Genomic DNA, 107,911 nt, shown 5'->3' with positions numbered 1-107,911 from the left:
CTTCAGCAAATCATATCATAATAATTTCTTTAAATTTTCCCCCAACAAAGCGGAGTTTTTAAGTATAAGTTTCTGTTTTGGAAAGTTTTTTAATTTAATTATTTTTAAGACGATCATTCATTTAAAATTTTCACATGAAAAGATTAAATTCATCTTATGTGAAAAGTGGGAAGGTACGTAGTTTAAAGCCTTAAAACCATCTCCTTAAACTTGCCAGCTTTCGTAGCAAGAGTTTAATCTGCGAAGAGTAAATAATGAAACTTTACTTTAGACGGGGAAGAAAGCTCCGGATCAGATTTCTCTTCGTATGAAAGCTCCAACCAAAGCGCACGATAATTTTCTTTTAATCCCATTTTCCTGGAAAAGAAAATTCCCAGAAAATCAAATTTAAAACTTTTTCCACAAAAAAAATCTCTTTTAAATTTGACTTATAATAATCTTTTTTCTAGACAAATAAAAATCCAATAAAAAAAAACAAAAATAATCATTTTTTCTCTATATTAAAAAAAATAATAAATGATTAACAAAACAAATGTACAAATTAATTGGTTCACTTTTTTGTTCTATATAAAGAGATTCTAAAAAGGGGGGAAATTGGGGTGGATAGGAAAGGGTTGGGGGAGGACATTAAGCAGGCACATAGAGAAATTTGTGTTAGCTACTGGGAGGAAAGGGGGGGGGGTAAGAGATACAAATCCTAAGTAGTTGGTTTTATAATTTTTTAATATATATATTTTTTAAAAACTTTGGAATATTTTTTTCTCATCTGTTTTTAAATTCTCTCTCTTTCTCTTCTACAACGTAAAATTTATCGTATATTTTTTCTTCTTCATTATTTTTTGTTTTTTTGATCTTCTTGCCCTTATCACTTGGGATTTATTTATTTTTATCATTTTTCTTTTTATTTTATAGATATTCCATGTGAGGCAAATGGGGAGATGAGCATTTTCCATGCAAGTTTTTTCTCAGATTGTTTTTATTATTCTCCCCCACAGAAATATCTTGGCAAAAAAAATTTGTTCGCGAGATTTTCTTAATTTTCCTTTTTTTTTAATAACTGGTTCACATTTAACATGAACTTTGTTCCGCATATTTTTTTTCTCATTAATTCTGTCACATGCTAAAAGTGTATAATGTACAAATATAAATAATATATAGCCTACATCTGACGTCATCATTCTTTGTCATTACTATCATTTGGGTGATTTTTTATCATCTCATTTTCCTTTTAATATAATTATTATTTCTTTTTCATTTTTTTCATAAATCCTAAGACGGAAAATTGAATAATTTAACATTCTTCATAACTTTTCATCGCAATATTTCACTCTACATAATTCCCTTTTCTTACTTTTTTTTTTAAATATTTTTATCCACCATTCGACGTGATTTTTTTTTCATTAAGGCCACAAGCAATAATAATTTTTTTATTTCATTTAATATATATTTTTTGTAAATTTTTAAATCACTTGTTTTTCATCGTCACAATCCTTGCGCATCGTTATCTCTTTTTTTTTAATAAGGGCATAGGTAGTTAATAAGTTTGGTTCTTCCTACGTTTGTTTATTTATAGAAATACTAAGTAGTGAAATTCCTCCGTTTATTTATTTTTATTTTTCTCTGTCTTACTGGAAAATGAAGAAGAATGTGGAATTAGTTTGAAAATTTTTCTATCGATTTCTTGCATTTTTTCTAGTAAAATTGAGCATGTCATCTAAATACGATGATTCCGTAATTAGTAAGATTTTCATCATTAAAAATATCTTCATTTTTTTTACTCTCTCTACACGACTTTAAAAGTTCCTTAAAAGACTTTTGCTCCTTCAAAAAAAAAAGAATCGTGGGTAATATCTTTCTTTTTTTTATCCTTTAGGCGGAAGGATTCATAAATTTATTTATTTTTTTTTACTTGCAAAAATATTCACTGAATATTTCTTTCTTTCTCACATTTTTTTCCTACTCACTCCACCCCCTAAAACCACCTTCAATGAGTTTTTTTTGTGTGTTTCCCACAGTAGGATTATTAAAAATGACAGCGTATGTGCAAGATAAATGAATTTTGCTCTTTTTTTCCCTCTCTGTGTGTGTGATGCTTAATGCAATCATCCCGCGCGCGCGTTCTAACACAAATAAAATGAATACCTAATTTTATATATCATTTTTAATTGATAATAATAAAAAAAAAACAAAGAGAGAATTGTCGAAAGTAGACGTTTTTTTGTGTTTGTGAATAAAAAAAATTGTCCATTGTTCCTCCGCATGAGCGCAGGACCTCCTGATGGCCTTTGAGTTCATAAAAATGGATTAGTTGAATGGGTGGATGTTGTCTGAAAGAAAAATGTAAAAAGAATAAAGGAAAATTGTATATATAGGCACAATCAATTATAAATTGGGCATTCGTCATTTTTTTTCTCATGCTGTACATTCATTCAAAAGCAATAAGCATTGGGAAGGTTCTTGTTTCTGTGATTCTTACTGGAAATGTTATGTTATGGAAATCTACGGAAACAGTAACCGAAGTTTTTGATTAATACTTACAAAATACTAATTATTCACTAAATTAATCATTAAAAATTCACCAAATATTCACAAAATTATATTATTTAATCACTTAATATGAAATCACTAAATATTCACATTTTTAATCACAGAATTATGTACAAAATAATTATAGGAAGAAATTCACTATTCAGACAGACTTAAGATCCCTTAAGAAAGGTTTACTTTTTCTTAAGATTCTTAAAGTTTTCTGAAGATTCTTTAAGTTTAAGAAAAAAACTTAAGATTTCTTAAGAAAAATTTAAGATTCTTTAAAAAAAATCTATCTAAATAGTAAATTTCACCCAGAAAATACCTCCTATTCATGAAAAATTCATAAGATTTTCGTAAAAAAAAATCATTGAAATTAATCATAAAATACACACAAAATAATCAAAAATCAATCATAGAACATTAGATAAAACTAATATGGATACAATTTTATCCCATTTGCACGTAAAAAAATATCTTAGGCAAAAATTTCGTGCAAATAAGACATTTTTGAGTCTCAATAAGTCATTTTAGTCTGAATTAAATATCACTTGAGTCACAATTAGACAAAGTCTAAGAAATATATACGGAATATTCATGAATTAATCATTCACAAAATAGTAACAAAACACTGAAAAAAGTATTCACAAAATATTGGCACAACTTCTTTTAATGATTTTAAATATTTCCCCATCCCCAAAACCTTTCAAATAGAATACAATATCTGTGAAAAAATTTGTACGAGAATCACAGCTAAAATTTGGGGGAAATTCTGGCAAAAGCAACTTTAGAACAAAAGTAAAATACATAAAACGAGAGAGAGAGTGAAAAAAAGGATAATTACCGCGAAAGGGTTGAATGAGAAGTTGGTGGAGCCATTGTTGTAGTGCTGTGGCACCTCTGGAGCCTTCCCGTAGCCATTGGTGAAACCATTTGTGGCATAAGCCTGTGTCATTTGGGGCGTTGCTGTGAATGCTGTTCCCTCCGTCTGTGTCGTCCACGTGGCTGCCCCACCACCAGCACTAACTTGGAAAGGATTCTTAAATGGATTGGGGCTTGTGCCCAAGACAAATGTCGACGGTGCCTCGCGCTCCTTTGTCTCACGCAATTGCTCATCGAGGTCCTTAAGGGCGGCATACCGATCGGCGGACGGTGTTGAATTGAGCGATGAATTGGACGTAAAACCTCCACTCGATGAATTCATACTATTGCTCGAGCTTAGAGACATTGGAAGACCTATATTGTGTTGTAAATTAAAACATTTTTTTTAACACAAAAAACATGATAAATTAACCCCCTAAAAAATAAATCTCTGTGGGGAAAAATCACAGCTAAAAATCAAATCAAAATCTCAAATAAAAATGAAAGAAAATCAAAATATATCACGAGCAAGAACAACAGCAAAGAACACAAAAAAAGAGGCCATCAAGCACGAGTGAAAAGTCAAATTGAATTGCTACACGCAATTGCAGGGAGTTGGCGAAATAAAAAAGTACTACAAATAAAAAAAAACCATTTGGGGGTACAACAAAAAAAATTCCCCAAGAGGGAAGCAATTGATAAGAGCGGGGGTGGCACAGAAAACTTTGAATTTTGGGTGGAGGGATAAATTTGTGTGCCACCAAAATGCGGCGAGTGGTCGGCAAAACACAGAGAAAGAGAGAGAAAACGCCACACCAAAAACTTACTCCATCGATTCTGTTCCGGAGGCTGTAGGGGCCATTGGAACTGCTGCCAGAAGTTCCACTGTGTACTCAATGATGATGGTGGTGGTGGTGGTGGTGTTTGGTAGGCTAAACAAGAACAGACCATTGTGAATTAAGTGCTACGACCCAACCACACCAATGATTTATTCACACAACATTTCACCATCAAGGAAACTTTCGGCAGGAGGGGGCTCTAACATTGACAAAATAATACAAATCTCTCCCATTTTGAAAAAAAAAAAAAGAACAAACCCCTGTCGTCTCAAAATTATTGAGAATTCGATTCTTGATACTGATTTTCAAGCTCAAGAAGAGAGAAAGAGAGAGTTCGTGGGGTGAATGTTTTCAATATTCTCATTGATTTTCTTTCTTCCAAGAAAGCTTCGGATGTTCCTTTCTTCATTTTTATAGTTTTGAAAAAAGAAAAAAAAAGTTTCAATCTCAATTTGAATTTCCTGCTGATTTCTTCAGGGACATCATTGTGTTTGTTTTGCACAGAATGTTACAAATAAAGCATTAAAATAAAATAGTTAAGTTGTGAAGCATAAAACTGTGTACAAAATACGCATTCACAGCAAACTGATGATTTATAGTTGAGAGATTTCAGTGGAAGAAAGAAAGAGAAGGAGCTGTATAGAAGTAAGATAATAACATTCATTCTATTTTATTTATTTCTTATCTAAAATATAAACGCGACCACAATTTAAATTCATTTTCTTTTAGAAAATTTCGCATTTTGCATTTTCATTGAATAAGCAGATTATTATGAGGCATACGCGTGGTTTTTAATTAAAATCTTTGCAAAGTTTTTCGTTATTATTAATGTAAAATATAAAGACAAAATAAAAGCTTCTTATTCGATAAAATTTTATTTAAAGTATTTTAGCGGAGAATTTCTTTTAGTTTTTCAATATTATTTAACACGTAGAAGGTCGCAAAAGATTTTCTACGCGTCATGTAATAAATAGTTAGTTCAGTAGAAAAAGTTAACCCAGCTGGTCTTGTTTATTGAATTTTTCCTTTTATGCATAATCTGGCGTACTAAATTATAGGATCAAAAATTCTATAGAGTTTATTCTACCTACAATATTCTATTCTTCCAATTAAAAACTATATTTTTTATATTCTGCGAAATATATTTTTTTACGTTTCATAAGTTCTGTGAATTTTTCTCAATGTTTCACATTCATAGAAATGCTTTTTTTTACGTTCCTCCTTTTTAATGAGTTTTTCGTGTTTCGCGGAATTACTTAATTTCAGATTTTTATTACTAATCCGAATATTCTTCATAGGTCTCCTTTTCTGCGAATTTAGTTTCCGGGTTTTTATGTTTCACGTTATTTATTCATGTTTCATGTATTCTGTTGTTCTATTTTATCACGATATTTATTCTATAAACGAATTCAGAAGGCATTTTTTCAGGCAAAACGTCTTCTTCGACTTCTTCTGCGTGAATTTCATGTATTTCTTACTTGAAAAACAATTTGAATTCAATAAAAAATTGGGAAAATAAAATGTTTCATGTTTGGGTCAACGTATGACACAAAAAGCGCGAAAGGGTTAATTTATAGTTTCCACGTTTTTCAAATCTTTTCCTCTTTTTTTCTTCAATTCTTCGCAGATTTTTTTACCTTCTTCTTTTCAATAATATTTCTTTACACTTCTTGGCTTTTTTAAGGCGTCCAACGCTCCTGAACGTGTTAACCAACTCTAAACAAAATTCATCAAAAATTATTTTCCGTTAAAAAACATAATTGAAATTTCTTTTTTAACATTCATCCTGCACATTGAAAATCCATCTCTAAATCCATTGATTTAGCCTTTAGCACATGAGAATAATAAATCCGACGTAAATCTCTTGTCTATCTAAAACCATATCCATCCATCATTTCAATGGGAAATTCACAAAATTCCTCCCCTTTGGTGGATACTTTTGCTACACTCACACACATATCTTTGATTTCACACACAAAATTCAACAGAGGGGTGGCTGATTGGTGTTTTTCCACAAAGGTGTAGTAGATCAATGCACCCCCTCAATTTACCCACCCCCTATATTGCTTTATAAACACACACCAAAGCACATGGAAAATTATATTATATCATTGTATAATAATTTTATATAGTAATACAATCTCTGAAGGGATGAAAAAATCCAAGAGTTCCGTACCTTCCTCTTTTGAGGGGAACGTAGATGGCGCGCGGACTGGTGCAAATTCGGGGGTAAGCGAAATGCAAGGAGGACCTTCCTCCCATTCACAAGATCATTTGCTTTCGAGCGCTCATGGTGATCACTTGAAGGGTCGCATGAACTGAGCGTTTTTTCTATATGGACTTTTTTTCTGTATGGACTTTTTTCTGTATGAACTTTTTTTTTGTACCTACGATGAGTGGGTTGCAGAAGAGGTGCACAAAAAAGGGCTGAAGGAAGAAAAATGTACACGGAGTTGAGTTCAGATCTTGCAACATTTTTGGTTGAACATTAGTGGGAATGAACAGAAATACATTTTCTTTCCCTTTTGCACAATGAGATCTTCCAAAGTCTCGAAGAGCACAAATTTTGTCTTTTCGAGCAAAATTCTGCCTCAAACACGCTGGCTCACTCAACACAAGCTAAGATTTCTTAAGTTTTCTTAACTTTTCTTAAGAAATCTTAACTTTTCTTGAGAAATCTTAACTTTTCTTAAGTTATCTTAAGATGTCTGAATGGTGAATTTTACCCATTTGGTTGAGAAGACAAAATTTGAAGGAAAAAAAAATTTTAAAAAATTTCTCATTTTTCCAAGGAATTTTGGGGTAATCCCAAAATTCACGTCTTTTCCACTCTAAAACGTACAGAAGAGCCAGAAAACGCGAAAAACTGATTTTGGTATAGACTCGCGAAAAGTGTTGAATTTGGGGTTCCTTTTGGACTTTTGCACAACCGCACAACCGCACAACCGCACAACCGCACAACCGCACAACCGCACAACCCCACAATCGCACAAACGCACAATCGCACAAACGCACAACCGCACAACCGCACAACCGCACAATCGCACAATCGCACAAACGCACAACCGCACAATCGCACAAACGCACAACCGCACAAACGCACAACCGCATCGTTTGCGCAATCGTTTGTGCGTTTGTGCGGTTGTGCGTTTGTGCGATTGTGCGGTTGTGCGTTTGTGCGATTGTGCGTTTGTGCGATTGTGCGTTTGTGCGATTGTGCGTTTGTGCGATTGTGCGATTGTGCAGTTGTGCGATTGTGCGTTTGTGCGATTGTGCGGTTGTGCGGTTGTGCGTTTGTGCGGTTGTGCGTTTGTGCGATTGTGCGGTTGTGCGGTTGTGCGGTTGTGCGTTTGTGCGATTGTGCGGTTGTGCGGTTGTGCAGTTGTGCGTTTGTGCGATTATTCACCAGATAATTCACCATTCAGACAGTCTGAATGGTGAATTTCACCCAATCTCTTCAACATAATGATGCAGTCGATGATCTACTTCAAATATCTCAATTAATGAATTCTAAATTCCGAGCAACAAAAAATCACAGCTAATATGCCGAAACATCGCTGAAAATTATAAAAAGTTTTGTTCATAGAATAGAAAATAGAATTTCTTTTATTCTATTATTTTTAATAGAAAAAATTTCTGTTATTCTGGTGTAGCCAAATATTGATTAATTATCTTATTTTAATCAACTCAATTTCATTTTTTGAATAATTATTTTTTTTTAAAAATATTTTTTTTTCAAAACTTACATATATTTCCACAGAGTTTTCAAAATTATTAATTTACTCGCATGTAGAAGAAAATTTTTGATTTAAAGTTAAATCAAAAAATGATTGAAAAGGCCTTTAAATTTTTTTTTTATATAAATAAAAGTTTTCTATTGCAAATTTTAAATTCATTAGTAGCAATATCAGCTTGTGTTGAGTGAGCCAGCGTGTTTGAGGCAGAATTTTGCTCGAAAAGACAAAATTTGTGCTCTTCGAGACTTTGGAAGATCTCATTGTGCAAAAGGGAAAGAAAATGTATTTCTGTTCATTCCCACTAATGTTCAACCAAAAATGTTGCAAGATCTGAACTCAACTCCGTGTACATTTTTCTTCCTTCAGCCCTTTTTTGTGCACCTCTTCTGCAACCCACTCATCGTAGGTACAAAAAAAAAGTTCATACAGAAAAAAGTCCATACAGAAAAAAAGTCCATATAGAAAAAACGCTCAGTTCATGCGACCCTTCAAGTGATCACCATGAGCGCTCGAAAGCAAATGATCTTGTGAATGGGAGGAAGGTCCTCCTTGCATTTCGCTTACCCCCAAATTTCCTTAAAAAGACCTCATGCGCCATCTACCTTCCCCTCAAATGAGGAAGGGCCGAAACGATTTGGGCACTTTCGCCCTTCTTTGTAATACTATGTGTAGATAGCAAAGATTATATTCATCACCATAATATATTAGAGAGAGAGACATAGGCAAGAGAATAGGCACAACATGCCAATTTTCCACGTAGATGAACGCATGGGGGTTGACGGGGGGTTTATGCAAAAATTTAACAATGAATAAAGGCATCAGAGGGTAGGATGGAGTATTGAATTGTTGAAAATAATATATAAAGCATCACATTTTGTATAATATTACCTGCTGAATTGTAAATGGTATTGTGTTCGAAATCGGCAAAATTCTCATTGACTCCACAATTCCTATTCACCTGCTGTTGTTGACCAGATGATGATGATGATGAATTGTTGGTTCCATTGGCAATTTTACCATTACTTGGACTCTTGGACGTATTCACCATCGTTGCATTCGATGTTTGTGTTGCATTGAAAATATTGGCTGAACCAAAATCAGCCACAAAATCCGTGTCCGGTGTAAATTTATTATTATTAATATTCCCACTGAGATTGCTACTGCTGCCCGTGAGGCCGTTTTGATGTCCACCGCCACTGATGTTATTATTGTTATTAATATTTAACCTAGTTTGACTATTGCCCAAGTTAAATAAACTCGTCTCACTATCTGGCGTGAACTGATGTTGAAATTTCACTGTGGCATTCCCTGTCGATCGCTGATTTTTATTATTGTGCAAACGCAATGATTGCGGGGGCGTTAGTGTGATTGATTTCAAGACGGCAACATTATCCAGCGTCACGCTGTTCGTTGTCGTCGTCGATGACGATGATGTACACGCTGACGAGGAAGTTGCACATTGTGGTGCCAATTGTTGGGACGACGGGAGTGATTTCAGCGGACTCGCCGGCTCCAAGTAGTATCTGTTTTTTTTTTTTTTTTTTTTTTTTTTTGAGGAGAAAAAATATTGCAAAAATAATAGAAAATAAAAGACTGAAAATAGAGGAAGATTCATTCTCAATTTCCGCTTTTGATATAAAAAAAATTCAAGCAAATCAATAGAAAACGCCACTGAAATATTTTTCTATATGATTCTTCTCATTGAGAATCCACCTTTAAAAAATAATTGGAGTAAATAATTTACAAGGGGTGTTTATCTGTCGAATATTTTGACTGTTTTAACGAATAATCCAAAGATTAGCGAATAATCACAATATTTCTGAAGATCTGAATATTCTCGTTTTCAGCTAGGATTTAGTACTTCTTCGGCATGAATTTACTACTTTCTTGGTTAGCATTTACTTTTATTTAGTGCTTTTCATGAATTAATTTAGTACTTATTTGCCTTAAATTTAGTACTAATTCCAATTAAATTCAGAACTTTTTAAGTTAGAATTTTACTACCTATATATTTTTGGTTAGAATTTAGTACTTTTAATTATTGAATTTACTTGTTAAGATTGAATTTTCGAAAAATACTACAATCTAACCAAAGTAATAAATTCAAGCCGAAAAAAGTACTAAATTCAATTACAGTCGTGTCTGCGTAATAGGACCGTCGTTAAAAAAAGTTCTCCGCGGTAAAACGACTTCAGAATAAGGAAATTTTCCTCCAGAGTGGGACAATTAGTACTATTGGAAAGGCAGGAAACTAATTGTCCCACTCTAAAGGCAAATTTTCTTATTCTGAAGCCGTTTTACCGCGGAGAAGTTTTTTGACGACGGTCCTACTACGCAGACACGACTGTAGTTAAAAGTACTAAATTCTATATAAAAAAAATAGTAAATTCAACCTAAATAATTATATTGAATAGACTGAATACAATGGGAAAAACTAAATTTAAGGCTATTAAGTACTAAATTGAATTTCACTTATTTGGCTAGAATTTAGTATGTTTTTAATTAGAATTTAGAATTTTTAATTTTTGAATTTACTTCTTAGGATTGCATTTTAAAAAGAACTAAATTCAAAATGTAAAAGTACTAAATTTTATCCACAAACATAGTAAATTCTAGCTGAAAAAGTATACTGAATACAATGGGAAAAAAAGGTACTAAAAAGCCTATAAAGTGCTAAATTGAATTTCACTTTGACTAGAATTTAGTACCTACTTTTTAGGCTTTTGCTCCTCCGTCTCTACCAATTCAAGACTAAAAAATAAAGAAATGTTCGTCTGCTGAATATTTTGATTTCTTTGGTGAATCATCTGAATAATCCAAATATTTTTATTCAGATAAACACCCCTTGATAATTTATCTACAACAAATGAATTTATTGTACTTTCTTCTCCCCTAAAAGACCCAATGAAGATGGTACAAAACCTTCAAAACATCATGGTGAATGACTTCAAAATAACGAATTTTGAAGAAAACTAACTTTATCTCATGTCACGACGAAATTAATTGATAGAAAACATAATTTATTCATCATAAATTTCATTACAAATTAAATAATGATCGATTAATTGTCAATTTATGACCCAATTATCCGTCACAATCAAACAAGAATCAAGAACAACACACTCACCTCTTTCTCTCGTATTTGTCAATCATCAATTCTCGCTGGTCGTGCGGCCTAGTCCTCTTGGGATCCCACAGGCCCAGCCATGTCTTGGCGCACTCATCATTCCCGTGACTACGAATGAATTCAATTTCATCCGGCGTGAATGTTGCCATTGAGATTGACTTGACACGATGCGGTGGTGTTATTCCTCGTCTAGTAGTTCACAGCAAATGAAAGAGAAAAGAAAAGAATTTGGGCTTTTAGCATGTAAATTGATTGTATTTATTAATTGAATTATTATGCTTTCTGTAGCACCAACATTGACGAGATCATTGTATTTTATGGATTTTTATGAGTTTTGGGGGCAAATGAAAGGGGAGTGTGAGGGGGAAATGCCACATTTCCTGCCATTCATAGACAAAATAACGTGATGACTTTATTGTTGATTCCCATGCTTAGACCCCATTTAATAATAATACATTATCTTGTTATGCACCCCAGACGAATTAAATTGAAGAAGAAAATGTTTCATCGATATTTTCACCACAAACTTTTACCACACACACACACAAAACTCCCAAAGAAGTCTGTCTCCTCCTTTCATCTTTCATCGAGCCATTCATTCCTCAATATATTTATTGAAAAGTAAGGCACATGGTATTGAACTCCAAAAGAAAATCAATATAGTTTCATCGTCATCATCAATATAAAACCCACAAATTTGAGAGAGAGAGAGATGTGAAATTGAATTAATTTTCGCTATTTGATGCACTCAAAGAGTAATCTAATATGCAGCAGAAATATATAGAGCTTAAGCATCATAAAAAATAAATAAACTCAAAGAGCCAATGAAATTTGTAGTAAAGCGTCAATTTCACTTAAAAGCTAAAATACCTGAAGATAAAGTTACAACACACATATATTGGCTTGAAAGTTCATGGAAAACTTTATTAAATAAAATGCATATTTTAGTTTCAACGAATTACTACAGGGACGTAGCTAGAAATCCATTCTAGAGTGTCCTGTTTGATAGAACATTACACATATAATTTAATTTTTAATTTTTAAAGATTTAAAGACACAAAAAGGAATTAAAATAAAAATAACGTCTTAAAGACCAAAGTTAATGACAATCTATTAAATTCTAACGTTTGATGTGTCATTTCTGATATTTAGAGTTTATTTGACGTTTTTAATACCGTTTGACATTTATTTTCTAACCGTGGTTGTCAATTCTAATGCTTGACATTTATTCTGTCATATATGACATTTGTCTTATGCATGACATTTTTTATTCTTAAGTTTCACGATAATTTTCTAACGTTTGATGTTTTTTTCCTAACGGAGTCTTTTCTTTTAAATATTTTACCAAAATAACAAATATAAATGGATTTAGGTAACCTTTCAGTTTGATTCTTTTGTACTTCATGTTCTTAAAAAAATCGGAATAATTGTCATGAAACATTGTTAAACATTCCAAAAGACAATTTCCCCACAAACCTTAGTTCTGTACAACACATCGTGTACATTTCTTATCTGATTTCTTCTCAGCACAGATGAATTAATTCCCCGAGTAATCCCACTCTTTTGCGACGACACGTGCAACATTTCGCGCCCACTTTTCGCTCTTCCTTGTGAATGTAATTAACAAAAATTGGCGAAATGGAAATCCAATCTGTCACGACCATAAGAATTCTATTAGGTCACTCTATATACAATTCTTTCTCCTCCCCCTCCCCCACCCCCTCGTGTCAGGAGATATGGTGAAAAAAAAGAGGCAATTTAATCCATTTTTATCCAACGTCTCTTCAGCATCTCGTTTATTGTTACGATAAAAACAGGGATGGAAAAAAAGGTGGGGGAGGCTTATCGAGAAAAAGTTGTGAGATCTTCTTTTTTATGCCTCTTGGGTTGTATCTCAGGAATACTATTTTATTCTGGCCCCATTCCCCTTCACCTCAAATATATTATATCTCATGGCGACATCATCCACAGAGAGCGACGAAGAAGCTGCATGAAGATGATTTTCCCGATGAAATCAATGAATATGACAACCTTGACTTAAATTAAATGCAAATTGACAATAAATTTGCATTTTTCTCACACACCCAAAAGTTTCGGTAGAAAGCCCGAGATTTTTGCCTCATATAATTTCTTCCTCTCTCTCTCTCAAAATTCCAATGAAAATTATTCCAAATAGAAATGGAAATTTATCTTTTTTAAAAGATACAAAAAAAAATAGTAAATGTTGAAAATGTCATTAGAACTGCCTTGTTCCGTACTCATTGACATTTTGACCTCATTTTTTTCTGCTAAAAGACAGCTCTTTCTTAAAGATATTTTGCATTTTCCCTTATTCGGTATTTTGTGACACATAGCCGAAGCATAGAAAATTATTTGCTTTTATGCAGTTTTGGCATATTTAAAAAAAATTATTTCGTCTGGTAACGTCTTGGATTATCACACGACATGTTCTTTGATAAAAAAATATTTAAAACAAGATTAAATCATTTTTTTAAAAACCAGAATTCTGCTATAAAACCTAAAGTAGGTAGCCAAAATTATTCTAATCCAATCTTCTATTATTGCTTTTTCTGAATTTTTATGGGACTTTAGAGTTTGATTCCCATGGTTGTCATAACTACATCATAACGTCCTTTTATGCAAATATCCTATCACTACACCAAACTACGTTTAGCTGATCAAAAGTACATAAATGGAAATTTTCATATTTTTCCCCGCATTTTCCATCCTCATGATGACAGACAGAAGAAGACGAAAAAAAAATAACAGAAAAATTCCATTTTGAGGACACTGAACTTTATGTTACTTGCAAAAAAATAAACTCAATTTGCATGCCAAAAAATTTATGTAGATCTGTGATGTGGTTAAATTGTTTGGAAGATTCTTTTTCTTTTTTTTTTGTTTGTTTGTTTAAGAACAAAGTTTTATCCCAACTTAAATGGAATGTAAAAGCAAAAACACACCTATACTCCCAACAAATGTAACCGAAAAGAGATTTTTTCTTTCTTTTATTAAATTACTTTAGAATATAATGACTTCTATGAGTTTTTTTATGCGGAAAATATGGTGAAAGAGACACAATATCAGCTCATAGAATGACGGAGGTGTAGAAAACAAGAATAATTCTTTTATTTATAGGTATTTTCATGGTGGTGAAGTGCCCTTTTTTCTGCACTCTACAATGCCAAAGTAAAATGCATTTGCAAATTCACCAATGTGTGGCATTTTTTGCCACTTAAAAAAAATCCACAACACTACAAAACTCACGCTTTTTCACCATTATACTCCCCCCTAAAGCATCTCTCGTGAGTATTTGTTTACACACGAGAGAGTTTGTAGATAAAAACACACCGTTTTATGCTCTATGTACAATTAAAAACATCGCGCACACAAAAAAAAGCTCAATAAATTTAAAACGTAAGACATGGTCTCATAAAATGCGGTGTTTCTTCTTTTTTTTTTTTTTAAGTAGTATTTACATTTTACTAAAAGCCATTCCGCAGAATCGTCATAAAATTGAAGTATATATTATACAAAATATTAATGTACATAGTAGTGGAAACACATGCTTTTCCACATTCTTCAGCAAAAAAAAAAACGAAAATGTAATTCCGAGAGAGAGAGAAAATTGGCTAAATTGTATTTTTTCCACTAAAATGACTCCCCTCTTATGTCCACCCCCGATCTTCCTCCACAAATCTTTTTTCTTCATCTCCAAAGAGGTGGAAAGAGAAGAAGAAGATGAAAAAAATCACCCAAAACTCAGTCGTGCGAATAATTTGTTCAATGTAACACCGAGAAGTTTCCAAAATAATTGATGATTCATGGAGTTTAAGGAAGAAGAAAATAAATCTCAAATTATATTCAACACACATACACGGAAAGTAATATTTTAAAATAACTTCAAGTGCCTTTATATCGTGACTTTTATTTTTATCAACATTTTATATTATATCGTATAGAGTCTTTTGTCCAAAGTCTTCGGCACATTGTTAATGTTACAAAATACAACTAAAAGAAATGACGAAAGGCAAGAGCAAATATGACTTTTTGGTAGGAGAAAAGAAGTATCTACATCAATAGCAAACTGACGTCATTGGTGACAATCGTTTTATTGTTAAAATAACAATAAAATACTAGATCTTATAGCAAATGTCTTTACTTTCTTATATGACACAGTTGTTAAATTTTTACGCAAGTTTGTTTTAATTTTCTAAAGCAGTTCTTTTTGGATTTTTATATTCTTATACAAGGCTCTAGATAAACAATATGCAACAGAATTTCAAACATTACCTTCTGATAAGAAGATATTCTTAGAGTTCTCCGTCTTTAACGTTCAAAAATTCATAATTTTATATAAATAAAAATTGTTTATTTCATAAAAAAAAAACTTATTTATAAATTAAATAAAAAATATCACAAGAATCGTGGCCATAGTTAATTAGTTAGTTGATAAGAAAATAACATATTGAGCATAGAACAGTCAAGTCGAGGGCATTGTTTACATTGTGGCGTCAAGAATTCAATAAAACTCTTAGCTTCGTCACAAGTTTAAAACCATGATACATAAACCAATAATGGCAAGAAGTAGAGAAAAAAAATTAACTAAACACATTAAGTAGGTACTGAAACGTGAGATATTTCAATTAATTAACTCCATTCCATCTCGATGAATTTCCTCTTTCACACAAGATGTTGAGAACTCTCTCCGTCTTGGTGAATGAGTTCCTTTTTCTTTTTCTTTCTTCTTCTGAAAGTCTATCAATTAATTGCTCGACAGTCACTTTATCCATTCAAAAGTATAAATTCTCCACTCCTTTTTTTGCCTTCAATTGGCTCCTCTTTTGAAAACTTTGTATTATATATGTACAATTTTCTCACCCAAAAATTTTCCCACCACTTTTCTTAATCTCTTTTTAATCACACAAAACTCTCCACTTCAGACAAGTGTGAAAAGTTTTCTTGCAATTTACGAATTTCACACTGTTGGAGAGAAGAAAACTTTGACACACGATCTTGTTCTTCATGCGTCTCGTTTGCCAAGAAAACTTCCACCCCCTTGAAGAGGTCTCTTTCCCCACAAACACAATATTTTGTAGAAAAGTGAGCCCCTGTGAGACTTTTCCCAGCCTTTTTCCTTTGACATATTGATTTTACTTTCGCCACCCCCTCAAAGCACCATCGTCTCTCGTCAAGAGTCCTCCTCTCAAAGTACCTCCCATTAAGGGCCATTAGCTATACGGGGGATATAATGGTGTATGTGGCTGTGGTAGCTGGAGGTGCGATGGTATAAGAAAAATTCTCACAGAATAATTACTTTAATTGAGTTGTTGAATACCAACCCCCTTCCCCCCCCCCCAGCAGTCATTCTGTGTCCTATTGTTCTTCCTCCTTCGCCCTCTCAAACACACAATACATCTTAACTTTTTAGAATTGTCACCCTCAACAACCTCAACACACCGCTCTTCTAAATTAAAATAGCTCTCTCTCTCCAAAAACTTGTGGTTTGCCATGGGAAGGTTTTACATTCACCAACGTAAAATTTAAATATTTTGTCTTTAAATATGAAATGTCATTCATTCTTATTTAAAGTTTTATAATTCTAAAAGAAAATGTGATTTTTTTGGGGCTAGAAAAGGTCCATATGCACAGGTTACACACAGAAAAATTATTCGTATTAGTCGAATGCGAGTGAGATATTCGCACATAACCTCAGTTTGATTCGCACTCTCCAATGTAAACAATATAGGAAATACTCGTCATTAACGAATGCGAGTGGCACACTCGCAAAAATTGGCTGTTTCACTGCCACTTTTGATCAAAATTTCTCTGTGTGTAGAAGAGTTCTTGGGTGCCTTAAGAACTTCTAAAAATTCAGGAAGTTCTGTTTTTCTTATATTTTTAATTTTTAGGACATAAATTGCATCAAAAAGAGAATTCAAACGTCAGGTCTTTTCTTAATTATTTCAATTTAATTTTTAATAATAATTTTAGATGTGATTTAAATTAAATTCTTTTCGAAAGCGGACCTTGGGTGTAAAATAAAATTGAACATAATATAAATTCCCTCCTTTAAGTATTTTTTTTTAATTAAATCCACCCCCATGAGAGGTGTGTCATTTCACATTAAATGACCCCCTACGGAGCATTGTCTCCATATTCTATTGTATTTTCAAAATGTTTAATAGGAATTTTAGAATAGACTACACCTATATACCAACTAATATACTTTAATTAACAATGAAAGTTTCTGCAATAAATTCGCGTAGTCAGGAGACAAAACTTCAAAAATACAATTATTTCCCATTGTTGGAGCATTGCACTAAAATGTTTCATTATTCATTTAATGTTGAATACTCTCTGTGCATTGTGTATTGAAATATCTCTCAATACAGAGAGTGGAAAACTTCTATATACATATATCGGGTGATTCAAAAGAAATGCTTTAAACATTATTACAGCATAAAAAATATATAGTTTTAGAAACTTTTAGATGGTTATATCTTGTAAAGACTTTTCAAATTTTTCAAAATATCCCTTTAAAGATAAATTTTAACAGCAGTGTGTGTGTTAGAAAATATTTTTGAAAAGGAATTTTCAAATAAAAATCCTTCTTCTAAAAACTTTTAAGCTCTCTGTGCCAAAGTCACACGAAGACAGCACATGATTCTTCTCGAGTTTTCTTCACTAAATCAACCCAAAAATGTGGTTATTCTGGTACTTTTTTTCTCTTCGTCGGGACTTTGCATTTGCTTTGTAATATAACCTATCTATATACATACATATCCCCTTCACCCATGTGCGGAATCATCTCTCTTTGCGCGAGAGAGAACATTATTATAAGAGCGCAGAGTGGGAGGAAGTTAATGAAAGACAAATCATAATCTTTTGTTGAAACATTCTGAGAATTGAACGGAGAAAAACTGAACGTTTGAGTAAGAAATAAAAACAGCCAACACACCTCAATTAACACGACAGACTTGGCTTACTTCATCCAACTCACTATACCTACAATATACCTACATATATCGAAGAGAGAAATATCTGATATTGTAAACTCCACAAAGAATTGAGACTTTCAATATTCAAATGATCCCCCCATGTAAGATGTGGAGCTCTGCCCAGGGGGAAAGGGAAAGGATTGATTTGCAATTTTCTTAGAATCTCACTTCACAATTCCCCCAGACGATGGCACTATGTGGAGAAAAAAATGTATATAAAGCGAGACTTATATTAATGTTATTCTAGCACGAGAGACAAAGAAACCCATCGCAACATGCTGGCGCGCATAAGCAAGTTCTTAATGCTAAAAATTCATTGCGTCATAAAAAACACCACCTATCAAATTGATCAATTAATTGACTTTGTGGGAAAAAATTCATGGTGGGATAGCACTTTGGGACACAGCAGCAAGAACAAAAAAAAATTTAACACGACCAATAAATTACCATTTTGATCGAGATTACAGCGCCCATGATTGAATTTTCGCGTGTTTACGGTATCAGTATTATTATTATTTTCGCGTAAAAAAAAATATTGTGCGTGCCATTATCAAAATTTATACACGCTCTGCCTTTTCATTCATGTGTGAAAATTATCACAAGTACGGCCTCTTCCGTCGTCCATTCGCTCCTCTCTTTTGTAGGTTGTATAAACTGTCAACATAACAACATTGTACGCATACAATGTATAGGTATATATAGTGTTGCCTAGGGGAGGCACAATAACCCCTTTCATTGCTCTCTAAAATTGCGTTGAACAAACATTTTCGGAAAAGCACCGAGAGGACCCCATTTTGCAAATTAAGTGGTTTCTCTCTTAATTATCCTCACCAAAAACTTTTCCCAACACAATTTCCATTCACATTTAATTTGCTTCCGCGCGCACCATAACACAGTGTAGGAGAACCATTTGAGATTTACCTTTCAATTTCCACTTGTTCCTTCTACATACAATTACATACAGTGGGGGCGTTTAAGCTTATTGGCTCTTCATGCAAATTGATGGAGAGACTTAAAATGGATTTAATATTTGCGGAAATATATAATATTGTGGGATTTTTGTTTGTCACAAGAATTGTTATCCTTTTAAATGACCTAAATGTGTTCTACGTGCTTAAGGAAATGATAAAGAAAAGTGTCTTGAATTCACACGATAGAGAAAAAGGAGTTTATTAATTTTGTAGCAACATAAGCAATTCAATTTGAAAATTTTAACGTAAATCTTGCACCATAAAAAGAAACAATAGATTGATATCCATTGATCTCTCTGTATTCTATTCAAAACTGTTTTGCGTTTAAATTCAATTTAAACTTAAATAACTTGATAAATTGAATAAGAAGAAGACTTTAAAGCTCTCTTATTGGTTGATAGACAGGAGAAGATTAATTTCATTACATTTTGGTTAATTCTAGACTTAAATCTATACTCTATTCCGATTAATCTTACATCTTAGCTCCACCTTAGGGATAAAACATAATTTAAATAAAATTTCCAAATGAAATATAAATGAATTGGAAGAAATAGGGGATAAAAACAAGACTTTTGATTGGCTAATAAATTCCGAGATAAAAAAAATTCATTTGCTACCATTCAGTCATGCTGCGAGATTAATTTAAACAAACAAATCAATGACATTTCCATGTTGATTACCCCCTTCATCAGACATCCAAAAAAAATGACTCAATTAAGAAATCTCTCCATACAACATGGAATTCCCAAAATATCCTTATCAAAAATTAAAAACCACAAAAAAAGTCAGAGAATGTAAAGAAAATTTCCTGAACGCCTGTATGTGGCATAAGTTATTTAATTTATTATCAAGCAAAATTATTCTTCTGTGAGAAAAACCCGAAAAACCCCCCTTTTATAATCTTTTGGGAAAATCCAGTAAATCATTCTTAATACCATGAGAAAATAGAAATGAATTGCATAATATTGTGTGGGTGGACGTTGAAAATCTTCAGGGAAAAGGAATTTTATCAAAAGGTTAGCTTGTGAAAATGATTCAGAGAATGAACAAAATATAAGTACCTACGTTGAAAATGAATTCTTTTTTTTTACACCCCTCTATTAGGAATGAAGTCCACTTGAAAAGTGGCATCAAGTACTTTCCTTTTTGGGCAACATTGTGTCACTTGCAGAGAATTTCCTGAAGTTCATTCTATTCCCTCCCCCTTTGCCCACTAAACTGAGAGACTTCAAGCTACTCCGAACACACATCCACTTTTGCCCCATTTGTCATCCCCTCGCGTCAGATTGTGCAAGCACACAGAGTATGTTGGTGAAAAGTGCTGTTATCAGCGAATATTTGCGGGAAGAACACGCAAAGAATCCTGCATTGCTGTGAATTACGATGGTGGGTGAATGGGTGGGTGGTTGAAAAAAAATGGGTGGGTTGGGGTAGGTTATAAAAAAAGCAAAAAAAGAAAAATGTACTGGTAAGCTGACCAAGCTTACGAGAGCTGTGTTTCTTTCAGTGTACCAATTTTGTGAGAGCAAACTATAACGCAAATTCATTTAAATACGCGCAAAGTCCGAAAAAGTTGAAAAGTCATCCCCCAAGAAATCTTTAAAACGCCATATCTCGGGAACGGCTCCATAGATTTTCGAGTTTGAGTTATCGTTGGAAAGGTCTTAACCTCAACTATAATATATTAAAATATGAAGTAAATCGATAATAGCATTTTCGAAATATTCGAGTTCGAAATTTTCGAAAATTTTGATTTTGACTTTAGCGCCTCTCGCGGCCATTTTTCGAAGTTGCAATGTTCTAGACATTTGTAGGGCTTCACGAAACCTTTCATTTGCACTTGAGTTGATCAAAATCGGACTTGTAGAACCCGAGATATGACATGCCAACTTTGGAAGGCTATATCTCGAGAACGGAGACATAGATTTTCTTCATTTTTGGCATGGAGCTAGATAATATGGTCAGCTATAACATATCAAAAAATGAAGCAAATCGATAATGGCGTTTTCAAGATATTCATCGAAAACTCATCGAAAATTTTGTTTTTGATTTTTGGCCCTCTAGCGGTCACTTTTGAAACTTCTAATGTTCTAGAGAGTTGTAGGGCTTGTTGAGATCTTTCATTTGACCCCGGGTTGATCAAAATCGGTCAAGCCGTTTTCGAGTTATGGTCGATTTTCGATGAAAATTTGTGGCGGCCATATTGACTAAACGGCTTGACCGATTTTCGAAAATAAGGTATCGTTGGAAAGGTCTTGATGGCCCCTACAACATATCAAAATTTCAGCTCTCTAGCTATAATAGGGGCTGAGATATAGGCAAAACAAAATTTTGAGGTTATTCAAAATGGCGGACGCGGGGGTGGGGGGTAAAATTTGACGTCATAATCTGACGTCTTCCAGTCGACTTTTAAACTTTGCCGTTTACCGCAAGTCTCTATCTATTACCGTTCTCTTGCAATTTAGCGTTGTACTACGGACGGACGGACGGCCGGACGGACGGCCGGAAAAAAATTTTTTGGCGCATACGTTTTTTGGAATGTGGGGACCCTAATTCGTGCTCATCCCAAGTTTGAGCCCGATCTGACGACTTTCGATTTTGCTCGGTACACAAAAGCTGTGTCTGAAAGAAACACAGCTAACTAGGCGTGCGAGGGTGGATATGGAACAGAAGGAGAGAATTCCAACTTTCGTCTGCTGTGTATTACATTTATATATTTTTTATCCCTTCTCCCTCATCACCCTTTTTCTGCCTCCTTCATACATTCTTTTTTTTTTACTGATAAAAATGTGACTTTTATGCTGGAGGCGTCTCATAAGCTCCTCACTCTTTTTCTCCTATACGTCTCACATACAACCCAAAAGAGTCGTTTTGTGAATGAAATTGAAAACCACAATCACAAAATAATTCTAAACACACGCACATGAGGAAAAAATAAATATGTTTCTTTTTCTGCTTTTTCTGCTTATTCTCTGTGTTTTTCACTTCCACCACCCCCCCCTACGCAGTGAGAATATGCGGTGAAGAAAAGATCTCATAAATCAGGAAATATGATTTCCGTGCGCCTCAATTTAGCACCATATTATTTTATTCTATATATATTATGTTATTTCTCCTTAAAAGGAATGTTATTCTTTTGTTATGATATACTCTTACGACGATTTGGGAGGATATTACTCCTTTGACACAAAGGTCTTTCTCAGTCTTTCAACAAATACAATCATTGTCATGCTATTAATCATGGAATTTTGGTGACAATTTCGCAATATAATACCCCATTACTCACTCATGCCTTCCACCACCCCCTGAAATGGTTCACATGTAATGTACTTAAACCCAGCCAACATTATAAAATGTGGAGTATGAGTTGAATGGAGGATTGTTGTATGTAATGTATTGTATATATAGGCTCATAATGTGTTACCAATTTATGTTTGGGATTACATTTTGGTATCCGATTGGTGCTATTTAACATATTATTGCCCATGTTGTACTCAACACATTATAATTGTATATTAAATTCCTTTTGTACAATGAATTCCATACAAACGACAACATTCTCAAACTGTTGTGAACAGCATATTGACAATGCGCCTCATGTTCTCCTTTTCATCAATTCTCAAACACATTGTAGGGGAACATGGGGCAATTTGTTAATTTTAATTGAGAAGTATATTTTCCTTGGTATGTACTGAGAAAATATTTTAATTTTATAATGACGACTGTCTTATAGGAAATTTTCTGGGCTACAACTTTGTCTTACACGATTTCTTTCTATCTCAATGGGAAAATGCATTTTCAGTCCATTTTCCGAACCTTGCGATATAACATTTTGCCCCAGTTACCCCTAACTATGTGGTTATGATCTTAGATAGACCTACTTACATTGAAACATCATTAACATAATATTCAATATTGTTGTTATAATTAGTTAAAATAAATTGAAACATTAAAAGATAAATTAAACAAAGGATTTCCTTAATTAAAGAATTAAGAATTAAGAATAGGATTAAAGAATTTCCTTCAATTTTTTAACCCCTTTCGCGTTGAAACATGAAACATTTTATTTTCCTATTTTTTATGAATTCAAATTGTTTTTCCTAATTAGAAATATGTAAAATTCAGGCAGAAGAGAAGACGTTTTTCCTGAAAAATGCATTTTGAATTCGTTTATAGAATAAATATCGTGATAAAAGAGCGCATGTTTCAATATTTTTATGTTTCACGTTGAACGCGATAGGGTTAAATCCATAGAAGTCGAGAAACATAAATAATAATACATAAATAAATAATATTGATTATAACGTTTAAAAATTTGTAGCAAGCTCTGAAACTAATTCTGCCGAGCAGTAGAAACATGAAAATTATAAAATATTGTAAAACTAGATAAATTCGAAAAAAATGCAACAGAATGTATGAAACATGAATAAATTACGTGAAACATAAAAACCCGGAAACTAAATTCGCAGAAAGGGTTAAACTTTAGAAGATTTTACTTTGTTTCTTCAGATCTGTAGTAAAATAAAAAAAAAACTTTATTTTCAAGAAGAAAATACAATAAAATGATAGAACTCATAGTTCTTGCGGATCTGATGAAAGAGACAAGTATCTCAGAAACGTCGCGTGAAAAACTCTTTTCTAATATTTTCTTTATTCATCAATTTAACTGACCGAAAGAAAAACATAAAAAAAAGAAGCATTAAATTCTACAAATTTTACCCTTATTCTCCATGAGACATAACAACAACAAAAAGAAGTAATTCTTGGAATGTCTCGGTTCATTGAAACCATTCAAGCATGTTGAAACAGAAATATGAATTTACTACGCCATACAAACTAAAATAACCAAAGACTTAACAACAACGATTCATTGATTACTTATTGGAAATAAAAGAAAAGAAGAAATATTCAACCTTCAGACCCATAGAGTCTTCCTCAATTGAAAGTCTCTAGGTCACGAACTTCTTTAAATAAACACATCACGGTCTCTCCTCTATGTGCTTTTAGCAAAATATGAAGTATATTTTGTAGCTCTATTTGTGTTTGAGGGAAAGCGCGTATAAATAAGACGATTAAAAATAGTTCTTCACCAAAAAGCAACAACATTTTGTCAAAATCTCATTTTTATGCTGTAGGTTACCCTCCTCCTCCATTCATCTCTTCTCTCTCTCTCATATAAATATAACTTTCTGTCCTTTCATTTCAAGAACTGTATCTATCTGTGAAATGAAAGAGTACCAAATAAATATCCCCAGGAGAATGATGAACCATTGAATTCTTCGCGCAATATATGAGTTTTAGTTCATGTGAAAAGTATCATGTGCCAAAGTATGTTGTGCTTTGGTGGAGCAATTGAGAAGGGAATGAAGAAGAAGAAAAAAGAACTTACAGAGACTATATATTCAATGAGTATGGAGTGTGTGTGTTGTCTCTGAGGATGGAATTCAAAGAACCATCATCAGTGGGTATTATATAAATATATACAGAAACCCCATAAAGTACTTCTCGCATTCCCTTTACCCAGGGAAGCTTCTGCTTTTAGTTTCTTTTTCCTGGTTAGGGGTGGGTGGTCAGGGAGTGGAAAAAAAGTAGGAAAGCAAATCCAATTCAGGGATATAGAATTACAAAGATAGACAGACTAAATGTTGTGAATATGGGCAATAACATACAGAAAATTCTCCATCTAGCAAAACTTTATCCACCTTTTGCCATACACAAAATGGAATAAGAAAATAGAAAAAAATGTACTGGTAAGCTGACCAAGCTTACGAGAGCTGTGTTTCTTTCAGTGTACCAATTTTGTGAGAGCAAACTAGAGCGTAAATTAATTTAAATACGCGCAAAGTCGAGAAAAGTTGAAAAGTCATCCCCCAAGTAATCTTTAAAACGCCATATCTCGGGAACGGCTCCATAGATTTTCGAGTTTGAGCTATCGTTGGAAAGGTCTTAACCTCAACTATAACATATTAAAATATGAAGTAAATCGATAATGGCATTTTCGAAATATTCGAGTTCGAAATTTTCGAAAATTTTGATTTTGACTTTAGCGCCTCCCGCGGTCATTTCTCGAAGTTGCAATGTTCTAGACATTTGTAGGGTTTCACGAAACCTTTCATTTGCGCTTGAGTTGATCAAAAACGGACTTGTAGAACCCGAGATATGACATGCCAACTTTGGAAGGCTATATCTCGAGAACGGCGACATAGATTTTCTTCATTTTTGGCGTGGAGCTAGATAATATGGTCAGCTAAAACATATCAAAAAATGAAGCAAATCGATAATGGCGTTTTCGAGATATTCATCGAAAACTCATCGAAAATTTTGTTTTTCATTTTTGGCCCCCTAGCGGTCACTTTTGAAACTTCGTATGTTCTAGAGAGTTGTAGGGTTTGTTGAAAGCTTTCATTTGAGCCCGGGTTGATCAAAATCGGTCAAGCCGTTTTCGAGTTATGGTCGATTTTCGATGAAAAATTGTGGCGGCCATATTGACTAAACGGCTTGACCGATTTTCGAAAATGAGGTATCGTTGGAAAGCTCTTGATGGCCCCTACAACATACCAAAATTTCAGCCTTCTAGCTATAATAGGGGCTGAGATATAGCGAAAACAAAATTTTGAGGTTATTCAAAATGGCGGACGGAGGGGTGGGGGGTAAAATTTGACGTCATAATCTTACGTCTTCCAGTCGACTTTTAAACTTTGCCGTTTACCGCAAGTCTCTATCTATTACCGTTCTCTCGTAATTTAGCAAAAGGTTCCGGACGGACGGACGGACGGACGGACGGACGGCCGGCCGGAAAAAATTTTTTGGCGCATACGTTTTTTGGAATGTGGGGACCCTAATTCGTGCTCATCCCAAGTTTGAGCCCGATCTGACGACTTTCGATTTTGCTCGGTACACAAAAGCTGTGTCTGAAAGAAACACAGCTAAAATCCTCAACCCCCATACAAGGAGGGTGGGTGGTACATACATGAATATACCTACATCGTGCGAGAAGGGGGGTGGAAGAAAGTCTATTTTTATATTCTCGTCCATGCGTCATTAAATTGACCTTCCAAAAAAATCCATCATTTCATCGAAACATGGAATTTATCGTGTTATTGCATAAAAAAAGCATTGTAAATCATAAATAAAATAATTTAATTCCCTTTCTTTCCATTTATATTACTTTATTTGCAATTAATCCACTCACAAAAAAATATCAGAAATAAAAGCAAAATATACTTTCAATTTTATTGCAAATTTGTTAATTGATTAAAATTCCACGACGTCTATTTTTTTATTTCATCCACGCAAGGTTCATGGAGAGTATACCAATGTTTGCTTTTCTTTTCTTTTTTTTACTGTTGTTTGTTATTTAATTTTATTAGAGGAATCTTTTGTGAAAAAATTATTTATTTAATTAATAAATCAACATCAAATTATATTTTTTTACCGACCAAAAGAAGCTCTCAGAGTGAAAACTCTCTTGAAATTGTTTTTTTTTTCTTACTTTGTAAAATGTCAACAAATAATTACAAACCATTAAAACTTGACCGGAAGTTATTTAATCCCATTTCACATAAAACAAAACAACAATTAACGTGCATAACGTTCAAGCACTTTGCACTCTTAATTTTTTTTCCGAGAAACATTTCACGTTTTTATTTACGTTTTAAATAACTCCAACAGGGTAATTGTGACAAATAAAATAAATAGCATAATCCCAAAATTTATTCATATAAATTTTTTTTTACTCAAATAAATAAATAAAGAATTTATTCCGACACTGCAATTAAATATTTTTTAATCTTGTTTGCTAGAAAATAAATTTGATTATTATCATGATTGATTATGAGTTTACTTTTCCATATAACTACCCTATGTACATAATGCTGCAATATCTGCAAATATTATTGCAATTCATTTGAATTTTTCTTCTCAATTTTATTGCAGAAAAATTAGTTGGTGTTCCACTTCGTGGCCAACACCAAGTATTGTAATCGTCGGAAAAACCGACCACCTCAGATCGGGCTCAAACTTGGTATGAGCACGTTTTAGACATCCCACATAACGAAAATGGTGGTGGAAAATTTTTGATCCGGCCGGCCGGCCTGCCGGCCTGCCGGCCGTCCTGCCGGTCGCCCAAACTTTGCCTTATAGTTCGAGAACGGTAACTGATATAGACTTCCGGTTTGAAGTTTTCTATAGAAATGTGGGTGTAAAATTTAATTTTTTCGCTTTTTCAAAATCCAAGATGGCCGCCGTCCGCCATTTTGAAATAAAGTCAACCACTTCCCTTATAGCTAGAGGTCTGAAATTTTAGTATGTTGTAGGGCTCAGTGAGACGTTTTCATCAACAATTCATACTTGAAAATCGGTCAAGCGGTTTAGCAAATATGGCGGCCTAAAGCAAAAAGTGTTTTTTCGATATAACTCGAGAACGGCTTGACCGATTTTGACCATCTTGGTATCAAATGAAAGGCATTGGGAAGCCCTACAACTGTCTAGAACATTTCAAGTTTCAAAAACATCCGCAAGAGGCGCTAAAAATAAAAACAAAAATTGCCTAACTTTAAGGGGCCATATCTCCCAACATCTGTTATCGTTTTCCTTTAAATTTTGAAATGTTGTAGCCTGACTCATTATCTTTCTTCAGTCCGAAAATGAAGAAAATCTATGTCGCCGTTTAGAAGATATAGCCATTTGAAAAATTCTTGAATTTGAAAAGTTCTAAGAACCATATCTCTTGAACGGCTTGTCCGATTTCGCTCAACTTGGTATCAAATTAATGGTTTTGCAAAACTCTACAACTTTCTAGAACATCAAAAACTTCTAAAACCATTTCTTCAAGACGAAAAAGGCCAAAAAATGTTCTTGTAAAACAAAAAATCTTCATTTTGTGTTCTGGAGGTGACCTTGAAAATTATTGAAATTTATCTCAATTTATAGCCTGTTTTAATACCTTTCCAAAACTAGTCAAAAAATTTCTGTAGGTCTTATAGAACCAGAGATATGACCATTTTTATCCACCAAATTGCCGAATTTCACAAAAAAATCAAAGTCTACTAATTCTGCTCACAAATCGCATTACAACGCATAAACAAACTTCTACACGTTGTGGGACACCAACTCTTATAACTGGACGCGTTATGATTGACTTATTTAATTGACCTCAAAAAATTCTGTTAAAAAAACCCACAAAGGAACTTAAAGAAGGTTCATTTCTTTTATATAAAAAAAAAATCATCCGGAAATGCTTAAAGAATCAACTAAATAGGGGTCCCTCACATAGAGAGAACAAATCTACCTGAACACCCTAAATTCATCAAAAATTAAAACATCTGGAAGGAAGGAAGAAAAAAAAAAGGAAGTTGCCCAGATTTTCTATTTAAAAAAAAACAACAACAAAATCCCCTGAATCGATAATCATGCTGGCGCTGAATGCTTCAAGACAAGACGCGCTTTAGAAACCCAAACACACTTCCTCAACTCAACCCCCCTGACCTTTCCCACTTTGCACAAGTTTATGTGGAATGTAAAGTCGACACATATTTGCGTCACATCAGCCATCGAGCGCTAATTTGTTTATCACTAACTTATGTTAATATTTATTAATTGTGATTCGCGCGTTGTTGATCATCTGTGAGACACATATTTAATGAAATGTTGGGGCCTCTCTTTCAGTGTGTGATTGGTGTCAATTTTCCATGCCATTCTGTAGCTTTCTCTCCTTCTCTTTCTCTTTCCTTTTCATTTTATTTTCATGCAAAACATTCAAAGTTTATTAGAAATTCTTGGAAAATTTTCCCTTCTTCTCTAGAACAAATTGATTATTGCCAATTTTAATATTTCTATTAAATTAGAATTTATAAAAAGCAATGAAGATGTTTTTCAGTTTGTAAGAATGTGTTTAATTTTCTTCTATAGTTTTTAGTCAAATTCTAAAGAAAAAAACCTTAGAAAAAAATTAAATTTTTCAACATTTTTTCCCCAATAAATTCCTCACCAATAAATCACAAACAAGAGACGCAAAGAAATTAAATAAAAAAAAAAAACATAGAATGAATTATGTGCTTAGCATTTTATTAAGAAAACAAAACACGATTAAATTTTAATTGATGAAAATTCTAAAGTGGATTTAAAAGCTCTTTATTATAAAATAAATGATTTTGAGTTATTATTGAGAGATTTTTCTCAATAGCGTACGCATAAAAAAATACTTAAAAGGCATTGATTGATTTTCCTCATTCCGGGTGTATCAGCTGGTGTGGAAAACATCATGAATGGAATACTTTATATGAGAGAGGGGGAAGCCTCAATCGAATTATTTGTTATTGACTGACAACAATCTCTCTGCACAACACACATTCAATTTTCATCTCATTATCCTTTTAAGTACATAACACAGCCCATGAGTTGTGGGGGAATCAGTTGTTGTGTTTGTCAAGGAGCTGGTGATGATCCAGATGTGATTCTGTGGTCATCCAATAAATCATCATCCATTCTCATACGAATGTAGGTACTTCATAGATATATGTATGTATGTATTTATGGCAGACAGAGTGGGTGGATTTGCAAAGGAAATATTGTGTGTGAAGAGGGCGAGGGCTATAAGCGGACATTTAGAGCGAGATTGGGGGTAAGGGAGAAGATGATAAACAAGGGCTGAAGGTAAATTGGGACACAATTGAGATATTTGAGGGTGTTTATCCACCCCATTATTCACACATTCTAGGTCTCTCTTCTCCCTCCTATCAGAGAAGCCCTCATTGAGAGAACGTTTTGCCTTTAGTTGTCCTTGTTCCAGGACTTTGTCACACAATGTGGATCCCATAAATTCACTATTTATGTTAACACTCCATCGTCCCCATTCCACCTTATTCCCCACAAAACTCTATATACCCCAAACTGGACGTCGTTAATTCTTCTCTCCTTATAGTATGGCTACAGTATGAATGCGGACAAGCCACAGCAGTGGTGGCAGGATGAGAGACAACCAAGAGTGCCTGGTGAGCAATTATTGCCAACTCCAGCTGACTCTTGAACAACTTCTTGCTGTGCAATCAATCAGCAAACATTCACACAAGAGAGAAAAAAAAAACTCTCCTAAAGACCATCAAGTGGCATTTTATTAAATCCCTCCCTCCCGGTGAACTTTTCCTACCCCAACAACAAGATCCTCATTCCTTCAGCAAAATGTTTTTCTTCCAGTTAACTTCCTCTCCCCCACCTACGCTCGCGCACAAAAATCAATCAATCTCAATGAGACTTCGTCATGATTTTTCAATATTAAATTGACTTTTCAAACGTTTCAACCCCATTGCAATGAGGGGTGGTGAAGGAAGACGTGCAACCACTGAGGGAGGAAATAAAATTTTTACCGCCTCAATAAAAATATCTCTTGCTCCTTCTGCCAAATCAATAAATTTCATGCAGTTTACCTAAATTCAATTACATGAGCAGCTTTTTTTCCACCCCCTCTCTCTCTTTAAATTGGAAACATCATGATTTCTGCATGAGGTCACAATAAATATATCCCCCTAAGGGGCGGTCTTTTTAAGCAAAGTAGAGCAAGTTGAGATGATAATTTTATCAAGTTAGAAATCCACTTAGGAAGTCCCACAAATTCCAATAGGGTTGGTGTTTTTTCACCCACCCCCATTGCTTCATTTCGCGTGAAGAAATCAATAAATGACAACCAGGGATAGCGGGGAGTCTCTATTTGCTCAATACTTGTCGATTGGCAACACCGCGGGAAAAAGGAATGAGAAATGTGATTCACCCCAATTCTCGCCATTTCCTTGCTGATTTTGCGAGGAATTTTCGCAACAAAAACACCGGGTACGGTGTAAATTTGCAGAGTGTCTGAAAAGGTCGAATTTCATTGTGAATTGAGTCATTGGAAATGGAATTAATTTATTTAACTTGCAAGAAAGCTATTTTCTTACACTCAAATTAGCTCATCGCATTTGCCATTTAATCAAGGTCACGTACGGCATGAATCAAATGAGATTTTTGTAATTAAATTCTCCATATTTTTGCCTAACACTACCTTGAGAATTTGGCCTAGAATTTCATTGAGAACATTGTTCATTGATAAAAAAAACAAATTGTTCTATATCTTCTCCTTATCTTACAGGTATGTAATAATCTCTAATATAACAGCTGTTACGCTTATCAGGGTCTTATCTTGCAGTGACATTAATTTATAAAAGGTAAATCAGGTCCTGTGAGATCCAAAAAGACTTAACTATCTATCTTGTTCTATTTTATCACTTTGGAGTTGATTCTGGTGAAAATCTTTTATTTCTTACATTTTGAGACTGTTGCCAGATTCTAACAATTGGTGTTTTAAGAACGTTCTAATGTCGTACGATGTAAGAAAAATAAAAGATTTTCTTCTATTGTAATAAAATCTTTTATTAAAGACTTAAAAGATTTCTTCAAGAGAATTATTTCTTTTATAGAAAAAATATTTTTTCAAAAAAAAAGAAAAAGTTTCTTGACAAAACCGCGACCTATTCCATTTAAAAGAAATCTCAATATCTACAATTCTTTAACAGCTTTGAGGAAATGCAAGAAAATCAACGAAAGACAACAGAACTCAACAAAATAAGTAGGAATAAAATAAAAATCAATTAAAATTCAATTTTTATTTAATAAAAATAAATAAATAATTTTACAAGGAATTAATGTAAATTTAAATTGTTTGTCGTCAATCAGTGAGAGTGCCAAACAAACCCCTTCTACCGCCCACAATTTGTGATTAAATTGAACCTCTATTGACAATGAGGTGGGAGTTCAAAGATTCCTCTCTCACTTGGCAACATCCCTGACATTGTTGACATCACCTATTAATACAGCCTCCGCCCTTTGTTTACGCAACTAATCATTATGTAAACAATGTATGCCCATCACTTGTTGTTGCAGCACCTCCAATGCAGACCTTTTTTTTCGCGAGACCCATGCAGATTTCAGCGGAATACATTTAGCACGCTTCTGTGACTCTTTGCCATCGATGGCATTCAACGGTGGTGGGGCCACAACACGCGGGGGGCAGCCGAGGGGCGCGCGGGTACATTTGAATCGATGATGATGATGTGAAGAAACATTTGGGCCAAGTAGCGGATCATCTTTGAGATGTTGCACACATTCTCCGCGTGCTACGTCTCGGTGGTCAGTCCTCTCTCCTCGTGTTTGTGGCCCCTTCAGGAGGAGGGTGTTAATTCGAAAGGGGGATGATGTTAGCAGGAAATGGGGTGACTTCACAACGGGGGGGAAGCAACAACAACACTACCTAATTGATGGTCACAACTGCGACGCAATAATCGATGGCACGGGGTCTTGGCGGGTTCCACTTGGCGTGACGTGTAAGAGCCACTCCCCAGAGTCTCAGAGGAAGCAATTAAGGTTTCTCTGGAGTCTCTGAAGCCTTCCTTTGCCCCCAACATCAAAGAAATTAAAACAAAGAAGGCAGAGAAGTGCAATTTTCTCCACCAACTGCACCTGCTTCTGTCACAACAGCTGGTGGCTACATTGCACCGTGTTCATCACTTCCTCATTGACCATTCGCGCACATGCCAAAGTGGCCCCGGAGGGTGTTTAGAGGGCACAAATCCGGGAATTTCCGGGATGTGTGTGTGTGCGAGGGACAAAGAGAGATCGCGAGAGAGGTGCAGCTGAGAATCATCAAAGTACTTACAGCATTCCTGAGCATTTGGTGCACACGAATGAACCAATGGTCATGTTGACGTACGTGGGGCCCCTCTGGCCGCAATCGAAGCACTGCCGATTGCCCCCAAGGGACACAATCTCCCGCAAAATCTTCAAATTCTTGTCGTCGGTCTTTTTGCGAACTACCGCCATTTTGGAAATTTCTCTTTGCATTTGCAGGGAAAAAACTATCACGGCACACAAATTCTTCACCAACCCCAAATTCCTTTCCTTTTTTCAGCACTTTCTCCACCCGCTGCAACTAATATTTCACACAGAGACTACACATTGTACACGAGAGAGTCAATTTTTAGACGGTTTTTGGGTGCTAGTGCGACACAAAGTAGCGAAATTGCACAAAATTCGCAGACTACATCCGCGAAGAGAAGAAAACATTTTTATGAGACACCAAAAAATATTTAGAGCACCTTGCGGGACAGACTAATGGACAATTTAATTCTTTTGACTTGTGAGGTTTCTTATTAGCCGCACTAATGTGGTCGATTTCGGCTTTTCCGAAGATAAAATGGCATGAAATAATAAAATTTGAACTAAACGAACTTTTTTTTGCATTTCGACAAAATTCGTGATTTCCGTGTTTTTTCCCAAATTTGTGGGCATAAAACGCATTTTTTGGACTCCTGGGGACTTACGGGTGCTCTAGGAGCCTCGGGGAGCTCCTCCGTGCGGAATTTGGGGCCCGCGAAAATTTTGACGGTTGGGTTTAAAAAATTCAAATTTTGACGGTTGGGGATTTTACACACACTTTTTTTCCCGGAAATGGATTTTCGCCAACTTTTCAAACCAATGATGCCATTCGACGCGGCGTCGCTTCCTGATTGCAAAAACTTACTTCCGGCCGGAAAATTCGGCGGAAAACGCGAGAAAACTGTAAAAAACTGAAAGTGTGAGGGAGACGAATAGCGGTAAAATGCATCCATCTCATTTTCTCTTGAGCAAATAGTACCAAAAATGGCGCCAATTTCAAAAAGTAGTCAAAAAAGCATGAATTTTATATGGGGGCGCTATGAACGGGGGCTCTGGGGGGAAAATGAATGTCGTTGGTGAAAAGAAAATTACTTTCTTCATGGAAAGAGGTTTTATTTTTCCCTTGATTTGTACATTAAAACTGTACAAAGAATGGGGCCCTTACTCGAACAGCCCGAATCCCATGTCGTCATCAGACTCCTCGGGTTCCTCCTCCTTCTTCTTTTCCTCCTTGGCTGCAGCTGGGGCTTCAGCGGCAGCGGCAGCAGCAACTGGAGCACCTGCAGCGGGAGCAGCACCAACGCCTGAGCCAATGTTTGTGATCAGATCCTTCACATTGACCCCCTCGAGGGCTTTGGCGAAGAGTCCAGGCCAGTAGGGTTCCACCTCAACATTGGCAGCCTTGAGGATGGTGCTGATCTTCTCTCCCTGGAATAAAAAACAACAAACATTTAGTTCCACGTCCGGGTATTCTCCCTAACCTCACTTTTAGCACCAAAATATTTTTTCTATGAAAAATTCCCTCAATTTACTAATAAATTCTCAAAAAATCAATTAATCAGTAGTATTTAAAGCAAACTGGGTAATTAATTAAGGGAAATAGCTAATTTTTGGGATGTTTTGAGGGAAGGAAAACAAGCACAAAGCCCCCACATGAGGTTGATGGAATTTCTCAAGCAGTTTTACTCACCGTAACAGCCACATCATCATCAACGAGGATGAGGGCGGAGTACACGCAGGCTAGCTCAGGTTTTGTAGACATTTTGATGTGTTTAAATCACTTGTTAATCGTGCAAGTTGCCGGAAAAAGGCCTTAGCTCAGAAACAGAGAACAAGCACACTCGCAATGGTTGACCGGAAAGAAAGGTGACGTTTCACTGCCAAGCGGAGATTGCTTACGAGGAGGTACTAGAACAACCCGGCGGGACATTATACGCATGTTTTCTTATATTTTTGATGGAAAACCTGAAAAATATCCAAAAATTAGCGATGTTTTTAAAGAAAATTCTCTTCTTATAAATTCTTCAGGAAATTGCAGCACTTACAATAATTATTCACAAGGAAAATTCATTATTTTTTGCTTATTTCTTCACATTGAAAAGACATGATTTAGCCATTTAAACATAGTCCTGTCGGGAATGTGTGGTGGAAACATTGGATTTCTCCGCGGAAACTCCACGTATGTTGTCAAACTTTTCTGCCGGACGCCACAAAACATTTTAATCCCAAAAATCTCGGAATTTCTCATTAAATCTGTGCAAAAATACCCCCATTTGTGGCACCTACGGCCCCAGGAGATGCACCTGTGAGTGTTTTATGAGTAAAAGACAGAAATAAACATGAGTTTCTCAAGCGATGAAGTAAACTTCCTGGTGTACCGCTATCTCCAAGAATCAGGTTAGTTTTCTTAGGCTTTGTTGGGGGCTCCCCTGGCTGTTCTTTTGCTAACTAAACTCTGTGCATTTTGTTGCCAGGATTCCACCATTCAGCGTATACATTTGGGATTGAATCGCACATATCGCAGAGCAACATAAATGGGGCTGTTGTACCATCAGCTGCCCTCCTGACGATGCTCCAGAAGGGGCTAAAGTACACAGAAGCTGAGATTAGTGTCGATGAGGATGGGAATGTGCATCGTCTCACTGAAGGACTCACACTTATTGATGCCGTCATGCCGGAAGTGGTGGCTATTCGACAGAATTTGCACAATCAGCAAAAGCAAGCGATAAAGACGGAACCCACGAGTGGGGGTGAAACGAATGGCGAGGAGTCCGCAGTTGCCGCAGCTCCGGCACCTCCTGACACCATGGAAGTGGACCAGAGTATTGAGATTCCCGCCTCGAAGGTAAAAAAAACATTTTTTGGTTGTTTTTAGAAACTTCCGGAAGTGCTAAAGAAAATTTGTTTCTTCTGGACTAGGTCACGGTACTGCGTGGACATGAGAGCGAAGTATTCATCTGTGCATGGAATCCAAGTACAGATCTCCTTGCATCTGGATCGGGTGATAGTACTGCGCGCATCTGGGATCTTTCGGACAATTCGACCAGCCCGGATCAGCTGGTGCTGCGTCATTGTATCCAGAAGGGCGGCACGGAGGTACCCAGCAATAAGGATGTAACATCGTTGGATTGGAATTGCGACGGTACCCTCTTGGCAACGGGCAGCTATGACGGATATGCGCGCATCTGGACAACTGATGGGCGTCTCGCGAGTACTCTGGGCCAGCACAAGGGTCCCATCTTTGCGCTAAAGTGGAACAAGCGTGGCAATTACATTCTCTCAGCTGGTGTGGATAAGACAACAATAATTTGGGACGCATCAACGGGACAATGTACGCAACAATTCTCCTTCCACTCAGCTCCTGCCCTGGATGTGGATTGGCAGACTAATACATCCTTTGCCAGCTGCAGCACAGACATGTGCATCCATGTGTGCAAATTGCATGCCGATAAGCCCATCAAGTCCTTCCAGGGGCACACAAATGAGGTGAATGCCATCAAATGGGATCCACAGGGGCATCTCCTTGCCTCCTGCTCCGACGACATGACCCTCAAGATTTGGTCAATGAAGCAGGATACGTGTGTGCATGACCTACAGGCACACTCAAAGGAGATCTACACAATTAAGTGGTCCCCAACTGGCCCTGGAACTGCAAATCCCAACATGAACCTCATCCTGGCCAGTGCCTCATTCGATTCCACCGTACGCCTGTGGGATGTTGAGCGTGGTGTGTGCATTCACACGCTCACAAAGCACACGGAACCCGTGTACTCAGTTGCATTTAGTCCCGATGGGAAATTCCTCGCATCCGGAAGCTTTGACAAATGCGTCCACATTTGGAGTACACAGACGGGGCAACTGGTGCACAGCTACAAGGGCACCGGGGGCACATTTGAGGTTTGCTGGAATTCACGTGGCAGCAAAGTGGGCGCTAGTGCATCCGATGGGAGTGTTTTTGTGTTGGACTTGAGGAAATTGTAGAAGAGTTTAGAAGGTGGCCCATCAAGGTCCCCCACACCCGATAGCGATTTTTTCTATAGTGACTAGTGCTGGGGGCTCTATCTTCTTCTTCTTTTGCTACCATTTTCACCACCCCCACACACAGCAACAACATTTTTGGCATATTCCGGAAGCAACAAAAACTGTAGGCAGAAGAGATTTCCGAAGAGCATCAAGAACTTTTTTTTTCTTATTTTATTACATTTTTTAACTCATAAATGCGCCTGATTTGTAAAGAAGGTTGACAAAATAAAGATAGTATGTTCAATCTAACACATAATTTGTCTTTATACATGATTCTCGATGTCCGGGGATGCTTCAAAAGTGCAAATTGAGGTTATGTCTTTCCGGACTGTGCCATCAATGCACTTTTCTATATGATCTTTAAATATTGGGGAGTTTCTCTCGCGATTTTTCTATTTTTTATGATTACTCTACAATATGAAATGGGTCAAAATTGTTTTGCGATAGAGGAAGGTTTTACATGGCCGGTGCATAAACTCCTTTGAAGGAAATTCTTTATTTTTCAGTCAACAAATGTTTGATTAGAAATCCTGAACATTCTGGAGGCAGCGATTCCGGAAGAAGGCACATCTGTTGCGAGCCTTCTCCGTGGAACGGAAGAAACTCGTAATCTGTGGCCCTGAGTACTTCTTCCCCGATTCATCGTCAGCATCCTCAAAGGTAATCTTCTGCGCTGCCTTCTCAAGAGCCACCTCAGCTGTGGACCAGCTGAAGCGAACAATACGTGGGTATCCAAACACCCTGTCCACGTTGTCTTCGAGAAAAGCCTTGGTGTGAGGATCTCCCGGATAGCCACTGCCAAAAGGCTTCTCAGGGGCTCCTTCGGGGAACTTCCATGCCTTCAGTGCAACATCCCGGACAACTTTGGCGCAAATACTAGCAGCTGAAACGATGGGATACGTTGAATCGGCCTTCTTGGCCACCGTGATGGCAATGTCGGGAAAGAGGCGCGACAATTTCGCCTGATACGTCTCCGGGGGACCCACGGTGTCCACATAAATCTCCGCAATGTTAACATTCAGCTCCATGGCGCGTTTTATCAAACCAATTGCAGATTCCATTGAGACTTCATTCAATGAGTGCTTAACACGTCTCTGCATGCACTGGCTGATGTAGTTGGGACTGATTAGCTCAACAGCCCATCCCATATTGTCCAAGGCATCCTTTTTGTTGTTAATGTCATAGAAGATGGTCTCTCGCTTCTCTTCCGTGAGCTGTTTTGAGTCTGCACAGCCGAGATCCTTCAGTACATCCGTATTGGTCATCGCACAGAAGCTTATTCCATACACTAGGGGTCCTGAGGGAGATTTCTTTAGTCAATAAGAGGTCTTTTTTGCCCTTTCCGGATGCTGAAGATACTCACCAAGTACAGGACCTCTGCCAGCTTCATCAATTCCAAGGACACACGGGCTGTTGAGGCAGTTCTCGGGAATCTTGGAGAAGAATGTGATATTCTCTGAATTATCCCAGCCATCGAGGAAGCACTCCAGATCCTTTTGGGCCTTAATTTCCGTGATTTCTTCCGGTTTGTCTTCCACTTCCATGATTCAGTTAGGTTATGTTTGTTTACACCTAAAAGCGCGCGCAATCCGAGTGAGCTTTCGATGTTTCGAATTGTTTTCGAAAATATGTTTAGAATGCCAACGGATAAAATTTCTGTTAGAAAACCTGCAACTTCCACAAAAGAAGTCTCTGGTTGCGTATTCTCGAGTCTTCCGGAGGTAGGATATGCAGGAAAGACGGGAAAAAGCAAAGTTGGATACAAAGAAAAAGAATATGAAAATTCTTTTCCACTCAAAGAAGCACAAAAAGCCTAAAGATAGCCATAACCTCAATTAATTCTTCCATCTTCAATGAAAAACCGACGCCATTATTTTCTTTACAATTTTATTTTTACTAAAAAGTGTTAAATCAAATTGAAAATGAGAATCATATTGGATGAATCTTAAAAGGTAAGTAATTTCTGCAAATTTCTACATTAAAAACAATCTCAAATTATTTTATCGTAAAAAGGATAATAAAGAATAAGAATTCAGCAAGTCCTTAGGAAATCATGCTCTCTCCTTGTGGGGCTTCCTGCTTGGGAGGCAATTCCCCTAAAATTCCCGAAATGGGAGGAATTTCCGGGATAACTTGACGCATTTCCTCCACAGAGCAACACCTGATCCCCTCAACTCCTTCGAGCCATGAGAACTCCTTGCACTTCCTCTGACAGATTTTTTCGAGGATTTTTGGTTCTTCATTGCCATAGCTGCGAGTGTTAAGAAAAGGGGGGATATTGTAGAATAGGAAGCCCGTTGCCTTATTGTTCACTTTAACGATTATCCAATGGTACTTTGGGACGGGGAATTTGGGGTGTTGCAGGTAGAAATCCCACGCAGTTCCTGCTACATCAACTACTTTTGCAACACCGGAAGTTCCAACCCACACATCAGCTGCTGCATTTTCTGCTGTGAACTTTTCCACACCATCCCGGAGAGCGGTCCAGCCGGCGAGGGATTCATCATCGTGGGAAATTGCATAGTTCCAGGTGAGCCTGTTGACGAGATGCAACTGTGGCAGGGAAAGCATTTGGGCAGTTAGGAGGGATCTGTAGATTATCCTGAGAACCTTCTCCGGTGGTCCAAAGACATTCTTGAAGCGATCATAAATAGCATCGTAGCGCAGAGCCTTGAAGAATTCCAACTTATTCCTCGATTCTGGATGAGAACCTCTCTGGAGGTAATTTTGATCTTCAATCTTTAGCCCTGGATGGGTTTTGGCATGAACAAAGATTATCTGTCCTTTGGTGACGTTGTAGCAGGCCTCCCCGATGATGATGGATTTCTTCGTGAAGGGATTAATGTAACCAAATTCAGTGCCTTCAGCCTCCGGAGGACATCCAGGGATATTGGGTGTGAGGACCTCCTCAACGGGACGTAAATCGCATGCAAAGTTCTTACTCCACTGCTCTTTGGAACCATCCTCGAGTTCTGTGTGACCGCATGGAAAAGGATTCAATTAGACGGGTGGGGGAAATTAATTAAAATTCTCGCAAAGGTTTCCCTCAGTGCCCACAGGATTCTCTTCCTTTTCGCGCGAAAAGCTTCGCTGAAAAGCTTCGCGAAAAGGAAAAAAAATTAATGAAAGTTATTGATTTTAGTGTAAAAGTCGCGGGATTTTTATCGCTTAAGGGGGGTCTCTTTTGAGAGCGAGTGAAATTAAATGTTTTTATTTTTCTTGGAGTTTTTCTTAAACTTGGTCTTCAAGTGTTGGCCACATTTAAAGACAGAGTAAGAAAATGTGACGTTTGTTCAGATATTTTTAAAGTTTTACAACTTTTCTCAGCCCCAGAATGGAAATTCAAAATTCTGGTACATCAAAATCTGCATTGGTATTTCCTCTTTCATTTGCTTTTTACCCCAACAAAATCCATCCAGTAGATCCTGAGAAAAACCTACTTTTGTGTTTTGAGCAAAATCTCAAGATGGCGTCGCACCTAAGATGGCGAAAAGTGATTTTCTTACACTTCAATAATTAGACTACAAATGTAACCAACATCGGAAAACCAAGTTTAAGAAAAAACCCCAAGAAAAATGAAAACATTAAAAATATGTCAATTCGAACAATTTGCCCAAGAGACCCCCCTTAAACAATTATTCTTATCATCCACGCTTTTAAATTAACCCTTGGAATGCGGAGCGGGGTCGTTGAACGACCCCAGCGCTATATTTCGTGTTATATCTCCATAAATATAAAAGATACCATTCCCATCTTTTGGAAATAAGTTCCTTGGTTATCTGAGGAGGTTGTGTAAAAATTTCAGCTCAATCCGTCAACCACAAGAAAAGTTATTAAGGAAAATGTAGAAGAAGGGAATTCAAAAATTGGTGTAACGGTCATGCTGCGGAAAATTTTTTAGAGCATAAACAACATAAAACATAATTAGAAGCATGTAAATGTGCAAAACAATAAAGAATATTCGAGAAATATTGCCATTTATCACGTTGCGGGAAGTTAGGGGAATGTGGGGAAGAGTGAAAAAAAATTGCAGTTTCTTGGCAAATTTCTCAAAAAGAAATTGTAAAAAATGATTGAAAAATGTTTTTCCCTAATATCTCCTTCTAAGTATTTTAGGGCGGCGAATTTGTGGTGCAGGGTGCAAGAGGACTATATAAGGAATCTATAGGCACTAACCCGACAACTCCAGGTTGTATAGTTTGGGAGAAAATTGGCCTTCTTTTTGGGGTCGTTCAACGACCCCACCTTCGCATTCTACGTAACTACCAAGGCCTCCGCATTCCAAAGGTTAACTTATAAGTTTATTAGTAAAAAATAAGCTTTGTGGTTCTACGAAAGCTTTAAATAAAATTGTTAAAATTATTGAATAAATTGATTTAATTAATTAATTTCCTGTTTATTTAATTTTATCCTTTTAGTTGCTCAATTAATTATCCATTTACCCATTAGAGGACAATCTGTTTAAATCATTTATTAATTAATTTATTATGTATCATTATGTAGACACAATCATCCGTTAATTGATGTTAATAAGACAATTATTTGACCCATGACATGATGAGCTTAAATTTAAGCTCTTTAAAGCTCCCACAAAAACTCACGTAATTCTTCTCCTCCAATGCATTTCGCTTTGAGTGTCCTTGTTTTGGGGTAAGATTTAAAATATCCTGGTTCACAGGACAACGTCACACTCTCCTGAGGCTCTAGCAGGGTGCTCTCATTGGTTGAAGCTTCAGAAAATTTCTCATCAGCCCCATAAATTAGTGGCGCGAAAAATCCATAAGGCACTGGTTTGAAGGGAAGATTGCAATTAGAACCGATTTCCGCACTAAAATGACCGGGAAAGGTCACGGCCAAGGTAGCGAGAATCGCGTAGACAGACAGCATGTTCTCGTTGTGACTCTATGAACAAGACTGAGGGGAATCAGTGGAGAAAGATCTAATTTATTAAATTGCCGCAAAAATATATTGACGGACAGTTATCAAGCGAGGTCAGGAAGGTTGTTTGCCACACAGCTGGGATACCAATTAAATTTTATTTTTGTTAATTTTCACAAATTTAAATAAATCTCTCTTGAGAGCTTTTAAATATTTTTCCTTCGGCTCTGTTATTTGATTTTTTCTATGATTTTCTATGCGTCAGAATATTCTTTTAGGCTTCCTCGTAGACTAGACTAGAGGAAGAGAACGAGAACAAGACAAACCACCAAAAATTCTTTCCAGAGACAACACAGGAATCTCTTCTACTGCAAACAATTTAGCCCCTATTAGGCGTATAATCTTTTTTTCCCTGAGCTCTTACTAAACACTTAATCTTCAAGCGAGCGAGCGCGGAAAAAACTTGTCTGGGGATTTCCATCAACATCATCGTGCATTCGTGAATGAAATGTACAAAATAACAAAACTTTCAGTCACAATAAAAGGAAGAAATGAGATAAAAATTCCACCAAAAAGTTCCCCCAAAACTTTTTTTTTGCCTCCATTAATCTCTGCTTTTTAGCATTTTTTCCAAATGGCTCTTACGGCGAAAAATCGCAAACTTTTGATAAATTCCAAATGAGTTTTATTCACACCAATTTGGTGCTTCGTTTCATTTTTCATATATATGGATATTCAAAAGCGCACGTCTATCCTGACCTGTGAGAAAGTTAATTATGCCGTGCAGAAGATTTCTCATTGAAAAAAAAGCTTCGACTACAAATGACTGCATTTTGCATCTATTTCCGTGAAATTTTAATTTGAAAACTTCTCCCTGATGAGGTGGGACTTTGTAAAATGGGCAAAATTAAAATATTCGTGCTGCAATTTATTTTTATTTATTTTTTTACATAATAAAATGTCTAATATATTTCTAAAATGCGGAAAAAGTAAGTTTGGTAATCAATTTATCGATGAGATGACTGCAAGAGGCAACTAATTGGCATATTTTTGGGAATTTATTTGAAGCTTTTTTGCAGTAAATACATATATTTTATTAATTAATTTAAATAAATTGTGGAGACGCCAGGTAGTTGTTGCCTAAATAACCGCCTACAAATCAGTACGTTCAGGTTTATTAAAGCTTAAAAAAAACCAAACTGGAGAAAATTTAAAAATTGATTTTCGAAGGTTTTAAAAACTGATTAAACGTCAGAATTAACATCAAACGTGGTTTAGTTATATAAATCTTCAGAAAATCTCGGCTTTTAAGTTTTTCCTTCTCATTTAAGTTAAAAATTATTAGTTTTCCTAAAACACCGCCGTCTTGCTGGTCTTGGCTTTTTTTGTCAAGCTAAATAAAATATACAATGGAGGCGCCGGGTTATTTGCAAATTTACACTGCAAAATATAATTTATCCCAGTAAACAAATTTTGCAAATCATTAATCAATTATTGAGTCAATATAGGTCCGCATAGATGATCAGTAGTTGATCAATCTGATTGATCAACGATAATAGATCAATAGTTAATCAATCAGATTGAGAGACAATTATCGCTCAATTCTCGATCAATCTGATTGATTGTCAATAATGGATCAATCATATTGATAATCAACTATTGCATTTATTCTTCATTCTCTTTAAATCTACAGTTTAAGAAGGGTTAAAGTTTAAGAAGTTTAAGAGGGTTACTCTGTTCGCGTCATTGCTATTCGCGTCGTTATTTCTTGTGGATTTTATTTATTTATTTTTTTAATCTATTTAGACGCATTTCTTGATGATTTTTTCCTAAAAAAAAAAAGAATTTTTATATCCTCTCGTAATTTTTGAAATATATCATAAATTTATTAGCTTATTTACGCATGAAAGTAATTAAATTGAAAACTTTATATCACAAATAATTTGTAAAATGTGCCCATAAAGTCTTCTATTAATCAAAATGTTTAGCAGTTAGTTGCACTGCACGTACCCTCTTCAAAATTGATAGTTTTTGTAATTAAACATTTTTAAATTCATCTTTTTCCTATGAGCTGAATGGGAGTTATATGGAAATGAATTTAACAATGAAAAAAATCAGCTCTGAATTTTCCATTCTATACAATTCTCTCCAATTCTTCCGCCAATTATGGCCAAATGCATGGAAGGAGAGGAAGAGTAAATTGATTGACAAAGTTTTCCAATGTGCTGCGAAGCACCCGGAAGACATCAAGAAGAGTGTGATGGCAAAAATCAAACCAATTTCGCGCACAAAATCATCAATGAGGAGAAATTGGACGGCGGGAGAGGTCGTTTTTGTGTATGCAAACCACGCCTGGGCAAGTGTGTCTCTTTTCGATAATTAACTCTTGTGCACTTTTTCCATTTAGAAATTTTTCAATTGTTCAGTATTCTCATCGCATGCACCACAAAAGTGTTTGGAAGAGAAATGAAAGAAAATTGCGGTCTCTGCACTTCCTCCTTCTCTACACCCGCGTGCAACCATTCTTAGGGGGGGTTTTTGAAAAGAAAGTTTTTTTTCTTTTACTTTCGCATTGATGGGTGATTTATTGAGTGGTGTGGTACCGGGAAAAATTCCCAAGGAGATGCACTTTTCTTCCAATTGCAACCTAAACAATTCTTATTTCTCCCATAGTGTTCGTTTGGGAGGGAAAACACCGCACATACCGTCTGCATGGTGGGTAAAAAGAGTTGGATGTGTGTGCGCATTCACAATGTCTTTTTACTATCTGCGTGCGAAGCACCCAAAGTCAATGGATTGTATTGGCGCGAAGAGTCGCAAATCTGAGCTGCAAGAATTCTAGATGAGAAGGAACTCAATGCATTGCAAGACTCTTTAGATGTAGAGTGAGTCTTGTTTTTCAAATAAATTTTATCTACTTTATTGAATTATTTTAAATTTAAAAACTCGTCAAACTTTGCCACAATATTGGCTGAAGTTTGCTCAATGTTTGCTCAAATGTTTGTTTTTCTATTCTACCTTTTTGAATGGATCAAATGTGGGATGATTTTGGCTCAAATCAAAGGGTAGTCAGTCAGAATTGTTTACTGGAATGAATAATCTTGAGATAATTTAGGTATTAATCATAAACAGTGAGTAAGCGTAACCAGAGAGAGCAGACTGACCAAAAATTAAAATTTGCAAAATATCTCATCAAGGCTACTTAACATCATCTTCTTTGATTGATAGGCAATAATTAATCAATCTAATTGACTCAATTACCAATTGAGCATTTATTGTCTCAATCAATTCTTTACTGGGTATGATCTTCTTTCTTGGAATTATTTCAAAGAATTGATCAAATATTGAGCAAAGGCTCAATTAAATTATTAATTATTCTTTGATATTCTTTTAAAAAAAATCCTTCAAGAAAACGATACAATGCATCATTAAAAATGAAAGTTTTTCTTTTCTTGAACCTTCTAGAAAATTCCTCATGAATCTCTAATCTATAAAATATTGCAACTCTATCCGCGAGACACACACAAGAAAGTCTTTCTCCCCATGTGTCTCCGCCGCGGTAGAGAGAGGAGGTAAAAAGAAAAATAGTCGAAGCATCGCCGGTGTGCGTTGTCTTGCGCTGGGGCATTGGGTAGAGTCATTGCCGATATTCTTCCTCATCTTCACAATTCCAATCAGTTCAAAGTCAACCGATCACTCGGTCAGTGCTGCGTTGCGATCTGTGCGTCTGTTTTTAATTTTTTTTTTAATTGAGATTTTGTTGTTTTTTTTTACTCTGTAACGAAGGAAGTGATGCAATTTATTGATCATCGTGAAGATCTTGCATTTTGTCACCTCAAAAAAAATCACGAGTGATCAGTGATCTTGTACGCAACTCTCACAGACTTTCTTCTTCTCCCGGAGAGGATCTTCTGGTGCCAGGAATTAATTTCTGGGGAGTTTTTCTGTGCCAAAAAAGATTTGAAAATTTTTTCAAGAGAGTGAGTGGAAAATTTTCCTTTCCTTTGCCCTACTTTACACGTTACAAATTGATCTTTTTCCCACGCATTGGGGGGAAGAGTGTGCCCTGTGGTGGGATCCATATATAGGCAAAGAGTGAGAGAATTATGATTAAGTTGCGTGCACAGGAAATCACCTTTTGCTTCTGCCCTCGAGTGAGGAGAATTTTGTTGTAGAAATTTTTGTGAGCGATAGCAAAAAGAAGTTTTGTGTGATGATCGGACTTCCATGTTATGAAAGACGCGCGATGTTGCATATTTTGCCGCTCTTTGACAGTGAAGAGATTGACGAAGAAGCTCAGCAATGGAAGTTTATATTCATGATAGCTCGAGGATATCTCGTGGCTTCTTCATCTCACTGTCTGTGTCTCCGTGCAGACTTTACGTGCTGCTAGAGTAGAACTAAACTGAGCGCGCGAAGGGAGCCCACCGCTGACACCAACTGTCAGGGATTTTACATATTCAAAAAAAATTTAATACCTAGTAAAGAATTTCGACAAATATTCACTTTTTTTTTCATTCATTCACTCATCTATTTGCCTCAAGAAAATCACATCTTTTTGTTTGCCCCGGTGCTTTTTTTTCGTCTATTGCACATAATAGCAGTGTTTTGGATGATGAAAATATGAGAAGAAGATGGAAAAAAAGAAACTTTTGACTTCTTTCTGGAACATTTTCGTGTCACTCACAAAAAATTTACATCGAAACCCATTAAATCTATTTACACTGCATATAAATGTGATATAAACCCATTCTGTGTGCTCTCGGAGATGCAGAGACCTGAAAGAAAAAAAAATGAAAAGAGATTTCCCGCTGTGCTTGAACCACCATATATTTCACACCTGGACAATCAATTTGTGCTTGGTGGTACCACATATTTTCATTCGTATACAATACATCGGTGCACGTTTTGCCGGTGAAATGGAAAGTCAATCATAACGCGTCCAGTTATTAGAGTTGGTATACCACAACGCGGATGGGTCAGTCTATGCGTTGTAATTTAATTTGTAAGTAGGATTAGTAGGCAAAGTTGATTTTTTTTATGAAATTCATCAATATGAAAGATAAAAATGCTCATATCTGAAGTTCTATAAGACCTATAGAAAATTCTTGACTAGTTTTGGAAAGGTATTAAAATAGGCTATAAATTGACATAAATTTCAATAATTTTCAAAGTCACATCTAGAACAAAAATGGCGGTTTTTTGTTTCACCAAAACAGTTTTTTGCACTTTTTGTCCTCAAGAAATGGTTCTAGAGGTTTCTGATGTTCTAGAAAGTTGTAGAGAATTGCAAAACCTTTAATTTAATACCAAGATGAGCAAAATCGGGCAAGCGGTTCAGGAGATATGGCTCTTACAACTTTTCAAATTCAAGAATTTTTCAAATGGCTATATCTTCTAAACGGCGACATAGATTTTCTTCATTTTCGGACTGGTGAAAGATATTGACTTAGGCTACAACATATCAAAATTTAAAAGAAATCGATGATGGGGATTCGGAGATATTGCCCTTTAAAGTTAGGCAATTTTTGTTTTTGATTTTAGCGCCTCTTGCGGATATTTTTGGAACTAGGAATGTTTTAGACAGTTGTAGAGCTTCTTGAAACCTTTCATTTGATACCAAGACGGTCAAAATCGGTCAAGCCGTTCTCGAGTTATATCGAAAAAACACTTTTTGCTTTAGACCGCCATATTTGCTTAACCGCTTGACCGATTTTGAAGTATGAGTTATCGATGAAAACATCTCACTGAGCACTACAACATACTAAAGTTTCAGACCTCTAGCTATAAGGAAACTGGTTGACAGTATTTCAAAATGGCGGATGGCGGCCATCTTGGATTTTGAAAATGCAAAAAAATGAAATTTTACACCCACATTTCTATAGAAAACTTCAAACCTGAAGGCTCTATCTCTCACCGTTCTCGAGATATAAGGCAAAGTTTAGAGTCCCGGACGGCAGGACGGCAGGACGGCAGGCCGGCCGGATCAAAAATTTTCCACCACCATTTTTGGAATGTGGGTTGTATGAAACGTGCTTATACCAAGTTTGAGCCCGATCTGAGGTAGTCGGTTTTTCCGACGATTACAATACTTGGTATGCCACGATTGTGGTATACCAACTAATTGTTGTTGATTGAGGGAAAAAAATCATCGTGAAGAACTCCCTCACAGAGAATTGGAAAAATCCATTGAAAACATTTTTTTTCTGCGAAATTTTCAATGAGAATTTCGTGAATTTTCTCACTTTTTGCCAATCTTGTGGGATTCTCTGTTCTATATATTTTTTTTTGGCGTGGGGAAAGAAGTTTCGCCCCCCTTGGGAGAGGGTCTCACAAGTATAAGAAGTTTCCTCGACAAAAATCTCTCGTGTTGGTGGGAAATTTTTGGCGAAACAATGGAAAGTAACAATATATGTAATGTGTGAGATATATGCGGAGATGATGAAAAGAAGCTGAGTGAGGAGAGTATATGATTGTCTGTAGAGATGGAATTAAATAGGGCAATTTTTTTCTTCTTTCTCAAAATGTCTTGTATCGAGAAAAGAAAAAAAAGTATACACAACATTTTGAGATTCGTGACGATGAAATTAAAAATGATTTTTTCATCGTTTGTTTCCTCTCTTGGAGCATTTTTCGGTGCGCACACACTGACCGAAAGAAAAAACAGAACACGATGGTTTATTTTATTTTAAAATTTCTTGTTTCTACATTTATTGTATAAAAAAAATGCCGGGCAATACAGACACAAGACATCTTTTTTTTCTCAACTCGTAAGAATATTGTTTATAGAGAAAATCAAGCACAAAACCTTTTGGTCAACTTCCACGGCGGGTCCAGCTACATTGGTGTGTTGTCCAACGCCAAAGAAGAGAAAGAAGTGACAATCAAAAGCATAGCGCGCGCAAAAGCATTGGCGATCGCACCCACACACCAAGATCACATACGGAATATTTATCAATATATACCGCGTGCTATTTGAATTCCATATTTTATTGATCACTTAGCTGACCTCTTGACTTTTTCTTGCCATCGCATGTTCGCATTTTGTCCTCCCCGCACACACTTTGGCCCATATTACATAGAATTTCATTTGTACCTCTCTTCGCGATCCCAATATCATCACACAAAAAAGGTGGGAGATTTTCACTCCAAAATCCATGCCATTTTGCAAATGTATCTCGCTCTCTTCTCCTTCCGCTTTTTCTCCCTCTCTCTCTCACACTTTTTTTCGCGGACAGCAAATATTTTGTTATTTATTGTATGGATAACAATGCGTAAAACCTCATAAATTTCGCATTGCCATCATCTTTGGCAACCACTTGAAGCGCATTTCATGATTTGATCCCCGATATAAATGCGAATGTATTATATACCTACAATGTTATGCTTATAAATTTAAAGAGATTTTCACAAAAGTTGATGTGTGTATTCTTATGTAGAGTTGAGCATATTCTAGATATTTATTTCCTTTGTTCTAAATCGGTATCTTGCGTTCTTCTTTCATGGAACTTTTGGACAAGATTAGTTAAAAAAAAATTGTCAAATATGTATTGAAAATTAAATAATAATCTTCATAAAATAAACGTTAAACACGTTAAACATTAAAAATTAACTGAAAAATGTTACAAAAGACATGACAAAATTGAGAAAATGTGTGAAGAAAATTCTTCAGAAAAGCAATCTGGAAGAGGAAAGAAAAACGCAATTTTTCAACAATCAGCGATGTTTCAAATAATTATTAGGAATTAAACGTCTTTAATTGCAAAAAAGTTGCGTTATTTTGCCCCTTCATGATCGCTTTTCCGGCGAATTTTCTTCACACAAACTACTACGCAAACTAAAAATATTTTTCGTAAGAAAGAGCTTTTTATTTCAAAAAAATAACGTCAAATGTTAGAGAAAAAACGTCAAACGTTAAAATAAAAAAAAAAGTAAGAATAACTTGCCATCTAAGAACATCTTAACAGAAGAACATCTTAAGTCGATTTCTGGCTCTGTACCTTTAGTTTGATAAATTAAGCCATTATGGTGATCACCTGAAGAAAAAAATTAACAATAATATCTTAATCAAAAGACTTTAAAATTAAATAAATTTATTTCAGATGATTCAGGGCATATTTAAATAAATAAAAGATAAAGATTCCTGTAATTTATTTTCATTCTTTCTCGATGATTTAAAAGAAATCATTAAATTTTTTTGATAGGAAAGTTAAAAATTTTTTTCCTGAGTTTTTAGTTTTAAGCAAATATGACTTTTAAAAATTCTAATCTAGGTTCTAAAAGCCAGCAAAAAAATATTAAAGTTTGAGAAAATTCTTTAGAGATTAAATAAAAATCTTTGAGGAGTTTGGATCAGCAGTCGAATCAGGAAAGTTAGCGATGTCTTGTCGCCTAGTTGCAACGTTTCGGCAATTTTATTGCCATCATCAGGCTCTGTACAATGGATTACATAAGAATTAAAGATTACAACTTCTTCAGTCGTTAAAATCCTTCATATTATATTAAAAGTATTTCTTTGACGTATTAGATTCACTTTAAGCTTCAATAAAATCCCTTTCAAATTAATTCTTTTAAAATTTTTGAAATTTTAATCTAGAAAAATTTCAATTCATCACATAAGAAGAAAAGCTCTTAAGGAAGAGACGAGACATAAAGTGCGGAAGTCTTAAAACGTGCAGACAGTATAATTTAGGGGACAAAAATGCAAATGTGCGAAGCGAATGCGTATAAAATTGCATAAAATCTAACAAATTGTTGCAATTTGTTACATAAGTGCCACCCACTCGATACTCCAATCCGGTGCGATTCACCCAATCTTGATAAATTGATTATTTTGCTGCAAAATCAGCCAACACGAAGTGAATTTCTCGCGCTCTCTCTCTTCTGTCCATCCGTGCCCCTTTGTTGGGATCAGAAAAAGGAGTAAAGAATGGGCGCGATAATTTGCAATCTCACCCAAATAATGAAGATACATTGCAGAAATGGACTTTGGGCGCGATGATTCTCTCGGTGCGCACCAAAAGAATATTGTTTGACTCTTTTTCACGATTCTGCCATTGCTGTGATACTTTTCATCATCACCAACGCGATGAATTTCTCTGCTATGTCTTTCATCTCATCGTTATTTCGTGGATTTCAAATGCAGAACATCACTTGAGATGCGAAGAAAAAAAAATCACAGCTCTTTTTTTTTGCCGTGTGTTCCCCTCAATGCGGGTGAAATGTTGCGCGAGAACAAAGAGAGAAGAAAAAACTTCAAATCAAGAACTTTGTATCTTTACGATCGAAATCTCAAATCCAATTCCAGCACTCAACACCTGAGACTTGAGATAATAAAATATTCACCAGAAAAATTTTTGGGGGTATAACACTTTCTTGGAAATTTATTAATCCATCTAGATTTTATTAAATTAAAGTATAATTTTTTATTGAAATTATTTGCTGTGATTTTTTTTTGATAAATTGTTTTTTAATTAAATTTTGAATTAAGTAAAATTATTGACAGATATTCTACACTGAAAACAAATTAATGATAAAATGTTGGTAAAGAGTCGAATGTTACAAAAGTATTTGAAGAAAAAATATTAATTTCTTTAGAGAGGAAAAATATTTATAATTAGTTTGTGAATAATAGACAATTAAATGATAATTAATTAATAAAATATTAGCGTGTGTTAATTCATAGAAAACACCAGTCTTTTCAATTTCGGAAAAGACATCCTTAGAAGGAACAGAAAGCTCCTTAAACATTACCATCAGAAAATTTACTAAATTACACCAATAAATCGATTCCTATTTACCATCAATTTTTTTCAGTGTAGTTCATTCATTTCTTGGAAACTGATCGTTCCAATAAATGAGCTGTAGTCTGTATTCCCTTTTCTTCCTTTGATATCTCCTCTTCGGAATAAATTTAAAAGACATTTTTTCATAATACGACCTTCTGTGCCCTTCCATATAACTCCTCTTTTGCAATTTATTCAATTTTTTCTTAACAAATAAATAAGAAATCTTCCATTTTATTACTAACAGCCTCTATTTTCCCTATTTCACCTTTATTTTCCGCTTCTTTTGCACACAACAACAATCTATCACATTATACGAGTCTCATCGTCGATATATTTTACTTTTTTTTTCCACCATCAGTCTCTCTGTCTGTTAAATCAATAATGAAGCGTGGGGAGACACTTTTCCGCCCCATTGAAACGAATTGGTGACAAAATTTCCCATCACGTCTCTATTAACGATGTCGCAAAAGAGTGGAATGTTCAATGAAACAATTCCATCCTCATTGATAAATGATTCAATACTGCGGAGAAAGTTATTTTAAAATAAAATGAAAAGAAAATTCAGTTATGTTTTGGCGGAAAACTTGAAAGCATAATAAAGCTGTCTTTTTCTCGTCTATGTTGGATTCTTTAATGTGCTTCAGACACTGGAGATATGCTCTTTAAATTGACGCCATTTAAAATAAACACTGAATGACAACCCCCTCCTGCCTTTGAGATGACTTAATATAGCATCATCCGCCCCCATTCAATCATCCCCCGCATTTTGTTAAATCGTCCACAATTCCCGTTTGCACCTCCGGAGTACTTAACAGAGCATCTTTAGAGATTAAAAGTGGAGGGTGGTCGGAGCTTCCGTTTCCACCACTTCACGTTCGTTCTATTTGATGTGGTTTTGCTCCTTGAGCGGAAAATGGGGGAAATGCGACTCTTTATCTCGCCATCCCACACCCACCGCTCTTGAAGACTTTACCTGTCGCACGGGGAATTTTTGCGGTCTCGTGAAGCGAACGTGGGTTTTTTCTTCACAGCAGGAAGTATATAATTTTATTAGGTTGATGGTCCGTGAAACGTTCTAAGCATCGCCCAGCCACTATTTCTCCATTAATGAAGTAATAGCCCCATTTTGGGGGTTGATTTCCGTGAGAATTTACTGGCGGAAAATTTATTAATTACACGCAATTCCCATAGATTTTCCTTCTTCCTCCCGTGAAAGGGAGTCTTGTGGTGTTTTTATGGACACTGTGTGAGAAGCATACCTATATGCTTTGAAAGAAAAGCATAATTTAACGAGCCATTGATTCGTGGTTCATTAGATGGGGGTAAGACATCGCTTACACAAAGGTTTGTGTAATAAAACCTCTTCGTCATATATTTTATGGATTTTAGGGAGCATTTAATTGAAAATCCTTTAAAAAAGTATTATAGGGAATCGTCGTATTTTTTGTTTGTTTAAAAAATATTCTACTTTCTAAAAAAAATCCCTTCTAATGACTTAGCTGGATTACCCGAAAATCCCTCTGAAAATAAATATTTTCAACCACAAGTTCAACCTTGTAGTGCTTAGTATGAAGCTATAGCAACAAAGCTATGAATATTTCTGTTTAAATTGCAATTCTATGCTTGAATTTTGCAGGTGATTCACAACAATGAAGCGTATTCGGTTCGTTGCACGTTATTTCAATTTCTTGCACATTTTCGTGATTGTCATAAAATGCGGTGCTGGGATGGAGGCAAATGCATCATCATCAACAGCTGCACCAACAACAAAGTCACCATCAACTATCTACTTTAGTGATAATCAACCAAATCCTGTAGCTGGTGAGTTCATAAACTTAATTAAAAAAAAATTGCCATGAAAAATTATAATTAGAGGGCTTCCCTATGATCCAGTTGGTTACTTTTGAAGGCAAATTAATACAAAAAACGTTAATAAAATGTGAAAAGAATATTTCACAGAATACACTACCCGCAAAAAGTTTCCGGATTTGTGTAAAAGATTTCAAAACTGTGGATTTTTTAATGAAAATTTCAATGTAGCTTTTACTCCATCTGTGGTTAACTGAGTTAACTGATCTTAAAAATTTTTCTATTTTTGGAAAGGATATTAAATTACCTTTTCCACGATAGTTTATTTGTGCAAATTGGTGGAGTAAAAAATAAAAATAAAAAATTATATTTTGAATTTGGCGCGCACTCGAATGGTGGTGAATTCGAGTGGTGAAAAGGGTGAAAACAAGGAATGTGAGGAAAAGGACAAATTTGGCGGCAAAAATGACAAATCGGATTTAGAAGGCAACGTGTACGAATGCAAACGTGCTTGTTCAGTAATAAAGTGTAATTTTATAACGTAAAATACGGAAATTTCGCGAAAAGATTTGAAAAAAAAAGTTTCTTCGCATAAGTTCACTAAAATGGCTGTCAAAAAGTAATAACTGGATCGATTTCTAAATATTTTTCAGCCATGTAAAGGTGAGAAAAATACCTTTTCAAAAATTAGGGAATTTTTGAAAATTGGTTTACTACAGCTGCAGGAATAGTTAATTGAAATTTGCCTAAAAAAATCTCAATTTTTGCTCACCGGAAACTTTTTGTGGGTTAATGTTAATCATTCTAAAGATTTACTACATATCTTTGTTTAGAAATTAATCTAAAACCGAGAATTATTGGTCAGAGTGAATTTATTTCAATTTCACAAGAAATTTCATTTTCTTAAGAACTTGTTAAAGAATTAATCAATTACAAAGATCTCTCATATTCTCAATAAAAAGTTTTTATTGATTTTTAAATAAAAAAAGATAAAAATTTAAAAAACAAAAGGAAAACCCTCCATATGGATGGTTTAGAACTGTGCAAAGTGGACACGGAAAATGCTTCACATGGTGGTGAAAGAGTGGTCATATATTTCTTTTTTTTTCTATCAAATCACATCTCGCGTCGTTTTCTTCCACTTCCGAGAATCGAACAGTCTAGTCGTTGAAGTATGTCTGTGTGTCTTCATTGATGAGATCACAAGAGAGCAAATTCTATTTTATATTCAATACAACATTGTTGCACTGAAAAAAAGCAGAGAAAAAGAAGACGCTGATGGCGGGAAAAAAGAGATGCTCTTGTACCTTGACCATGATGCGGTATCACCAAAAAAGGGGCGTTAAAGACTCAATGTGAAAATGCACAGCAGCGGTGAGAAAGCGCGCGAAAACCTCCCACTGTTTGCTTGACGGAAAATTGTCACTAATGTCGTGCACATCTCAATGCGTCAAGTATTTCATTGATGAAGAAAAATGTCTCAAGTTGTGTGGAAAAATTTCACTTCCCCATCTTCGTTTAAATGTGATGAAATCCCTGGTTGTGCCACAAGTTTCGACGGGCAATTCACGTTTCAATCGGATCGCCATTATTATAACCAGCCGAAGAGATCTCTCTGTGGCACATGATGACCCCATCATTCATCGAAAGGCGCGGGAAAAGCCAAGTGATCACCAAATCATCAATGAACGTAAATAAAAGTAAAATTTATCCATGCGACTCTTCATTGAGTACCGCATCTGCTGGAGAAATAGACGCTTCGGTGTCTTTTCGAGCAGAGATTCACTTCGCACCACTCCTGGGTATATGTTGAGAAATCGCACGAGATCATCATCTTTTCGCGACCGGTCATCGCAGGCAGTGTTTTAGCCAATTCTACTGCCATCTTATTGCCATTGTATACCGCGGGGAGTTTTATTCGTTGACGATGGGAAGGAAATTTTATTGGCAAAGAAATTATAAAAAAAATCCAATCATTTTTCTTATCTTCAGATTGATTTGTGGGGAGAATCTCAGCTTTTGATCAGACACTTTCACCTGTTCTCTTTATAGAATCCACTTGTGTATTGATAGTGTGCATAATATTCTACGCGTAGGCTTTACTGGTGTAATTAATTAAGCAAGATTAGTATTTTTTATCATTTTTTAAATGTATTTTTTCATTTTAAATTATTTTTCTTTCTTCAGAATAATTTTCAGAAACAAATTAAAAACATTAACATCAGACGTAAAATTTACCTTAACCCTTACGCGTTTTTTGGGTCATACGCTGACTCAAACGTGAAACAGTTTATTTTTCCTATTATTTATGAATCTAATTGTTTTTCCAAGTTAAAAATGCATCAAATTCACACAAAAGAGGCCAAAGAAGACGTTCTGACTGAGAAAAATCCTATAAAAGCATCTAGACAACAAATATCGTGATAAAAAGAGCTCATTCTTCAATGTTTCACGTGGACCCGTAAGGGTTAAACTTGGTTTTCTACCCTCGGAGGATTTTGCTGGCCAAAGTGGGCAATTCGACACTTTTTAAATCGTCTCACAGTAAAATCTCTTAAACATATCGTGATAATTTCTACATCTGTGTGTAGAGAATTTCCATAACTTCAAGTTCGTCAAAAGAAAATTCGAAAAATATTTTCTTTTAAGAGAAAATGAAGGTCAAACTTTTGAGGTTAGAAACCTCGATCCTCCAAGTGTTAAAGCTTTCACGTTTTTGACGAAAAATTATTCCTTCAATATTCCAGAGCTTTGAAAATCTCAATGGAGGCGCCTGGTACCACCCGGTGGCTCCACTGTTAAACATCTTTCACTCACAGCACATTAATTGCATCAAAAGGCATCAAAGAGTAGTAAATTATGTAATTTATTGAAAGCGTAGAGAAAGCATTTGAACATCTCTCTTTTTCATTCGTTTCATCTGTAAACTGTTGGATGTGTGTGCATAAAAATGCGCGCCAAAGACAAAATATTGCCGATGTGTTTGATGATGATGCTGAAAAAAATAGCATAAAAGTGGTAGAAAATAATAAAAATAGTTGAGAGAGAAGACACAGAGAAGCCACGACACACTAACCTGGCTCACAATGAAGATCTGGAACTGGTAATGTTCACGACGACTCTCATGCAGGCCTGAGAGTGCGCCAAAGAGTGAAATGACGATGATGGCATCTCTAACCCATTGAAAATGCACCTCTTGCGCGATAAGGCGAGCCCAACACTCCCAATTGAGATGATGCGCGTTAAAAGAAAAAATAAATAAATTTCCACTCTTCGATAGAGAATTTTCCACGAAAAACCCGCAGAATTTCTTCCATCGAGTGTGAAGATTTTCCCACCACCACATGCTGAGGAGGAAAATGTTTAATGGATGGAATCAGCCAGAGCGGTGATACCTCGCGTGGTGTAGCCCCCCTCAACATATCCGCCCATTGGTGTCAAAACAAACAGATTCGAGAGACAAGAGGTGATTTTTCTTGTGCCACGCCGTGTTAATGATTTCCCGTCAAAACTCCCATACCAACGTACGTTTCGCGTGTGTAATTTGAGGCATTTTATGGTTCAACCCAAGAATTTATTGAGATGAACAGTGAAAAGGAATAAAAAAAGAGGCGCGCAAGATGTCTTGTGATTTATCTCCAGAAGATGAAAAAGTGCTGATGATTTTTTTGTGGGGACCCCCTTTTTTCACAACTCATCGAGATTTATAGGGCAAAAAAAACTTGTTCATTTCACTCTTTTGCTGCTAATTAGTATTTATTTGCGATTTAGCTGTGTTTCTTTCAGACACAGCTTTTGTGTACCGAGCAAAATCGAAAGTCGTCAGATCGGGCTCAAACTTGGGATGAGCACGAATTAGGGTCCCCACATTCCAAAAAACGTATGCGCCAAAAAAATTTTTTTTCCGGCCGGCCGTCCGTCCGTCCGTCCGGCCGGATTATAAACTTAAATTGCAAGAGAACGGTGATAGATAGAGACTTGCGGTAAACGGCAAAGTTTAAATATCGACCTGAAGAAATCCGATTATGAGGTCAAATCCACCCCCCCACCCCCCCGTCCGCCATTTTGAATAACCTCAAAATTTTGTTTTCGCTATATCTCAGCCGCTATTATAGCTAGATGGCTGAAATTTTGATATGTTGTAGGGGCCATCAATACCTTTCCAACGATACCTCATTTTCGAAAATCGGTCAAGCCGTTTAGTCAATATGGCCGCCACAATTTTTCATCGAAAATCGATCATAACTCGAAAACGGCTTGACCGATTTTGATCAACCCAGGCTCAAATGAAAGCTCTCAACAAGCGCTACAACTCTCTAGAACCTCCGAAGTTTCAAAAGTGACCGCTAGGGGGCCAAAAATCAAAAACAAAATTTTCGATTAGTTTTCGATGAATATCTCGAAAACGACGACATAAATTTTTTTCATTTTTTCATATGTTGTAGCTGACCATATTATCTAGCTTCATGCCAAAAATGAAGAAAATCTATGGATCCGTTCTCGAGATATAGCCTTCCAAAGTTGGCATGTCATATCTCGGGTTCTACAAGTCCGATCTGGATCAACTCAAGCGCAAATGAAAGGTTTCGAGAAACCCTACAAATGTCTAGAACATTGCAACTTCGAGAAATGACCGCAAGAGGCGCTAAAGTCAAAAACAAAGTTTTTGAAAATTTCGAACTCGAATTTTTCGAAAATGGCGACATAAATTTTTTTCATTTTTCGATATGTTATAGCTGACTTCAAGACCTTTCAAACAAAAAAAAAATTATGAAAATCTATGGATCCGTTCTCGAGATATGGCCTTCCAAACATTTCTTAGGGTATGACTTTTCAACTTTTCCCGACTTTGCGCGTATTTAAATTAATTCGCGTTCTAGTTTGCTCTCACAAAATTGGTACACTGAAAGAAACACAGCTCCCGTAAGCTTGGTCAGCTTACCAGTACATTTTTCTTCTATTAATTGTAATTTGAGCTTTTTTGGGGGGAGAGCTTTTAGAGGAAAATTCCAAGAGGTTTTTAAAAAGAATAAAATAAATATTCAGAATATATATTTGAAGGAAATATTCTGGATAATTAAAGGAATATTTATTAGGATGATTCAATTGATTTATCAATTATTGATCAATCCTATTGATTCAATTAATATTGAACATTTGTTGTCGCAATTTATTTGTATACTGGTTATAGAAAATTTAATTAAATTTTCAATAATTCGACGAGGAAATGGGAGGGAAGCAATCAAATTAAGGGGTGTTTATCTGGTAAATCTTTCGATATTTTTGGCGAATTTTAGAAAATCATCTGAATCATGGCGAATAATTAAAATCTTTGGCGAATAATCCAAAGATTCGAAGATTTGCAAAAAATTGAAAATCTTTCATTTTTTCCCCCAATTTTGTATTTTTGACCAAAAATAGTTTTTTTTTTTTGCTTTTTATGGCTCTCCTGTTGCTTTTAGAGCGAAAAGAAATAAATTTTCATGATTTATTTTCCTCAAAGGCGTATTTACCTGGCTGATTATCCGAATCTTTGGCGAATAATCTGAAGATTTTGATTCATATAAATATCTCTTGAATAAAATGTTACAGAAGAACGTTTCTCTGATCAAATTTTAATATTCTCCTGCTTCTGACTAAAATAATAATTTTCCGATCAAATAATGAGACACACTAGAAGGGCTCAAATCTAATTCCTTTGTAAGAGAACTCCCAAAAGTATATGGTTTCAAAATCCTTCAACTTCGTTTTATTAATTTGATGAGAAATTGTGTAACAAATGTAAACTTATCAGCTCCAATATCATTCAAAGAAGCTCTATCGAGTTTATCTACATCACTAAATGATGAGCTACGAGCTACTTATGTACATAGTTGATTATATACAAAACATCCTTATATATAGCGCGAAAGAAGATGTTTTAAGAGATTTATTAGAATAATTTTCTTTCTGCATCGCAGCAAAAGTAAATCTGGGTTATTTATGGGAAAGGATCCTTTGGGAGGAGGGGGAAATACTGGGAGATTGTATTAACATAAAATAACATACATAATATGCTTTGGCAGCTTTCGTGAACAGTGCCGCAGTTTCTGGGAGGGCGCTCTTTTCACCGCGTGTTGATTACAATGAATGGATGCCCGTGGGACGTGGGGATCCACTCAAGAATGATCCCACGTACGACTACAGCCCACCCTTTCTCGAACGTGTCCGCTACTGGGAATCCGGTGGTGGGAAACAAGAGAAAAGTGGAGAGATTCTCCTCCTGGGAGTGCCATCGAAGAAGCCAAGTATTCCACAGAGGAAGGATTTTAAGTACCTCACAATGCGGAGGAATTTCTATCAGGTTCATTGTGATTTTTTTTTTAAATAAAATTCTTGTAGTTTTTAGAACGATTTTTTTTGTCTTTCGGTAGTTGCCAACAATTCTGATGCCTCCCCCAATGCAAACTACGGAAAAGTATCGTGCTCCAATGGATACCTGGACACAGAGACCTGTGGATGCTGTGGCGGAAGCTTCAATGAGCATAGCAACACCCATGAAGACAACCTATGTCAAACCCTTGAGTGCCATGAGCTACGGAGAGATGGTGAAGCCACCCAAATCCTCATATCTCCACACAATCCTACAGAAGGAGACACTCCAGAGGGATGTTGTGCGACCCACGACACCTCCACTAACCACCACAACGTCCTCAGTGGTCATGCAGAGAGTTCCTAGTGTTTTTGAGGTGCATCAATCGACGGCAATTGTGACAAAGACAACACCTGGTGCCCAGCGATTGGAGACAAGCACGCATTTTACCCCAACTGCACCCCCAATGCTCACAACTGATGCTTACTTTTCGCACTACAATCAACCACAGGCGCCTATCCCTGGACCTATGTACCTTATAATCGAAGGACATTCAAAGGTTGTTACTAATTTAATGTTTGATTGAATCATTTTGAATATTTTATTTTTACTGTAACCCAGGAGGACTTTGCTGGCCAAAGTGGCCAATTTAATTTTTTTCAATCGCCATAGATATTAAATCTATTGAACATTTCGTGTTAAATTCTACATCTGTGTATAGGAAAGTTTTAATGAAAGAAAACTTGGAAAATTATTTTTATTTTTGAAAGAAAATGATGGTCAAGCTTTTGAGGTTAGAAACCTCGATCCTCCAAGTGTTAATGGGACAATATTTTTGCTTTCTTATGTTGAATTGAATTCAGTAATAGATGGCATGAGTAGTAAATGTTGTCCTTTTTGGAATACAATTTTTTTAAATAAATTTTTATCAATAGTTTTCTATTAAAAGAAAAGGTTTGTAAATTAAGTTAATAACAAATTTTATTCCAATTTAATTGCATCAATACTTCTGCAATATTACATTCAATTGAATTTAATCACAGATGGTGCTAGTAGTCAAGAGCGTCCTTTCGAAGGAAGGAAAATTTTATTTTTTTTTCCTTTGTTCTGATTAATTTTTTTTCATTCTTAAAGATGATTTTTTATTACAAGAAAATTCCCTTCTCTTCAGGTAAAAACCTACAGTTCCAGTGATCCTCCAGATGGGAAGCATCATGCAAATATTGTGCCAGTAGTCAGTACGGAAGACCCCGTTGTGCGGCGTGTAGTGAACGAAGAGGCACCACTGGGGGTGAAGCATTTGCACTTCCGGGTGCCCGAGGTGAGGCGGAAGCCTCATCCGACAAAAACATCAGCCATGGATAGTCTTCTGAGCTTCCTGGATGTTTCATTTGGGGGCTTTCTTGGTGATGATGCACAAACAGATACACAAAATTCCATTGAATCCAATGGACTAGAAACTAGTGTTAAGGGGGACAAGAGGCAGGCGAGGATCATTGGCGCATCCTCTTAAATCCTCAATTTAAGATTTAAGGAAAGGGATGGCTGGGATTTTTTTCCCTCTGCAAAGGTAAGGTCGGAATTTATGGGGGAAACATTTAGCTAATTTTTCAAAATTAAGTCAATTTGCAAATTATTTTGAAGGAATTTTGTAATTATCTTTTTTTTTTTAATTTCCAATAGCCTACAAATAAGTATTAATTACTATGCCCAAATGCAAGAAAATTAATTTTGCATAAGGCAATATGAGAATCATGCCCCATATTTGGATTTAAAAAAAATGGTGCAATCAAGGGGTGTTTATCTACCGAATATTAGGATTTATTTAACCGAATCATACAAATCTTGAAGAATAATCTGAATTTTTCTTAACGAATAGTTTGAATTTTAACGAATAATCCGAATCTCTACGAATAATCCAAATTTTGTCGAATAATCTTAATTTTCTTGACGAATATTTTGAATTTTGCGAATAATCTGAATCTTCTTGACGTATAATCTGAATCTTAACGAATAGTCCGAATCTTGGCGGATAAACTGAATTTTCTTGATGAATAGTTTGAATTTCGATAATAATTTGAATCTCCTTGACGTATAATCTGATTAACGAATAATCCGAATCTTAACCAATAATCCAAATCTCGACGAATAATCCGAATCTTGGCGAATAATCCAAAGATTTTCACTCAGATAAAAACACCCCTTGGGTGCAATAAAAATTATTAAAATATTTTTTCTTCACGATGGCAAATTTTATTGCCTCGAAGCTGCAGAAAGAAAAACAAAACGGAAAATTAATTTGAGAAATATTTTTTTTATTTCCTGAAATTTTCTATACATAATACACAATAATTCATCTCATTCATCATAACTTCTCAAATAGATCTCTTGTAGGTGAAATTGTCTGAATAAAAACATTAATTTGCGTAGATTTTTTTTCTTACAATAATTTCTCAATAAGTTTTCTCTCTGTCCCTCTAAGATTAATACATTGATTTTATTTTATTATAATTATTATATAATTATGTTCTACTATGTACTTTAAATGATTTCAATTCATGTTTTATTTTTCATTTATTATTAATTAAACTTTTTCTTACATTTAGAGAAATACTTTGTCAAGTTATTTTTTTGTTTTAACATAAATTTGTAAAATTTGAAAATTTTATCACAGACATTTAAAAAGAATTCCACGAATTTCTTTTCCTCATTTATTAACTTCCTCTATTTTTTTTGCTTAGCTTTTATTTCACGTTAAACTATTTCAAGTGCGCGGGTGGATGGAAAAGTTGTGCATGAGAGGTGGTCGTCGCTTTTTGTGTATTAAAAGAGTTTCTCCTCTATGCGATAATGGGAGAGAATCCTGCGGAAAGTTATTTTATAAAATAGTTTTGCCCACGTTTTAGTCATTCTGTGAGAATGAGAAAAAGTATTTAAGTGAGAGGAACTTCCGTTGGCCCTACTAACTTTTATATTTTTCACTTCACCCCTCATGCAAAAATTTTCCCTTTGAAAGGGTGGGAGGGGGGATGGAGGCATCACGCAGAGAGAGGGAAGATTTTTGGGGATAATATTCGATGTTATGCGAAAAAAATATATTTTGGCACTTTCTTTCATGAAATTCCCGAAAGCTCCTCCATCCACATCTGTCCCAGCGCTTTGGGGGGGGATGGGGGATGGTTTAAGAGATGTAGGTGTGTACGATATAAATTTGAATAGCAAGTCAAAATATATATATATCACATTTTCGCTTCCATTAAAATGCAAAACGTTGAATGCCTCTAAATTAAAATTGTTTGGTAAAGAAGGGAAGAAAATTCTCTGCATAAATAAATATTTAAATTCAAAAGCAAAATTGCGTGAGATATTTATGCTCTCTCTCTCTCGGCCTTTTAAAGTCCTCGACACACGGAAGCTTCAAAAAGGTGATACAGGAGGAATCCTTAAAAGGAGGTGGTACTGTAATGCAGGGAGAGAGAGAGAGATAAATTTGCAGCCCTTCTTTCCACCTCATGGCCCCTCATTATGAGCCAAAATCGCACGCTAAAAGCCCCTCCATCCCCACCCACGACTTAATTTTGCTTGACTTCTAATTAGGACACACATAGAATGATCCCCATCAGGACAGTTAATAACAATACAAGACTTGCGTAGTTCTACGCTGGGAAATCCTCAGCACATAACACATCCAACACCGGATGGATACCGGTAGATCTTCCACATCCTATAAATAAATTCTCTCTCTCTCTCCGTGTGTACTTTCCTCCTGACTCATTAATTAATTCTCGCCCATGTAGAATAAAATAGGGGAGGGGGAGACACAAAGGCGAGTGGCGCACTCATAAAAATAGCCTTAACTCCATAAGTCTATGATGCTACAAACAGTTTTAGAGACCCTATAAACTTTGGATTTAAACCTCAATCTCAGGAAGACACTCTGCAAAACTTAATGTTTTCCATCCCAACCACTTTATCACTTTATTTACACGGATTATTGGGCAATTAAGTCCGAATAGTTCTAAGAGGGGTTCTACCTCATGCGGAATGGGAAGAAAATGAATAAATCTCTCTCTGTGTAATTGTGTACTGCAGCGTTCTTCTTCTTCTGCATGGTTCTTAAATCCTTCTCTTGGTAATGGCCACAAGGTAATTGCCAGCAGCAGGAAAACTATCTTCTGTGGTAAGTATTGAATTTTTTTTTCTCATACAAGAAAAGCTTTTAGGTTTTTCGCATAATAAAATATTTTAAACTTCATTAAAAGTATAGAGATAAAGTTGCAAAAAGTAGTTGGCAAATATTGGATTTATACCACGTAATTATATTCTGAATGCTCCATTCCTCATATTTCAAAAAGGAGTTTATTCATTTTGGAGCTCTTTTCGTATTTCCATGGAAAGTAAAAACTAAAGAAAATATTTAGATGATTCTAAATCATTTAAATGATAATCAAAATATTTTCTCTTCTAGGATAAAAAAGATATTTTTTTTTGGAAAAAAGTCTAAAGAGCATAAGCTTCGCCCGTAACAATAGAATTTCCTGAAAAAGATCCCTTTTGGATCGAAACTTCAGTGATTAGAAGAAATAAAAGACAAAACGATCGTAACTATTTTAGCGCATAAGCCGCCCTAAAATGGTCGCATAAATTTGAAATATTATCAACAAAAGTTATTTAATGTTATGCTTCTTAATCCAATAATGATTGCTCATTAAAAACATAATAAGAAGAATCAAGAAGCGAATGCATCAGTACGGGATTGACAAAAAAAATACAAGAAATAATCGCTTGAAACATTTTTTTGCAAATCAAAAGAAAAAATCGTTTGAAGCATATGCATCAGTGCTCTATCAATAGAAAATCTTTTCTTTTTCGTTTTAATTTCAAATATTCTTGATTTTCTTAATGACTGGATTCATTTTCAACATCTATGCTGACTTGATAAAAGGTGAAAAGAGTAGTTGAAGCATATGCGTATGTGCTTTACGCACAAAGATTATTAAAATTAGATTCATTGGAGGCGTGGTTTATTCATTTCTATTTTGCAAATTTGTTTCTAAGTCATATCACTCTTAAAATTTTTTTTTATTAAAAATTTTCTTGAATATTTTATTACGCAATGAAAGCATCAAAAAATGAATAAACTCCTTTATTGATCTTCATTCTCTCTACACAAGGATGCTCTAGCTAGATTGGTTTATATCATAAATTATATTCAAAATAGGATAATAATATAATTTTGAAATATGGATTTTGCATTTTAATCGAGTTTTTTAAAGCTAAAACTGAAAAAGAATGCGCAGTACTCATTAAAAAAAAACTCAAAAAAGTTTTTTAAAAAATTTTTAATTTGTTGAATCGGTTTTTTTAAGATAAAAATTAAATTTTTTGAGCAGAATTGAGAGATTGAGATTTAAATTTCAGTTCAACGGTGCATCCTTAAAACTTAATCCTATAACTTTCATCTCCTAAATTCTTACAAAATAATGCTTGTATGTAGTAAAATATCCTATTGCTAGTAGGATGATCAATATTAATAAACAATCTTCGTGGTATAAACTTATGTTGTAAAAGTAAGAAAAAACTCAACGGGATTTTACGGGGCTTATCCACATGTCGCTGTGGGGATTTAGTGATCCCTCTGCGTCTTCTGGGGCTTTGCCACAAATGCCTGAAGACTAAAATAGCGCGGTGCATCCTCGGGTGTGACACTCGTGATGTGATGGAATTGACATGGATTGGAGATTTGGGATTTTGGTGGTAGCTGAATGGCTTTCACCTTCTTCGGTGGCTTTCGCTTTCTTCCCGGTGTGCTAAGGGCAATATTTTCCGGGTCACTGATCAACTTCTCAATGCACAGCCACAGCTCACGGGCTGCCTGACTAGAGTCGAAGCTGAATCCAATGATTTTTCGATGATCTACAAAAAAAAAACAATTTAAGAATTTATAAGTAATTTTTTTTCACATGGCACGCATGGACTAAATTTAATCCAGCGTATCGAGAGATTTGTTCGAGAATTTTTTTACAAAATTATTTATGAATGAAAAAAAATATCCAACAAACGGCAATTTATGCACCATTTTATTATTTTTATGTTAACAACACTTTTTGCATGAGTTTGAGGAATGTTTTGCAAGAAAAAACATCAATGTAATATCACAAAATATTGCGTTTCATTTTCATGCGAACAATGTTTTCTTAATTGTTCATGCGATGATGTGTTTTTCATGTTCATATGCTATATTGGACTGTTTACATTTTATTTTATGATTCATCATCTGTAATGAAAATTTTGAGGGAATCAAGATTCATGGACTTAATGCTATTTGCTTAATTTAAAAAAAAATCTCTCAAAGAGAGCCGCAAAATGAATAAACTCCTTTTAAGCAGATAAATCAACAAAGTTTTGTTAAAAATTAAAAAAAAATTCTTAATGAAATTTTATTTTTATCCCATTTACATCAAGAAATCTTCTTAAAACTTTCCTGCAAAAAGTGTTAACATAATTTTAGGAGAAACTCTCTGGGCCATTTGAGAGGAAAAAAGTTTGCAAAAACTCATGAAAATAGGATTTCCTTCTCATCGCATTTCGTAATGAATTCCCTACTCCTGTGTAGGTCAAAATCCCGGGGATATTTTTAATTAATTCCAACACACAAAAATTCCTCACCAGTCGAGAGACACATGGTGTGAAATGCCGGACCGGCCACTTTGTAGCTGGACAGATTGTCGATCCTGTCGCTCCACAATGCGAAACATGAGCCACGCTCTGTGAGGGTGAATGTTACGCGGGGGGTATTCCTCGACTTGGCGGATCCTTTGTCATGCAGCAACACCGGGACTCCCGTGTAAATCAGCCGCCACTCATCCTTGCCAACGTTCTCGTACAAATTCGCCAGGGACGAACTCACGAAAATCTGCAAAACAGATAAAATGGGGTTGAGGTGTGGGTGGCTTTGCGCTTCCATCGTATATCGGGGGTGTATCACATGTGGGACTTTGCAAATTGCACGCATTAGTATGTAAATTTCATCTAAAAACATTAAATTAAATATTAACAATTCAATTTCCACGAAATTCCAGACAACCGTGTTAGATACTCCTTCGTATTCTCATGATGGGAATATACGTGGGTGGGGGGATGGATTGGATAAACCCCACGCCCCATATGACTGACGAAGAAAACAATATGTTGATGTTGGGGAGTCTTCAACAAGCATCACGAAGAGGAAAATGTGTGGATGGTGTTCTTTTCAATTGAATGAGGGTGGCATGCAACAATATATTAAGCATAATCTTTAATTCTTGCTAAATTATTTAAATTTTGTGGCTCAGAAGGAGTTTATGCAGAATCTTGTAGAAAAATCAATTTTTATTTTAATGAAAAATATTTTCTTTTTCATTTTTTTTTTTTGCTTCTAAAACTAAACCTTTTCTTGTTAAGAAAAACCACATATTTTAAGAAGAACAATGTCGGATGATTTTTTTTAGAAAGATCCTAAGAGAGCATTGATGCATATGCTTTATGACACAAAAAATAACCAAAATGATTGATGTTTTATGTATTTTTTGATAAATAACCTCACACGATTCACGTAGCTGTGGTTAGATTCTAATATGAAACGCGCCATCTTTATGATTTTTCTACTGAAAGTTTCTTTGTTTTAATCTATGTGCGTGCTGTAAATGCTCGATAAAAGAAGGAAATAAAAGAAACAAAGCTAGAGTTCTAAAAGAAAAGCTTTGTAGCTACACAAAAAAAAACTTTCAGAAAAATCGTATAAAAATTCGACGTTTTATATAGGGTCTACCCAATGATGCATATGCTTTGTGTACTAAAATAAGAGAGGCGTGGTTTGTGTATTTTAGGGGACTATTTTCAGATGATTTTCCCAGCAAATTATAATAAAATATGAAGAACTTTTCTCGAGCTTTTTCGGACTTTTTCTTTTTTTTGTGTAACTTCATAAAAGCCTCAGAAATGAATAAACTCCTTGATGCGATCAAGATGAAATTCAACAGACATATTTGTATCTTTTTTTTCCTTTAGCTTAGCTCTATGGGAAAAGCTGCACAAAATAATCTTTCTTCCGTAACACGACATTTTGTGAGGGAAATTTTTGCAATTCAATCACGAAAATGAATTGGATTTGGCAGAGAAGCGTCGTCGTTCACTCTCCCCCCATCCCTACTTCCTGTGACCCCGTTCGTCAGCATCTTGTACCCCAGAGGCAACATACATCTCCTCGAGACACATAAAGATTGATTGTTTACAGCATCGACCGTGAAAATGTTCATTTTATTGTTTATACCGAGAGCATCGTCCATAAAACACTGCATGTGGTGCGCCTTATCGAGTGCTACGAAATAGACACGATGAAGCTACCCAATGTGACCCCGGCGGTGTGGAAGACCGCGCTATGACCATTCTGCAAAATTAATTAATTAATCTTCGTCTGTGAATGGGGAAATGGAATTATATAAACATTTATCCGCCCATGTCTGGCGATTTATGTTTCCATTTGGGGGTTCCTCTTTTCATGTTCTTTATTTGTGTGGAATGTTTGTGCGAATTTTTTTTAGCGCATTAGTTCGTTTATAATTTCAATGCTGTGGCGTTTCCATGTTTTTACTATCTCAAATTATCTCTTTGTGTGAAGAATTTTCCAACATACAGCCCAATAAATTTTGCTATCATTTTATGGAGTAAAAATAGCTCATTTTTTTCATCGAGAATTTAATTCAATTAATTCCTCAAAAAAGTCTTCTTTTTTTACTGAAAAAAATTCGTTTTTCTGAGAAAATTCAATTTCAATAGGAAAATCAATTGTATCAATATTTTTCCAATACATTGTGTATATAATCTACAAACATGTGGGCGAGGAAATGTTTGCTCATGCAAAATATGCGTCTATATTCCGCAGGTTTTATCACTTCTTATGGAGATAGATACACCATATGTACATACATACATACATACATACATACATATATATGTATTTTATGTGGCTCTTTTGCGAATTTTCCTGTCACCAACATTTTGAGAAAAAGAATTCTCGCGGTTTATTGATTTACGCGCCCACAGAAAATTTCAATTTCTTCCCATATTACTTGTGGTGCTTATTCCAAAGGATCTGCCCCAAATTTCCGTTTTCTGCGACAAATTCTCGGTTGGAAACTTTTTTTTCCTCATCCCACATCATTTATCATCACAACAATCAATGGATAAATAGGTGGTTTTGTAGGGGAAGAGGGGGCTTCGAAGTACCTCTTAAGGATGTGAAATATCGCAGTGAATTAGTGACGCAAACACTTCTTTTTCTTCCCATGAAAATGCTCCAATTTTCCACGGGAAATTCCTTTTGAAGCAATTTCTGAATAAGCAATTCTTATACATCGAGCTCACACAGATGGAATTGAGAAAAGCCACAAGCAATGAAATCTTCTCGCTTTTTCTCTCCGCAAACGGATTTCCCCATCTTTACTTATTGCAACGACAATGGAGTAAGGGATGAGCGCCCATTTATTACATTACATTGTTTACGCGTTCAAAAGAGGGAGCTTTTGTGAATAAATTTTGAATTTTTGAAGTTTCTTTGCGGTCTTTTAGATCAATCTTTCGTGGGATTTAAAGGCTTTTAAAATTTTTGCCTTGAGTGATTGTAAGGAATAGGAAATGAGCTGAATTTATTACATTACATTGTTTACTGTTACCATAGGTAAACTTTTGTGTTTTATTTATATCTTCATCTTTCCTAGAGGTTTTGTAAACCAATTTTTCGTAGTCTTAATACATATCCAACGATTTTAAATTAAACAACATAAAAATTCTATTTATTACATTAGCTACATTGTTTACTAGTAAACAATTGGAAATAAGAGAAGTCATTTGAGATGCTTTCTTCTTGTTGATAGACAAAATTTTGGAAATTAAAAGAAAATATTCCTGGCAAATATTCTTAAATGAAAGAGTTTTTTCTCGGAAATTCATTCAGTGCAACAAACTAACTCAAAACGTATTCAAATGTTCGACATTTTACTCAATATCTATCATTTATTTATGTTTGCTCATAACTTTCACTAACAGGCCCTACGAGAGCATAATGTGAATCATGTAAAATGCAAATTGATCTCCCAAGCAACTCAAAGTAGTCGTAATGTACTACATTCGAAAATAAAGTAGTACATAATGTAATACATAAACTTATACGTAAAGTAGTCGTATAACATTACTTTGGGAATCATCAAGTAGTACATTTTTTGGTCGAAGCTGACAACTTTACGTAATACTTTACGACGTGAAAATTCCTGGATTTAGGCAAAAATTTTTTTGCAACATTTTGCATTTAGTGAAACATTTTTGTACATTTTGTATGCTTTTTTGCCCTTCTCGTTCATATTTATTGCACTCACTCTCTCTCCAAATTACCTGGTGAAGCACATTTTGGGTGCACAAAAATGTTCTCCGTTTCATGTCGTCCCTTCTCTTAGAAATATTCCCTAATATTTTGCCACATATAGAAATAAAAAATTTCATGCGTATATAAGCTAATAATTTTATGCGAGACTATATCCTCGACAGGAAATATGTCATAATATGGCAAATATATTGAGAACAAATAAAAATTTTGACTATTTATTAAAATTTTTAACTAAAAATAAATATTTTTATATCTCAAATTAATTCATATGTTAAGTATTTGCTTTGCGAATGCTTGTACTAGCGCATAATGTGAATTTTATTTATATAAATTTACTCAAATATTTTATAAAAATAGTGAAATTAATTTGGGCGATCAAAAGCAGCCGCATTCACGAATTTAGTCAGTTACATCAGCATAATTTGTACGTTCCATGGGATTTTTACAACAGATGTAAAGAGTGGTGATAAAACCGACGATTTTTCCACCATTTTTATGAATTGCATACCTTATTTTGCAAGAATTCACAAATATTGTCAATAAACAAATATTGCTAACAAGGAATTCTCTAAAAGCTTTCTATAATTATTAGTATAAAAAACGTGTGATCTTATAAGATTTTATAAGAGTTTTTAAAAACAAAAAGAAATTTATAAAATAATATTTTAGATTTTTTATGACATCTTATCTGTTCTTTTACTTAGAAATGGGATAAACTTAAAGATTATCCTGTAAACTTCATGGAAAACAAAAATAGTTATTGAGAAAAGTTTACCTGCGCACTGCAAATTTTATTGCCCTTAACACTTTTTAAGTCTGAGGGTCATAAAGGGTATATTTTTCAGGTACCCATAATTGAATTCCAAGAACTGAAGATATTTAAATATTATTCACTTGAATGCATATAATTTTTAAGAAATGTGAATATTCGTTAAAATAAAATATTAGTTAGATACATATTGTGTTAAAAAGTATAAATATATTCTTATCTTCAGTTGCATACATTTGAATCATAAAGATGAGGTAAGGGAAAAGCTTACGATGTTTGGGACTTGTGAACAATTTGCCGGAATGTTCATCCGGAATGAGGTTATGCAACACAATATTGTAAAAATCTTAAAATATCGTAAAATTCTTTGCGATATTCAATAATAAAATTCGCTGATAATTCACAAAGATGATAAAATTATTAAATAATTTAAAAAGGTTCAAAAAACAATAAAATTTGTCAAAATTCATTACAATATTTACGACTTCTTAAAGACTTCTTTTTGGTAGTCGTTCATTAAAATGTAATTTTAACATGTTTCTAAATAATACAGAAACTAAAATTACAGCTAAAGATGTGTGCTCCATTAAAACAAACCCTTTGAAGATATTTTTACTTTATAAATAATCAGCAATTTCTTCAAATTACAAAAAATTTCAGCTGCGTGATACCGTATTTTACGACTTCTTAAAGACTTATTTTTGGTTGTCGTAGAAATGAGTCGGTTACAAAAAAATATTTTTTAATTTTCAGTTATTTTTTATTAAAGAAGAAAATTCAAAATTGTTTATTCCAATGATAAATGTAGTAAATAAAATTATTATGTAGAATTAGTTTTTCTAATCGAATAATAACCGCGGAAATATTCAATATTTTGTTCAACGCATTATGACTTCTTTAAGACTTATTTTTGGTTGTCGTAGAAATGAGTCGGTTACAAATAAATATTTTTTTAATTTTAAGTGTTTTTTATTAAAGAAGAAAATTCAAAATTGTTTATTCCAATGAGAAATGCAGTAAATAGTATTATCATGTAAAATTAGTTTCTGTAACTAAATAATAACCACAGGAATATTCAATATTTTGTCCAACGCATTATGACTTCTTTAAGACTTCCTTTTCATGGTCATTCTCGTGTTTTTCTTTAATTGCGTTTTATTGTAATTTTAATCAATATTTTGCACTAAAATGTATCCAGGAATTGTTTATAAGTAAATTACAACGATGAAAGCATTTCAAAATGTGATTTATATTAAAAGATGAAGCAAAAATTGGATTTTATGTTCACGACCACTCACGACAACTTTACGGATCCTCATTACAAAATGTTGTCAGAACTACGACAACATTACGACTACTTTTCTTAAAAACTGCTAAGCATTCCGTTTTTGTATATTATTTTTATGTTAAATCGTAGAGTAAAAGGCGACGACCACTTATATTACTCAATTATAAACAGGGATGCAATAATAATTAAAATATTGAGAAAAGAGTTTTGACTAGTCGTGAAAACCCAAAAATACGACGTCTTAAAGTACTACATAAAGTTGTCAAAGCAGTCAGTAGTCGTGGCGTGTTGCTTGGGCTGTCAATAAACTCAATCTAATATTTATTTTAATTTTCTCTTCGCGCCCTCCAATCAATTTGTCTACATACACGCCCAAATGTAGAGAATGAAAGGTAAACAATCCCACACGGAAAAATGGCCCAACCCTGTGCGAAGCAAGATCTCATAACTAAAAACGCGAAGAATGATGCTTTCGCGATAAATGAGGTGTTTTACGTGTTTTGCTCCACAATTCAAATAATATTTCAATTATAATTGAATTAATACTTCATTCCGCAGCCACTTTCATTGATTATATTTTCTTCTTCTCTCACCGCTTTGGCTCATGGAAGTTGCAACGGAGGAGAGAAATATTAATGTGTAATGTGGAATATAATACAAAAAAAAAACACCTTCCATATGACCCAGAAAATGCATCATTGCCACTAAGAGTATAATGCAATTACAAGCCGTGTGTTGTGTGTGAAACACTCTGCTAACTAAATTGTATGTTTTCGCTATCAATGTTCTCTCTGAAAGTGATAACATTTTGTTTACTTAACGCAATTAAATGAGATAAGAGTCAATTACCAGGTATTTTATCGCGGATTTTTGTTTGTGTTCCCCCTCAAAAATAAAATAGAAATGACTAAACTTTACGTTTTCTTTTTAAGGACAGAAAATGAACTTTTAAATGGAGTTGATGGGAATTGATGAGACGAGCTCTTACACAATGACTACTAAAAAAAAGAAATTTGCTTCCTCTCTATAGAATGGGATAAAATATTAGACCATCGATGCTGTGAGAAAAAAAAAGCACCAAGTTCGCAATTTTATAGCCATATCGGAGATTTATGGCGCGAATTTTTTCCCAAAAAGATCGCTTGCATTTCACCGAAAAGGATATTTTCCCGTTGAAAGAAAAAATATGCACGCGGGGGCGTTTGGTTGTGTCACATTTCCCATGAATTTATGGCAAAATCAATAAAAAGAAAAGAATAGTTGGAAGGAATTGTGAAAAAAATATCTCATTCTCTGGCACATTTATTTTCTTAATTTCAACAACAAAATCACACACAATTCGCTGGAAATGTTGAATTAATTTTTTTCTTCATCACCGCGAGGATATGTGTGCGGCTTTCTGAGAGAGCATAAACCGTAAGAAAAATTGCAAACTTCATTGATATTTCACGAACAGTCTCTGCAAATTATTTTTCGCATTGTTGCTAAAACACTATATGAGAGAAAAATCATAGCGCGTATCAAGTGGTTTATAGGTGAGCATTGTCACGAGATTAATGCGCATTTTCTGCAAGAATTTCGAGAATTGTAAAAAAGAAATTAAAGAAAAAAAATGATATATATTTATTAACTTTCGCTTCAAGTTTCATTGGAAAGTACTTTATGGATTTTCTTTAATACACCTAAATGCTATTATTATTAATGAAAATTCATTGAATTAAGCATTGAATAATAGAAATGTTTGCTAATTAATTATTGTTTGGAATTTTTAATTGAATTCTCTTTAATAAGATAATAATACGTGTCTATTTATTCCCTTTAACACATAGAAATTATATACATAGATACTAATTTTAATCTAGAGAACCTCTAAAGTATTAAATGTTAGATGTGTTTAACCCTTGGAGGATTTTACTAGCCATTGTTGCCAATTTAAGAAACCTCGATTCTCCAAGGGTTAAAAATGAGGTTGAATTTCTTAGGAAATATTAGAGAACAAGAACTTTGTTCATTTTTATCTTTCCATGAAAATACTTGAGAAATATCAGATAAATAAGATCTTGAAAAGAGTCAAAAGAATCCTCGTTTGGATCTGCGTATAACCGAAAAGACGCAAAAGGGTTAACACACAAAAACGCTAAAATGCTCAACATTCAAACTTTTTTTTTAAGATTAATCTCCTGCAGGCTTTAGCACTTTAAAAGAAATGTAAAAACCGGGAAAATCTTACGGGAGCTTATCACGGATGCATTATTTTTCTTAAAGGATAAAGCTCACGTAAAGTTTTTCCCGCTTTTTCCCTGCAAAAAGCCTTCGGGAGTTTATCACGAGAGTTTTTCACTCTTAGAGAATACAGCCCCTGGGCGCGAAAGAGCTCAAAAAAATCTTTTAAAGTAAATTCAACTCACTTCTGTTCCTAATCCACTGAAGAAGCTCTCAACTTGTGCCTTCTCACTATCTCCCAGAATACCACTGTTGTCTGACCCAATGGAATCATCATTGTTGGAGTCGGCATGTATGAAGAGCCCATTGACGCGCCTCAGTGCTAAATTTGTTTGATTTTCCCCGGAAACGGGATCAATACTCCAATCCTGAGCAGCTTCGCAGATCTCTGAGCCCTCGGAGGAGTCACTGGGTGGGGCACTGTCGCCAACAGAGCCCAAACGACGTCGGACATGTGCCATCTGCAATGCGAGGGAGAAATTCAACATGATTAATTCAGCTTTAGTAGCGGCTGGAAAGTTTTGCGGGGGCCAAATTGGGGGCACTTCTGGGCAATGTGGGAAAATTGAATTAGGTTACAATCTATTAATTCAATTTGCATCCAACGAGTATAGGCGCAATATATGTATATGAGCATAAGTAACACAGAGCGTGTTATCTCTTGTGTGAGCAACACACCACACCTTTATTTGATTAAATACTCCACAGAATGCCCAAATGGAACTTACTTAATATATATATCAAAGGCATTCATTCATTTCTCAAGAGGGAAATGACTGTATGAGGGGGCCTTGGCTCATTTCCCTCCCAGTATTTATTCTCTCTTTGCTCTCTTGGGCATTAACACACACACATTGAATGAGCTTTCGGACAAATTGAACAATGACTTGGATTTTGGGGGTTGAATTTCTGCATATATACGCAAGAATAGCGAAGGATCGATATCGGTCCATTCTGGGAATTGAAACACTTTGACTTAATTGGAGTTATTTGCACTCTGGCTCTCCCCAACCCCCCCCCCCTTTTGCCTGCTAGTGTGATGATTTATATATTAAAGGATTGGTTTTAGGGTTTTCCGGTTACAACAAATACACACAGCTGTGTCTGTGGCAGAGAATGCAAATTTCCACGCATGAAAAGCATATTGAAAAGTCCAATTCTACATACATATAACGGAGAGACAATGAAAAGGCAACATAAGTGGGGATTTTCCGGCAAATTTGGCAAAGCTATTGTTTGGACATGACCTTTCTACTCCTTTTACATTTCAAATCAATTCATTGGAATTTTCACAGCCCAAAATTTTCCTTCAAATTCAAGGCGGGAAAATGAAAATCCCTCAATGGGCAATTCATGCTTCTTCGTTTTCCCATCATCATCACCCTCACGTTTTGTCATTCCTAAACCACTTCCTCATCGTCAAATTATCACACACTGACCAATGGGAGAGAGGGAAAGGATGGAAATGGAATTGGTTGACCTCAAATTGATTTTCCTTTCCGCCCATCCCCGTTCCGGATAGAATTTTCCGGTGAATTTTCCAAGGTACACACAAGCAAGATTGAGCTAAAAAGCCAAATTTAGTGCACAAAATAACGAACAATCGAGCTTATAAATTAATCTTGCAATTAATCCAAAATCAGTTACCACAATCTTCATTAAGGCGCATTCGTTATTCATTCCCAGTCGGCACAAAAGGTCATTATAAAGTCTAATGTGCCGAAAATGATCGTTAGAATAACGTTGATTATTCGACAAAAATAAGTCATTTTACGTGATAATGGGGAATAAAAAAGACCCACGTTGAAAGTCAGTACACCGTCAGAATAACGTTGTTGGAAGAAATTTCTGACCTTTTTCTTACGTTCTACTGACCTTTAAAATTTGAGACCAAAAGGGGAAATTTTTGACATGGCATCTCAAAAAAAATTTCCCAAACATATTTCTCTCTCTAGCATACATGGTAGCATAGGATAATGGTGTCTTCTCCATTTCCCTACCAATATACCATATTTATTAATATGGTATATTTTACAAGGAATATTTATAATTTTTTTTCGAAATTTCCTATATCTCAAATTTATATGCCGAAATACTTTACCGTCGCAAATAAGTCAAAAAGAACCTAAAATGGACCTTTCATTAAAAATTAATTATTTTTTATAAAAATTTTTGAAATATTTCTGATGATAGAAAAAAGATTTTGTCTTTACTACTCATATAAAATGTCTTAGACATCCTTCCTATTGCTTAAAATGCTGACCCGGCTTGATTCAAAAGCAATTAAATATCCTGAATTTCGCGATAAAAATTATTGATACTCCCGGACACTTAAATCTACGCCATATCTCGTAGCTTAAAAATTTTTGTCACATATATTGTATTTGGCCGAAACGTTAAAATGAACAGATAAATGATATATAATGTAGAGGAAAAAGAGTTTTTTTTTTAATAAATTTTATTATGTATATTTTTAAATAGATATCATATATTTGTATATCAAAAAGCAAAGTGTGCATCAGTAAATTATTTTATGTAAAACGAAAACATATTAAATGCGATCAAATTAAATATTACTTAATCTTCAAGGAAACCAAGTTTTTACCTGAACCCATTTTCTCAGAAATATTTCTTTAAAAGTGTGTACCCAAAATGAAAACAGCCTAATACATTTTGTCTTATACGGATTATGACCTGCAAGCCTGCAATAAACATTTAAGAGATAAGGAGAGCAACCCTTGTAAACTGCAAAACAAGGGCAATTAAATTGCCTACCTGGGAATAATTTTGGGTTTTTAAGGACCTTAAATATTTATTTTGAAAAGAAAATGTGAGATTTGGCAATTAAAGTTTATGCAATACATTATATGTACGTTAATGTATTTTTTCTCTTATTCTAGAAAAAAAAACTTGAAATAAATTGTAGGAAAATATTGCAAGAATTTGATAAAAATCATTTCTATCAAATGATTTTATGGGTCTAATAGAAAAAAATATTTTTGTGATCTTTTTTATTGAAAAGAAAACAGATTAATTATTCTTAATTTTGTGCTCGCGACAGGTTTACATCTGAATCTTAAGAAATTCTATGCGGATTTCCTTACGTTCGGATGTCCCTTTTTGAACGCTTGTTTCCTCTTAGGGAATTTCTGAAATGGTCTTCCAAGGCACCTACGTACAATCTTGGTCACCCGCATAAGCATTCTTCCCTATTGTTATATGACATGCGCGAAATACTAAAATAGCGGCAATAAATGACGAATTTCTCAATGAACAAGCCTTGGCGCACCCTCATTATGATCTCCTTTAACGATTTCATTGATCATTTTGCTCATTTTTATTGATTTATTCGAGAAAATCGTGAAAAACCTAAACCAAAACAAACGCCTGTCAAAGGTCAAAAGAAGAGTGCAGAAATACAAAAAAGAAATATCCCACGCAGTCTTTCTCTTTCTGTCTCTCCCTCAACACCAAAGGTTGGTGGAGGGTAAGTATACTTACGGTATTCTGACGTTGAGATTTCGGCAGGAATTTTGGCCAAAGTTGATGGAGGGTCAGAAATTTTGTGCTTTCTTACGGTATACTGACGTTGTTAAGGAAGAAATTGAAAGTATATTTTTATATAATAAATGAGATTCTTCTGGTCAAAAAAGCTTCTAAAACGAATTGCTCTCTTTCAAACAATCATTTTAATGCATTTATATGCCATTTTAATTAGTTTTTGATGATAGAAAAAATGATTGATTTTTCATCTCACTGACCTTTAATGACTTACTTCTGACGATATTCCAACGTTTACACAAAAAATTGAATTTTAGCGAAAAAATTGAAGTAAATAAAGCAAAAACGTCTTTTAATAGCTTTTTGATCATCTACAAATAGAATTGTAATGTTTTAATGACTAAAACTTTGATTTCTGAAAAATAACTAAAAATGCCTCAATTTTTACTGACTTTACTTACCAAATAATAACGTTATTCTGACGTTAGAATTTAGTAAGCTAATGACGAAATTCTGACCATTTTTTACGATAATCTAACGTTATTATAACGTTAATAAATAGTAAGTAAAGTCAAAGTTATTATGTGTTAGCTGGGTTGGATAGTGTTTCCAAAATTCCCCAATTCTCACAGGTGATTGACACAATTTCATCGGGAGTTAACTCCACATGCCCATTCATGCGGAACTTCCACACCGAAATATGTTCCCTTGTGGATTCTAATGCGAAAGTACAGAATATATGGGTTTTGTGCCATAAGTAACGTGGCTATGGTGATGCTCACTCAAGTAGAGACAATGCGATTTGAAGGCAAGTTTGATCAAATTTTCCACATGATAAAATCCCTCAAACTATGAACGATAGAGAATTCATCCCCATATTGGCTTTGAACTCCTCCATATCATCCACCCATAAATTCCACACACATACACCACCTTATCATTTCATTCAGCCCGGCATAAGTGGATCAAAAACTCGAGATTTTATCTTTCCTTTCTCTCTCTTCATTTTTTTTTCAAGAGCTGTTTTTCCTATCAACCTCTTTTGAAATACCCACCTATCTATATATAGGTACCTCAATCGTCCTTTCGGGTCCACTCCTCTTCAAGTGTCCTGAACAAACATTGCATTATGTGGAGGATATTTGAAATTTGCGTCAAGTGGACAAAAAAGTAGGTGTAGGTATGGAATATTTTATGCCTAAAAATATCTCCGTGAGGAAGAATTATTTCAATGATTTTGTGGAAAAGCGAGAAAAACGTTTTTCACGTTTTGCAGCAGTGCTGTGAATAAATTGATTTTGATGGAAAATCTTACTAAATATAATTTTCAAATTTTAAAAGACCTGAAGAAGATCTTTTCTGGGTCGAAATGTCACCGTTTATTTATTTAAAATATTTAAAATTCGATTCAGTCAAAAATATTTTTTAGGGGGGAGGTGTTTGGTTGTTTAAACATTTTTTTTTGAATGTCAAAAATTAGTTAAAACAGAAACGTCAGGCAGTAGAAGAGAAAAGTTAAATGATAGAAAAATAACGTCAAACGTTAGAAAAGAATGTTATAGCAGAAATGATAAATGTTAAAAAAAATTATGAAAAAAAAGGAAGAAATTTGAAAAGTTGGAAGAGAATCGTTTAAAACGTAAAAATTGTCAAATTTTGTAAAATAAATGTCAAACAATATAAAAGAATCTTAAATATTAGAAGAGAAATGTCAAATCTTATAAAAGAAGCTCTAGAAAAGATACCAAACGTCAAAAATGACATCGAGAGACTTCTGAAATAATATTTTTTCGTCTATAAAAAAATTGAAGAAAGCCGAAAATCTTACAATTGTCAAATTTTAAAGAACATAAAAAAGGTTCTTTGTTTTAACAGAATCGACCCCAAAATTTAATTCCTCACCTTTCCCGCCAAAATGTAATTATTCAAAAAATCAAACGTCTTCATCACATTGTGTCAAAAGGAAAGAAAAACTAATGTCAGTGGCACACCTTAAGCCTTACAATTAACTTTTTAAATCACCTTACTTGCCCCCACAAAATAACAATTCATATGATGAAAAAAAAATCTCCATGAGAGCAAAAGGCAAGCAAATGAAAAAAACTGCCTATAGCTTAAAAAAATACATTATTATACATTTTGGACAATACATGATGAATCATGAGAGATTTTAAGATGTTTATTTTCAAGATCAACAGGAAATTCATCGCTAAAAATATAACTTCCACCATTATTCTGACTCACGATTCTTTTTCTTTGCTTCTCAAGTTATTCTTGAATGTCACAGGTATTTGAATAAAATAAATCATTCATTGCTTTTCTGAAATTACTTTTTAAGATCTTTACGATGGTGATAAAAGGTTCAATTGTCGCACATGGAGGGGGCAGTGACCGCATATTGTATGAGATACACACAAAAACACTGGAAGTAATTAACCCCTCGATGGGCATTTTTTTTATTTGCAGGAGGATTATCATACCCCGGATATTGCAGGGAGTATAAAATATTCAATAATTTTCACAGCAAAATGGTATTTTAATTTGCTTCATAAAATTATCAAGCGTGGGAATTTGAAGAATCCACCATATGTAATCGCTATATACATACATATCAATTGGATTGTGGCCAAAAAATTATTTTTCCCTTTCAATTTGATCCTTCGATGAAAATTCCGGGAGTTTTGCAATGAAATTTTCCTCAATCTGGGTAAAGGTGTGTTCATGAATAATGTAAAATGATGGATGAATCAGCCGCGCGCTATGTGTGTGAAGGAAAAACACAGAGGAATGGAAATTCTCTCTCATCTGGCTCGCAGCATCTGTTTGACCAGATCTGCAAATACATTGTGTGTGCATGGAGTCTTACGTAAAAGGCACATTCGGATGGGAACCTTGACTTTGAGACTTGTGTGCCAATTTTTTCTTCTCTCTCTCTCGCCTCTCCTTCTGCTTAATTTCCACTTGAATTGTTCATTTAGTTCAACATGTTTGTTGATTTTTCTCTCTTAAAAGTTTCCTTGAATAATGTTTTTTTTTTAATAAAAAACATTCATTTATGTCGTTTGAGAAAAACCATGACGGAAAGTCATTGAGTTTCTCTGCTATGTATGCCTATTTTTCCATAATCTCCTCGCACGTCAATCGGCACAATATTTCAATGGAAAATATTTCATTTCGGTTTTTTTTTTGGTAATTTTTTCCCACATATTGATATGATTTTTTTGCTTGTGAAAAATTGTTTTCAATTTACTCGTGTAAAACATCCGAGATAATTGCAAATGAAACTCAATGCAGTGTTTGAAATTTCGGGGTATGGATTTATTTTTGGATTTATGTGTGGATTAATAAGTAGAGAAGATGTGGGAATTGTTTGTAAATTTTGCAATAAAACTGGGATTTATTAAATGGTCATTTTTCCCCCGTTTTATCTCAAATCTCAAATCAAGGTGTTCCAAACACGTTAAATTTGAGAGAAAAAAAACTAAAAATAAATTCCATTATTGTGGTTTTTCAATTATTTTGGATGGAATTCTTCTTCTCGTGATGTTGGCAGCAAAAATATCAAAATCTCTTTAAAAATTCTCTTAAAATTATTTTTATGCTTCGTGCATTTAAAAACACAAAAACACAGCGACTGACGTCATTTTTGCATTTTTTAATAAATCTTTTCTGTCTTTTCTAACAGATATCTTTCCTGAGTTTTCTCAATTGATATTCATCTTCTTTCCCTACAACAATATCTAAAAGAAATTGATGTAATAAATAACAATTATTGCCCAAAAGGTGCGTGTTTTGAAGTATCTTGCGCAAAAATTGGGTAAATATTTTTGTGTGTATTTTCCTCTCGCACCAAAAAAAAATCTCCCATCTATCTTTACAAATAACAATCAATATATTTGTAATTTTCTATGATTGATTATGCACATTACATATTCTGCGGTACGTGCAATGAAGCAGCAAGATTCAGGCTGTTTTAGTAAATTGAGTAATACCGCGCTGCGAGGAAAATAAATAAAGGTACGCCAAGAAGGAAAAAAAAAGCAACCAAAAGTTACAAAAATTTCTTTCATATTCTCACCTTCGGCCATTCAACAATACAAACCTCCAGGAGTGGTGGAAAATTATTACAATAAACACAAAGTTTGCAATGAAAAAGACATTAAAAATAATCATTATTGCTTGAAAAGTGCTTGTGCGCGCAAAATGTTGAAATGGGCCAATGGTCAAAGGCGTTTACGCGTTTGCGACAAAAATCTCAATGGAAAATTGCCAGGTGAAGAGACCGCAAAAAACCACTACAGGTCGTCACAAATTCTTAGAAAATATATTGCCATATATGAGCAAATAAGTATAAGAGGAAAAATTTTATTATACAGTTCGTTTTTGTGGCTTTCAGTGACACCTTTTTTCGCTTCAATTTTCTTAAAACATCGTCGTACTTCTCGTACTTAAAGTAGCTCTAAAGCTGCGCGAGAATAAAATTCATTTGTGGTTTTTGTGCTCTAAAAAAAAGCCCTAAAAAGCACGCGCTTTTGCAGTATATAACATACATAATAATATAGAAGGCATTTTATGCGTTTTGGAATGTATAATGTCTTATGTAAATCATTGCTAAAGAAATTGTAGACGTCGTTTGTCCTCATCTACCTGTTGCAAATGGACTGCATATTTTTGTTAAATAACTCCGCAACAGACAAGTTTGTCGGTGAGATTTTATCTTGCGAGGAGGTATTTTGCTGCTTTGCAATTGGATTTCGTCAAACAGGAAATTCAATTTTATAATATAACTTAAACAAGAAAAGTAAATAAACACGACTTGAGCTTTTTTTTTCAAAGCTTATGAAATGCTTGTAAAAAAAGCTGCAAATGTTATTAGAAAATAAATAGTTAACTTTCTAAATTTGAACAGTCCACAATTTTCATTTGTTCTTCCGGGAGATTCTTAAAACTTCCTCGCACATAATCCTTAATAAGTCAGACGATATCTACCCACTCCCGGGTGGTGTTGAGCTTGTCCAAAACTTTTACACAAACCCTTCTCAATTTATTGGAAAAATAAACTTCATTTTAAGGACTTTTATTGAAGTTTGTAGGTAAACTTTCACCCACCCCCCTGCCTCTGTGTGCAATTGTGGGTTTGTTTGCTCTCATTCAACACCCACCCAGGGGCCTTCCGGAGATCGAACAAGAGTTGGAGGGGTGTTAATGCAGAGGAAAATTGGGATGCTGAAAATTGACCATTTGATTTAGAACCATGCCCGGGATGAAATCAATATTTGCCTAGGATGCCTCCAACATCCGACGTACGTAGGAGAGAAAAAAAGAGAAGTATCCCATAGTGCAGGAAAAAAACTAGAGCAGAATTTCTGTACACCCCCTCTGGAATTTCCAGGATGAAACATCCACAGGGGGAGGTGCGGTTTTGTCATGTCGAATTATACAGAAAACTTTTCTTTCCGGACTGTTGGAATGTCGAGGAAATACATAACATATATATAGGTACAGGCAGCTCACAGGAAAGAGATAAAACATTGAAAAAGAGATAGTTTTTATCAGCTTGGAATCAACACACTGGGAAACTCTCTCCCATCCCTCATCATGTGAGGAATATGTGTTAGACGGAGGGTGCAGCAGTTCTATAACCATCGTGTCATATTTACCACCCCGCACACACCCTCAATTTGCAAAAGAGAACCCCCTTTCTGCATGAAGCATTCTCCGAATAAAAAAGGATGTTTTAGAATTGAGAGCTTCCGTTTGTGCGTGGCTGGATGCTCCTGAAAAGAATTCGAATGAAGGATAAAAGATCGCACGAAATGTGGGATTCCATTCATAAAACTCCCGCAGCTCTTTCACATATATGAGGACTACCTAAAGCAACAACCAAAAAAAAACTCCGAGAAACATTGAAAAGGATTTTCTGTCTGTTCATCCTCCACACTAAACGATCACATTGCAGAGAGAATGTATAATAGAAAATGAATCGCTGCAGAAGTAATGTGGTTTATGCAGACACATAATTTCTAAGAGATCTGTTGGGATAAAATTCCTTTTGAATTTTTGTTTAAATGCAAATTAGCTTAATTTGATTAAAGAAGGGCTAAATGTTGGATTAGATTTTTTTTATAATTGAAAACTCTTTTACTAAAAGCTCTACTGTATGGAATAGCATCGTGTAAAGTGCTTAAGAGCAATCGAAATTAATTCCTCTGAGAACTCTAAAATATTTTATTTGATCCAATTGTTCAAATACAGACAATTTTCAATTTATTTATTTGAATTTACCAACGATTTCTTCAATAGAAAAAATCTCACAAGAAATTCGAATTTCAGCTGAAGGAAAGAAAATGGAAGAAGCATCTCTTCATTATTAAACCCTATCATTTGGCACTATCGCACTTTATCGAAACTTTCCAAAACAATCAACCCAAAAGTGTCTCTCATTGCCAAAGAAGTGTCTCTCTTGTTCTTCTTGTCTTTTTGTTTTTTTCTCCAGGAAGTTAGATGAAGACTTTATGGTGTAATTTTATTTAATTAAAAATTTCTCCAACAATGCATTTGCAGATTGATGGATACAGAGAAACATTTTTTTTTCTTTAAAACCATCTTCTACTTCTTTGGGCTACAAATGCCAGCCGCACGCTATCTTTTTGCGCATTTGAAGAGGTTTGAAAGAATGAAAAAAAGAGAAAAAAATCTCTCGCACAGTATGTTATTTTCTCATAATTGTGGTAAACATAATAAATATTGTAGATTGCATTAATATTCGCTATAATGGTGAAACTGTGCAGTTATTTTGTCTCTTTCGCGGGAAGATTTTTGCTACACCAAATAGCGGTGATGTTATTCAACAATTACAACATTTTGTCTTTGTACCTTTGCCACAACACAATCTTCTCTAAAGAATCTCTGCCAGAGCGCTTCTTTAATGATGTGCTGTGAAAATTGGAAGATTGATCGCAGCATTGCTCTCTGATGAAAATATCTCATTACTCAATTTATCTTCAAGTGAGTTTTTCTTTCTTTTCTTGATCAAATAAACTTTCTATCAAAGATCTTGAAGACACTTCCGGGCGGTTTTTCGAGAGAATTTTTGAATTTATTTTTGAAAAAAAAAATTAAACTTCCCGCTGAACTGCACAGATGTCCTCAGTATGAGTTTAATTGGTTTATTTAAACGATCTTCATTAGCGGTATGTTCCGAACACTTTCTTTGTCTCATCATCACTTCTTTTAATTGTTCGTCAATGTGTAATCGTGCTGCGCCTTTGAAAATTTATTAAATCCCCTTTTAAGTGCTTTAAAAGTCAATTTTATAGTCTTTAATCTAAGCTAGAAGATTAGAGAAATTCGCAAAAATGGCTACAATTGCCAAAAATGTTTGTATTAAGTCGCTAGAAGTTAACGAATTTATTGTAATTAAAGACCATCCCTATAGAATTTTGGATATGATTGAGAATGGCGAAAATGAAATATTTCTTACTGCTATGAATCTTTTTACGGGGAAATTGTAAGTTGTGCCAAAATTAATTGATTTATTAAACATTAACAAAATTATTTATTTTCTCCGCGGGATAGTGTGGAGCGTTTCGTCAATGCGAGAGAACGCTTTGATGTGCCAAATGTCTTTTTTGTACCGTACAAGTTGGCGTATATCAATCCTGCCGGACGATGCACCATTCTGAATCCTCAAGGAAATGTAAAAGGAGGCTTGAAAATCCCCAACAATAACATGGGGAAGCGGCTGAAGAAGGAATTTTTTAAGTATCAAGCAGAAGGAGGTACCAATGTGAGTTATGAAGACTTTTTCTTATATGAATTACAATCGCATGACTCCTTAATTTTTTTATTTCAGTTTGAATTTAACAACTACTTCGAAGTTACATTGGTTACGGCAGTAGGACAAATGTGCGTCTGTGACTTTAGAATTAGGGATCCCAGAGAAGACGTCGATACTTCATTTCTCGACTATACAGCGGCATCAAGCGAGGAAGCACCTGATGAACCATCCGTGGACGTATCCGAGGATGATCCTGATGATACCCTCAGGGATGCACCTGATATACTACTGGAGGATGAACCTGAGGATGTAGCCGAGCAACTCCCACCGGATGAACCCGAACATATGGCTGAAGATGAACCAGAGGAAGCAGCTGAGCAGCAACCAGAGGATATAGCTGAGCAGCAACCAGAGGATATAGCTGAGCAGCAACCTGAGGATATAGCTGAGCAGCAACCAGAGGATATAGCTGAGCAGCAACCAGAGAATATAGCTGAGGATGAACCCGATAATTCATCCGATGATATAACTGACTACCAAGCCGAGGATATAGTCGAGTATCGCTCCGACGATATTTCATAATGCACGCACGTTTGTCCTCGTTATTGAAATAAAAAGTCTCATGGGCAGTTTCATTTAAAAAAAAAAAGCTCATTCCACATATCATGAGGACGTGCACCGACGCCCCTTTTTTGCCATTCTAAAGAGGTGAGAGATAGTAGTATTGTTAAGTAAATAAAGTCTACTAAATGACTGTATGTTTTTCACACATTAATGCATCACATTCGTTTATTTTGCCGATGTCACCCTGAGACCATAAACAGTGCATGCTCATAGAATTATCTTTATGCTCCACATAACATTATTGTAGGTATATAGATTGTAACCATTGACAGGGGTGTGTCACCCTTAAAAATAATTCAAGAAAAATGTATTCAAAAACACGAAACAAATTATGTAAAATTGAATTGAACTGAATGGTTTTCAAAATAATTAATTAAATGATTTTACAATATTTCATTTGACTGTTTTAATCAGTAGAAATTCTCTGGGAAATTCATTCCATACAGATTTAATTATCAAAAGCTTTTTTCTACAGATTGAATAAATGAAAATTATTTTTGCAAACGTCTTTGACTTTTTTTTGGAAAAATTCGGATATTCTTGGTCTGTCTTATCACTGAAATTCTATTCTGATTAATCTTCCTTAGAAATTTCACCAGGTTGTGATACAAAGAAAATTAATTGACCAATGAATATACGCTTTGCATGAATTTCAGAGAACTTTTCTTTGAAAAAAAAAAACATTTTTCTTATTAAAAAGGATTATTAAAAGGGATAATTTTCTTTCAAATACTAAATTCAGATTTTTGTATCAAGTATTCAGTTAAATTTTCCAGTCTAAAAGTTCTTAATAATTTAGTTTTTACTGAAACAATCAGTGATTTTTTAAAGGAATCATCAGTTTCTGTGCGTTCCCCTAAAGTATTTTTAAGGATGCAGACTTTTAAGCAGATTTTTAAGAGACTTTTAACTTTATAAAAGGGGTAAGTTTTTTTATTTAAAACATTATAGAGCAACAGACTGTTGGAATATTTATTAATTTCCCCCAATTTATGCGCAAATGTACAATTTATAACTATTTGTCCACACTCCCACACTTTGCCAAACTTTCTACGACCACGTATTGTCGTGCTAGAATATATGGAGGAGATAATCCAAGTTAAGCACGTAGAGAGAGCGAACCATGAGCAAACAGTATGGAAAATTCACAAGATTAATTAAATGGAAAATTTACACCATGTGGAAAAATTAATGAAAAGGCTCTATCAGGTAGAAAATATTTTCAGAATATTTAATTTTTTTTCTTTCGTTTGTGAATTTGTTTCAATTTCATCCAACAAGCACATTTCGGAAAATTTTCTACGTGAAAATATTTTGTATTGATAAAAAAAATATTTTTTTTTTAATGTGAAAGGCGGGAAAAGCGGGTGATTTTATTTAATTACAGACAATCTCTCGTTGAGTGAAAATTTGAACGAAAAAAAAGTAATATAAGCATGGTGGCACGCCCTCATAAAGGGGACAATGTAGGGAGACCCCGATGACCCAAATGTGCGTGGATGATGGCTGTGAAACATTGAATTTATATTCACACACATATTCGGGCATGAGTGGATCGTCATCATTGAAAACATATCCTCGGTGTAATTAATTCCAAATTGAATTATTCAGGCGCACCAGACCAGTGCAAGAGAGAGAGAGAGAAGAGCCCCATAGTCCAACATCTGTGCCCGATGGGTTCTTTTGAGTGAATTCGGGGTATTCTGATTAAAATAATTGGCCAAATAATTCACCCCATTCTGCCTGGGTAAATGAGGAAGGAACTGTTTAGGGCACAAAGTGCGCTTAATATTCTCCTACACATAGCTCACAGAGAGGATCATAACCATTTTCGTATCGATTGCAATTTTGGGCAGATTATTTTTTTTTACATGAACGCGCTTCCGCTCATCACAAGAAGTGCCGGGAGATTGCCCTCAACACACCCACGTATGCATGGAAAGTATCGTCGTCGTGAATATAGTACCAGAACATGCTACATAATGCGCTCAAGAACAGCCCCTAATTTACGCTTTGCAGGTCAAGTGTAACAAAAAGGCCTCTGCAGCATACAGGCGAGTCAGTGTGGGGCAGTGTTACTTCTATTTTGAACTATGCTCTCTGTATGCTAATCATATGGGGGGAATGTGATAAACAGCATTCACGTGAACTATATGGGAACAAAGAATTTCTCAGAGGTGCACAGACACTCCTAAAAAAAAACATTTTTAAAAGCATTTTTTGAATTGAATAAATATGCCGGGAATAACCACTAAATGGCCATGAAAAAAAAAGCATAAATTGGGAATTTTAAGTGAACTTTACACCCACAAATGTGTCAACAGGATAATATTGAAAGATTTCTCAAAATTTACCTGCAAACATTGATGAAATTAATACCGTAAAGTGAGGCAATTTTAGCCGAAACTTAATGTTTTTTCTTATGGGAATTTTTTGAGTGTTTGTTTTTACAATATTACTCCTCCTAGAACTCCTTTAAATTTTCAATAATTTAAAATTATTTTAGGGTAAAATTGCAAGACATTACGGTAGGATACATAACAAAGCTGAGAAACAAATCATCAAAATAGCAAAAAAAAAGTTTAATTTTCCTAGACAATTTATGACCTCTTGAGCCAAAATTCCATGAAGTCCAATCTCACGAAATCCACAATCTTATCTACCATCTAAGTTGCTTTACAACTCGCTGTCTTGCGTCTGATGTCAAGGAGGAATAATTTCTTAATAAAATAGGAAATAAACCATGATAAGTTCATCAAATTCCTCCCCCATTCCCCTCACACTTTGTCCACCAGTTTAACATGAAATATTACTTAAAATACTGCATATGTGTCGTTAATAAAATACATAAGCTCATCATGGTGGGTACAGTGAGAACAATGAACTTTTGCCTGCAGAGGCACAAGTTGGAAATTACAGCAACAACAAAAAAAACTCTGGTGCAACATTTGAATGCGTCCAACAATTAAGTTTCTCTGAATTTGCTGCATTCCGCCTAATTTGAATAAATTAATGTGGAATTCCCATCCGATGTCTTGCTATTGAATAATTCAATTTTGTTAAATGCGCGCGATTGTATCAAAACCGCAAATGGAAAGCCCATGTGGATATTTTATTTTTTGCTGGACTGTGCAAATGTTTTTGTGGAATTATCGGTGCCCGCGGAAGGTGAAGAAGCAAAAAAAAAGAAGAAAATGAAATATTGGCAGAAGGCACAGCGTGTGTGTGTGGCTCAATTGGGAGTCATTAAAAGTGGGATGGGGGGCACTTTCTCTCATGATCACATCTTCCCTATATATGCCCAAAATATGCTTCTAAAGTCCAAAGTTTTTGGTCATCTCATTGCTGCACAAATGGGCAACGAGAACTTCTTGTGGATGCTTTTGGAACATTTTGTGTGCAACTTTCAAGCACGAATAGAGATGGAAATTAAAGAACTTTCTCACATACAAATTGGATGTGTAAAAGTTTATACTTTCTTCTTTTTTTGTTAGAATATTTTCTTAAGAACATGTGAAAAGATGGAAAATTTCTCTGTATGAAAACTTGAGCCATGTAAGCAATTTCCTCGCACGTTTCTGTTAGAAAATTATGGTTGAATAAAATTCGAAAGAAACGCCTCTTTTTCAATGAATTTTACACAAAATTAGTCCTTCTTTACATATTTGTAATGACAAAAAAAATGCTAAAAGATTTTATTTTAAATGAAATTTATATAATTAAATTTACTTCATCAAGAAAGTTAAAAGAAATGAATAAAATCGTCTCAATAATTTCGCAATGAAGTGTAAAAAAATATCCAAATCAAATACAAAAGAGATAAGCAAATGTAGAAATTTTTTCTTCATCGATCCCACTCTGATAATTTCTCCCAATAGGCCACAAAAAATACTTTTACTATTTACTTAATCGCATGAAATCGTAAAATTTGTTACCATTTATCACTCGAGTGGAGTCAACATTGAGGTATGTTGAATTTAGACATGGGAAAAGCACATGCAAATACCTTCAAAGCTCATTTTTTTGTGCTCAGCTGAACTTGGCGTCTCTTTTCACCTGGGCGCTGTGTGTGCAGTGACTTCAGCCATGGCTGATTTTTTTCGCTTTCTGACAATTCTCAGTGATATGAAAAATATTTCTCTCTTTATTTGCGCGGGCTTGGGGGCACGCAATCTTATTATATTGGTAAGGTATGTGGAAGGAGCGAGAAGAACTTTTGCGTCTGCAATTCATTATTCCCAACCATATTAATATCTTCTCTCGTTCTTTTTCTTTCGCCCTTTGTGTGCGTTTTTCTTATTTAAGCATGACTTTAGAATTTTTGCACACAAGTTCAAGGTTCCCCACAACACCCGCCTTCGTAGCATGAATTTCCTTTCGCACTTTTATTTGCTCAGAAAAACGATGAAATAAAATTCCGCTTTGAAATTTAATTTGGCCGTTCAAATATGAGAGACCCAGAGAAATTAAATGAATATTTATGCCTCGTGTGCAATTTTACAGTTTTTGCGCGGCGAATTAATATTTAATGAGAAAACATCTTCAAGGTGCTTCTTTTTTTCGTGGTATTCGTGGTACGTTTTTTCTGCAAATAAACTTATCTAACAGAAGTTTATTTGGGATGTTTTATTAAAAATTATCTGATTATCTCACGGAAAAAACGAATATGGGAGGTTTCGTGGTTGGGAAAAATTTTGTATTTGGGTCAGCTAAAAAATAGCTTTAAATGTCAAATAAGTATTATCTGTCAAAATTCAGTGCTGTCAAAATTCAAACTTTGACAGAACTTTTTAAAATTTTAACCGTGATTTGAAGCTTTTTTTTTCTTCATTAAAAGAAAACGGAAATTTTTCGTAGCCTTTGAATTCAAAGCACATTTTCAATGTCCAAACGAACCCATCTTATCGTTTTACCCACCCAACTCAGTTACATGGCAATTTACACACCCCATTAAAGGCATTTGAGGTCAATAATGACGTTACCATAAAAGGATAATCTTGTGGAATAGAAATTTCCCTCTAATATCCTTTACAGGGTCGAGGCATTAAGTGTCTTAACTTTTTGCATCAGCAAAAACCACCCCCAATATCAGCCGGGAGCTTTTATCATTTTTCACATAAATTTTATCACTTTTACGCGATGGACTCGTCCCTTTAAATTGCTCCAATAATTTAATGTGCTAAAATGACTTTCATTACACACACATTGAATGACCAAGAATGACTTTAAGGTTCTCTCGCTTTTCCTTTTTGTACGAAGGATTCTCATAACAAAGACCACCACGACGTGCGAGTACAATGAGTTGAAATTCAACAACAAAAGGACGAGAAATAAAATGTTTTGGTGTTGAAAATGGAGGGATGCGGAGACCCCGTGATAGGGTTTGATAAGAAGAAGGACTTAAGAAACGAGAATGAGATTAATTTTAATTCTTCCCAACCGTGGGACATATCTCTACGAGCTCCCCTTCCTACTTATTTAAGTCTCTCGTTTTTATTTTCTGAGTTTAATAACATTTGCGTGATTTGCGAATGAATCCCAAGCAGTGGTGCAATTTAGTCGTGCTGCCTTGCAGAAAATCCCTCACAGAAGCAAAAAAAAAAACCTCTTCACAGACGCGATATTTCCGCTCAAGCGTTTTCGCCATTTTTCCCATAAAATTGCTAATTTTGATGCATTTGCCGGTTAATCGTTCAAAAATTTGAAGAAGAAAAAATCCGCCACGGAAGGCATTCTGACTGTTTGAGAACAATTTCCAAGAATGGACACTCCGAAAATCATCTTCTGCCCAATTCTGAGAATCCGCGGGAGAATGGCGAATGCGGAAAAATTCTGAAGCCATCTTTTTTAATTATATGGTAATTCTGCAACGCCTCAGCTGAGGGATTTCATGGTGCAAATATCCCATGTCTTAGGAGGAGCGACGCATCCCATGGTTGAATCGTTGCTTGTGGTGTGATGATGGTGGCTGAGGGAATGTCTGTGGTCGCGAGGAGATTCTTCTTTTTAATTCTATTATGCATTCTTGACTTCTTTGGATCCCACTGAGTGTGTGAGAGAGATAGCAAGTCTATCTTTTTATTTTCATGTTGAAGAATCATTTTTCGAGTCTCACTGCATTCTACCACGGAATCTTGTTAGATTATATTCAACTCAATTTATTATGCACTCAGAGAAATATGTAAGATACATGTATGTAGCTATTAAAATGCAGTGAGGCTCTTTTTCTCAATAAAATGAAGAGGATAGAAAAATGAAGGAGTCTATTCATTTTCGTTCATACACTTTAGAGAATTTTTTAAATGATTTCAAAAAAGATTTTCTTTATTTGAATTAAATGAGAAAATCAACTACAATCACGTCCCCGTTGTATCTTATTTTTAAAAAGAATGCATGAAGCATATGCTTCAGTGCTTTGAGTAATATTCTCAAGATAGAACTTCACTAATTTAAAAAAAATTAGTTGATTTGAAAAACAATAATTTAAAAGAAACTCTTTTGATTAATTTATTTGCTTCTTGTAAAAATTATGATAATAAGGGCATGATTATAAGATGAACGAAAATGAATAGACTCCTTTCCTTCTCTACTACATTTTATTTGAAAGCAATTTATCCTGAATTCCCTCACAGGGTCCTTGTAAATTTATCCATTGCTGAATACTTTGTGCAATTTACAGTGTAATAAATGTATATAGCGCAATATACATAGCAAAAGCTCTCATGGAAGTCAATGCGGACATTTCCTCTGAGTGAGTGTGCAAATATAGAAGCTTGGGTCATGGAATTCATAATTAAGAGCATCTCCCTTGATCTTGCCCTTCTTTTTTCTTCATTCCTTCTCTCCATTGGCTGTTCCATGCACTCAATCTTCTCGCTAAATCCATCACAATGGGTACTTTCGCGCCATTTATGTATATAGCGAAAATATCGACGTTGTGTCCCTCAATATCCGCCATTTCTGTGCACTTTGATGCATGTTGCAAGTCCATGTTCTTCACTGTAATTTTTGCATTTTATTAATTGAGTTCAAATTGAAATGACAGCTGCATGGGGAACGGGGAAGAGAAAAGCCATCTCACAAGCCATCGCGAGGGACAATCATGGCAATTAGTCTGGGTGGTGCAGAAGAACCATTTTGGGGTATAGCATAACAACTTTTATCAACCAAACATGTTTTGGGCGGTTTTTTTTTGCGCGGACCCACGAGATTCATTGCAAAAGTCGCGCATGAATATTTTATGCACGCGCGAAAGAGCGGCTTGAGTTTTTTGTGTTTAATACACCCGATTTTACAGACTTATGGACAACAACCTGATGTGGCCCCAAGCGATGAATTTTCGGTGGTGCGGTGCTCCTGAAGACAACGACTTTCATATGTGAATGTCGTCATACAACTTCTCTCGAGGAGATGGTTGCGCGAGAACGAGTCACGGAACATGATAAATTTATGCTGTCATGTTGCTCTTTTCTCTTCCTTCATCCACAACCATGATCACTCTCTTTTGGGGTTCAAGTGCAAAAGAGATGCTTTATCCATTGCAAAAATTTCTTTCTTTTCTTCTTTGGCTCACACCATCTCTCCTGCTGTGCAAATAGCTTCCAAAGAACAATAACTTTGGCACTTTGAGAAAGAAATTTGTCACAAATGTGATTTCATATCAAATTTCTTTCTCTTTTGTTGTCCACCAGTCAGTAGCATATACATAAGAAGAAGAAGTAGGTACACAACACCCCAGTTCAACAAACCCGCATTCTGCGAGGGAATATGCTGTATAGAAGGTTAATCGGAAACTTTGCAATTCAGCGCGTCAAAATTGCCTCAACTTCTCAAATTTGATTTTAGGAGTGAATATAATGCTTGTGAAATGCGACTAAAAGCGATTTATTGGCAAATTTTCAGTGTGTGTGTATAATCCAACACTCTGGCGCGTATTTTACGTATATTCAGCTAAAATTTCAATACACTCCGGAGAAATTGTTGGGTAGTATAAATAATCTCTCTCTCTCTCGAAAAAGCAGCTGCTCGTGGTTCAACATGATTCCATCTAACCATCTGTTAGCTACAGATGTTGCATTTTGTGAAAGGTTGTCTCAATGTGAAACAGCACAAATTATGTGAATTTTGCATCCAAAACTCTGATGGCTTTTTCTTTGTAATTGAGCTGCATAAGGATTTATCTTAACCCTATTGCGTTCATTGGATTTAATGACGTAGCTAGAAATTGAAGAAGATGTTCTTTAATCCTTAACTGTTTTTTTTTCCTTATGTTTGACGTTCACTTCAACGTTTGATGCTTCTTTTCTTACGTGAGACGTTCGTTTTTTAACGACTAACACTATTTTTTCCTAACAAGGGTACATTACATTTTATCCAAATTGGATAAGCTTCATATTTTCAATATTATTTTAATACATTTCTAGTGAAACTCAAGTTATAATATTTAGCAAAAGTGCAGTTCAAATTGTTTTAAAGAAAATTCCGAAAATGTGAACCTTATTCGTTTTGGATAAAGTGTAATGTTCCCTTGTAAGGTAGACGTTTCTTTTCTAACATTTAGGAACATTTTAATATATTTTTTATATATGAAATTTTTTTTAATCAATTTTATTCTATTCCATCATATGAAAAATATTTTTTAACTGCATAAATTTTAAAATTCAATATTCAATTTTACTCCTTTTACTATCTTTGGCATTCTCTCACTTTATCGTGATGAATTCCGCTAATAATTAACTTATAATTTCCCTAATTTCCCCAGAGCACCAACATCGCGATATAGCAAAGCGCAATGCAGCTAAATGCAATTACCCTAAGACTTTAAAAATAAGTAATTTCCCCTTTGCATAAATTCCATTGCATAATGCTGAAAGAGAGAATCAATTTATAAAAAAAATCATGCGAGTTCAAGTTCATTGCTGGAAAGCGAAAGGTGAGAGATGTTTGAACATTTTTGTTCTGAGTATAAAATGAAAAATATTATTTTCCTCCATGCTATGTAGGTAGGTAACATTCTACAAAAAAGGCAAAGCCCTCCCCCAAAATATTCCTATATCGTATTTCGCATTGCATGGGCAAAAGGCATTCAATCGAAAATACCCATTTCAATATTTATCTGAACCAGCAATTCTCGCCACATTTTGCTATTTGGAAATAAAACGCGAAGGTCAGCAAAAATGTGGCGTAGAATATTGCAGAAAGACGTCATTGAGGGTTCAAGTTTTTGAGATGCAACGTCGTATCAAACAACAATGCAGTTTGACTATTGAGGGACTTTTATGTACATAACATATAAAACTTTCTGACTTTTGCTGGGGAGTCGATTTGAGAGCTCGTTGTGCAACACCAATTTGCATTAATGCGCCCATTCTGGGGGTAGAAATGGCGGGAAATCATAAGGATGATAAGGACTTCTCTCCTTCGTACAATATCCCGTCTATCGTCAACCATCTCTGTGCTTTTCCCAACTACAACACATTTTACTCGTATAGCCCCCAGTTGGCACAAAAGGTCATTATAAAGTCTAATGTGCCGAAAATGATCGTTAGAATAACGTTGATAATTCATCAAAAATAAGTCATTTTACGTGATAATGGGGAATAAAAAAGACCCACGTTGAAAGTCAGTACACCGTCAGAATAACGTTATTGGAAGAAATTTCTGACCTTTTTCTTACGTTCTACTGACCTTTAAAATTTGAGACCAAAAGGGGAAATTTTTGACATGGCATCCCAAAAAAAATTTCCCAAACATATTTCTCTCTCTAGCATACATGGTAGCATAGGATAATGGTGTCTTCTCTATTTCCCTACCAATATACCATATTTATGGTATTTTACAAGGAATATTTATAATTTTTTTTTCGAAATTTTCTATATCTCAAATTTATATGCCGAAATACTTTACCGTCACAAATAAATCAAAAAGAACCTAAAATGGACTTATTATTAAAAATTAATTATTTTTTATAAAAAGTTTTGGAATATTTCTGATGATGTAAAATAGACTCTGTCTTTACTACTCATTTAAAATGTCTTAGACATCCTTCCTATTGCTTAAAATGCTGACCCGGCTTGATTCAAAGGCAATTAAATATCCTGAATTTCGCTATAAAAATTATTGATACTCCCGGACACTTAAATCTACGCCATATCTCGTAGCTTAAAAATTTTTGTCACATATATTGTATTTGGCCGAAACGTTAAAATGAACAGATAAATGATATATAATGTAGAGGAAAAAGAGCTTTTTTTTAATAAACTTTATTATATTTTTGAATAGATTTCGTATATTATCGAATCAAATCAAAAATCAAAGTGTGTGCATCAGTAAATTATTTTATGTAAAACGAAAACATATTAAGTGCGATCAAATTAAATATTATTTAATCTTCAAGGAAAACAAATATTTACCTAAACCCTTTTTCTCAGAAGTATTTCTTTAAAAGTATGTACCCAAATTGAAAACTAAGTCTAATACATTTTGTCTTATACGGATTATGACCTGCAAGCCTGCAATAAACATTTAAGAGATAAGGAGAGCAACCCTTGTAAACTGCAAAGCAAGGGCAATTAAATTGCCTACCTGGGAATAACTTAGGGTTTTTAAGGACCTTAAATATTTATTTTGAAAAGAAAAATGTGATATTTGGCAATAAAAGTTTATGCAATACATATTATATGTACGTTAATGTATTTTTTTCTCTTATTCTGGAAAAAACTTGAAATAAACTGTAGGAAAATATTGCAAGAAATTGATAAAAATCATTTCAATTAAATGATCTATTTTGATCTTTTTTATTGAAAAGAAAACAGATTAATTATTCTTAATTTTGTGCACGCGATAGGTTTACATTTGAATCTTAAGAAATTCTATGCGGATTTCCTTACGTTCGGATGTCCCTTTTTGAACGCTCGTTTTCCCTTAGGGAATTTCTGAAAAGGTCTTCCAAGACACCTACGCACAATCTTGGTCATCCGTATAAGCATTCTTCCCTATTGTTATATGACATGCGCGAAATACTAAAATTGTGGCAATAAATGACGTATTTCTTAATGAACAAGACCTGGCGCACCCTCATTATGATCTCCTTTAACGATTTCATTGATCATTTTGCTCATTTTTATTGATTTATTCGAGAAAATCGTGAAAAACCTAAACCAAAACAAACGCCTGTCAAAGGTCAAAAGAAGAGTGCAGAAATACAAAAAAGAAATATCCCACGCAGTCTTTCTCTTTCTGTCTCTCCCTCAACACCAAAGGTTGGTGGAGGGTAAGTATACTTACGGTATTCTGACGTTGAGATTTCGGCAGGAATTTTAGCCAAAGTTGATGGAGGGTCAGAAATTTTGTGCTTTCTTACGGTATACTGACGTTGTTAAGGAAGAAATTGAAAGTATATTTTTATATAATAAATGAGATTCTTCTGGTCAAAAAAGCTTCTAAAACGAATTGCTCTCTTTCAAACAATCATTTTAATGCATTTATATGCCATTTTAATTAGTTTTTGATGATAGAAAAAATGATTGATTTTTCATCTCACTGACCTTTAATGACTTACTTCTGACGATATTCCAACGTTTACACAAAAAATTGAATTTTAGCGAAAAAATTGAAGTAAATAAAGCAAAAACGTCTTTTAATAGCTTTTTGATCATCTACAAATAGATTTGTAATGTTTTAATGACTAAAACTTTGATTTCTGCAAAATGACTAAAAATGCCTCAATTTTTACTGACTTTACTTACCAAATAATAACGTTATTCTGACGTTAGAATTTAGTAAGCTAATGACGAAATTCTGACCATTTTTTACGATAATCTAACGTTATTATAACGTTAATAAATAGTAAGTAAAGTCAAAGTTATTATGTGTTAGCTGGGCGCCTTAAGGCTTCTCTATTTTTGCGTCCTTCCGAGAAGGTAGTACAACATAAAGGCCTGTAGGAATCGATTGCAGACCACGATAGAGAACAATTTATCGGGTAACAAATATAGATTTTTTTAATCGTAAATGAAAACGATAATTGTCCTGAAATGTCCCAGAAATTTCCCACAATCTGCATTTTTTTTTTGGTAGTTTGAAGGTTTTCCCTGAATTGCTAAAATCGAATGGAAAAATTTCCATTTTCCAATGTGAAAATATCTCTTGGGCGTTTTTATTCAATTTTCTGCACATCCAATGAGCAATTTTGGGGGCTAGAAAATTGCATTTATCGAAATTGCACTGCTGGTGAAGAAGTGTCGTTGAATATTTGAGGGAAATTCTGACTCTGAGAGTCCTCTGGGGCATTTATGTTGCGCAATGCTCACGGATCAAATGGGTTTTGCATAATCATAACACTTGGAGACAAGCTTTGCTGCCTAAATTTTTTCAATAAAAGAATTTCCGTATTTTTTTAGGTTTTTTTATTACTTTAATAAACTCCTTTTAATGAACAAGAAAAGAAAACTTTAATCTTGCAGTACATTGAGAGAAATTAATGAAAAAGGGAGGATATAAGCTGTTGTATATTTTCTCAAGAGACTAAAATAAATTTCTTTGCAACATCTTGCTCCAAAGAATAACCGAAGGTTGGCTTGGAGAAAAATAATATTCAACCACATGTCTTATGGAAGTAATTTAGTTTGAGAGAGGTTGTCTGGTGGCTTCAAGTTCAACACACACACCTTGCATCCGGACGCCTCTTGGCATTTCCTCTCCTCGTGCTTTGGAGTCATTCTCCGAAGGCTGGATGGTCAAAAAGTAAAACCAAAAACTTCCACAGGCCCATCGAGAAATTCCATTGTGGTTAGTAAGGGATTCTTTTTAGCCTTATTCTTGCCTGCACCTGGCCCCGGGAAATGAACATTTTGGGCGCGCAAGGTGCCTATTTCAAAAAATGGCTGATGTGGAGTGTCTAATGAAGCTCAAAATATTTTGATCCGTCCTAATGACTGCTTATGTGTGTATCGCGTTTCACAGCTCAACCATTCATTGCCTCCAGAAGAAGCTCATTGAAACTCTGAATCATCTGCCAAGCTGTTTTGACGATGTCTCGCGCAAAACCCAATTAAATATCAATAAAATCTCATTGGAATGAAGATGAATTTAATAATGTATTGATCATGCGATCAAACGAGGTATGATTCGCGCGCTTCTTTGATGGCACAAAAGCCGATTTTCGCCAAATCATTTCACCTCGTTTTTGAATTTGAAATACGACTTAAGGCATTTTGCATAATTGGCAAATTAATCTCCACGACAATGTTGCGGAAATTTTTGCCTCTTCAATCTTCAACCTCTTCACATCTCTTATTTGAGCACACAAACCCCCTCATCGCAGTCAGTTAGAAGATATTAATTTACATTGTGTTCGGAGATAAATTGCGTCATATTTCGCGCGAACTTCAAACTAAAAACTTCCAACCCGCGATATGCTTTCTTGGTGTCTTTTTGACTTATCTTTTATGCCACGAACGGAAAAACAGGTATATAATATCGCGAATTATTGGGTGAGTAAGGTGGATGTTTCTTGTTTTAGTGTGTCGTGCTGAAAAGAGGAGAAAATCGCGTACGACGATGTATTTCTTCATCAGCATCGCAACAGAGGAAGAAATTAAGCTCAAAAGAGTCTCAATGTGGAATGGCATTAAAGGCGTCTCGTTTGATGATTAGGCGTACAAGATGTGTTACTTCAAATAAATAACCAGGAGAAATGTCGTTTAGAGGAAAAGTTCTGCCAATAAACAGACGACAGCAAACAATGGAGATTGGCTCAATGTGTGGTGACGGAGGGGAACGGGGGCTCGTGAAGAATTTCACCTTCTGACATCGACACCTTTAACCCTCTTCATTCCACAAGCACTCCTCCCTGCTAATCCCCACCTACCACAGGGAGAGGGCAAATCATTTGAGAAAAAACATGATGCTTTGAGGGACAAAATGTTCAGCATTTTGAAAAGAAATAAAAGAAGTATTTAATATTAAAGAACAATTTCTTAGAAAATTTAATAAAAGAAGTTTTTTTTTAACGTCTCAGAAAAGTTTGAAGAAAAATCATTAATTTTTCTCATCTTTAGAATGCTTTTCTTGCATTTTCTTTAACAAATCAAGTGAAATTAGGATCTCACCGTAGAGTCTCAGTCTCTTGAGAATTTATCAGAGTAAGATAAGTTTACAAAAAAAACGAGGAAGATCTTAAAAAAGGAAAAATTCCTTCTCAAAAAGGAAAAGAAAATCTCTAAAGAACATATCCTAAAAACGTGAGGTTTTCACTGATTTTCCCGGAAACCCTTTACGGATTATGTGGCCCCAAGACTTTCTTTTCCCTTCACACAAAAAAAAAGAGTAAAACTTTTGGCAATTCAAGACAGATATCAGAGACAGGTTTGTACGGCAAAGTAAAAGCCCTTCCCACGTCATCATTGTTGATCCCCCCCGCTTGAAGAGTCGTGATGATACCTATAGTGTATAGTGGGGTATTTTTGCTCTCCTACAGGAGTTCATTCAATCCCTTCAAAGCAATTGTGTTTTGTCACGAAAAGAAGGAAGAAAAAGGGTGATAAAAGGGTGCGGGGGTGGGATCTTTTTGTCTTGAAATTCATTAGCCTGTTCGATGGTGATTTTTCTCCACCCTTTTTTTCTGGCCAAAATGTTCTTTTCTTTTCCACCACATCAGCACATTGTGTATCAATTTCATGGTGTGGGTGGTCTTTTATTCTCACCATTCAACGCTATGTACGTACATAGCACCGGAGGGTTATTTAGTGGAAATTGTTAGCAATTCGACACAATTTTCACTTGAGAGGATTTTCCACAAATATTTTCTAACGTATAGCTGGATTTACTTACAATTTATGCGCTTCAGTCGATGCTATACCGAAGTTGATTTCTTATATGAATATTTCTTCCTTATTTGGAGAAAATATCCGCCGTTAATCCTTTGAAAGTGTTATCAGTTTGCAACACAAAAATTTTCCTTTCACAAATCCACTCACCGCCAAATCCGGAGGCGGGAAAAAAAACACTCACACGCACAAATTGCCGAGGGGGTGGTTATATTTCACCCAGAATGAAAAAATCCGGGATTTTCTCTCTCCTTAAGCACTGACAGGGATTTAATTTGCAAGTCGGCGGATGCAAAGGGGCTGAAATTCACGGAACACACGAACAACACCTCACACACTGTATGAACGTAACAAACCCGATGAGAAGCGCTCGAAACTCCACGCGAGAATGAATTGAGTGTTTCATGGCTGAACCTCCAGAAGTGCTCACAATTCAGACTCGAAAGCCGAAATGCGCCGGAGAGTGAGAGAAACTTCGCTCTCGGCGGAGTCTCAATGAAAGTGTGACGTCACATACAGTACCTGCCCATCTTGGGTGATGCCGGTAAGACGCGCACAGTGCATGGGAAGGAAGCATTCATGCGAGACTCTCTCCCTCATGGGAAAATGGTGTAGTTCCACTTGTAGGAGGCAGAATTAAGGGATGATAGATTCACCGGGTGACGCGGCTTCTGTGGGAACTCTGTGAGTGCCCAGCCCACGCCAGATGGCTCAAGAAATCCCAAGAAATGCCCGACTTTTCTTTGACACGTATATAGCAAAAAAAAAACACCGGATCAGCTACACTCCAAAAAAATCCTGAAGGATAAATGGGTGAGAATTATATGAGGACTTCCTGTCATGTGTTTTAGCTTTACAAGAGAAAAAAAATCACGAAAGACACTTTAAGAAATTTCTTATTCTTCTGAAAACACTGAAATAAAGAAGAACAATTAAACATAAGAAAAAGAATAAAAAATTCATAAAAAGAAAATAACAACCAAAAAACGGAAATGATTTAAAAAATCACAAAAAATAAGAAAGGAAGGAAAGCGACAATAAAATTAAAGAAAATCTTAAATAAATTTAAAAAATAGGATCAATGGGCGGAATTCACTACTCACTCGGGCTTAAAATTTTAAGTAGGTTTTTAAGTCGGTCTTAAGGTTTTAAGTTAGTTTTTTAAGTCGGGTTTGGATTTTCCTGAGTTGTTCTAGATTTTCTGATTAAAGAACTTGAATTTGATTAAAAATAAATCTTAAATTGCATTGAAAAGAGCAAGAAATTTTTAAAAGTTAAATCTAGGACTTCATTATAATATTTTTAATACTATAAATAAAATAATATTAAATAAAATAAAATTAAATTAAAAAAATAAAATAAAATAGTTCTAAAATAGTTCGGACAATTCAGAAAAATCCAAACCCGACTTAAAAAACTGACTTAAAAACTTAAAACCGACTTAAAAACCTACTTAAAATTTTAGGCCCGACTGAGTAGTGAATTCCGCCCTATGATCCTGATTCCCTTAAATTTATTTAACCCTTTAACGTTCAACGTGAAACATAAAAACATTGAAACATGCGCTCTTTTATCGCGATTTTTATTCTATGAATTTTTTTTAGAGGACTTTTCTCACTCAGAACGTCTTCTTTGACCCCTTATGCGTGAATTTGATGCATTTGTAACATGGAAAAACAATTACATTCATAAATAATTGAAAAAATAAAATGTTTCACGTTTGGGTCAGCGTATGACCCAAAAAACCTTAAAGGGTTAACGGATTTATTTACTCAGGAAAATCCAAGCTTAACATACAAATTTTAAGTCAGACTTAAAAAAAAGTGACTCAAAACCTAAAGACCAACTTAAAATTTTAAGCCCGACTAAGTAGTGAACTCCGCCCAATATCTATATAGAATAATTGTTTTTCCTGAGTACATCTTCATTTTATGATTTTGAAGTATTTCTCGTATTTCTGGTACGATGAAGTGTGTGCAAGAAAACCCAGCATCTCCTCGAGTGTTGCTTGTGACGGAGCACACAACAAGGATCAAACCATATGTGTGCTGGTTGGTGTATTTTTTTGTCAATTTATCTCACTCCCACACAATGCGGGCGGATGGGGCAATCGTAATCCCGACAAATCTTCCCCGGAGACATCGTCATATTTCCTCACAGATTTTCCCATCACCCTCCTTCGACGAAAAATCCAACTGTGCTGCGGGGAAGGAAAAGACATCTTCCTTTATGATAATTCTTCTATGATAATTTCCTCATCGCATAAACAACCGTCGCAACATCAAACGGCATCTGTGAAGAGGGCCCTCTTCTCGTGGCTCGTCTCATGGCTTAATCCAATGATGGGAACTGAGAGAGCTTTAAATGAACATAATTGTATTCATGTCATGGTCTCAACAATGGACTCCAAACGTGTTTTCTTAGTAACTCCATGGCGCTTTTTTGCTAATGTTGCTCCCCCAGCGCACAAATTCAGCATAATATTATTACTTCGCTATGTTCATTTTCAACAAATATCTTTTAAGCTCCGAAACAGCGAGCACTGACTCTGGGCTGGCAATGTGAGGCAATAGTGATTAAATTGGCATGAGATTCCCTCCCCAAAACTGTGGTACTCTGGTGAGGCTGCGAACACTATGGCAAAATTTGATTGTTCAATTTGAAGAACAAGTTGTGTGTGTGGAGTTTCCGTGCAACATTTACTCAAGGCTTATCGGTTGTAAGCAAGGCTAATGTTTTATGCTTTTAAATTCGCAACATAAGAATTCCAGAATAATTGAATGTTCAAAATAAAATTCCCCAAAAGAAGCTTTTAGTGTTGGAGGGGAGGCTTGAATGTTAATTGAAAGAGAGATTTTTAAGAGGATACAGCATAAGTAATTTATGCTGTGACATTACATACAAATTAACATTTTAAACTGTATGTTAGTTACATTTTCAATCAAAATTAATGGAGCCTAATACAATGCAACTAAAACAACATATCGCATGGAGGCTTATGATCAATGTGTACCGTGGCGGTATCTCTCGCCATTTGCCGTGGGAACTGCAATGTTGTGCTGTATTATGCGAAAGATAAATCCAAATGTTGTACAAATATTAATCCATGCACTATCTCACTCAATTCATCTGCTTTGCATAAAGGTAAAGCAGCACCTCATGTTATTCTAATTAATGCATCGCCAATTGACAAGCATTGCATTTTGCATGCATACTGTTGATGGATTTCAAAGGAGTCTCTATCCCTGAAATTAATCTATTCAAATTTACACGACACCCTCACATCACAAGAAAGCTCTCTCCCCACCCCTTCTCTCTGTCGCCGAAAGGAATCATAATGCTACATAAATACATAAAGGATATATGTTGCAAATTACATTTTGTAGCATTATTGTCCTTTCTTTTCTCCTTCTTATAAAAAGCTCTTCGCAAGGAATGCGCTACACCAAAAAGTCACAGTTATGCCTTAGGGAGGATATAAGATGGTGCTAAATTAATTAAAAAGTTTCATGTCTAACAGTGCATTCTTAAGAGGTTTCCTTATTTCTCATTTATACTCCCAAAATGGATATTTTTCTCCTCAACAGAAAAGAGCTTTTCCCCTAAAGAATGAGATGAGAATGAACGAAGAATTTACCTTCTGTGCATTCCTGAAGGTGCTTTGGGGTGTCCCTAAAGAGTTGCTTTGAAAGTTCTTCAATTAGGGAATTTAAAAAAAAAATATTTGTTTTGCGACTGAAGGATTTTTAATTTTTTTTTAATTAATTAAAAATGAAAGCTTAAAGCTTATGAAGAAAATCTTAAATAACTCAGAAAATATTTATTGAATAATGCATCAAAAAGTGCAATGGAAAGGTAACGTATCAGCATTCTGGAGTTGAGCTTTACTAAAGCTTTTTAATTAGAACATTTTAAGAGACAAAAATTGAACAATATTTTATCCTTTTATGCAAAAACTTTAAAGACATCCAAGTGAGAAAAGGCAGCAGCTAAAAAAGTCAGTGAAAAGAAGGGATTTTTGAGAAGAATAATTGCAAAATTTATTTTCTTCCAACGCGCGCAATCCTTGCAAAAGGACTCTAGCAAAAATAAGACCTTCGCTTCAGCTTTTGAGGAATTTCCTTTGAAGGATTTTCCGTTGGTGCGTGTGAATGTTGAAAAAGTTGACACAAGACAAATTGTTATTGCTTCCTTCACTTGCTGAATAAATGTCCATAAACTCCTTGGCTCTTTATGTACGTACATATTCAAGCAACATATCCAAAAGGCTGTAACTCACTGAATGATGTTTTTTTTTTGGGTAAAGTAATTTTATTTCCAACTCGCCCATTTTCGTGGCTTAATTGCCAAATAAAGCATGTCAAGATGGGAATATGGTCCATTTGGATGGTCAGAAGTATCTTTTGCGAGTCTCTAAATTAAATTGAGTACGCGCCCCGGTACCTCCCCTTGCAGAAAAAAACAGCACTGAAAGCATTAAATCATCCAACAGTCGATACATTCTCTTTGTGAATGAGATCACTTTAAGCTGCGAATTTTAATCGCAAAATCTCCGAGAAATTGAGCCAAAAATAGCCACTTTAGGCGATGAAATTCTCAAAATTCTCCAGAAGAAAATTCTTTTATGAATTTTCCTTCTGAGATGCACAAGAAATTGTTCTTGGTTTTTGTATTTTAACGGACAAAGAACATTGCTTTAGTAATCTCATAAAATATCAATGACTTTCCACGACGCTCTGCTCTTACTTTCTCACCTCTCGCCAGGGGAGAAGAAGTAATGAGTTCTTGTGGGGGGAAAAACGTCCTTTCGATAAATTCCCCAACACTTCTCTCTCAACCCGGGCAATATGTCTGCGAAAGCAGTGGAAATTTATGTGGTGTACTCACGAAGGAATTGCGATATTAAATGGCCTTTGTCTTGGCTGACAATTTATTTAAGATTGTGTCTCTCCAGGTTATTGTCTTGATGTGATAAATTAAATAAACATTTACGATTTGGCGTACGCGCGAAAGATTCAACAATACGGTGGATTATTGCTGTAAATTGCTGACTTTTTGTTTCTTCCATGTACTTCTTAATGGATTGAATTGTGAACAAAAGTGCGACGAATGGAGAAATTGACCAAGAAGAAAATTGCAAGAAAGAAAATTATTGCGAAGCATTCCTTATATAAAAAAAGAAGTTAATTAAATAACGACATTTTCTGTCAGTTTAAATACAAAATTCCAAAATTCTGACAAATCGAACGTCTAACGATTAATCACGAAGCTACACGAGCGTGCTCTATACAGCTAATTGAATTCTTTTACCAAATTAAATGCGATTTTAATTAATTTAAACCGTCATTTTGATTTAGATTTGATTAAATGCAAATATTTTATTTTTATTTGAATTTCTGTTTCAATTCAAGCTCTTTCACTACATACATATGTACATAGTCTTGACATTTCTTCCTTAATTACTTTTTAATGGCATACAAGGCGATTTTTAATACACATAGTAATATTCCGATGTGAAAAAAAATCGCCTTAAGCTCTATCAAAATCATGATTTCTCTCAAAGCAGCCTCCAATTAGAAATCATAACACTGCGATGACTCAGGCTTTTGAAATGCCCAGCGCAAAAATGCAAAAAGCATTTAGCAAATAAAGTGACTTTTTATTGAAATTTTCTCTCAATGGCTACCTCTGAAGATAAAAAAAAAACTCTTGTCCCGATTTTCTTGCATCAAATACCAGCATTTTTTTCTGTCCGGCATTTATTGCCATCAGACTAACCTTCTTGCGAAACTTTTGTATATGTTTTGGTGCCTTTTTTTTCTTCTCTTTTTTTCCACTGTTGTTGAAGAGTTAACAGAAATATATATATATAAATGCGATAATGACGAGTTGATTGATTCCACAAACACTGAGCCATTATTGCGTGAAACTGATAAGACATGCGGTGTTTTGTGAGGTGATTGAAGGCGAAAAAAATTCTTGGAAATTCTCATAAATCGCTGATGGAAAGATATAAGGTGGAGGAACCTGCCGATAAAAGAATTCTTTTCTCTGAAGGCACAAGTTCACATATAAATGCCAAGCCTAAAATATAGCTAAATATAGATTTTCCACCCACGTTAGAATCAAAAGCAAAACTTTCCCACTAAATCCTCTTTCCGTAGAAAACTTAAAGGACTTAAAGAGATATCTTTAGAATTCGGAGAATTATCTATTAAATTATTCTCAAATAAATTAAATTTAGCTCTAAACACATCGTATAATCAGTTCTAAAAACTATCGTGGATTGAATTTCACGTTAGAGGGTGCAAATTGAAAATCAATTCATGGGAAATTTGATACCCATTCATATAGATAATCACCCTAATTAACTTTTCAGACTCACAGAGGGATGGCAATTAAATTGAAATTGTTTAACCACATATTTACATGCGAATGACATCATTAAACGCATCACGAGTGGACCATGAAAAGAAAGGTTCTTTTGCACGTCAAGCGTGTGATGTTTTTCAATAAATTATAATTACATTTATGCCACAAATTTAATTAATTAATTTTCATGATTATTGAAATTCTATGAATGTATGTAAATGGCTTCTGGCTATTGTTACATTTTTACCGAATATTTTTGAATGATTTTTAATTTTTTTATGTGTTCTTTTTTGTGGATTTTTTTTTAAATAAATTTTATGATGTGAATAATTTAAAGCATTATAAAAATAAAATTCTGACTTTCATTTTCTCATTAAAAATAATTTAAATAAAAATTTCTTTTAAATGCAAGACTTTTTATTTACTCACTAGAGGGCGAACCGAACTGTACTGCCATCTAGTGTTAAAAAATATTTGTAAAGAAGACACTAAGCGTGTTGGTTGACCC

The 107,911-nt window shown here is 34.9% G+C and overlaps 8 protein-coding genes across 10 annotated transcripts; 3 read left to right on the top strand and 5 right to left on the bottom strand.

Annotated features, from left to right (window-relative positions):
- Positions 1-481: 481 nt before the first annotated feature.
- On the bottom strand, positions 482-33,195 carry LOC129790550 (arf-GAP domain and FG repeat-containing protein 1). 2 transcript variants are annotated; one of them, XM_055828107.1, is made up of 6 exons: positions 32,750-33,187; positions 11,094-11,282; positions 8,855-9,489; positions 4,218-4,322; positions 3,374-3,765; positions 482-2,327 (listed from the first exon to the last, which is right to left on the bottom strand). In XM_055828107.1, exons 1-6 carry the CDS (start codon positions 32,932-32,934, stop codon positions 2,292-2,294), a joined length of 1,542 nt encoding a protein of 513 aa, XP_055684082.1. In that variant the 5' UTR covers positions 32,935-33,187; the 3' UTR covers positions 482-2,291. The 2 variants fall into 2 exon arrangements, with proteins under 2 accessions (XP_055684082.1, XP_055684083.1); XM_055828108.1 differs by lacking the exon at positions 4,218-4,322 and having other exon boundaries at positions 32,750-33,195.
- Positions 33,196-33,840: 645 nt separating this feature from the next.
- LOC129790590 (60S acidic ribosomal protein P1) lies at positions 33,841-34,625 on the bottom strand. Its single transcript, XM_055828154.1, has 2 exons — positions 34,439-34,625; positions 33,841-34,176 (listed from the first exon to the last, which is right to left on the bottom strand). Exons 1-2 carry the CDS (start codon positions 34,508-34,510, stop codon positions 33,910-33,912), a joined length of 339 nt encoding a protein of 112 aa, XP_055684129.1. The 5' UTR covers positions 34,511-34,625; the 3' UTR covers positions 33,841-33,909.
- A 276-nt stretch (positions 34,626-34,901) lies between these two features.
- Positions 34,902-37,020, top strand: LOC129790553 (F-box-like/WD repeat-containing protein TBL1XR1). Its single transcript, XM_055828112.1, has 3 exons — positions 34,902-35,145; positions 35,223-35,593; positions 35,668-37,020. The coding sequence occupies exons 1-3, from the start codon at positions 35,088-35,090 to the stop codon at positions 36,727-36,729; spliced, it is 1,491 nt and encodes a 496-aa protein (XP_055684087.1). The 5' UTR covers positions 34,902-35,087; the 3' UTR covers positions 36,730-37,020.
- Positions 37,021-37,248: 228 nt separating this feature from the next.
- LOC129790570 (ribonuclease H2 subunit A) lies at positions 37,249-38,347 on the bottom strand. The gene is made up of 2 exons (XM_055828131.1): positions 38,135-38,347; positions 37,249-38,068 (listed from the first exon to the last, which is right to left on the bottom strand). Exons 1-2 carry the CDS (start codon positions 38,313-38,315, stop codon positions 37,293-37,295), a joined length of 957 nt encoding a protein of 318 aa, XP_055684106.1. The 5' UTR covers positions 38,316-38,347; the 3' UTR covers positions 37,249-37,292.
- Positions 38,348-38,641: 294 nt separating this feature from the next.
- Positions 38,642-41,706, bottom strand: LOC129790561 (uncharacterized). The gene is made up of 2 exons (XM_055828119.1): positions 41,373-41,706; positions 38,642-39,743 (listed from the first exon to the last, which is right to left on the bottom strand). Exons 1-2 carry the CDS (start codon positions 41,656-41,658, stop codon positions 38,815-38,817), a joined length of 1,215 nt encoding a protein of 404 aa, XP_055684094.1. The 5' UTR covers positions 41,659-41,706; the 3' UTR covers positions 38,642-38,814.
- Positions 41,707-45,325: 3,619 nt separating this feature from the next.
- On the top strand, positions 45,326-62,027 carry LOC129790562 (uncharacterized). The gene is made up of 5 exons (XM_055828120.1): positions 45,326-45,629; positions 53,074-53,258; positions 59,312-59,589; positions 59,660-60,157; positions 60,770-62,027. Exons 2-5 carry the CDS (start codon positions 53,087-53,089, stop codon positions 61,109-61,111), a joined length of 1,290 nt encoding a protein of 429 aa, XP_055684095.1. The 5' UTR covers positions 45,326-45,629; positions 53,074-53,086; the 3' UTR covers positions 61,112-62,027.
- On the bottom strand, positions 61,893-101,429 carry LOC129790578 (uncharacterized). Its single transcript, XM_055828142.1, has 4 exons — positions 101,036-101,429; positions 74,484-74,759; positions 66,268-66,514; positions 61,893-65,514 (listed from the first exon to the last, which is right to left on the bottom strand). The coding sequence occupies exons 2-4, from the start codon at positions 74,757-74,759 to the stop codon at positions 65,225-65,227; spliced, it is 813 nt and encodes a 270-aa protein (XP_055684117.1). The 5' UTR covers positions 101,036-101,429; the 3' UTR covers positions 61,893-65,224.
- Positions 84,995-86,599, top strand: LOC129790583 (pharyngeal muscle protein 2-like). Of its 2 annotated transcripts, XM_055828148.1 has the most exons (4): positions 84,995-85,178; positions 85,238-85,309; positions 85,378-85,588; positions 85,655-86,599. In XM_055828148.1, the coding sequence occupies exons 2-4, from the start codon at positions 85,248-85,250 to the stop codon at positions 86,159-86,161; spliced, it is 780 nt and encodes a 259-aa protein (XP_055684123.1). In that variant the 5' UTR covers positions 84,995-85,178; positions 85,238-85,247; the 3' UTR covers positions 86,162-86,599. The 2 variants fall into 2 exon arrangements, with proteins under 2 accessions (XP_055684123.1, XP_055684122.1); XM_055828147.1 differs by having other exon boundaries at positions 84,995-85,309.
- Positions 101,430-107,911: the final 6,482 nt, after the last annotated feature.

The sequence above is a fragment of the Lutzomyia longipalpis genome, chromosome 2, assembly GCF_024334085.1.
Source record: "Lutzomyia longipalpis isolate SR_M1_2022 chromosome 2, ASM2433408v1".
Classification (NCBI taxonomy): Eukaryota; Metazoa; Arthropoda; class Insecta; order Diptera; family Psychodidae; genus Lutzomyia; species Lutzomyia longipalpis.
Note: the sequence above shows the minus strand (reverse complement) of the source record. Positions and strands in the feature narration are given on the sequence as shown.

What these genes read in the sequence shown, in the direction of transcription:
- LOC129790550 (XM_055828107.1), bottom strand. Translation starts at nt 32,934, where the DNA reads ATGCAAAGAGAAATTTCCAAAATGGCGGTAGTTCGCAAAAAGACCGAC. An exon ending in TACCATTTACAATTCAGCAG is followed by an intron (nt 4,323 to 8,854) that starts GTAATATTATAC and finishes GTTCTTGTTTAG; the next exon opens with CCTACCAAACACCACCACCA. An exon ending in TCTCATTCAACCCTTTCGCG is followed by an intron (nt 2,328 to 3,373) that starts GTAATTATCCTT and finishes TTTTTCTTTCAG; the next exon opens with ACAACATCCACCCATTCAAC.
- LOC129790590 (XM_055828154.1), bottom strand. Translation starts at nt 34,510, where the DNA reads ATGTCTACAAAACCTGAGCTAGCCTGCGTGTACTCCGCCCTCATCCTC. An exon ending in ATGATGATGTGGCTGTTACG is followed by an intron (nt 34,177 to 34,438) that starts GTGAGTAAAACT and finishes TTTTTATTCCAG; the next exon opens with GGAGAGAAGATCAGCACCAT.
- LOC129790553 (XM_055828112.1), top strand. Translation starts at nt 35,088, where the DNA reads ATGAGTTTCTCAAGCGATGAAGTAAACTTCCTGGTGTACCGCTATCTC. An exon ending in CCGCTATCTCCAAGAATCAG is followed by an intron (nt 35,146 to 35,222) that starts GTTAGTTTTCTT and finishes TTTTGTTGCCAG; the next exon opens with GATTCCACCATTCAGCGTAT. An exon ending in TTGAGATTCCCGCCTCGAAG is followed by an intron (nt 35,594 to 35,667) that starts GTAAAAAAAACA and finishes CTTCTGGACTAG; the next exon opens with GTCACGGTACTGCGTGGACA.
- LOC129790570 (XM_055828131.1), bottom strand. Translation starts at nt 38,315, where the DNA reads ATGGAAGTGGAAGACAAACCGGAAGAAATCACGGAAATTAAGGCCCAA. An exon ending in TGGCAGAGGTCCTGTACTTG is followed by an intron (nt 38,069 to 38,134) that starts GTGAGTATCTTC and finishes AATCTCCCTCAG; the next exon opens with GACCCCTAGTGTATGGAATA.
- LOC129790561 (XM_055828119.1), bottom strand. Translation starts at nt 41,658, where the DNA reads ATGCTGTCTGTCTACGCGATTCTCGCTACCTTGGCCGTGACCTTTCCC. An exon ending in CATTGGAGGAGAAGAATTAC is followed by an intron (nt 39,744 to 41,372) that starts GTGAGTTTTTGT and finishes GCGGTCACACAG; the next exon opens with AACTCGAGGATGGTTCCAAA.
- LOC129790562 (XM_055828120.1), top strand. Translation starts at nt 53,087, where the DNA reads ATGAAGCGTATTCGGTTCGTTGCACGTTATTTCAATTTCTTGCACATT. An exon ending in TCAACCAAATCCTGTAGCTG is followed by an intron (nt 53,259 to 59,311) that starts GTGAGTTCATAA and finishes ATGCTTTGGCAG; the next exon opens with CTTTCGTGAACAGTGCCGCA. An exon ending in TAATCGAAGGACATTCAAAG is followed by an intron (nt 60,158 to 60,769) that starts GTTGTTACTAAT and finishes CCTTCTCTTCAG; the next exon opens with GTAAAAACCTACAGTTCCAG.
- LOC129790578 (XM_055828142.1), bottom strand. Translation starts at nt 74,759, where the DNA reads ATGGCACATGTCCGACGTCGTTTGGGCTCTGTTGGCGACAGTGCCCCA. An exon ending in TCAGTGGATTAGGAACAGAA is followed by an intron (nt 66,515 to 74,483) that starts GTGAGTTGAATT and finishes TCTGTTTTGCAG; the next exon opens with ATTTTCGTGAGTTCGTCCCT. An exon ending in CACCATGTGTCTCTCGACTG is followed by an intron (nt 65,515 to 66,267) that starts GTGAGGAATTTT and finishes TTTTTTTTGTAG; the next exon opens with ATCATCGAAAAATCATTGGA.
- LOC129790583 (XM_055828147.1), top strand. Translation starts at nt 85,158, where the DNA reads ATGGCTACAATTGCCAAAAATGTTTGTATTAAGTCGCTAGAAGTTAAC. An exon ending in AATCTTTTTACGGGGAAATT is followed by an intron (nt 85,310 to 85,377) that starts GTAAGTTGTGCC and finishes TCCGCGGGATAG; the next exon opens with TGTGGAGCGTTTCGTCAATG. An exon ending in AAGCAGAAGGAGGTACCAAT is followed by an intron (nt 85,589 to 85,654) that starts GTGAGTTATGAA and finishes TTTTTATTTCAG; the next exon opens with TTTGAATTTAACAACTACTT.